General features: G+C 39.0%; 1 protein-coding gene across 9 annotated transcripts; it reads right to left on the bottom strand.

Moving 5' to 3' along the window:
- Positions 1-27,854: 27,854 nt before the first annotated feature.
- On the bottom strand, positions 27,855-113,356 carry EPM2A (EPM2A glucan phosphatase, laforin). 9 transcript variants are annotated; one of them, XM_070256208.1, is made up of 4 exons: positions 113,292-113,356; positions 76,564-76,738; positions 37,326-37,567; positions 27,855-30,068 (listed from the first exon to the last, which is right to left on the bottom strand). In XM_070256208.1, the coding sequence occupies exons 2-4, from the start codon at positions 76,623-76,625 to the stop codon at positions 29,791-29,793; spliced, it is 582 nt and encodes a 193-aa protein (XP_070112309.1). In that variant the 5' UTR covers positions 76,626-76,738; positions 113,292-113,356; the 3' UTR covers positions 27,855-29,790. The 9 variants fall into 9 exon arrangements, with proteins under 9 accessions (XP_070112309.1, XP_023488892.2, XP_023488891.2 ...); XM_023633124.2 differs by lacking the exon at positions 113,292-113,356 and adding an exon at positions 113,169-113,289; XM_023633123.2 differs by lacking the exon at positions 113,292-113,356 and adding an exon at positions 112,494-112,957.
- Positions 113,357-144,179: the final 30,823 nt, after the last annotated feature.

The raw sequence follows: 144,179 nt of genomic DNA, 5'->3' as shown, positions 1-144,179 counted from the left end.
TTCTAAGCATCCTCTCCAACTTTAACCCAATCTCCAAACAGGAAACTTGGAAACTAAAATAGTAGGAATAGTTTCAGATATGTCCCTACCTCAAAGAAACCCATACTGCTTATTCTATCTAAAACAAAACTCCAAATGGACTGATGGTCTTCACTGCCAATCTTCCTGAGTGAGTCATCAATAATCAATGCTTATCCCTTGTAGCATGACTCCAAACATGACTGCAACATTGCCAAAAACCTGCTAATTGCCAAATCCAATGACTGTTGCTGGTTTGAGATTTTTTTTCATTTCCTTTTATATATGAATTATTTCAAGTATTTGAAACCCTTGAAAACTTATCTTCTTGAAATGCTCTCATTCCAATCACTTCTCTGGTTTACTTTCATGATGTCTCACCTAGACTACTGCAATAGCCACGTAATTACGGAAGGCATGCAGTAATTGGTAACAACATAATATAACAGCGTGTGGAACAGCCAAGGCAAGGATACCCCATTCGAAAGAAACATCCCCATCTTAATATGTTGTTTTTATGATTAATGAGAAAAGTAAACCCAATCCATGTTTCTATTTTGTACTCATCTTATTTAATAAAGAACTATATTGCACACGGCTCAGAATAGATGAATCACTAACATGCCTGGAAGTGTTATTCCTCATGCAGGGAGTGGAAGAGTGATGGCCTGATGTTTACTGCCACATACACACTTTATAATCCATACAGAGGACAAAATATTGAGAAACAAGTTGCACAAGAGTGAAAATACCCTCTGCCCAGACTGCCGTGTTTGTTCTGCTGTGATCCATTAGTAAACAGCTGTTTCTTGACTTCTGTAGATAAGAATTCTCTCAGTACAGCAAGTTGGGGAGGAAAGGGACTCAATTTCTTTCCAAACAGGTGAAGCTAGGGCCAGAATATGATTTTCAATTCCTCGCAACATATCATGCAAATTGAATTCCCAAATATCCTAATTGTCATTACTGAACATAATTTTCACTTAATCCAACTCTTCTATCATTCTCAAGGGGAGAAAAAACCCAAGAATTTGAGTTAAAGGAACTTTTAATGAGGTATAAAACATAACAAAATATCTAAAACCTTGAAGGGTATACTAATCTTCTTAAATCCATCCTGTTCTTTATAATTCAATTTATCAAGAGATTTGGAAATGAAAATTTAATGTTGATGGAATCTCATAAATAAAACATCGGAATTAAATATAAGTTATACATGCACAAATCAGATAGTAGTCTGTTTGGAAAACCACTTACAGATTTAGCTGTCATTCACTCTGTTGCAAATGTATTAAGGGCACGCTTACCAATTGCTGACAATAAAAACCAAAAACCTCAGGATAAGTTTCTCTGATGAACCATAATGAATCACACAGATGACTGGAATGCCTTAATAATGTGTCTTTGTTGCCAAACACAGGATTTTGTAGACTTCATTGAGTATATTATTGACATGTTTATCTTCTGGGAAAAAAATATAATCTCACAGTTTAATGTCCTTTAATATTGGAAAGAACCTAATAAAAACCATGAGCGCTGTTGGGAAATAAATTAGTTTTGTTTTAGAGGTCTAATTATTCTTCATTTAACAAGAATGGTCGAATCACAAATTCATGAATTAATTCCTTAGAGAACAGAATTAAAATTCCTCATGTGGAACACGCTTAACTTGGAGAATTGAGTTATTTTTTAGAAATGTCCTTTAGGAAACTTTATTCTAGTTTTCATTACTAATCCCAAAGTTAATTCAAAAGTGATTCAAATCTGGGAAACATGTTAAGGAAAACTTAAAAGTATGAGAGTTTAGGAAAAAGTCATGTTAATTGGCACTCATGTTTCTAACTTGTTTTTCTTCTTGCATCATAAATGTATATAAACATTCCCACTGTTAAAAAAATGATCACCATTCATTCATCAAATTATTTTTGATCACTGATGGCATTCTAGGAATAGTGCAAGATGTTAAAGATGAAAAAATGACTAAAATATGGTCTATGACATGTTTTATAGTCTATAAACTTAAACTTTTAGTATCACAGGTAAACAGACAGGTAGAGATTCAGGAGCAATGTACTGGACGAATGGATCAGGTCTATCCAGAAACAGAAACCACACAGTTACGTGAATGGGGAAACTGTGCTATAAGGAATTCGTCATTAGAAGGCAATTAACTACCAAAAGAGATGAAGGAGAAGTCTAAGGAGTCCAGAGGTAGCAGACGTAAAAGCTACTGCCTCCCAGGCTAAGGATGATTGGCAAATAAGGGAACTAATGACCAGGAGAGGACCTTGCCCCCAGTCAAAGCCAAATCTAGACCTCTTCAAAAAGGGTATGTCGGTGACAGGAACACAAAATCTGTTGGTGGCAAAGAAATTTGCCAGAAGGAAAGACATAGTGCTGTTCTGTAGAAACAGTCTGAGTTTCCGGAGTGTGTGGACAGTCTGGAGCTGGTTTACAGAAGCAGCCCACCATTGTGAGAATGTGGATGAACCAGACCTACTTAAAAGTGGCTGTTGGTGAGGAAAATACGGTCAGGGGTGCAACTGGACAGAGCATTTTATTATTTCACTTCTCATTTACAAATGTGCTTACCTCCATAAAATAATAGATACTTTATTTATAGAATGCACCTTTTATTGGAGAAATGGGAGCTGAGAATCATTGCAGGGAGGGTACGCAGGGTGTCCAGCAGATGGTGAAGCAGAATATCTGAAGTAGCAAGAGGACAGAGGGACTTTGTAAAAAATGTGTTTAATGAGTTTTTGTCTAGGAGCATCATGCGCACTGTGACTGTCATCCTTTACAGTGCCTCTCTAAATCTTACAGAGAGACTACAAAAATAAGAAAGAGAATGATGATGAACGATAAGTTCAGTTGGATTTTATGTGAAAACTAGTGAAGGGTCTGAGTTTCATGTACTGATTGATGTTTGGCCAAAAGAGGATCACCTTGAATGGATGAGAAGATAAATAATATCTGGGCTATTCGACCAATGCATGGTCAATGAACAATTCAAATTTTAAAAAGAAAGAAAGAAACATGACAAAAGCAATAGCACTTTAAAAAAGCAATCCCGAGGCCGACGGTGGTGCAGCAGTTAAGTGTCCACGTTCTGCTTTGGCGGCCTGGGGTTCGCTGGTTCCAATCCCGGGTGCGGACATGGCACCACTTGGCACGCCATGCTGTGGTAGGCATCCCATGTATAAAGTAGAGGAAGATGGGCACGGATGTTAGCTCAGGGCCAGTCTTCCTCAGCCAAAAGAGGAGGATTGGCAGTAGTTAGCTCAGCACTGATCTTCCTCAAAAAAAAAAAAAAAAAAAAAAGCAATCCCATTTTCCAGTTTCAGTTCTGACATGTAAAAAGCTTGAAAATTGTCATTTCTTAAAGTAAGGGGAAAAAAAGTGTAACAAACTAAAAAATCGATGATCTCTATTGGAGAATTGTGTTCATAGGACAAACTGCCACTCTGAAATCTGAAAGGCAGGAGAATACTGAACACCCACAGCCAAGATGTGTTTACTTGGAGCAGAAGTTGCTGGAGCCATACACTGTAGGAACACGGAAACAGTAATTTTGACAAACTGCCGAAGGCTGAGTGTGGACTAGAACGAGAATGAGAAATTCTTGGGAGCCACGGTCTTAGGGAAGCCCTCATACGTTTGTGGTTTTTACCTCCAGGAATCTCACAAGGCTCTCATGGTGAAGAATCAAGAAATCTCTTCATGGGTCTGGTGAGGGAATGGAGAGTAATCATACTGAAATATGCCCAGAGAGTTCTCCATAACAAAGTAAAAAGACTTTACCAGAGCCTTATACACCCAGAGGAAGGGCACTTACCTTACTCTGGCCCCCTCTAGCCCTCCTGTCTCACCTAACTAGAGGAAAACGCTAAGAAACACTTGTGAAGTTCACACGTAGCCCAAGAACACAAGCCCACTAGAAGACTGTGATTTAACCATAAAATCACATAACTCTTTCCCTCACCCATACCTAAACACCACGTCCACAGGCTCCAATATAAGAATAGTAGATTGCAGCCTCAAGAGCAGATTAGACTCCGTTTAAGGAGGCGTTCATAAGGAATCCTGAAGCCAAGAGAGGAGACCAGAACAAGGACGTTAGAGGAATTTGAAGTCACTGGCACCTACTATAAACACTAACCACATCCCAAGTCCTAGCCAGATTAACATAGAACCTCACATTAATGGTCCATTTACCAGTTCTTATTATCCAACACATCATGTCTAGCTTAAAAAAAAAAAAATGAGGCAGAGTAAAAGGCAAGAAAGAAAACACAGTCTGAAGAGTCGAACCAGGTATCCAAACTAGACTTGGATGTGACACAGATTTTGGAATATCAGAGAGAGACTTTAAAATAACTGTGATTAACATGTTAAGGAATCTAATGGAAAATACAGACAACATGCAAGAACACGTGGGTAAGGTAGCAGAGAGAAGGAAACTCTAAGAAAGAATCAAAAAGAAATGGTGGAAATCAAAAATATTGTAACAGAAATGAAGAATGCCTGTGATGGGTTCATTAGTAGACAGGATACAGCTGAGAAATGAATCAGTGAGCTTGAAGTTATGTCAATCAAAACTTTCAAACTAAAATGCAAAGAAGAAAATAATGGGAAAAAAAGAGTAGGATATTCAAGAACTACAGTAAACTTCAAAAAGGGTCATATACATGTATTTGGAATACAAGAAGAAGAAAGACAGAATGCAAATATTCTGGAAGAAATACTGGAAGTAATAATGTCCGAGAACTTTCCAAAATTAAGAACAGACGCCAAATCACAGATTCAGGAAGGTCAGAGACACCAATAGGATAAATGCCAAAATACTACACGTAAGCGTACCCTTTTCAAACTGCAGAAAATCAAAGACAAACTGCCAAAGGAAGCTGGGGGTGGAGGAGGAGCCTTATGCGGAGAAGAACAAGAATAAGAATTACAGAAGACTCCATCACAAACCACGCAAGCAAAAAATGAATGGAAGAAAAATGCACCATTCTGAACTCTGTGTGCAGCAAAATCATCCTTAAAAAAGTGAAAAATAAACAGTCTCAAACAAAAACTGAGAAAATTCATCAACAGCAGACCTGCTCTGTAAGAAATATTAAGAGAAGTTCTTCAGGAGGGAGGAAAATTATATAGATCAGAAATTCAGATCTATATAAAAAAAAAGAAAAAGAAGGTAAAATAAAATCTTTTTATTATTTTTACTTTTAATTTAAAAGATAACCTTTCATTTAAAGTAATAACAAAGTAACATAGTATCAGGTGATTACAGCATGTGGAAAATTGAAACAAATGTAAGAGATTGGAGGGAAGAATTAGGAATACTGTTAAAAGGTACCTGCACTACACCTGAACTGGTATAGTGTTATTTGAAGGTGTGTTTAGATTAGGTAAAAATGCATATTTCAAACCCTAGGGCAACCATGAAAAGCTTTTTCAAAGAATCATAAATAATATGCTAAGAGAGGAGATAAAATGGAATCATAAAAATGGCTCAATTAAAGCAGAGAAAGCATAAAAAGAAAATGAAAGAAGAGAACAAGTACAACAAATAGAAAATAGCAACTAACATGGTAGATATTAATCCAACCATATCAATAATCACTTTAAATGTGAATGGTCTAAATATACCGATTAAATGAAAAAGATTGTTGAAGTGGATAAAAACAAGACCCAACTAGATATCATCTACCAGGAATTCACTTTAAATATAAAACTCAGATAGGTTAAAATTAGGAGATGGAAAAAGATGTACTATGACAATAATAATCTAAGTGGCTATAATACTTTCAGAAAAGTGGACTTCAGAACAAAGAAAATTATCAGGAATAAAGAGGGACACTACACAATGATAACAGGAGCTATTCTTCAAAAAGACATAGCAATCCTTAATTTGTATGTGCCTAACAACAAAGCATCAAAATATGTGAGGCTAAAACTGATAGAACTGCAAGGAGAAATAGACAAATCTACTTCAACACACTTTTTTCAGTGTTTTATAAATCAAGCAGGCAGAAAATCAATAAGGATTTTGTTGGTCTATATGGCACTGTCAATCAACTTGTTCTAGTTGATATTTATATAATTCTCCATCCAATAATAGCAGAGTACACATTCTTCTCAAGGTGATGTGGAACAGTCACAAAGACAGACCACATTCTAGGCCATTAAACACATTAAAAAAAATTTTTTTAAAGAAATTACATACTCCTCATAGCAACAATGACATGATAGATTGTCCCCATTTTGTAGATGAGGAAATTGAAGTTGGGGCTGAGGGCACAGTAAGGTAACATGGCTAGTAACCAGAGTTTGCATTTAAACCAAGGTCTGTAACTTCAAAAGCAACACTTCAAAATCAGTACAGCAATTTATGCTAACTTTATAAACAGCTTTTCATCTTACCCTCAGTTCTGGAACATATTATATAAAAACAAGAATTACCTGTTCTTTGAAAAATCACAAAAATCTCACCAGGAAAAACCATTGGTTATAAAAATGCAATATTTAAACTGGAAAAAATAAAGAGAACATAGCTTGTTGATGGAATAAACATCTCATTTCTGTCAAAAAAAATAGAAATTATAAAACATATGTTCTCAGACGACAATGAAATTAGAAACAATGGAATTAAATTAGAAATTCATAACAGAAAGAGAGCTGGAAATCCACAAACATTTGTAGATTAAACAACTCACTTCCAAATAACACATGGATCAAAGAGATAGTCTCAAGAGAAATTAAAAATTATTTTACTCTAAAACATCAACATTTTTGGAAGCAGCAAAAGCAGTGCTTAGAGGGAAATTTGTAGTATCATTAATGCATATGTTAGAAGGGAAGAATGTTTAAAATAAATAATCGAAACTTCCTTCCTAGGAAAGTAGAGAAAGAAGAATTTAAGCCTAAAGCAATCAGAAGAAAAGAAATACGATGAAAGTTAAAGCAGAAATCAAAGAAATTGAAAACAGAAAAACAGTAGAGAAAATCAATAAAACCACAGCTGGTTCTTTGAAAAGATCAATAAAATGATAAGAGAGGGAGAGATAGAAGTAAGGAGAGAGAGAAGGAAGAGGAGAGAGAGGAAGAGAGAGGACACAAATTACTGTACGAGAAATGAAAGATGGGCTATTATTACCAATCCTATGGATATGAAAAGGATAAGAAAGGGATCCTAAGAAGCCAACTCTATGCCCACAAATTTGATAATTTAGATGAAACGAATCAATTCCTTAAAAGATATAAGCCACCAAAACTCAAAGATAAATATATATTCTGAATATAATTATTAATATGTAGCCATTAATATATCTATTGAAGGCATTGCATCACTAGTTAACAACCTTCAAAAAGGAAAGCTCCAGGCCCAGATAGTCTCACTGGTGAATTTTATCAAATAATTTAAGTAAGAAATGATACCAATTCTCCACAATTTCTTCCAGAAAATAGAAGCAGAAGAAACACTTGCTAACTCATTCTATGATGGCTGCATTACCTGAATATCAAAAACAGATAGATATTACAAGAAAGGAAAACTACAGGCCAACGTTGCTCATGAACACACATGAAAAAATTTTAACAAAATACTAGCAAATTCAATCCAAAAATATATAAACAGAATTATACACCTTGACCAAGCTGGATCAACATCTTTATACATACATTTTTGTGTCCTTAATTATTTCCTTAGGATAAATTCCTAGAAATATAATTGCTAGATTAGAGGGTTTGTACATCCTAAAGAAATTTAATGAATATTGTTCAAATTACCTATCAGAAAGCTGATCTAATTGTTATTTATACTATAAGAATCTCAGACGGTTATTTGAGCCATTTAGATATCCTCTGTGGTGATTTTGCAGCTTCCGTTAGATTTTTTTTCCCCCATTTTTTTTTCATAATGCTTTATATTAAGGATTTATAAGAATTTTTCATATTTTGTAACTGACTTTTCCTGCTTTGTCATTTACCTTTTAGCTCTATTTTTGGTGTTTTTTGCCACTGGAAGATTTTTTTTTTAACATGTATGTAATTAAAGATCTTAAAATTTAATTCATAGTATGTTCTGGAATAATAATCCATCTGTTTCCCCCACTGATTTAGTTTCTAAATTTGTTGTTTTACTCAATTATAAATTTTGGGGTCTACTTTGTATTTTCTATTTCATTCTTTTAATATGCCTATCTTTTGTGACACCGAGCCATCTTTCTTTAGTTATGGAAACTATGCCTTACTTTTTAACTTTTCTTTAATTTTTATAGCTACTCAGATTTCTTTACTCTTTTAGAGTAAATGTAAAATCATGTAATAAATTCTTAGGAAAAAAGGTTTAGATTGATTTCTTTTAAATTGGATAACAATGTGGAGAGAATCAACAGCTTTAAATATACTCTCCACAGTTTATGTTTTTTTCTTTGTTCAAAGATACAAAAATGTAACATGTGCATCCTAGGTTTACTTTTTATCTCACATTTTTCTTGTTCTTTTAAACAACAGACATATTTAAATTTTGTTTTCTAGCCACTTATTATTTTAGGTAGAGAGCAAGGCTATTGTTTATTGCATATTGATTTTGTAACCCATCGCATTTCAGCTCATTGATTTCCAGAGAATTTATTTTGAAGCAGAGACAGTTATATTACTGCAAATAACAATGATTTTTGTCTTCCTTTATAGCAGTTTTTATACCTTTTTTTCTTGTTTTCTTATCTTTAGCACCTTGGGTAGCATTTCCAGAACAATGTGCAATAATGGCAATGCTCATCTGGCTGCATCTCTACCTGCATCTTGGTTTTAATGGGAAAGCCCACTGATGATTAATGATGCTGGCTGTTGAGATCTGGCCTCTCAGATCACAGTGCCATAAAACAGAGCATTAATCAAAATATGTTAATCCAAAATAATCACAGCATTAGAAACTTCAAAGTCCTAAACAACTGATAATATCTTTAAAAGTCAAGGAAGCATCTTTCTATTCTTAGTGTTCTAAGACACATGTCAGTAATGTATGCTGTGATTCATCAAATATATTTATTAGTGTTTATTGAGATGACAGATAATTTTCATTCTTTGACAAAATAGATTAATAGATTTCCTGATGAAGCTGTCTTGTGCAGTTGGTCATTATGCAATTTACAAACTATTGGGGCTTTATATATTGGTGAAGAAAATGTGCTAATATTTTATTTAGAATTTGAATCTATATTCACAACCAAAATAAAATTGGTCCTCAGGATTTTCATACGTGTGTGTCCATTTTAGTATTATTATTATATGGAAAACTTTCCAATTCCTTTTATAAAATATTTCCAATGATGTAGAAATATCTATTACAGACAAATTATACAGGCTTATATTACTCAGGAGCAGAGATAAAACATTGGGGAGGAAATTATCAAAGACATAGTAAAAGAAAATTATCCCAACTGAGAGACATAAATTTTCAGATTGAAAAAGTCTGCTGAATATTCAGCACAAGAAATTAGAAGAGCCACATCAAGACTTTTCTAAAACTCCTGTGTAATATAAGCCTGGACTGTGTTTTTTTTTTAAGATTTTTATTTTATTTTTTTCCTTTTTTGCCCCAAAGTCCCCTGGTACATAGTTGTATATTTTTAGTTGTGGGTCCTTCTAGTTGTGGCATGTGGGACACCACCTCAGCCTGGCCCAACGAGTGATGCCAGGTCCACACCCAGGATCAGAACCAGCGAAACCCTGGGCCGCCGAAGTGGAGTGCACAAACCTAACTACTTGGCCACGGGGCCAGCCCAGATAATCTGTTATTTCTAAATTTAAAAAAATTCTTTTAAACTTGGCTATTAAAGTCAGTGAGGCTGACCCTGTGACATGTTGGTTGCCCAGTGACTGATGAGAGAGAAGCCTTTGCCGAACCCTGAGTCAGGTTCTTTTGTTATGTGCCTCCTAGGACTGGAGTCAAAGCACCCACTTTAGTTTTCATTACACACTTTTTCTGTGATTAATTCATTGATATTTGTCCCCCAAAAGACTAAGAATCTTGAGATCAGGGACAATGTCTATTTTCATTCGCCAGAACTTATCACCCAGCATTAAGTATGTGCCCAATAAATGTTAGTTGATGAAAACTAAAAGCATTTATCAAATGAATCAATTCTTCCTCATTTGTATTTTTATCCTGTGCTTGCCTTTATTGCCATATTTAACACATTCCATTGATACTGTCTTTTTACATGTCTGCACACCCTATTGGATTATAAGCTTCTAGAAGGTCAATGCTATTTCTCAGTTATTTAAAAATCCCTAGTAAGTAGTCAATAAATGTTTGTTGAACTGATCTGTGCTTGAACTCAGAATTAGCATTTCTGCCATGTGTCTCAGATGGCTTATGTAACTTCTTTGAGATTCAATTTCTTTCATCTATAGAGTGAAGAAGTTATTCTAGAAAAGGTCTCTTAGGATGTCTTCTAGTTTAAAAAGCTAAAAGGTATGTGATTCTAAATATAAAATACACTCTTATATCTCAAACCACTAACAATACCTTAAGCAATTTAAATGAAAAAAAAAAAAAAACGGCCTTCAGGGTAAATTTGAAGATGTGGGGAGAAATTTCATTAAAATACATAGGATGGAAATTTGTCAATCGTTTGATTTTTACCCAACAGAATTATAAACAATAAAATGTTTATTCACAGAAGACAAATTGGATAACCATAAAGAGTTTATGCTCTTTTGGGACCATGCAGAAAAATCCCTAAAATGTGTGTGCATTTTTTTAACTTACCATTTGAGGAAATAAAGTAGTTTGTACTTCTTGGGAATTTGAAAAATGTTATGCCTGTGGGATAACATTACTGCATACAAAGATTTGAAAGTTTTCTTTATGAATTTACTACCATACTCAAGAAAAATATATTAGACATTTGAGCCCATTGGACCATTTAGGATAACTCTCTTCTAACAAATTTCGTTTCTGGTAAAGAATAAAACATATGTATATTTGAATGATTCAGTTTTAGCTTTCATCCTGCTCTTACAAATGTAAATTTTATGTTGAATCTACAAAATGCTTCTATTGGAAAATCTAACTCAGACACAGAAGACTATCTTGAAATATTCTATTCAACATGAAAAATATTTTCTCTAGAGAAAAATTTTCCCCACTTAGTTTTATTACAATCTTCAAAATATGTAACTAACGAACGTTAATTTACTAAAAAATGTACAGCATTTAGTATCATTTGCTCCAGAGCCTGAGAATAATTTTCATAAATCAAATAGTTTATCAAGAGGTTTCAAAGAAACAGAAGAGAGAAAAAAAGGCAATCTGAGAAACGTGGGTAAATGAGAATAGCTGGTGTATTTCGTGTATCCTCACGCAAAATAAGTCCCTTAGTCAACAATATTACTTCCTTTTGGAAAAATAGAATAAAGTATATTACCTCCAACTCCTTCCAACCTCTCCTTTCAAATGATCATGAAAGCCTTAAACGTAAGTATGCAGATGGTTTGCTAAAAGATCTAAGCTTGAAAAACGCTAACGAGGACCACCGGCCGCTAAAGATCACCTAGACTGCCATAGTATCAGACATTTCACTACTTGGGATTCATTCTCTGGGGATTTTTGCAGTGTGTAAGCGGGTCTCTTTCTGGGGAGCACTAAATATACCAAACTTTTATTATTTAGTTATGTTGCATCTAGAACTTAGGATACAGTCATTGCCTGACCATGGAAGTAAAAGTCACAAGCAGGAAGGAAATCAGATAGATTGGGGAGACAAAGAGGGATGCCCCATAACTGAGTAGGGCAGGCCTGGGCAACCAGGGTGAGGCACCCTCAGTGTTCATATTGTGGTTTAGCATCATCACTGTGGAGTGGGGAGAGGGAAGGAAGGAATGGAGAAGAGTAATTGATGCTTCAAGGAACAGCAAGAGGATGGTAAAAATTAAATTCACAGCTTTGCCAGGGACAGATTACACATTTTTTGGCTTACTTATTACATAAAAGTTGCTCCTGAAAGTCAGAAAGTAGCTTTAACTGCCAACCTTTATTTTCCTTTGAGAGACTGCTCAGAATTTCCAACAACCACAATTATTCTACAATTACAATGACAACAACATGCCATGCTTGGTAAGTAAAATACCCTTTGGTTTAGCATGTTCTCATTTGAGTACTTAAAGGATTTTTTCTGTTCCTTATCATTTATAGAAACATAAAAAATACTCTGAACAGTCAGGACACTGCCCTAACTTTTGACATTACTAACCCTGGTACCCAGGCCTGCACCATGATGTCTGTACATCATAAGCTCAGGCTGTCCCATTACCCACTCTCTTCTCTGAAACAGGGGTGGGATACGGGAATTCTTCATTCTGAAGTTCAACCGCAGAGAAAAGCAGGAATATGATTATGCTGACTGTAAATATCAAAATGGAATATATATAGCTCAGAGGTAGACCAACATCACTATAATTCAGGAAAAGTGACACTCAAAAGAGAACGTTCTCAGGCAGGGAAAGACACATTGCACATAATGCAGCTTTCCAGATACAAAAAGGGACTGATTTTCCCTGGCATCACGTTTTTATATCATCTTTTAACATTTAAGTCAGTTAAAATTAAAAAGATTAAAAATTAAGATGAAAACTCCACAGTCAAGAAGAAACAAAAAAATCTGCTTTCAGACTCGGAAGAAATAACTCAAAAAGTAATACAAATGCCAAACAATGGCATTTAACATGGTTTGAAAAAAAAAAGAAAAACTACAGGAAACTTTCGTCACACCTTGGATTCATTGATGAAGAAGCCACAGATAATCCTACTTATTCATCTCCCAGCTTTTCATCCTATGGGATGCTTCTCAAACCAGGTGACCAGCTACGAAAATTTACTCCTGCCAGTCGATAATTCCTTAACCAACAGTCTAAATTCTTACTCAATTTCACATCCACCAAAGAGGAAAAGAAGAAAACGAAAACCAAATCCAGAAAAATCTGACTCCATGTGCAAAGAAAGCAATTGTTTACAGTTCTGCTATTTCAGTGCCCTGCGTGAGCTTCTCCAGGTGGCACACAAGCATAATTTAATCTGGCATTGCTTAACTGGGCAATTTATTTTATTTCTTTGGATATCGTCATTCTTTTTCCCCACTTTTTCTTACACATAGGGAAAGTAATATTCGATACTTTAATATAAATAAAAAATTTGTGCTTTTTAAAGCATGTATTTACATTTTATATTAATTTTTCATATTTAAATATTTATATATTGTATTAAACTTTTATGTAGAACACTTCTAACTTGCTAACCGGAATCCATTTGAGCTATGCTAAGACATAAATATTTATTCTGAAGTTTTTTATGAAATATTTTAAATGTTATTTTTCTCTTTAAAAAACCATGAATATAGTTTGGATTGTCTTCAATATGGATTTAAAAAATAAACCAGCTATAATGGCAACACGGTATAGTGGTTAAGAGTGGGGTTTATGGTATCAGACAGCCTGATTTTAATTCTGTCTCTAATGCTTACAAGCTGTGTGACCTTACAAAAGGTATTAACCTCTCTGTACCTTAGTTTTCTCATCAGCAAATGAGAACAATCATAGCACCTCCTTCAAATAATTGTTATGGAACCTAAGTCATTGTAAACTATTACTGTTACTATTGTATCTAGTGCCAGCCAAGGTGATATCTTGGTATCGTTTTCATCACCATCCCAAAGAATTTTGTACTGATAGACACATGATGCTTTGTTAGGCAATATGTACATGACGGCATTGATTGAGCCTCTCGAAATCTGCAAAATCACATGCGCATATACACACATCCTGCAACAGAGCGGCCTAAATGGAACTCTGTGACATCCAGTTAAGAACATCGTCTATGGAAATGCTGTGCTGACATCAGAAACAGGTCAAAGGTAAACACAAGGTAATTGCTGAGATATCCATGGAAGTCACAGGCAATCCCGTATTCCAAGTCCCTCTGGTTAATCCACAAAGGCTTCGTGGAAGAGCAGCGACACTGACAGTTTAATGACAGGAGACACACAGTCGCGTGGATCTGAAAGAAGAACCTGATCCAGGCTTATGGGGCTGTTTTCTCAAAAGCTTGGCATTTGGACTGGAATGACTGCATCATGGGAGTTTGGCACAGGTTGTCTGACATGATCAAAGACCCATGAACCAAAGAACAGAAACTAAAGAAGTAAAGTTCAAGGCTGGGCCCTGGCAGGCTCTGATGTACAGTATGCGGATCAGGGTTCTGGGGAACATAATTAGTGACAAGAGACTACAAGGCTTTGAGGGGAGATAGGAAAGAACATTTTAGGAAGAACTTTAAGGGGCTAAGATGAAAACAATGCTGCCTACGAGGATGACAACGCTAAGTGCAGAACAGATGTAGGCAGGGAGTCCAGAAGGAGCCTGAAATGGATCAAAATACAAAATTAAAAGCTCCTGGGACAGGTAATAGCCACCAGGAGTGAAAAAAGTTGGACAGATATGAGGGGAAAGCATGAAACAAAATGAGGTTTAGTTTAGAAAGAAAGTGCGTGAACAGAACGAAGAACGCAGAGGACGTGAAAATGACACTAGCCTGTGGCTCGAAGTGGGAGTGAGATGACGCACAGCTGCTCTGATTGACAGTGGGGTGGAATGGAGGATATACAGGGAGACATATCACTGTTCTCGCATCTTCAGCTGACATGGGATCGCCATCCCAACTTGTCCTACATTCAGGGTGATATAAACCAAGAAGGCGAGCAGGTAAAAGGAAAATTACAGTTGTATTTCAAAGCTCGTGCTATCATGTGAGGTCAACACTTCCTCCCATGACCCTTTGCTGCTCCTCTCCTCTCTTTAACCCTCAGTCACTGCCAGCTGCCCAGTGGTTGGGCACTTGGCCTGTTGTTTCTGACTGGAGGGGAGGCCAGTCCATAGGACTCAAAAAGAGTTTTATGTACACACATAGCGAAGCACGCGGGCACACACATACACCTTCCAAAGCTGGAAAATGCTATCAGAATTAAACTTAAGAAGCTATTTCATTCATGTCCTTTTCTGTTATTTTCTTTGTCAAATGACTTTTGCTTTCTGCACTTACTCATATGAAGAACCTCTTTGTTACCCCTTACATTAGTTTCACAGGTATCACCTCATAAATATTTCAAGATCTTGGTAAATGAGAGGCAATGTTCATATTACCTCTTCAGCTGGTCATCTTTCTTCTCTGGTGGTACTAAAGAAAACAGCATAATCAACACATTTTTAAACAGACAGTGCAAAAAGAAGTGCTGCTTTGAGGGCCCATTTAAGGTTGATGTATTTTCAGAGTGCCGTAAACAGCACTGAAGAAATAGATACAAGTGGGCCATGGAGAAAAGAATGAAACGAAAAGAGTTACTCTCAGAATGAGCATCTAAGAGCCAGCTCCCATCACCAGCTAAGAATCTCCACTTCAGGATAGACAACAAATATCTAATTAACACAAATATCTAATTGCTTTAACTGAACGGGCAGCAGTTATGTCAAAGGGAAGAAATTAAACAGCAGGGAAAATAGGTGAAAACTACTCAGGGGAATATTTATTTGAGAAATGTGGTCATATTCATAAGACTCCTTTTCTTTAATGTACTGGGCTGAGACATCATCTCAGCAAATAGCCCTTGTCCTGTGAGACAGTAAAAGGAATCAAGTTCTCCCAATGGGAGGGAGGGGATGGAAGTTAGCCAGAAGACCAGGGAATTAGAAAAATCCTGGCACGTCTAATACACTTGCCTTGAGCAGGGCTCTGAGTCAATTAATTTGATCTGACTCTATGCTTGGCTCAAATTTAAAATAATAAATGAATAGGCGAGCAGGATTTGACCAGTCAATGTACCTAAGCTAACACAGCCCATAGAATTGTCAGCCAATAAAGTAGAAATGGGGCCAGCAATGATCGAATTTTAAATTTGTTTTCCTGACACCGGTTTGGATTTTTGTCAAAGATGTTTTCAAGTGAAATCTTCATGAAGAATTCTGAATAAAAATCTTACGTGGAAAGTACACAGAGAATACAATGATCTACACCCAATCAAGACAGTTCCATGAACTCTGAATGATTTCAGGGGTGATTCCTGTGGCAATGAAGGCCTCTTCTCTCCTGCAGGCTATGGCCCTCTTTCTCCTTTAAAGTTCCTCTCGTCGGAGAAGCTATCCACAGCTCATTCCATTTGGCCCCAGATAAGTTATTCCAGTATTCCCTACACACATAACGTGAAGCCCCTGCATAGCCAGAGAAGGTTTACACTTATTAGTTTTAGGCTGTACATTATTTTACTCTATCTTTTCCAACATCACTAGGAAGTGACAAAAGTCAATTGAGCACCCAGTTTTCTCTTTGTGCATTGTAGGACTTTTGTACTTTTCCCCCATGTCCTTCGGTTGCCTTGGTAAATGCTAATTTGTAGCTTTTAATGTTCAAAAGAGGAAATTGAGGAAGAGGAAAAGAAGAAATTGAAAGTTGTCATAAATCAATAATTAGAAGCATAGATTGTTAACTTTGAAAGGGACCTCAGAAGTCATAAGACCAAATCTTCCATCTAGAAATCAACCCTCTTTAAAACATTTTTGGAGGGGAGTTTCTTAACTTCTGGTTTAAAACAATCTAGTGGCAGGAAGCTCATTATCTGAAAAAGCAATCTGCTTAACTATTTTCCAACTCTATTTAGAAAGTTCTTTCTTAAAGGAATCTGAAAGATACCGCCCTCTAACTCCTAACCATGAATCTTACTTCTGCCCTCTGCAGCAGCAAGTGCAAGATAATTGCCTTATTTATATAACAATCCTTCAGCTACTTAAAGAACATTCTTTCTATAGTCTTCTTTTCTTCAAGCTAATCTTCCTAAACTCCTTTCTATATATTTAGGTACTTACATCCACTTAACAAGCCCTTATAAGTACTAAGTGAGTGAAAGTCCCATCCAATACTTGGAAGATAGTGATATTTGCACAATTATTCAAAAGATGAAATTACTAGTACAGAAAGGTCTCTGGGTCTTGTTTTCTTCATCTGTACTTTGAAGAACTCAGAAATAATTTTTGGAACACTGTCTAATCTGTAAATGTCAATAATATTCCACATCAAGCTTGTTGAGCAGAACTGAATGTAATCCTTCAATTGACTAGTGGACAAAGCAAATTTTTGCACCAAGCTTTTTGTGGTTAGGACCTGAGCATTCCTTGTTTGTTGTATATTTTTGTATATAATAAATAAGCCCATCATTTTGTTAGCCTTTTTAGCAACAACAGCAAATGGCTGGCTCATTGAAATACCCTAGATTGTTTGCACTTGAACTATTACTAAACTAGGTTTCTCCCTTTTTTTATTTTTGCAAAATATCTTCTTTGATAACATTTCTATCGTGAGTTGTGGGAAGATTGGATCCTGACTAAAATATAGATTTAGTTTATGTATCCTCTATTTCTGTCATTAAAAATAACAATCTAAAATTATATGATAGGTCAAAAAGTTCTTCTCTTTGATCTGAAAGAAAATAGACCACAAAGAGATAAAATCTATTCTGTACTAACAACAAATATTTTTGTGAAAGTAATTCCTGGAGAAAGAATATTGGCAAATGTTTCAAATTAACCTAGGATATTTGCTTATAGACCCTTTAAAATCACATTGCAAAAGAGACTTGTTTTATATCAGCTGTTATTCCTCATGCATATCTAGAACTATTTAAATATCTAAACAATAAAACAAATTTTCTTTACACAACTCCAGTTGCTGCTTGCCAGTGATTTCACACAATGCTCCTTTATCTGATCGGTTTTCATATGTAATAATTCCATGTCGTCTAAGAAGTGTCACCTTCATTTTCTAATCATCAGCTAAATATATGAAAAATACTCGAAAAAAATTTTATGTACAGAAATATGAATCTTTTAAAGTAATGCATTAAAAATTTTTGATTAACCTTGGAGAAAATAACATACTATAAATAGGAAAAAAATTAAAATGGTGTTAATTTCAAAAGGTAATGTTGCCAACATGATAACAATACTGATTATCAACTCTGCAGTTTTCTCTGGAAGATAGAATTCCACTATTCAGACATCTGAAATGTAACAGGTCACTAGCTTTGCCTAATCTTTTACTTCTGAGTTTTATTTATGATTTTCTGAGGCCTGCAGCTGTTTATATGCTCAACAGAATATATGGAGGAAGAACAGGTGGTCACATCTGATTATTTACTCCAATGATTTTAAGAGAAGTTATGGAGACGGTCAAGTTATTGGATTAGTCAGAAGAAGAAAAGAAAAACATATTCTCCCATCTGAAAAGTCTTAGATGCACAGAAAACTTATGATGATGACCTGAATTCTACTTCATTATTGCTTAATCATGAGAATGCAATTATCAGTCCATAGGTGTAGAGACATTCTGCAGGTTTGAGACAATCCTCTGACATCCGTGTCCGTGAGGTGAAGGATAAAAGACAATACCATTTTGAGAGGTAAATCTTTTGGAAATCTTTATTTCCAAAAGATAGAATTTTACTCTGAAACAGATATGACATTTCATGATATTTCACCCCTTTTTGGTATTTATACCCATAGGATTCATGTCAGCCTCTATATTGTGCAAGTGCTCCACATGGCAACTAATTTATTTGTGTGTTTTTTTACACTTCTCTTTATTTCAAAAGGAATTAAATATGAAATTTTATAATGGATCAAAACAATATGGCAACGTGAAAATAAAATGTAAAATAAGAAAGATGAACAATGGGTAAAATAGGTAGAATTAAAAGGCAGACCAAGGAGCAAAGTTAGTTCAAGAAACTGGTACTACAGAATTCCAGTTGTTACTGAGAAGATAATTATTTGTAAGCTTCACAGTTGCATAAAGTATTTTTTTTATTGCTCAGGAAAATAACAACTGTGCTTAATTTCTTGGCCAGAAGGAAATTTCTTCCATGAGATCACTCACTGGGGGAAAACTCTGCAGTGTAATAGAATCAGCAATATTCTTAGGACACATAGCAATGTATTTCACAAGGCTGTTCTTTTTTCAAGGCCATCAATATTAGCCTATGATGGCAAACCAAAGGAAGATTGAATAAATTCCATTTTCAGCATGAGATTGGGTTGAAAATGCAACACAGCATTTTATAGGATCATGGCTTTCTGATGTTGATCTATGATACTTGTTATGATGTAGTAACATTAAATACTAGTAGTATATATAGAAATCATTATTAAAATGCTTAAAACAAAAAAACAGAACAAAAGGAAGCCTTCGATACTACTTTCATTAAATAAATTACCTCATTAACTTACATGAAAAAAAGTTCTCATGAAATGTTTCCTTCACATTTCTCTTAGACTAAAACATACATTAGATCTGTGCACAGCATCCAAAGAACTATTTGCCTTAAATAATATCCGAGAATGTGCAAAAGCCTATGTTGCTAAGCACTACTTACAGTGCCTCCCTAATGAGGTTAAATGCTGCCAGAGCAGCAGATGTGGAGGCCTATGAAGACTCCTGGGAGGAGCACATTGTGGACTCACGAAGATACCTCAGAGAGGGTGTCCTTCGCGACCCAAAGGACGAACTGATGCTGGTCAGACATAGATGGGAGGAGAGAGGACTCCAGGCAAAGGAAAGAGTATGCATAAATACCAGAGGGTAAGAAAGATCACTGAACATTTAAGTAATTCATTGAGACCTGAATGTACTCTTGTGGGATGATTATACGGATGACAAGAGAGACTGGAAAGAAAGGCACAGTCTAGATCATAAAGGGCCTCAGATGTCAAGATAATGATTTTTTAATTTTTTCCTGAGAACAATGAGGAGCCACTGAGTAGTGTTAAGCAAGGAGGAGATGGTATCATATTTGAATTTTAGAAAGGTTTCTTTGGCGGCAATATAAAGAATGGTCTCAAAAGGGGTAAGAATAGCAATTGGAAGAGAAGTCAGGATGCTTTAATTATCTAGGTCAGAGCTGATAGATGGGAGAGGACATATTTAAGAGATATTCAGGAAGTATAGTCGGAAGAACTTGTTGAGTGATTAGGGAGGTGGTAAATGGGAAAGCGATGGGAAAAATGACACTTGGGTTTCTGACATGAGCAACAGGGGGCCAGGTGTTGCCATTGTCTGCCCAACACAGAAAATATGGGAGATTAAGCAAAAGAAAGAAAACTTCAATTTGTGGCATATTGAGTTTGGGAGACATCCAAATAAAACTGTTCAGGAAAAAAAAATTGATATATATGCTAGCAGTCAGGAAAGAGCTTAGAATCGAGATTGAGATTTGGGTGTCATTGGTATAGATGATGACTGAGAAAATTTTGATTTAAAATGGCAAATACAGGGGCCGGCCCGGTGGCGCAGCGGTTAAGTTCGCACTTTCCGCTTCTCAGCAGCCCGGGGTTCGCTGGTTCAGATCCCGGGTGTGGACATGGCACTGCTTGGCAGCCATGCTGTGGTAGGCGTCCCACGTATAAACTAGAGGAAGATGGGCACGGATGTTAGCTCAGGGCCAGGCTTCCTCAGCAAAAAGAGGAGGACTGGCAGTAGTTAGCTGAGGGCTAATCTTCCTCAAAAAAATAAATAAATAAATAAATAAAAATAAAATGGCAAATACACTATTCCTCTGGCTGGACTGGAAATTACCATATAAAATTTGAAGAAAGAAATCCACCTGCAACAATGAAGAGAAGGGTAAGAAGGATTACCAGCAGATATTTCAGCATGAAAGAATGCTTTTGGAAGAGTGTTGATGGATGAACAGAAGGACAGAAAGCTGTGGCTTAGGACACTTAATGAAGAGATTCAGTGCTGCAGGGGAGGTGGACAATAATATATTGTAGGGGAGGAAGACAAATCTGGCTCCTTCTGGCTGGGTTACAAATTAAATGAGACAGAATAACAGGAGAAAATCAAACAAAGCTTTGTAATGTGTACACATGGGAGACACTCAGGAAAACTGAGCAACTCAACAAAATGGCCGAGCTGCCAGCTTAAATATCGTCTTCAGCTAAAGACAAAGAAGAGTGTTGGGGGTAGGGGTTTGGGACTTCAAAGGGGACGAAGGCATTTCACATGGAATAGAAAAGCAAATGTTTGGTAGACAGAACTTTGATAAGAATGGGTTTAGCGAGGACCCTCATAGTCTACCGATACCCAGTTATCTCTGGTGATGACCCAGTTATCCCTGGTGACAGGCCTTTTATCTTAAATTCTTTTAGGCATTTAGGAGGAAGGTCAAAGTTTCTTTCAGAGTCCTTTGTTTTTAAAAATAATCAAGTCAAAGAGACACATTTTCAGGTGGCCAATTTTGATGCCCTATGATATCCATCGGAAATTTGAGAGTCACTGGGCTTAAAGTTCTCAAATATAATGGAAGTTGGGAGACATAAGAAAGCAAATGGGATGAGGTGGTAATTGTAAGTCTGGCAACGAAGAGTAGGTCCTCACCAACATTTTCTTTGCCCTGTCTAACAACTTAAAAAGAAAGGAACACAAGAAGGAAAACACAACATATATCTACAACAACTCATAATTATGATTGTAATAATGTGCACGGGAAGGAAAGATAAAGACCAGTGGACTTCAGGTTATGAGTCTGCTGCTCTACCAACTATGCCACTGTTTTTATCAATGAGAATCTGCTCTTGCTGATTGCTGCATTATTTTTTAAAAGCAAATTTTTGCCAATTATAACCATAAAAAATGACAAATAAAAAATTTAAACCAATAATGTGGCGTAGTATTCAATTTAATATGTTAATAAAATTATTTTTACCATGATTTCATGTGATAAAATTGTCAAAATAAGAAGGTCTGAATTGTGAAAAAAGAATAATACGTGTCTGTGTGCTTGTTTCTTATCCATTTTTTTGGCTTATAAGATTTTGATCAAATGACTAAATCATTTTGTTACTAAAAATTAAACATAGTGTTTAAAATCTTTCAACCTTCAATTCATAATTTTGTATGAGAAAGTTCATACTGGGTTAGACACCAGTCTGACACCCTATGAAAGGAGCATGAAGGAATTTTTGGAGAAACGCATCACACTTCAAAGTTAGCCAAAGGATAGACCACAAATGTCCCTTACTTTCTTTAATGATTAATTGATTATGGTATTATTCATATAATAAATATGGTTTGAATTTAAAAGAAAGACTGGTGGATATAAGTCAATGTTAAAGTTCTGCCATTGTAAGGGGAAAGAAATAAAGTCAAAAACAAAAGCAAGAAAGGAGAAAATAAAACATGGAAGCAGAAAAATGTTGAAATAAAAATGAAACAAATAGAAGTCAGTCCAGATATATCAGTAAGCACAATAAACAGAAACGGCTCAAGCCCCAGAAACACATGAGGTGCTGGACAGGCATATGCTTGTTTGAATGCCATCCTATAAGAAGGGGGATGCTTGCCTTGTTAGTCCACAGTGGGTACAAAATCTTCACTGAAATTGTCTGGACCATAAATCCATCTTTGGATTTGTCATTTAACTTTAAGAAGGCAGCAATAAGAATCACTATTAAATGAAAAATATATTCCATTTTCTTAAACAACCATATGCAGCAAACTAAATCATATTCAGTGAGTTCTGAGTTTTCGCTCACTAGAAATTAGCGAAAGCCTTGATAGGTGTGGCGATGACAATTACCTGTTCTGCCCTGTTCTAGGTTCATCTGCCTATTCTTTCACTGTCCAGTTTCTCCTGAATTTTTCCTCTGTAACCCATACCTTTCTCATGCTATTCTACAACATTTAATACTAATTGTTTATACTTAGCTATCACAAGACAGCAATCTTATTCACCAAATGCTAAGCATTATTTCCTTTAGTAATATCGGTATAAAGCCTGATACAGCTACAGAACCAGAATTCATCCTGTCTTTTATTTGAATGGCCCCACGTTTTCTGTCTGTTTCCCACTACTCTTTCTGCTATCTGGACTTTGCTCTTAGGTTTCCATCCTTTGGGCCAAATGATAACTTCCAGAATGTATTTAAGCTTTTCCCCCACTGAACAGATTCTTGGATCTTCTCTCATATCCTCTAGCTACAGGAGCCCAGAGCTTTGTGTACCATATGGTTACCATAACGTATACTAACCACATATTTTACGTTGACACTAAATTAATGCTAAGGCATCAAAGATGAACAAACAAGGGCCGGCCCGGTGGCGCAGTGGTTAAGTGCACACGTTTCACTTCAGCGGCCTGGGGTTCACGGGTTGGGATCCCAGGTGCAGACAGGGCACCGCTTGACAAGCCATGCTGTGGTAGGCATCCCACACATAAAGCGGAGGAAGATGGGCATGGATGTTCGCTCAGGGCCAGTCTTCCTCAGCAAAAGGAGGAGGATTGACAGCAGATGTTAGCTCACGGCTAATCTTCCTCAAAAAAAAGAAAAAGATGAACAAACAAAAAAGATTAAAGGGACATCTTTAGAAGATGATAAAAGAGCTCCTCAGTGGAAGACTAATGATATGAAACATACAAATACATTTTTACCAAACTCTGAAGGATCTTACATGAGAAAAAATATTCAACCAAAGAACGCTTTGAATGTGTTAGAGCTTTGAATATAAGTTTTATTGGATTAAAAACTTGTTCCAAGTTTATAATGTAAGTATACAGCTGGAAACACTGAACATTGTCACATGAATGATCTTTTAAAGTTCTCTCATTTAAATTTCTACTTGAGAATTCTACTTTTAAAATGTGAAAACCCAAATCATATGTTCGGGGGCTAATGATGCCATTTGTGAAAAGTCCATTATTTTTACTGCTTCTTCTTCTGCATGCTACTTTTTAATTCTATTTCTTTCCTTCTTTTTCTTAAAAAACATTTTATACTCAGTATAATTTCTGTCTGGAAGTAGAGGAAAGAAGTCACAAACATCAAGCCAGCCGGTGCATTTAATTTTTCACTAGGTACTTTGCTAGATATTAAGATTATCTGGCTCATATACGGCATGGAGATTAACTGAAGCTGTAATTCTGTTGAGCATATTTGTTTACTGTCAAGAAAAATGGAAAGTTTTCAATATTTTCCATTTTGGGTTGGCTTTCCATTAGCTAGGTAAGAACAAATGCTCAAAGGACAATAATTAGAAATCCCAAATATACAAACGTTCTGCAGCCTAACAGATCCACTACAGACTACTTTCCTCTGTCAAAAAATGTCAATTTTCAGATCATCATTCAACAGCTTTTATCTTCCTTTTAAGAACTATCCTCTGAAATCGGTGGTAGAAAAACCACTATTGGGGTCTGTCCCAATAGAAGCAAAATGTAAAACATAAACTGTTCAAGTGATATCAGAAATCAGCATGTATTTTAATGCCACAAGTCATGACAACAAAGTACTATTTTTAATACTAGAACTTATTTGTTGGTATTTATGGGTATTGTATTAATTACAATGCCTTCAACTGTAAGCAATAGAAAACCCAATTCTACTTGACTTAAACACAAAGAAATATGTCATCATACACAACTGGAAATCAAAAAGTCGGGCAGACTTCAGGGTTAACTTATCTAGCACCTTCAGCTTCACTAGTCCTCTTTTCTCTTTCTTCTTTAGCCTTTATTCTCAGGCTGGTAGGAAAATGGAGCACATGTCTGGAGCACATGCCCACCACAACCACCACCAAAGGAAGAAAGAGCATATATTCCTGTAGCTCTCTTTTAAGAGTGAGAGAACTTTACCCAATAGCCCCCAGAAATTCTTTCTGCATCTCAGGGGCCCATGGTAAGTCACATGTTTATTCCTGAACTAGTCTCTATCACCAGGGAAATGCTTAATTTTGCCTAACTCTGGCTTCCTGAACCAGGCACTGGAAAAGAAGGATGACGGCATTTTCTGTCAGGGTTTTAGCTGTCTCAGCAACACTGTGACTGTGGGCTGACAGCAGGCTGAACCTGTAGAAATGGGAAATTCAGCCCACTGTGGTCCCTTCTTCCAAACCTCTACTCTCCTCTGACCTGCCTGTTTTGTTCACTCTCCACAGCCTTCAGCTAACAGTTCTCTGCAGTGTTATCGTTTGAATTGTGTCTCCCCCAAATTCATACATTGAAGTCCTAACCTCCAGCACCTCAGAATGTGACCTTATTTGGAAATAAGGTCTTTGCAGATGTAATTAGTTAAGATGAGGTCATACTGGAGTAGGGTGGGCCACTAATTCAATGCAATTGGTGTCCTTACAAAAGGGGGAAATTTGGACACACACACACAGGGAGAATAACAGGAAAAGATGACGGCAGAGGTCAGGGTGCTGTTCCCCCAAGCCAAGGAATGCCAAAGATTGTCAGCAAACCACCAGAAACCAGGTGGAGGCCTGGTACAGATTCCCCCTCAGAGGGACACAACCCTGCCGATACCTTGATCTCGGGCTTCCAGCATCCGGAACTTTTTGCTGTTTAAGCCACCCAGTCCATGGTACTTTTTTATGGCTGCCCCAGCAAACTAATGTCATGTACCTGGAGTTTATGCAGGATGCTTCATTAAGAGCTTACTCCACTAACCCAGGAGCGAAACTGTCATTCTAGCCTTAGAATAAGTTCACGTTTTCTCTATGCCTCTATTTTTCATATCTGTAAAATAGAGATAAGAATACTATCTACCTCATAGCACTGTTGGGAAGATTAAACAAGCTGATACACATAAAGTACTCAGAGAACAGTACATGGAACATGGAAGCTCTCAATAGCTATTGGCTATTCCCACCCTTCATGTATTGAACTACATGCCAGGCTCTGTTATGCACACTGTAGGTCCATCGCCAAACAAAACAGATATACATTTTTGCCCTTATGAAGTTTACATTATAGTGACAGGATGCAGACAATAAAACAAATAAGAAAATTATGTAATATATTGGCCACTAACAAGTTCCATGAGAGAAATGAAGCCGAGAGTGAGGATAGGGAGGGCTGGGGTTGGGTATGGCAATTTGCAATAGGGTGGTCCAGAAAGGCATCATTGCAGGAGGTGTGGGACTGAGCCACGTGTTTCCCTGGGAAAGGAGCACTCCAGACAGAGGGAACAGAAGGGTAAGTGGCCTGGAGGAGGGGCCAGTCTGGAAGGCTCAAAGAGCAGGAAGGCCAGTGTGGCTGGAGCAGAGTGAGGCGGGAGGCAGCAGGAGATGAGGTCAGACACTTAACAGGCCCTTGAAGGGCTGCGGCTTTTGCCCTGAGTGACGTGGCAAATTGCTGGAGGCGCTGAGCACAGGAGTGACATGATCTGACACACGGTTTTGTAGGATCCCCTGGCCTGTGTGAGAGGAGATTTAACAGTGGTAGGGGCTGCGGGGAGAGACAGGGAGAGAAACGGGGGGACCAAGTAGGAAGCTGTTTCTGAAATCCAGTCCAGAGATCACATTGGCTCTGACCAGGGTTGTTCAGTGCGGGAGGTAAAACCTAGTTGGTCTATAGGTATTTTCGGGAGAGGTGACTCTATCACAGGCGAGTGACAGATTTCCTGAGGGACTGAATGTGATGTCGGGAGTAGCGGTTTAGGGAAGGAAAGAATGAAGTCGTTGTTCCTCCTCCCTTTACTATTATTGTTCTAACGAGAGGTAGCTTCATCAATCCTCTCCTCTTCATTCTTAGTCCCATCTTCTATGAGATTTTCTTCTTTTCCCAGCAGATAATAAGCCACTGCACATCCCACCCCGTTATTTGGTCAGCATGTTATGTCTCTGGTTTTCTTTCCTACTGAAGTCTAGTCCCAAGGAGAAGTAAGGGAATACTTAGCATGACCGTCTCTCCTGGGAACGTAACCTTGACTCTACCCTCTGTTTCTATCATCATGTCTTCCTTCTCAGGCCCCGCAACAGCATCTTTATAAAAGGAAACACCTGCTTTCTCTTCTTTTTTGAAAATTCGCTATTGTTTGCATTTTCTCATTGTAGCTATTTTTCTTCCACTTACTCCAATTTCCATTAATCCTCCCATCAATTCTTCCCACTATTAATGCTGTCTGTTCTCATTCCCATGGATTCTGCTACAACTCCTCAACAACGTAATAAATCTCCTATCTTCCTAGCTTATCCCTTTCCTCTGGTCCTCAGTTAAAACTCTCTGTCACAGGAAGAGTCATTTGATGTCTCTGGGTCTTGGTTTGCTCCTCTGTAGAATAAAGGAATTAAACTAGATGATCACTAAAGATATTTTCAGTTTTAACTTTTCATCAAACTGACTCTCTGTTTAGTTACTCAGCGTTCTTTCACGTGTGGCGAGTTCTCATTTCGTATCTAACTCATCTTCCAATCTTCCCTTTCATTTCTTCCTTACAGTTTCCAAAATCCTAACCACATTTTTTCACCATGATTTCTTAGGTCAAGCCAAGCAGTTTTCACCCACACCTTAACGTTCGTCAAAAGAGCGTGTGTGTTGTTGGGTTTTTTGTTTGTTTGTTTAACAATGGCACACAAAATAACTGAGGGACAATGTTTCAAGTCTAAAAGAAAGCAACCTTATTTGGATATTTCTTTACCATTACTGTGATCTTATGATATTATTTGAGAAATACATGACTGGAAAGTTTTGTTAATGCTGGTGACAAGCTAGTGACACAGTATCTGCTTTGATTTTTTCTGACATACTTCTGAGGTTTTTCATCTTCACTTCTTTGTGGTGCCCTCATTTTCATACTGTAACTGCCAATTCTGGTCAGCTAATGAGAAAGAGTGACAAGAAAAAAGAACTTAGCTTAGCTGACTGCCTCTCTTACAAATAAAGAAACTCAGTTTGTTCTTCTGGATTTAAGATGAAATTAATAACGTTTTAAAAAACTGCACACAGAGGTCATTTTTAAAGCTTTTATTTAGCAAAAGTTCCAGGTGATTTTGAAATACACTGGACATGCCATTCATTGAGGATGAGAGAGGTTATTCCAGAACATTCTTTAATAGCCCAAAACTGATTTTATCTATCAGAGCAAAAAGGGAAAAATCCACCCAAAAAGGTCTTTCCACAGTGGAAATTACATAGCTGGACTTCTTAGGCATTAAGGAAATTCACACACTCACAAATGGATATAATTAGTTAGAAATATTCTGTTTTTAAAATTAAATTTTACCCAACACATTATGACTATGGATGGGTTACTTTAATATAATAGCTATTTTTAGCAAAGGAGTTGGACTTCACATTATTCAATCCTGGCTTATAAATTTAACTTTGTAAAACTGCAGAAGAAACATGTCCTGTCCAGCCATCTCGGCCCAAATCCATGCCATCTACCCCGAGGCCCAGGTATAAGGCATCTCTCCCTCCTCTGAGCTCCACTGGAACTTATCCCGTGTCCAACCTCTCTGAGCCTGAGCTTCTTCATCTATACATGGAGATAATGAAACCTCCCCCAGAGGGTGCTGTGAAGATTAAATCGGATCAGAATGTGAAGTACCTAGCACATAGAGGCACAAGATAAAAGTCACGTCTCCTCCTATCCTAGTATCATTTGCGGTTCAAGCCTGCTTTATAGTTCACTGAACCCAGGGCTGTCTCTAGGCTCTCAGCTTTTGGAAGGCACAGGCTCGTTCATCTTGATGCTTCCTGTAGAACCCAGGGTAGGGAATTGCATATTCTGGAGGTGCAGTGACTGTGTATTGTATTCAGTCCTGGGCTGAGCCAGGATGGCTCATAAGCCGCGGAACAATGACCTATGGCTCTGGGCTCTTTGGGCTGTTGTGTTAATACAGCTCCTCCCATGAGCTATGGCTCAGGCCACTTTGGCCTCGATACAGCCCACCGTGTTTTAAATTAGGTTGTACAAAATATAATTACTTTCCTAAATTCTTTGGCAACTGATCAGAACAGTGTTCCATTTCTCACTGTAGAAACTGCTGCAGAAATATCGACTTGACTCTGAGAGAGGGAACGGAATCCACTACAATACGCTGGAAAAACAACAAGTTGTGTTGGAAAAGTACTGAGTCAAATAAACATGGATTATAAACTCCAGCTCGTCCTTCCAGACCTTGGGCAAGCTCTCTATGCTTACTGAGCATCAATTAAAACAAATAGATAATAACTCTACTTTGGGTGTCACACAGGGTCATTGGGTAGATCAGGAAGGTGACGCCTTGGGACAGATTTTAACTGTGGAGCAGGTTGCAAAAACAAAGTCCAGAAAGCCACTGCTTTTCGGTCGTGTTAAGCTCTTACTTTGTCATAATCCAGACTCCCCTTCTTATTCCATTCTTTGGCAACTGACTGAGAGTTGAATGGCAACTCTCATTTTATAGTTTCATTTCAGTTCAGCAGAAAAGCCGTGCATGTGTGTGTTTGCACAGGCACACCCACAAGTGATGAAGTCTACATAACTCCCCATCTTTTCTTCTACAAGCCACGTTACAATGCAACAAGAAAGTGCAGTTGTGAATTCACAGCACCACAAACGCAGTGCCTGTAAAGCAGAGTGCTGGTCTGCCTGTGGGCAGCAGGAACCGCACGAATCACCTTTCTGTCTGACGCTAGAACAACACTGCACGGCCCAGCCGCTTGTGGCCTTTTCTCATGTGTCAGTCACAGCTTCCTTTGTAAGAGAGTTCAAAGAAGATACAGCCCAACCAAAGCGTAACAGAAAGTCAGCCCCAGACGAAAGGTGGCAGGTTGGGGGAGATGTCGGCAGCCAATCTTTTCAGTTCAGGGAGAATCTTTGTTTCTAGGTCACTTTACTAACATCACCCTAGGCTTACTAAGCAAGGAAACTGGGAGGGAAGGGGGGCCGATGGGCCACCTACACGCTACATAGGGAAGAACGAACCTTCCCAAATTTCTGAAAAAAATCTTCTTCTGCCCGGGCCAAGGCGTCTTCATCAATGTACACTACGGGCCTTTTGGCCATGAGGAAGTACTGCACCTTCCGCAGGTTCCAGCCCATCACGTACTGGAGCCAGCCGCAGACGGCCGCCGTGGACCGGCCCACCCCGGCGTTGCAGTGCACGTACACGGTGTGTCCGTTCTCGAGCAGCGCGTGCAGGAGGCACACCGCCTGGGGCAGCATCTGTACTCGGCCTGCGATGGAGAAAGCACAGCACACACAAGTGAATGATGAAACCCCAACATCGCCGCTCACAATGACTCCTCCGGCGCCCCGTGAAACCACAGTGCCACCCTGGGAGAGGCAGGGACATCAGAGCTTGCTTTGTGTCTTTGTTTTGAAGGAAAAGGTGAGACAGTATCAAAACCTGCTAATAATAAAGTGGAAAGTGCACTCCAGAGGCAGTGGGTCAGCTCGGAACTTTTCAGTTGACTTTCCTGCTCCTTTGAGTGGCATCTGCATCAGTGCAAATCTCCCTTCAAAGAAAAACTGACTATCGCCGGTCATCAGAAGAACGGATTTTTACATCTATCAAAATGGTTTGTACAGACTGCACAGAGGGTTAGAGGATTTCAAAGAGAACATGACAGGTCCTGTCACCTGAATTTCCTTTAATCCAAAAAAATCTTCCAGGTAAATGTAAAAATACAGAATTCGTTCATATTGGTTAAAGGAGTCAATCTTATTCACCCAGCAAATGCTTGCTGTCATTTGTCCAGTGGAAAGGCTAACCTATTAAATGATACATGTGCAATAACTGACTACTCATTTATTCCCTCATGATCTGGTGAGTATGAAAACGGATTCAGTTTCTCCTTTCCTGGGCAATTATGATTACTGTCACCACTGCCTCGTGACCACTACTTCGACTGTTGGATGATTCGAATGTCTTCTCCTCCCACTGAGAGGGCAGGCAGTGCTCTGTTGAGACCTGTTGCACTCGGCCCCTCTCTCCCATCTTATGGGGCAGAGACCCCCTAAAGTCATCAAACTCTGGGATGCCTGGAGTCTCCTCTGCCCGCAGATTCTCAGAGCAAAGATATTTAGTGGATGTTTTCAGGGGTGGAGGATGGTCAGTGTAAATTACTTTAAAAGGGGATGCAGGACAGAAAGTGTCAGAGCCCTGCATTAAAACTACGTGCGCATGACTTGAGCTTCTCAGCTACTCTGCGTCCTCAACCACGTAGGGACACAATGGCCCTGGAAGGACCCTGTCCAGCCTTCCCACTGCCATCCCATGGGAAGACTGGAGAGGCAGCCAAAGAGGGCAGTCCGAACTTACCCGAGTGGCTCTCAGGGAGAATTCTAGGAAGCAGGATAACATTCTAATTTTGCGGCTGGTGCTCTGTTAATCTGTCTGACTAAGGATCGGAAGCCACAGGCCCTGCGCAGCAGTAGAGACATTTGAACCGGCATGCCTTCGGGCAGGGCACACCTTGCTGTTCCTCCGGCTCCATCTCTCCCTCGTGCCTGTTGCCATACATTCGTGTCCTGGCCCGATCTCTGAGGGCATTTGAACTGGAGACGCACGCACCAGCTCCTAGGTGTCGCTTGATTTCTCTTGAGTCCAAACTGAGCCACAGAAGTTTAACTGATTTATATCTGCACGCTTGGTTTCAGGGACTCCGAGGCTGGAGCTAGGTGGGCCGGCCATAGAGTCAGTTGCCCAAGGCAGCCTCCTAGAGGCAGGAAAACATCACTAGAAATGCAACAAGGTGTAGAACGTCGTGTGTACCAGAGGGACACCTTACAGTTGGTCCACCATTTGAACTGGAGATCAGAGGAGGCCAAACCTCCAATGTTTGAGGGACCCTGCTGGTCAGGCCAAAGCCTGTTGAGCACAGAGCAGTGTGGGCTTCTGTTCCACCAAGGGTGTCAGAGGTTTGCTCTGAGTAACAGCAGCTGGGAAGGGAACTCTCAGCGATGGATCCTGGAAGCTTGGGTTCGTCCTGCTCCTGCCACAGCTGGCAGCACTTGACAGGTTCCTGTTACAGCTGCCTCCCCAGCTACCATGTAAATTGCCAGGAAATAAACAGAAATATTTTTAATGTGGGTTTTCATCAAATGCCCAATATAAGACTAGCCATGGTGGCCACACGCAAGAGGACCTGCTGGGGTCAGAGTCCCAGCCCCGGCTGCTCAGCTTTTGCAGCATCAGTGCAGCTGGCCTGCCTGAGCCAGGGCTTCCATGGACCCGGCAGGATCCCTTCCTCCCACCTGTTCTCTGGCCAGGGGTTCCCCAAGAGGGGTCTGCCTCAGATAGCCCAAATGATGCAATGTCCCCCACTTTCCTCTTGATCTGTAAAAGATTCTTCAAGAGGCACGCACACAATTCAGAAGCTGAAAAGGGACAAGTGTTAGTTTGAGGTTCTATGATCTCAGACACTTCATCCTGGAAGGTGAATGTCAGCTCCCCCGGGACGTTCCGGAAAGCTCCCAGCTTAAACACAGGGTCACCCACCGGTGGTCTTCTCCTGGAATCACTCAGCCACCCCTCTTAAGAACTGTCACAGAAATACTGAAATAAGCTAACGGAGAAATAAATAATAAAAAGGGGCACCAGAGATGCCCACCCATCTCAGCCTGGCCTCAGCCGGAGCCCCATTCATTTTGACCTCCAGGGACTGCAAATCACACTGCCCTGATGCCGGCGAACATGTACCTGTTCTGAACACTGACCATGCAACGGCTCGTTTACAAGCCCCTCCGATCAACTACGAGGTTGGACTACTACCATCCTCAGTTTACATCTGAGGGAGCTGAGGCACAGAGATTGGGCCAAGGTTATTCCTCAATGGCCACTCAAACCCAGCCAGCTGGACTGCAACGCCTCTGACGTTAACACTGTACTACCGTTCTTCCCTGACCGGCCAGGTCAGGGGGCGTTGCTGCCCCAATGCTCTCAATCTGAACTCTCGGTCAGTCTCTGCACCCCACTCACCTGTCATGTTGTGGCTCTCAACACTGCATGAGAGTAACACACCCCGGGGGCTTACACCTCTGCCCCTACCACAGAGTGGTTCTCTGCCCAACAGGCCCATGTTCCTCTGCCTGAAACCCACTCCAGGGAAGCTGAACTAATACATAACCCACCACGGAACAAAAAGAGGGTCCTTAGCATCTGGGCTTACGTAACAGCCAGTGTCAGCCAGAGCCCCTAAGTTTTATGTTTCACATTTTAGGCTCCACATAGAATTTAATTTGATAAAAAAGTTTCCATTCTTAAAAATGACACCTCAAGGCAAGACAGAAATCCAGGATTTTTATGTAAAACATTCCAAATTTAAATTTGGCAACAAAGTTGAAAATGTTAAACCCTGTGCAGGGCCAACAAAACATTCCTCCATCTGTGCTGCTTCCTTTGGAGTTTAAAACAGGCCTCGGCTCTCAGTGGATGGTCAATAAACATTCGTTAAGTGCATGAATAAAAACAAAATAAAACAAAACCAGATAATATTGATTTGATCTGAGACACTACTAGACCCCTCTAATCCAATATCTGGTCCACCCTCCTCCAGGCTAACCCAACTCTGGAACGATTAAAAGCTTCCTGAAAGCAGGCACTGAGCAAGCACAGGCGGCGAGAAGAAGGAGGAAAGTCTGGGGGGCAGCTGGAGACACGAGGGCCTGAAATAAGGAGGAAGAGGAGAAAAGGCCCTGAAGACACACTTTACCTAAGGCTGATCCTGGAAGACATCATTCCTGGTACAACTTTCAGCCTTTCACACACACACACCCCTTTCCTTTCTCACTCCAAAGGCAGATTTATGGCTGAATAGATCATTATTTTATTCAAGCATATGTTCTTTTCCACCTTTGCAACATAACGTAGATTAGGTCCATGTTACCTGTAATATCCTTTGGTAGAAATGTAAGGACTCGAGACTAATAATATAGTCCCAACTTTGTGAATTTCAAAGCACTTTTGTATCAATCATCTTATTCTATTGTTATAATCCTGTACGGTAGAAATTATTTTCCCAGTTTTCCAAATGCAGGAACCAGCCTGCCGCACATCACACAGCTACATGGGGTGACGAGGCTCAAACCAAGATGCTGTGGCTCCAAGGTCAGTGTCGCTGCGTCACAGCAGAGCTGAATTGAGTCAGAGAAGGGAACTTGGACCGTGACAATGAAGGGGTAGCTGAGGACTCGGGCAGCACACTGACTCATTTGACGCAAGGGCAGACCATTTGTTATCGACCGCACTGCACTGACGAGGTCAAAACACAATCTGAGTCCTTTCTATGGGAAGGAAAACTGAATTTTAATGAATAGAGTTGTTTTTTCCAGATGAGTGCCAGATTTGGGTGCTTTTCATTTCTCAAGTGAAAGGTACAAACAAAATTTTTTTAAAAAAAGAAAGAAAGAAACCTAAACAACCCCTCTGCATGTGACAAAATGTACAAGACTAAGCACAATTGCTAGCACAATCGATTGTAACAGGTCCGTGACAACCTGTGGTGACAGTCAGGCCTAACAAACTGTCTTCTTCCTCAGACTTTATCTGACAGCATTATGCTGCAGCTCAAAACACTTCCAGATGGATTTTTCTTTAGAGCTCCAAAAACATTCAGCTGAATTAATCTATATGTTCATTGTGCTAATACTGTGAGCCACATACATTGATCTCTTGGTCAGAAGTTCCCCTGTGACCAGGAACGGTGGTTAACCCGTTGATTGCTCCCTCAGGCAATGCTGCGCCATGGAACCCCTTTATTCAGCCTTAGGGTCTGGCCTTTTCCAAGTGGGAGCCATTTGTTTTGCTGAACTGCCTCCATGTGGAAGATGCTTCACGGTTATGACTGGGACCTGGTGACTCTTTGACCCCAAAGGAGGTTTTAACACAACGACAGCAGGTCTCTGGGGACAGAATTTTCCCTCAGGCTTCTGCATACCCCCAAAATCATCAAGCAAATTACCTATTAGTCAGCAGGGCATTGGGGTAATCAGTGCATGGGCTGGAATGGGACGTGGGCCACAGTTAGTTCAACTTCTCTGAGCCTTGTCTCCTGAAATACTCTGGTGGGATAACAGTGCTATAAAACCAGAATCCAAGAAGCGAAAACCAAAATGTTCTCTGGAAGCTACAGGCACACTGTCCTCACAACCTGCTCTGTTTTGAAACCAGAGAAACAAGCTGGATGGGGCAAATAGGACCTAGATTCCACCAGTTCTCTTCTGTGCAAATAAAGGGTTTTTTCTGCCTTCCTTGAAAAAAGACAGAGCTCTTCTAGCGAAATCAAGCTTATTCGGGTCAATGTTACCAAAAGGAGTACCCAAACCATCCCTGCCTACGGGAACAAAAATTATACCTCCTCCCCAGGGATAGCTCAGCTCAGACACAGACCCACAAAGGGGTCCAGCCTGGCCAGGAGGACCGCCTGAGATTCACAAAGAGCCAAGGTGGCCGAGGGAGGCCAGGCTCCCTGTGATCCTCCAGGTCTTCTGTCCCCACCACATCTTGGACTATTGACCCCGGGAGACAAGCTGCCTCCCCGGCAAGTCGTGACTGTGGGTGACTGCAGCGCTCAGGAATACGAGGGGCTGAAAGCGCGGCGGCCTGTGGATCGGGCACGAAGCGCCCGCGGGAGCGTGCCGAGCTCCGGATCGTGCTGTCCGGGGCCACGCTGTGAGTCGGAATGCCTATGCTGAAATCCAGGCAGCCTCCCTATCGCGTGACCTCGGCCAGGCTACTTAACTTTGTACCTCAGCCTCTTCCTCTGCAAAATGGCCATAACTACAACATCTGCCCGAGACTTGTCGCGAGAGTTAAAGGAGTTAATGCAGGAAACTCCTTGGAAGAGTGTCTGATACCTACTGCTCTTTTGGGGAAAGAGGGCTGCTGCTAGCAACCACCCCTCTCTAGGGACCACTGCCCTGCTTTCCCCCAGAACAGTTCACCAAATTCCCTCAGCCTGGGCCGTTTCCATAGCTCTCTGCTGCCCCCTGCTGCCTCTGGTTGATACTACCGGTGTAGTTGTGTTTTCTTGGCTTCAGATACCTCCCTTTTTCTACAAGAACCTTATTCTAGAACCAGGCTGAAGCACAGATCGTTCCTCTAAAATCTCATGCCCTGGTGCCTTGGCCCATGCTGCTTCTTCGACCTGGCACGGCCTCCCTCCCTCCACCTCGACCGTCCTGCCCCCTCACATGCCCTGGCACCCCTGCAGCCTCCGTTTCCCCCGCCACAGAGAGCTCCCCAGCACATAACCCTCCTGGAGCACGACTCTTTCCTCTCGCACATTCTCTGGACTGTTACTAGTTTTCAACCTGTCCTACTGCGTCTTACCATTAGATCAAAAATGTGCCATATTTGTCTCTGTTTCCCCGCAGCACCCATGTCACCCCGCCATTCCCTTCTCAAAGACATGCTCAGCCGGTCCTTCCGGCGATAAATGAAGCCTTGTTCTGGCCTGCCGCCCCAGGCTGCATTCTCTCTCTCACCATCTCATTTATCTATTGCGGGAACCTCCTAACTGGGTCCCCAGATCCACTCTGGGTCCACCTCCAATCCAGTCTCTACACTGCAGTCAAAGTGCCCTTTCAGAGAGAAAAAATGGTGATCTTGGCATCCCCCAGCCTCCCGCCCTTCCCACTGCTTCTCACCGCTCTGGGATAGAGTCTCAAGTCCTTATTGCGGCCCAAATCCCTCAGGACCTCTTCCCTCATTCTCTGACCTGCAGCCACACTGCCTTCTCTCTGTTCCCACAACACCGAGCTCTCCTGCAGCGGGGATGTTTCTCAAGCTGCTCCCTCTGCCACTGGAGCCTCTTTCCCACCTCCCCCCGCCCCCCCCTCCCCCCCCACCTCCCCCCCTCCCCCCCCACCTCCCCCCCTCCCCCCCCACCTCCCCCCCTCCCCCCCACCTCCCCCGCCCCCCACCTCCCCTCTTCAGATTTCAGCTTAAACATCACTTCCCAAAAAACACTTTCCTGACTCCCCTGTGAGGTCCAATTTGTCTGTGCGTGCTCTCAGAGCCATCTCTATGTATCTTTCTAACAAAAAAACTCATCACAGTTTTAAATTTCCATTTGTAGTCATTTGATTAATGCTTGTCTTCCCCATGGGACCATAAGCTTCACGAGGACAGGAGTTGTACCTGCATTTCTTCACTGTCATGTTCCCAGCCACCAGCCTAATGCCACACACATGGTAGATGCACAGTAAATGTTCAATGAATAAACAAATCAAAGGACCCATGCTAAACAGACTCTTAGCCGAGGTGTCAAAAGATATATACTAAGTATGTTAAACCTAAAACCTTGTATTTATTCCATTTTTATCATCCATATGTAGGTCATTCAATATAGATAGAAAGGTAGGTAGGTAAGTAGGCAGATAGATACATAGACACATAGATAGATAGATAGACAGGCAGGCAGGCAGACAGCAAGGGCTCCTCTGAAACGCATTCAACAAGGAGCCAGAAAGATCCTTGTGACACTTACCTTCAGTGCTCATATCTGGGGTCGGCATCCAGATGTAGGCCAAGCCTTCTTCCTTATATAACTTAATCATCGTGTCTGGGGTCATGGGTTCTGGGTAGCGGTTACAGCCTGAGGAATTCTGCACAATATCCCATTCCGTCTGGAAGTTCATCACAGCTGTAATCCCCAATTCATGCTTCAGTTTGATGGTTACGTGCTCCACTTGGCGAGGGCAGCTACCCAGCCAGATATTTGGTAGAATCCTAAGGAGAACATATGGAGTCAACTATTACTATTGTTAGGATTTGAGGTCTAAGGACCTGCAGAAAAGATGTGGTATTAAAATGCAATTAACCTTTAAATCTGGCAGGAAAAAGCTGTATTGAAATATGAGAATCAATATTATTATTGAAAGAAAAAATACGGGTTTTGTTTTTGGGGAAACAAATAATCCACTTAACTAGAATACTAGGAAATAGGCATTAGCAAACCAAATCTAGCAAGACAGTAAAATAAGTCCACCAAGTTAGACTTATTCCATGAATGTATACATGGTGCAACATTAGGAAACCCATCAATATATTTCAAATACTAACAAATCAAAGGTGAAATTCCTATGATTAGAGCAATAAATTCCGGAAAACATTTGCTAAAATAAAATGGCCATTCCTGTTTAAAAATCTAGGTAAAAATTTCAAATAGTATGAGACCTTTAAACATGCTGAATACCAGAAGCTAACAGACCACAATCTTTTAAATAAAATCAAAGATTATTCCATTAGCACCCAACATTGTTCTGTATGTCTCCCTAACACTGTAAGATAAAAAGAAGACATATGGCTATCTGTAAACAAGAGTAAACCAGATCACTATTTTGTCAAGTATGACAATATTTACGCATGCGAAGGCTGGGTCCACCCTCAATACCCATGCTGCCAGTTCAGGGGCCAAGTCCTGAGAACCACTTCCCTATGGGATTCAACTACCAATGCTATGCAGAGGATTAAAAGCATTAGGATATCTGGATGAGGGAAAACATACAAAAATCAAACAGCTTTTCTCTCTACCACAAATAGCCAGGTAGAAATGGAGGAGGAAGAGGAAATCTCATTCAAAAGGAGTAACAAAATAATAAAACATCTCGAAATACATTTAACCAGAAAGAACTATGAAATTTTATTATGAAATTTTATTAGAGGGTGTTAAGAAAAAACAACAAATAGAGAGACATACCACATTATTTAATTGGAAGACTTAAAATCATAAAGTGTAAATATCGTAAAAATATAAATATTTTCCAAATTAATATATAAATTTAATGCAAATTATTATAATCTATTATATGTGGTATTTACGGTCCTGTTCTAATAATTTCACATGTGTACATCCTTTCCAGAATTAATGGGTAGATATTTTATTTCAAACTTCACTTGAATTCTGTCACCTAGCACTTTTCTAGGTTCCTTATGGCGCATCCAGACAACAGCGAGCAGAAGAGGATGGCAGGCATCGCTGATGCCCACCAGGACTCCCAGGTAGCCCCTTGCAAGCAGGGAGGACTAAACTTTCTCTCCACCTCAAAGTTAGCCATGGCCATATGACTTGCGTTTGTCAATAAAATGGGAGCTGAAGTGCCATGTGTCACTTCCAGAGGGACAAATTTAACACCCACTGCATGGTCCCCACGCTCGCTCTCTCCCTGCTGCAGTGATCAGGAAAGCAGGTGTGAACGCTGAGCTGCTGGAAGATGAGGTAACCCGGAATGTGTGGCTACCTCAGCGAGGACAGCTGCCCTGGAGAGCTACGGGCCTGTGTGTTAAGGCAATTTTGGCATTATTTGTTAGCATAGCATATCCTGGCTTGTTCTGACCGATACAATGGCTAAATAATTAACTGCTTAAAGTCTCTAATGTGCAGGAAAGAAATTGAGCAGAGGGTCCACACCTTTAGTCCATCATCTCATTCAGCCTGGTCTTCAAATGTATTTAAACTAACTGGAGCTTCAGGAAACTCAAAACAAGGCAAAGAAAAACAAGTCCACAGTCGGCACCTGCACATATCTATATCCCACCTAGTTGGGGTTTTTTTTGGTGAGGAAAATTCACCCTGAGCTAACATCCATCGCCAATCTTCCTCTTTTTCTTGCTTGAGGAAGATCAGGCCTGAGCTACCATCGGTGCCAGTCTTCCTCTATTTTGTATGTGGGATGCCACCACAGCATGGCTGATGAGGGGAGTAGGTCCACAGCTGGGGTCCAAACCCGCAGACCCAAGGCTAAGCCAAAGGCAGAACATGCGGGACTTTAACCACTCGGCCATGGGGGCTGGCCCCCTAACCAAGTTTCTAATGAGAACAAGCCCTTGAAATACATACCCACGCATCCTCACACACATAAAAACAGTTTCTGAATCAGATATTTCCAACTTTTTGATAACATACTGAATTCTTCCTCTAGAAATGCTAGAAGTTAGAGTCCATATTTAAGAATTTCTTAAGCAAGATGTTCTGAACCTAGGAGACAGACAACTAAAGACAAATTCTGAAAACAAGCACTGTATTGAGGGATAGAGAATTCAAGATATAAACTAAATTGTACTGAACCATTATATGGGGTGTGGAGACAAACACTGAGCCTGTTGGAAACACACAAATCAATGGATTCTGCTTAATCAGACAGTTAAAGTGCCCCTTATATGCATCTTATTTCAGTTTGTTTTCTCTAAAAGTAGGCAATATATTTCTAGTTCCAGGATACACTGAAAGTAACAAGATGTATCATCTACTTTGTAAACGGCAATTAAACTTTTACTTATCCATCCAAAAAAAATGATTGGACACCATTAAAAATCAATTTTTACTCAGCTCATCTTAGTTTTAATCTTCTTTTGGTGTCAATGATACGTTAATTGCAAAAATCAGGATTTTTTTTTAAGGTAATAAAGAAGCTTGTTGAAATATGGGATTTCGGAAATGAAAAATCTTCTGTAAAGGTAGGTTTAATGCAAGATATACCAAACTTCAAAGATATAACAATGAAATAAAAAATATAGCTCACAACATATTGTAAATTACATTGTAAAACTTCCAGAGAGAACAGCTCACTATCGATCATGAGTTATATCAGATTTCTGGCAGCTCCATTAAAGAATATTTGAAAAGTCAAAGAGAAACCTTGTACCAAGTGGGTATTGACCCTCAGTCAACCCAGAACAGAAGTTCCCAAACCTGCCTTTGCACTAAAGTCACATGAGATGCTTTTATAAAAATTTCTATTACCAGGATCTATTCCAGAGATATTCATAAAGTGGCTCTGGAGTGAAAGCTATGATTCTGTGGATTGTTTTTGTCTTTAGAAATTAACAAGATTATATACATATATATTACATATGCAGCCAGATCCCACAACCACTAGCCTGGAAGATTCCAATAAACATATAGGAGAAGCTTAGTATATAGATCTCAATACCTTTTAACAGCATTAAAAAATATGGAGATGAGAAGACGTGGACTTGCTCAACTCTAGACAGGTACACATAAAGTTAAGTCCTTACTTTTCTCCAAAAATAGTTTCAAGACTGCAAATGATTCCTAGACAGAGAGTGAGGAATGGAAACTATCTATTATGAGAATGTGTGTCCATGCATTTAATGCGTAGCATCTTCTAAAAAGTCAAAACTCAATCTACTTCTGACTCATGACAAATATTTAATATAGTCATATCCATTAAAGTGTGCTTTTGTAGACAATGATTTTATTAACTCTAGCTTTGACTATGATTCAACCAGATTGGATTTCAATAAAATTCATCCTAGTAATATTACAAGTTAGCTAAAGACCAGGGGAAAGAAATGGATGGCTGACATTCTGGAACCTTACTTTCTTGGACTGCAAGTCAAAATCAATCTCATTCATCTGAGTGAGTCTGGATTTGTGGTTCCAGGTAATCACATCACAACACTACACCGTTTGCTCTACCTGTCAGGCTGGGGCCTGTGGTACAATAGCTACTGAAGCGTACAAATCAGAGCCTGCCTGCTCCATCTCGGATGTCAGTCAAAGAAGCCTCACTGGCAATAATGAGTACATCAGACAGAAAGAGCATCCAAGCCCTTTGCAAAAAACACTACAGGGTATTGACAGGAGGGGGAGGTGTGGAAAAGACAAGAGACATCAGCAAACAAGACAGTTTTATAGACTCCACGTAAGTTCCATCACTAATGGCCATGAGAAATGGCAGAATAACCTTTTCCTGAAGGTGAAAATTAGCATTATGTTTTATTCCTAGAACAAAAAAATGTTAGGAAAACCACAGGAATGATGAGATCGATGTACGAACCAGGCTTTTGTTTATTTCTTATCACACCAAAAGACCGCAACTATTAAATTGCAGTGCCCTCTCCTAGCCATACAAACACAGCACCGTTTCAAAGACAGAGAAAGTGGATTTCGCTGAGAGTCTTTACAAAAGGCAGCTAAGAATTTAGGAACAAAAAAAGATTAGCACATTTCCTAAGTTGTATAATTGTGCTGCATTTACCTTATTTAATATTTTATGGGCAATTCGATGTGAAATTAAAATGTGATCTGGCTTTTAAATAATGAGTAAAGGAAAACAAAGTCTCTCAGTCCTGTAATTTATATCTCATTAGTGGGAAAGCATGAGAAACATTAAAATCAACCTCCAGCAACTCCAAGCTTCATCAGCACATATAGCTCCTTCTGCTGAAAATTTGTCCTTTAGCATCAAGCGTTAAGTTATTAACGCCAACTTCTGCCCCAAAAGGGTGCTTGTGACAGACTCCAGTTAAGGCTGAATAACTGCTTAAAGACAAATTCCAGTTTAGAGAGTGATATTAATTAACTTCATTAAAAAATAGTTTTATTATAGTTTGCTTGTGGGTCAAAGACCATAGTGTATATAGAGTACATGTTAATTTCTATAAGTGCAGTTAGCTTCTTACATCTTTTTGGATGTGTTTTGTAGTTTAGAGCCACATGAAGAAATATTCTTCTCATATATTCTTTTATTTTCTATATTATAAAGTACCATACAATGAATTATGGAGGTCTGTTATAGGTTGAATTGTGTTTGCCCAAAATTCCCGTATTGAAGTCTTAACCCCTGGCCCCTCAGAATGTGACCTTATTCAAGGATAGGGTGTCTACAGAGGTAATCAAGTTAAAATGAAGCCATTAGGGTAGGGTCTAATCCAATATGACTGATGTCCTTATAAGAAGCGGAAATTTGGACATAAACACATAGAGAGAGAAGACAACGTGAAGATAAAGAAGATGGCCATCCGAAGGCAAGGAAGGAGGCCCTGGCACAGACCCTTCCCTCACGGCCCGGAGTGAATCAACTCTGCAGACACGTGGAGCTCAGACTTTTTGCCTCCAGAACCGTGAGACAATAAATTTCTATTGTTTAAACAACCCAGTTTGTGGTGTGTTGTTAGGGCAGTCCCAGGAAATGAACAGAAGGTCTAAACATTCAGAGGTAAACTATATACATTCAATCATCCAGACTCTTTAAATACGCATACATCAAGTGCACTTAAAGCGTTTTAATATTTTTCACCCTTCATCCTGATGTTGGAATTACACAAATATGACTTGACTTTGATTTTGGTACCCAAATTGTTCACTTATCCACAATACTACCCACCTCCTTCCTTCACCCATGTCCTTCCTCACCTGAGCACCTCCCACATGGCAGAAGAAACCATCAGGCCCCTGGCTGGACTACGGCTTCTTTCTTTCTAAAGTTCTGACGTGTCTCGTTTTGATAAATAAGGTAGAGTCTTGGGCCCATTTGCCTAGCTCTCAGAGAATGGACCTCAACGGAGAATCACCTGAAATGTACAAAGGCACAATCTCTCAGACACATACCTTCTGAAGACTCTTAGTCCCAGAGGGTTTAGCCTTCTTCTTTTTACAAATTTCTTGCCCTGAAATTTGGTTTCTACGCCATATTGATAGATTATAGTGGTAAATAAGGCAACTGGCACACTTCACTTTCTTAAAGTCAATCAGAAGGTAAACACAAAGATTGAGACAAACAGCCAGGCTAGCAGCCTCAACCAGCTACCTCAATACAAATTGCAACAAAATGTTCCATTAAAATATCCTCTTGGCAATGCTACTTTTGTTTTCAATGCTGAACACTCCTTGAAAGAGTGAAATGTCATGTTTAATATTTTTTCACATAATGAACTTGAAAGGATTTGTTTAAAATTAATCACTTGCATAATGAATTAGGAACCACAGAAGATCAAGGAAGTAATAAAAAATTAAACATGTGAAATTTTTTTCTATTTGTTTTAAAGTCATTCTGTCTATTCAACAAATATGTAATGATGCCGGCTTTTTGTCAGGCACTCAACAGTCAACAGTGAGCCAGACAGTTAATGTATGCCCTCATTTGAGCCTATCTTTTTTGAGGAAAGTAGGCAATAAGCAAATAAATATATAAAATGTGTAAAATTTTAAAAATTAATTTGTAATATGCTAATGAGGACACAAACAAGGAGTTAAAAAAGAGAACCACAGGGGAGCTAGAATTCAGATAAGACAATCAGGAAGGTCTTCTCTGAAAAAGTGACATTAAAACTGAGACCTCACATCTATTGGAGAGCTAATATTTGACGAAGGAGCCAAGAACATACAATGGAGAAAGGAAAGCCTCTTTAATAAATGGTGCTGGGAAAACTGGACAGCCACGTGCAAAAGAATGAAAGTAGACCATTGTCTTTCCCCACGCACAAAAATAGATTCAAAATGGACCAAAGACTTGAAGGTAAGACCTGAAACCATAAAACTTCTGGAAGAGAATATAGGCAGTACACTCTTTGACATCAGACTTAAAAGGATCTTTTGGAATACCATGTCTACTCAGACAAGGGAAACAAAAGAAAAAAATAAACAAGTAGGACTTCACCAGACTAAAGAGCTTCTGGAAGGCAAAGGAAACCAAGATCAAGATGAAAAAGTCCACCACTGGGAGAAAATATTTGCAAATCATATATCCAATAAGGGGTTAATCTCCGTAATATATAAAGAGCTCACACAAATGAATGACAAAAAAAAAAAACAATTCAATCAAAAAGTGGACAGAAGATACAAACAGACATTTTTCCAAAGAAGACATACAGATGGCCAATAGACACATGAAAAGATGCTCAACATCACTAATCATCAGGGAAATGCAAATCAAAACTATACTTAGAAATCATCTTACACCCATTAGAATGGCTATAATCACCAAGACAAAAAACAACAAATGTTGGAGAGGTTGTGGAGAAAAGGGAACCCTCATCCACTGCTGTTGGGAATGCAAACTGGTGCAGCCACTGTGGAAAACAGTATGGAGAGTTCTCAAAAAATTAAAAATAGAACTACCATATGATCCAGTTATCTCACTACTGGGTATTTAACCAAAGAACTGGAAATCAACAATTCAAAGAGACTTATGCACCCCTATGTTCATCACAGCATTATTCACAATAGCCAAGACATGGAAGCAACTCGAGTGCCCATCAACAGATGATTGGATAAAGAAGATGTGGTATATTTATACAATGGAATACTACTGAGCCGTAAAAAAAAGACAAAATCATCCCATTTGCAACCACGTGGATGAACCTTGAGGGCATCATGTCAAGCGAAATAAGCCAGACAGAGACAGACAACCACCATATGATTTCACTTTATGTGGAATATAAACAAACTTATGGACAAAGAGATAAATTAGTGATTACTGGGGGAAGGGAGCTGGAGGGTGGGCACGAGGGGTGAAGGGGCATACTTATATGGTGTATGAAAAACAATAATGTACAACTGAAATCTCACTATTTTATAAGCTATTATGACCACAATAAAAAAAATAAAAAATAAAAAGCATGTCATCTTAATATACGGAGTCAATGACAGTAACTAGTTTATATATATATTGTCAAAGAGCATAAACCTGTTGTTAAGGATGTCAAAAAAAAAAAAACCTGAGAGCTGATGTAGAAAAAGGAGGGAGACATCCAATGTTCTTATGGTGAGACAGAGTGAGGTAGACAGACTCTAGTAACTTAGAGAAACCTAGAGAGATGGAGTGAGGTGGACAGGGAAGGAGGGGTGCATGAGATAGATTGAGAAGGCCACGCTGGGTCTTACCCATGTGCTGGGAATTTATGCAATAATATGAAAGCAATGAAAAACAATGAAGGATTTTTAAGTAGAGGAGTGATATAGACTTATTTTAGAGTTTTTAAAAGGTGACTCTGTCTGTCATGAGGAAGACGGAAGACCTTTCAGAGAGTGAGAGTTGGGGATACAGTTAGTGGTGCAGAGAGAGAGAAGTGGATTAACTCAAGAGGTACTTGGATGAGTGGAACCAACAGAACTTGCACATTAACTGGATGAAAGGGTTGAGGGCAGGGGAAGATTCGAAATGACTCCAAGTTTACCACTGTGATATTATAATCTACAATCTCTTAACCAGGTCTGCCCTCAATGAAGCCTATCCCTCTAAGTTTCTTTACTATATATTTTCACAAGTTTCAGATTAACCAACATTTTATTTACTAGGCATCATGCTAATGGCAGCCATATGCCTAAAGTCTTGATGATATCAAACTCTTCAAACTTCCTTTCAGTTTTCCACTCAAATCTTTATTTCTATTATGGAAATGCTAATAATGTAGGCTGTTTGTGATGTGAGAACTTTGTACATAAGATATATTGCTCATCAATTAGGTTTAATTTATATCAAGGATATCCATTGTGGACAAAGTGGTACACAATGGAACTGATCTATTTATTTAACCAATTCACTAAAGAGATATTTTAAAATTTTATTCTTTGCACTTGAGACTTTTTATTTCAGCTCTAGAACACACATAAATTTAGAAAATAAGACAGTTGGAAAATGAAAAAAATCATGTTTTTTCTTCTTTTTTTATGTGAATTATTCACCGTTGCCAATTAGTCATTTGAGTCATTGAAATACAAGGAATTCCTGGTATGAAAAGAGATTCTATTGAGTACCTTGGGCCACAACAGGTGTTTTCATTATAATTTTCTTGACAAAAACCAATCATCTGGGATAGTCATCTGGTTATTACTCATCTAGACCAGAGCTTCTCAAATATTAACCTGCAGACAAATTGTCTAGGGATGGCATTAGGATGCAGATAGTGATTCAGTAAATCCTGATTAGAGGCTGAGATTCTGCATCTTCATGAGCTCCCCTGTAAGGCCAGTGCTGCTGGCCCTTGGAACACACTTTGAGTAGCAAGGAGTACTCTAATAATAATATTTAATCGAAATGCTATTGTTATAGTATTATACATCACAGTAGTTTAATACCATTCCTAATGCTCAGGTGGACTGAGACGTGACATAAGATCCTCTGCCAGGGTGGACAAAAAAGGACAAACGTTACTCTACTGTTGAGGCTGATATCAGAGGCCTAATGTTAACCTCGCAGAGAGGCTCACTACTTTTAAAGTGTACTAATGAGAGAGAATTTCAAAATCTCTTTAGCCCTCTTTCTTGATTTCCCAGTGAAGAATCTGCAGGAAGCCAAATGGCTGTGTTTACATAATGACCCTCCTTGGTTCTAAAACATTCCTCTTTCTCCTTATTTCCAGTGCTCATTGGCCTCTTGATAGGAATCTACAATTCCCTTTGGTGTCATATTAAAAAAAATACAGTTTGAGATTTTTTACATGTGGATGCTGAAAACTGGGGAAAATACACAATAGACTTGAAATTTACAGGACACCAAGGAATTTAAATGGTTGAGAACTCTGATGCAATTAGCAGTGTTGCAGTCAGGGGTGTCAGAAATTAGATAAGGTTCCAGAAAGACAAACAATAAACACCCCTTCTCCCTAGGAGATGTGAGCAGTTAGGAAGGAGGGACAAAAGAGACACGCATAACTAAAAATACTGGAATATTGGGACCGACAAAATCCCTAGGAAGTTTTCAGCCTGGAGTCAGGACACGGAACGTCCTTCGCAATGTCCAGAGAGAAGTCAGGATGGTCAATAGGCCTTCCTAAGGATGTGCAAATCCAAAAGGCCTCTGTTTTCTTAAGTTACTCACACATCCTGAGGATCTACAGACATGGGGAAAAAGCCCAGATATCAGTGATACTTAATCTACTTATGTTATTCCTAATTAGGAAAGATCTTAAATAAAGTCAGATGTGTATTCCAGTACAACTCACAAGAAGAATTAAGTCCCACTCACACGCAAACTAAAGCTGTCATATTTAAATTGGTAAACCTCAAATAACCCTAATCATCATGACAGTGCATTCAGTTTTACGGTGCTCTTATGGGCAGTTCATTCATTCTGGCAGGACCTTCACAAGGCAGTTTTATTTAAGGTCATCCATTCCACTGAGCACACTTAGCTTCTACTCACTGAAGTGCTTAATTGGTAAAAATTGGTCTTAAATTTCTTAAGCTAAAATTTCCTCTTCCACGTTTCATAGCTCAGGACGTTGTCCTTTCCACCTTGTGCCGCGCGAGTGCTTAGATATTTTCGAGATTTTTCCGGAAACATTCTGTATTCACAACTGGGCTTAAGTGTGTGGAAAAATGTTTGGATTTCAAACTTTTGAAACATATCTGATATCTAACTCATCTGTCTCTTTAATATAAACCATCCAGTGCCTCCGATTAAGAGAATTCAGTCCAGCAGCCAGAGACCCAACGCCTATCATCTGGCACAAGTGATATTTCACAGGGACAGTTCAATGTACACCTTCCATCTCTGTCCCAAATCCCATCCCTGCGTGCTCGCATGTATCCTATCTATCACTTGCATTACCGCACATTCTCCCAGTTTATTCTTACTATGCTTCTGTCTCCTCCATATGCTCTGTGTCCTCTACAGACCTTTTAAGTGTGAGTGTTTCTGAGTGGTCCAAAGTCTGTTCTTTCTTCAATTTATATACTCCAAGCTATCTCCCTAATACACATTGCCATCTATAACTGCCATCTACATGCTGGTAAATTCCAAACCTACTGCCTCCAGCTCAGGTTCCCATGCTCTACTGGAATTCTCCACTCACTGTCCTATAAGTGTCAACTGAACTCACTTTCATCATCTTCCACTCTTTACTCCCTACCCACAAACCTAACTCTCCTTTATTGTTCTCAGTCTCCATTAATTGTGCCACAAGCTGCCCAGTCACCTGCACCAAGAAACTCTACTTAGTTCTTCCCGCTTCCCTTCCCTAGATTCATTAACCCAGTCATAAAAACATCCTAAATAGCTGTAGAATCTGTCCCTTGTTCTCCATTGCCACTGCTTTCCTTCCTCAACACTTCAGTGAATTCCTCCAATAGCCTCGTTAAGTGACCTCCCAGCCTGTCTCCCTTCCACACTGAAGCTAGGGTGACCTTTCTAAAACACAGATATGATCTTGAGACTCCCCTGTCTAAAGTACTTGACCACACATCACTTTCATATGATGTCTGTAAGTCTTTGGCTTGACCCTTTGAAATCTGATCCCTACGTAAGTCTCTAATCCCACATCCCCATACGCACCCCACCCTCCAGCTTCCGGAGCTATTTGTAATTCTGGAGCTCCACACACTCTCCCTTCCTGGCCGCTTGTCCTGCTCTTCTTCCTCTTGGGATGCATTTTCACTGCTCATCTGATTAAGCCTATTCGGTCTTCCTTGATCCCCCCAATCTCACTTAGCTCCTCCTTCTTTGTGTCTCTGAAGTATACAAACGATCACACACTGTACTTCAGGCTTTGGCCTCTCTCACTCTGAAATGTTGGTTTTCCTGAGCATTTCTCCTCTGTACTGCGAGCTCCCTGAGGACAAGAATGATTATCTTATTGATAACCCTATTCCCAGAACTAAGCATCGTATCCAGCATATCATTATCACTTAAAAGCAAATGGGTGATTAAAGGAGTAAATGAATGAGTGAATGAACAACCATAGAAATGCCTTTACTTACTCAGGATATTTGGTTCATTCAACTCTAGGATGGTTCATTCAGCTATCATCCGTTGAACAGCATTTCTATGACTTCTGCAAAACTGGTGAAGATATTTTCAACTGTCTTATCCCAAGGATATATGTGTTAAATTACTGGTTGAAATTAGTTCAAAAATAACAATTTTCTCTGCAGACAAATGTGACAGCTGTTTTTAGCCAGAATATAAAACTATGTAAATCAACATGTTTCATTTTTCGCCTAAACTGCCAGAAAACTTAAAGACAAATTTAGTGTTCAATAGTAGTAATTAGACCATCTCGAGTCCCTGGTAATTTCTATCCCATTTTATCTCATAGATGGTTTATTTCTATCCTAAATTCTTCTACTACACATGATTTCTTTTCTAAAGGCTTCTATTATCAATGGTTGGAATATTCGCAAGTAGATGAAGGACGATGGCAAAACCTAATCCTCCAAAATATTTATTTTTTCCACCTTGAGTCCCAGGTATTAAACAGCCACATAAAGGGTAGAGACCAGTCTCTATCTGAGCCATACAGACTTGTAGCAACCCATCCATTACTGAGGCTTTCTCTCAGTCTGGTTCTGCATCTATGCATGTCAAACCAAAGGTCCCACTCACATAAAACTGATTGAATATTATAGCCGCTGGTACAATTTATCTTCAGTAATAAAGTTCCACTCATGCTTGGAATGTGGTCATGTTTCTATTAATTATAACCCATGGTCTGCAGCCATAAGTTTCGTTTCATGCCATGTAGTATTTTAAATGTTAGCTCTTAAAGCAGGTGGACAAATTTAGCAGACAATAACAAGTGGAATACTAGAGCAGAGATTCGCAATCCTGGCTACATCCTAGAATCTCTTGGAGGTATCTTTAGAAAGACTTACTCCACATCCTCAAATAAAGCAGAATTTCTGAGGCAGTGGGTGGGGCCCAGCATCAATTTTCCCCAGCATCCCCAGTGATTCTAATGCACAGTGGGGCTTGGGAATCGCTGATTTAGAGCCTGAGAGAGAGGTCAGAGCAGGAGACAAATACTTATCATCTTTCCCTTGATAGGGGATTGTCTATCAGATTTTTACAAGTGAAAATAATTCTACCTTTCAAAAATTAAACTATATATTTATCCCATTGAAATAAAACTGGTTACAGAGATCTGAAGTAAAAGGGGGAAATTAAAGATAATTACTCATTTCTCAAAGGATTTTCTGTCTCTATAAAGGATTAATTGGAGCATTTCTTCAAGTACCAGGTAGTGATTTAATTAATTTGTAGACTTATCGCAGTTATTAATTATGCTTTTGATCTTCGCAAAGTCACCGGGATCTCCCCAGACCTCACTTTTCTATTGCGTAAACTGAGAGAACCGGATTCAAGAAGCACTTTCTCAGCTCACACTATTTCACAGAGGCGTCCGGATGTTACTCAGAGGTGGAAGGGTGGCTGAGGGCACAGACCTCGGAGCCAGGCTGCCTAAATTTGAATCCCAGCTCTCCTAATTACGTTACCTTGGGCAGATTAATTAACCTTCCAGTGCCTCAGTGTCAACAACGATAAAACGGCATTAACAATAGTACTATACGTCAGAGAGTTGTGAGATTAAATGAAATAACACACATAAAAGCATTTAAAACAGTTCCAGGAACATAGTAAGCACTATTAAAGCATTAGTTATCATTCCTAATATTACACCCTCGAAAAAGGTCAGGGCCTTGGGTGGGCTAATGTGTTAGTGAGCCTCCAAGAAGGGGACACGTGATATAGCATTTCAAAACATATTTGACCAGGAACCTTTGGTTGCAGGGGGAGAGCTCTCTATGGAGCCCACTTTGAAGAAAGCTGGATTACATGATTGCCCTGTCCCTTTAAACTCTAGTCTGGCGTGATTCATGTATATGTCTTAGAGACCCAGAAAACTATGGCCATGCACCAAATGCATTTTTGTGGAACACAGCCATGCTCATTTGTTTATGTATTGTCTATGTCTACTTTCACATACAACAAAAGAATCTATTAGCTGCAACAGAAACCATATATCCCACAATGCCTAAAATATGTCCTGTCTGACCCTTTACAGAAAGTGTGCCAATCCCTGCCTTAGAGGTGTAATATACCAGGAAGGCCACAGTTCTTTCCAAGAGTAACTTAATCATCAAGACCAATTTTATGAATGGGCATTTCTATTCTATCAACCCAGTTGGCTGGAAAGAGAAAGGAAGCAGTCATCGACGTGGGATGCAAAGAGAGAGTGGCTATGGGGGTGGGAGGTTCTCGATGACATGGGTGAGAAAGGACAAACAGTGAGGATCACAGAGGAAGACCTGCTGATGGGGAGAAAGCAGAAAGCACACGGGAAAACAAGGTGACTGGAAGGCCTTGACCCTGGTTAAAGGTGCTGATGTAGGATGGGCACTTTCTCCCATCACCTCCCCAAAAGCCTACACACCCTCCCCCAAATCTTAAATTTTCTTTATAATGACTACTATTAATCAAGAACAACTGTAGAAAAATTGTTTTGTTAGGTGACTTGATTCTTCGGGAAGAGGTATTATCATTCTAATTTTATAGACGAATAAAGCAAGGCATGCAAAGTCTGAACAAGTTCCCCATACCTAATCAATGGTTGAGCTTGTAGTCAAACCGAGTTTTATTGGTCTCAGATTTTCCATTGTGCCTCAATTGAAGATTGTCAGTTCTAGGACCTCTCTTAAGTGCAGAAATGCTATGTAAAATTCTGATGACCAGGAATTCGTATGCACTGTGCTAGATAATAGTTCACCACTGGGCAAAGGTCTACCATTTCCACACATACTAATCATCTATTGCTCTCCACAAGCTGAGCTCTTGCGGGGCGGGGGGGATGGACAGGCAAGGTGATGTAAGGATCTGCCTGCATCCCGCACAGATAGCAACCCTGAGGAAATTTATCTTACTGCAAAAGATAAAGAAGGGGATTCATTCAATATGAATAGAAACACAGGAAGCTATTGAAAAATAGACAAAAATGCACTGTTTGAAATGGCAGCTGCAAACCTTATCTCATATATTCCATGGCTACAAAGACTAGTCAGCTTTTCTTAGTCAAATGTGAATTAGAAGAAATACAATTTAGTGTTTAGAAAATATGCCTAATTTACCACCAAAGCTATACAATTTGTCTTGAAGTAAGGAATTCTACATCAGCTTTTTAAAATGATGGTGATTAAGTAGACTACAATATACTTCCAGTGTTCTTTTCTTTTCATTATTTGTGGCACCCTGATGAAAAGTAATTATGCTTTGGTGAATTTTCCTCTTAGATGCAATTTGGACCACTTATCTGAGATTCTCAGAAGGGAGCTGACTTGACATCTAAAAGAGAACACCTGTGTCTATCGTTGTAAAAGCAGCCTTCCTGAGAGCCTCTTCTCTGCTTAGCAATGCATAGCATTCCTGCAACCAGAAATAACGAGCAATGTATTAATGAATTGCCTTCTCTATCCAGCAAACAGAGTCAGGAATTACATGGTGCATTTTTTTAATATTTACATATGGAAAGAAAACAATGGTCATGAATGTAAAATAACCAAAGAGCAGTGGGAGTGTGGCAGTGATCGAAAGCACTGAGCTATACCGATGTCCACCCTAGTGAACAACACACCTGCAATAAGGGTGTCCCTCAGCTACTCAGGTGCTTTTTTTAAAAAATCTCATAATTGGGGATTTTGTTATTTTATTAAATAGGTCTAAGGGGATATGCATAAAAGATCGGTGTGTGTTTTCTCATTTCCAACACACAAGCGCATGTGAAAATTCTATCCATCCTTTTCTCATTGATATTACAAGTAGGTGGCAAGGGGGCCAGCCCCGCTGCCTAGTGGTTAAGTTTGGCATGCTCTGCTTTGGCAGCCTGTGTTTGGTGGTTCAGATCCCAGGCACGGACCTACACCACTTGTCAGCCGTGCTGTGGCAGCGACCCACATATAAAATAGAGGAAGATTGGTACAGATGTTAGCTCACAGCTAATCTTCCTCAAGCAAAAAAAAGAGGAAGATTGGCACAGGGCTAATCTTCCTCAGCAAAAAAAAAAAAAATAGGTGCTGGCATGATGCTTATGGTTCATAAATGAGGATGGTCCCACTGCTTTATTGAAACAATAAATAATTCCATTTTTTTACTAGGACCTGTGAAGCTTCAAAGATACTTTTAAGAGGCTTTATTTGTTCCTTTTATGATCTATAAAAAAGGTTACACTGCTATTATTTTGCCTTTTCCTTCTTTTTTTTTTTTGAGGAAGATTAGCCCTGAGCTAACTACTGCCAATCCTCCTCTTTTTGCTGAGGAAGACTGGCCCTGAGCTAACATCCATGCCCATCTTCCTCTACTTTTTATACGGGGGACACCTACCACAGCATCTCTTTTTGCCAAGCAGTGCTATGTCCACACCTAGGATCCAATGGAACCCCAGGTCGCCGAGAAGCAGACCGTGCGAACTTAACCGCTGCACCACTGGGCCAGCCCCTCCTTCATGTTTTAACAAACATCAAAAAGCACTTTCACAAACACAACCATTTGGTCTCATTGCATTCTTGAAATCAACACCAACAACTAAAGTAAGTATAGTACCAAAGATCTAAAATACAACTTTAGGTGGATCTCCTGAAAATCAGTTAATGGACTTTAAAGAAATTGGTCTTTCTTTGCCTACACTTTACCATCTCTTTGTATTTGCTGTTAATGGGAATCTAATTTTCTGATGGAAACTACTGAAGGGAAAGGCTGCTACAAGTGATTTTGGTGGGTTATCTTTGTAACACATTAGGATTTTTGAACCCTAATTCTTCAAAAGTATTTGCAAGAGTGAGTACATGAACTTTTAAAAACTTTCTATTGAAACACAATACACATTAAAAATGCACATAAGTGTACTGCTCAATAAACTTTTTTATAAACAGAATGTATCCATATAGCCAGAAACAGAGCTTCTACCAGGCCCCAGAAGACTCTCCTTCTACTCCTATCTAGTCATGACAAGGATGACACAGAACACATGGATTAGTTTTGCCTGTTTTGGTGAGTTCGTGAACTTCTGTTATCTCCCTTAATCTACAAGCAGAAATAGAGGCCTGGAGACACGGGGCAATCTGTATAATGCCATGCAACTCTTGAAAAGCAAAGTCGAGACTTTTCATCTAACATGCTTTCCACAGCGCACCTGTTGTCTCTAAAACCCTTCCTAATTACCAGTGGAGAGAGAAATCCAGATGAGAAGCCTACCACTTTCGCACATTAATTTCTGACAGCTTTAAATGTAAGAATTAAAGGATACTTCACTTCAAAGTCTTTATCCAAACTAGACCTTTGATATTGTTCCCACTGATCTCTAGGAACTCATCATCTGGGAAGGAAGATGAAATACAAGAAAAGGAATTAAGCCAAGAGATAGATGACAATTTCAGCTGATTGTTTTCCATTCAAGTCAAAGCACTCAACTGCCATTGGTGTCATATGAATCAGCATTCTCCAGAGAAACAGAACTTATAGCACGTGTATATAGAGAGAAACAGATTCATTTGAAGGAGTTGGCTCCTGCAGTTACACAGGCTGGCAAGTCCAAAATCTGCAGGGTAGACCAGCAGGCTGGAGACCCAGGCAAGAGCCAACATTGCAGTTCAAGTCCAAAGGCCGTCTGCAGGCAGAATTCCCATCTCTTCCGGGGAGGTCAGTCTTTTTCTACTAAGGCCTACAACTGATTGGATGAGGCCCACCCACGTTATGGAGGGTAATCTGCTTTACTCAAAGTCTACTGATTTAAATATTAATCATCTTAAAAATGCCTTCATGGGAACATCTAGAATAAAGTTTGACCAAATATCTGGGTACTGTGACATAGATTAACAATCTATGTATCACATGCTGCCTCAAGAGGCACTTGTACTCATCTTAACTAGTTTAATTTATAAACAGTTATGTGTTGCATAACAACGTTTGGGTCACTGATGGACCACATATACGACGGGTGCCCCATAAGATCAGTACCATCCAGCCGAGGTGTGTAGTAGGCTGTACCATCTAGGTTGTGTAAGTGTACTCTATGATAGTCACATGACAATTAAATCACCTAATACTGCATTTCTCAGAACGTATCCCCGTTGTTAAGAAACACATGACCGTATTGCTACTAAAATGTTCAGGTGTTGATGCCTTATCATTGCAAATGGACAGTAAGCTCCAGGAGCTCAAGGAGCTTTTCCTGAACTTCTTTGGTCCTCCACTGTCCTGATCTCAAAACTCACTGTATATTTGTTGACTGAGTAATCTATTTTTTAAGGTGTCGATTTTACCATCTGCATAGGCGATGCAAGTCTAACACTGCATAGAAGCACAGACAAGCAGAAAATTATTTCAGGATCAGTAAGAGAAACCAAGAAGGAATAACGTAACTTTCTATGTTATCGAAAGTTTTCTTGGTTGTAGGAAACACAGAACTGGTTTTGATCTGTCATACTCAGAGTCCAGCAGAAATTCCAGTTGCCTTTGGAGCTTTACAAAGTCTGTCAAGTCTATCACCACCCAGCCAACATGCTAACTCACTTCTTTATTTCCCCAGCAACGGAAAGTGCAAGTAATCTGTTCACTGAGATCACTTCCTGGTTATTTTATCTCACTTCCGTTGCGTAAAGTTTAAGAATAAAGTAAAGCAGAGGATTTGGTTTCTAGTTTGATAACTGGCTACTGAGTTGCTAATATTAAAACCAATTTCTGCTTAGTTTGAGTCCCATATGTCAGCACAATTGTTTTTTAAGGTTCCTGAAGTTTTGGGGCAATTTTCCTGTTTCTACTTTATTTGTATAATGTTGGACTTTTAACACCAATGATCGTATCTGTTAAAAGTCTACTTCCTGCTCGTGACTGTCAGCTCCTTGTGGGTGACATTCTTACTCACCTTTGTGAGTCGCTTTGTCACTGCCCAAGGTTGTACAGATTGTTTGGTTTATTTGGTTTGGTTGTGTGTGTCTGTGTGTATGTATGTTTGTGTGAATGTGCCTACTATGTTGACACTGGAGCAAATTTGGATTTTCGGAAGCTCCAGGAACCTGGTATTCCAAACAGCAATATTTTACTGTGAAATGAAAGCAGAACTGGCCTTCCTAGTGGTTATTACCATTTTATTCTATTAGATGATATGTACTTAAGTGCCGACACATCTATCACTGTACATCTTAGAAACTGTCCAAAGTAGCTAGAGAAGTGTAAAATTAAGGATGCAAAGTTACTTATGTATAGTTTCTATGATCAAATTTAAAAACAATGTATGGAACCGTTTAGTAATTTTGGAGTATGTACTCAGCAACCAGGCATTGAAATAGGTCGCAAGGATACAAAGGTGAATAAGATGTCAAAAACTCACAAACCAGTGACACCAGTTCTCTAAAACAATACTTAAGAGGTAAAAGTCATAATTTATTTGCAAATCTACGAAACAAAATGACTTAGAAATAATAACAATTTAAGATTTAAAGGACTTAAATTTGCAAGAAACAGGATACGTGAGGAGGATGTTGCTTGTTAGGTTTTAGATCTCCCTAAGCTTTAAAAGAGAATTTCTTTGGGGACTGGCCTAGGTAAAAATCTTTTGGTTGGTATTTCTATGGAAATAGCTCTGTGAAACCAAAAAGAACTATTAAAAAAAGAAAAGGAAAAATGTGTTGGCATCCACTAATTCAAAAATTGTTTTTTAAGTTGTTACAAATACATAAATGGATGACATTAAAATTAACTATATCATAAAGCAGGAAACAAGCTTAATCCTTAATGTTGGGAAGGTGTTTAAGATTTGCTATTACTGGATACTTTTAGGATTTTGGTCCAAAAATGCAGTCTGAGGGCTCAGCTAAGACCTATTTTTCCGGCAATATTTGAAAAGGAAATGTTCAGAGCGAATCTAGAAATCTACTAACATGCAAAAGGGTAAGGAAGTTATCAGTTAAAACATTAGATTTCAAAAGTCTATAATGATGATAAAAATGAAGCCACAGAAAACAATAAATTCTGCTACAGAAATCTCAGAAAGTATGACTAATTTGGCCATGTTGATGTGGTCAAATACAATTTCATAAAGTATATGTAGTAACTATAGGAGTCTTCTCCCCACCCCCTCATTGTCATTTCTGATAATTAGTGTTTACTTTCATTATGTATAATGAGACAGTATAATGCTTGGACAAGAGTCTTTAGAATCAAATAGTCCTGCGTTTGAATCCCAGTTCTGCAACTTACTGGCTACATGAGTGTGGTTAATGGATTTAACTTCTCTGTGGTTGAGTTTCCTCATCATTAAAATGGAGATGTTTGGGCCAGCCCTGTGGCTTAGTGGTTAAGTTCTGTGAGCTCTGCCTCAGCAGCCCGGGTTCGGTTCCTGGGCAGGGACCTATGTCACTTGTTGGTGGCCATGCTGTAGTGGCTATCCACATACAAAATAGAGGAAGATTGGCACAGATGTTGGCTCAGGGTGAATCCTTCTCAAGCTAAAAGGGGAAGACTGGCAATAGATGTTAGCTCAGGGCAAATCTTCCTCAACAACAAAAAAAACGAAAAGGAGATATTAACATCTGTATTTGTAGAGCATTGGAAGAATAAAATGAATTAGTGCAAGTAGTTACCTAACAAAGTACCCAGTAGCTAGGAGATGCTCAAAAAAATCTTATTTACTTTCTTACTCAAATGTTGGTGTTTTCTACTGTTTTCAAGCATTTTTCTGCTACTCATGAACCAAGGAAAATACACAAGTAATAGAAGACTGATTAAATATCAGCATCTTATAGTTCCATTTATGGTAACAATTTTGAACATCTAAAACTAAATTCATTTCCAGGAAAAATGGCAGCATAGACACAGGCTTTCAAAACCTGCCTCCCAAAACCAAACAAATAACACAAAGTCAAAACAGTGAAGACGACGTCACCAGGTCTGCAACTAACCGGAGAACCCAACCTTCTACTACAAATCTCAAGAAGAGGCCAAAAGGTAAAACCACTTGAACGAAATCAAAAGAATCAGCACATTACTTTATCTCCGTTAATGCTAGCAACAGCTCACCAAGGTAAATTTTATTATTATCATTCTCTTATAGAAGATGCACAGCAGTTAACAACGTACCCAAAGTCCTACTGCTAGGAAGGAGTAAAGCTCGAACTCAACCCTCAGCAGCCCAACTCAGAGCACGTGCATTTGATGACTACATTATGCAAGCAGAAATTAGTTAGAAAATATAGTGAAATAAAACCCCATTCACACAGAATAGGCACACACGTACCTGTGGATTCACACCAGGCTGACTAGATACTGGTCTAAGGCAAAAAGGCTAGCTGCACCCCTACTCATTGGTGGTGATGCGTCTTCTGATAGACTGTAGTCCTGGCCAGGATCAGCTCACGACACTGCCTGGACTGGGTGCTATAAAGTGGATGTGTGAAGGTTCCTCAAGACCGCCCCAGGTTTGCTGATTTGCTAGAAGACCTCATAGGACTCAGCGTATAGCTGTACTCACAGCTGAGATTTATTACAACGAAAGGATCCAAAGCAAAATCAGCAAAGGGAAAAGGTGCGTGGGAGAAGTTCAGGTAAAACCAGGTGCAAGATTCCAAGGGACCCCCCTCCTAGTGAAATCGCACAGGCCATGCTTAATCCTCCAGCAGCAAGTTGTGACAATAAATGGGAAGCGTTATCTACCAGAGTAGCTCATTAGAGACCCTGTCAACAGGTTTTATTGGGGTCCGGTGTATGGGCATCCTCTGACTAGCATGATCCAAAATTCTAGCCTCCCAGAAGGCAGGCAGGCATTAAGCACAAACACAGTCTTTGCATATTTGAGGCACAGCGAGCCACCATTATTACTTAGGGAAAGTTTTATATCAGTACAGGGGACTATTTACTACCCAAATTCCCAGAGAACAGCAAAAGGGTCAAGCTTGCAAGCAGGTTCTTCTAAGCTTGGCAATCTCCAGCCTGCTCTACTTTTTTGTAGCACCGTGAACATGAAGCATTCAGCTGCCTTGAGTTTCCCTCTATGATTTGAGATCAATTAACCATATAACAGTCTACAATTCTACAGTTATAATTTTCTTATAGTTTGGATTTCTTTACCTTTCTCTACTCCCACCTGCCCACTCACTCTACCCACTGAAATTTGTACTCATCAGAATTAGTTACTTCTGAAAAATGTCCCCTCTGAGTTGCCAACAACACATGGTCATAGTCTCTGGCACCCTAGAGAATCAAAGAGGGGAGAAGGCATCGTGCCCAATGGTGGCCAAGCTATGACTTCGTAGTCATTCAGTTGTCCTCTCCTCCACCCCATCCTGTGGCACCACACAAGACCGACCTATGAGTTCCAAATGTTTTGGATAAGTTCCTAGATGGCAAATAATAATGATCCACTAAAGTTCATGAAGTTCATCATTCAATCTATATGTATAACCATCAGTGATGTGCAAGGCATTGTATTAAAAGCAGTGAATGGATATGAAGCTGAATTCAGACGTACATCCTGCTCTGAAGAAGTATACAGTCTTCTTGTTAAGATACATCATCAAATAACTTCCATGTAAAATAGGAAAGTCAAGATGCGTCATTAAATAACTTTCACATAAAATAAGAAGTGATCAATTACATAAGCAAAGTTAGACACCGAGGCTGGGAATACAACAGTGAATGAAACAGACAAGGTCTCTACCCTCATTACCAGAGAAGGATCCATGAGAGGGGGCATCAGAGAAGGGACCTGGTCAATATCAGGATATGTCAACATGATGACACGATGTCAACATCATGGAAACAGGAGACACTGTTACAGTGCTATCGCCAAAGGAGCCTCATAAAGCTGGATGGGACAATTCCTGGTCCAGTGTGACATTTACGTTCTTAGTCACAGAATGCCACGCATAGTATTTGAAGTCTCAAAAAAAAAAATCCTTGTTCTACAAGGCTCTTTAACATTCCTTTGACAGCCTGGCAGCATGAAATTTGCCCAATCTTGTAGAGAAAAATGGACACAATTCAATATTGTAATGCTAAGGGTAAAATAGTCTCTTGTGTTTTATGTTTATTAGCTTACATTTTAGAAAATGCTAGAAATCTTTTCAGCATCCACTAATAAAATAAAGCAAGATTCATTTTAGAGAATGTTCATAATGGGTTTAGGATCAACAATAAAATTTGAAGAGTGATAAATTACAATAAACAAAAGAACGTGCTCCATCATTTTCTTTTAATTTGAGAAATTTAATCCTTCTGATTCTTTTTCTCCAGGCACGTGTTGTAAATCTTTTGATGGAAGCTATGCTTCCTATCTGACAGGACTTATTCTCATCATTAAGATGTATTTAGTTTTTCCTTCTGACCTTTGCTTTTTCACTTTAAATTCTTCTCTATTCCCTTTCTTCTTTTGCTCCTTCTCCCTCTATGCTAGCTTCTCTTAACCACTTGATCCATAATCAGGGCTCTGGCTTTTAAGATAAGGGGCATTTTTGTAACAAATTGTTTGGTCAGTTGGGGTCTGAGGCTGCTACAAGGCAGGTTTTTATTAGAAGTTTAAGAACACGGAGCAGCCTTTTGTTAGGATTTTTAAGAGCCAGCCCCAATGGCCTACCAGTTAAAGTTCAGCGTGCTCCACTTTGGCAGCCCAGTTCAGTTCCCAGGCACGGAACCACACCACTCATCTGTCAGTAGCCATGCTGTGGCAGCAGCTCATATAGAAGAATTTACAACTATACAAAACTATGTACTGGGACTTTGGGGGTCAGAGGGAGAAGAAAAAAAGGAGGAAGATTAGCAACAATCTTATTATTAGCTAACAATGTTAGCTTAGGATGAATCTTCCCCTGCCCAAAATAAAAATTAAGACTTTCAAGATCATTTTAAGGACCAATTTCATGCTGTAATCAAAAGACTGTCATTTCACTCTTAGAACAGCAGATGATTTACAATCTCTGTCCCCAGAGTCTGCTGAACTCAGATATGCGGCACTCAGGTGATGTTCCTCATTGCCCTTCAACTCTGTCCTAAACTGATAATACCAAATGCCCATCAGCTCAGCGTATCATAAGACTGCGTTTCTCTCCTCAACAGTCTGGAATAAAACTTCATTTCCGTAATTTTTCTCAGTATACTAGCTACCTTTTTGTGCATTCTATTTTTACTATTTCAATGTTTCTGAAAAAGCTATTTGCATCAGCAAGGAAGCAGCCCAAGACAAACATCTTTAAATAAGTTGAAGAAATTAGTCAAGTCAACTGAACACAGTGCTTTAAGCCAAAGTTGGATAGTAAATACCGTCTGCGTCTGTCCATGCATGCAGTCATACTTCACTCTCTATTTGGCGCTTTATTTATACATATGTTCCACTAACTGACTGACCTGTTCTGCACTCTATAGCATTTTTAAAATTTACAGCCTTCTTATTTTTCATGAAGATCTACAGTTTGGAGTCACCATTTACAACACAATAGATGACTTTTGCTCCTAAACTCATTATTTCTCTTGATAACAATTACTAGAACTCTGAGATAGTTTCAGGAGAGAGTTGCTTCTTGCTTTTATTTCTAAAAGCAGAAATCCTAGCAGATGCCTTTCCTATTCTTTTCATTCAAAATACAACCAAAAAGTCTTTTTTTCAGTTTTATTCTGTAATGGTATAGTTCACTGAATTCCAGATGAATGTTGTATTGTTTTCATTAAAACTCAATTCAGTTAAGCAGTGAAAAACCTACTCTGAGATGACACATGCCTTATAAAGCTATTTCAAAAACCGAAATAGGTACAAATTCTATTTTTCCTTTTATAAGTTAAAGTAGTGAGAAGCCATAACAGTTTTCTAAATTCAAAATCCAAAAGTGGTTTTGGTTTTTAACGAAATTAATGTCAACTGTTAATCTTGCCAATGCATTAGAGACCTTCATATAATTTTTTTAATCTCCATTTTCCTAATGTGTTTAGAAATATCTGCTTGTAGGTTTAGACACTTTGCCCTATGCAAATTCTAGAAAGATTTTCAGACAGTTGTGGAGGAGGAAGAAATTCTTTTTCCTACTACCCCGTAGGTTCTCCAGCTGTGGCCTGGTAAGTTAGACTGACAAAAGACAGACTAACAAGAGAAAAGCTTACAAACTTATTTATATTAATATGTGTTTATTTAATATAAGTGTTACTTGGCATAGGAACCTTCATAAGGAAATGAGGACCTGAAGAAGCAGTTAAACCTGAGTGTTTTCATACCAGGTTTGATGTAGAGTGGAAAGCCGTGGGAAAGTGTGATAGGACAAAAGGACATGAGCTCAGGATAGTAAACTGGGAGGAACTCAGCAGGCCTGAGCATTTGGATTCCTCTCAGTCTTCAAAGATAAAGATGCTCCTGTCCTCTGGGTGTAGGGAAGGTACATGAGGGTCTTATGACTTGCTTTAGGGGAAAGTCAGAAAATCCAGAAGTCAGCTTAATATTCTCAATACGTCAAGGTGCCATATTTTGGGGTGGCATGTTCTAATCCCCATCACTGTGAAGCTGGATATGCTTAAAGATTAAACAGCATGAGAGGCCTTAACTCGTTCAGAGTCCCAAAGAAGATGTGATGGCACATCAGTCCCTTGACTTATAAACTAAAAAAGATTAATACAGGTAATTTCTTAGAGGTTATTTCATCTTGGGTCAGAAATCTACTATAAAATTTTTAAGTATACATCAATATAAAAGATTGTAATGCCCACCAACTAGATTTCTGTATGGTGTCTATAACTGTTACCCAGTCAGGCCCACCACATAGAGCAAAGCAGGCTTTGCACCAGGCAGAGCAGGTGGATGGGGCCGGGGGGGGTCACGCTAACCATTCCATGAATCATATGCTCTGGAGTTGTGCAAGGCAATGAAGGGTCCTGTACCCAGCCCTCTATGAGATTTTATTTTTAATAGTGATAAAAATCTAAAGCACAATTTTAAGACAGTGTTGTCCTTTACCCAGAAGGCTTTTTCTGTGCTCCAACAGCACAATTATTGAAAAGATTTTATTAGGATGAGAAAATAAGAATGTGAGGCAAATAAAACTTTTATTAATTTCCTTACTTTATAAAATTTCAAGTACCACAGTCTCTCCCTTTATTAAGACAAAATTTGTTCCTGAAAATTAAATATTAACTAAATTTTGGTAAGCAAAGTCACATCTTAAATGTAGAGAGATTTCAACAAGAATTCAAGACCTTAATTCACTGAAGTCCATGTAAAGAAAATAAGTTTAAAAACCACGGAGAAGTAAAAAGTAACTTAATTGAGATTTTCATAGTAATACATGTTTTATTTGTCTCTGCCATGGGACTGTTAGCTTCTAATGGAGAAGTCATGTTTAACTTCGTACCCCTAACATCTAGCTTCTGGCAAAAAGCAGGTGCTCGAAAAAAAGCTGAATGAAAGAATGAATGGAATGAAAACAGATCAGTCACCTGCTTCCAGATTAAGGACAGAAAGTATAAAATCTTTTAAATATGTGTTTAGATATGGACGTCAATCTCATATTGTGGTCAGTTAATAAAGTACCAAGAAAAAGAATGAAGAAAAGGGGGAAAGACATCAAGACAGGAAAAAAGGGACAAGAAAAGCCAGAGGGAGCTAAGAGACAGACAGGGAAACAGGTGCGGCAGAAGACACAGTGAAAACAAATGGAGTGGGGTGGAGGCAAGAAATAGGCTGAAAATACAGAACACGGTAGAGTAATACAAAAAGTGGCAAAGAATAAGGGCAAAACCTGATAGATACAGGCGCATTTGTAGGTAAAGCTTTATAAATGCTATTCTGCAAGCTTCAGTTCAACACAGCCATGAATTTCACTGTTTAAACTTCTCTTTAGTCATCTTTGAAATGTGAATTAGCTGGTTACTTACTGTTCACAGTTTTGGGGGTTTTTTTCCTATTCTAAATTTTTCCGTAGTCAGAGCGGCAGTGGCTAGGACAAAAATATTCCACAGGTATTATTAATTCAGGCCAGACAGAGATCCCGTTCCTCAGCTCTATTCTGAGAATGTCTACCCATCTAAACACAAGGGAGTCCTTTCACAAAGTGAAGAACCCTTTTGTGATGTAAATAAATAACATATAATTTTATTATTACTTAAGTTGAAAAATTTTAATAGTATCTACCATAGTCCTGGGCAGATGGTATATAATCAAAATGATCCTTCTAAATTCAGCTTTTTAGGTCTGTTTTTTTTAAGTAAGGAATAACATTAATCTCATGAGAAGGGTATTTCGAAAGCTGGCGTTCTGATGTTCAAATCTATTTCTATAATCAATTAACTACACATATTTCCAACTTGTGTGATACCATTTTTATTGTCCTTTTTGCTCTGCCTTGACTTAATTGACAATATCTTATTTGAATATCCTGAGTTAAAGGACAGCTCTGGAAACCCCACCAACCATAAACAGCTATTAATCCAGCTGAGGGCCATCCATCAGGGCATTGCCAATCTCTCTCAGAATGGCGCTGTCACTTTCACGGCATGCCTGGGCTTTGTTTTCTTTGAAAAGATTTGAAATAATAAAAACTCATGGTCATGGCTATAAGCAATGAGACACACAAGAGGCCCTGTTTCCAAACCTCTGGTAACGTCAGAAATAACAGATTATCCAGGGTGAACTTCCAAGGGGCAGAGCAACTTCCGAAGGCAACAGCGTTAAAAAAAATATCCTGTGTTACCACCTGCCGTCATACAATAGCTGAAGACAAGAGGCTCAGTCCAGAAAAGGAATCTATGTCCCTTCTTCCCACCTTCTTCTCTGTCCTTCCTCCTTTTGTCTTCCTTTCTAATTTTTCTAGGATATAACGAAGAACCAACCGTAAACATACAAGTAGCTTTATAGAAGAGATATACTTCACTTTCCACAAGAAAACGCTTCCTCATAATTTGCATGAACCTATTAGTTTTGTAACAAATGGTCATCCTTCTCATCAATTTATCATTTTTGAGATGCTTAATCTTCATTTCTGATTGGTTATTAATTTCAGCTTTTGGTTTCTCTTCCCTCCTAAAACCAGACCAAAAAAGAAATTCTGGAAATAAACTTTTAAATCCTTGGGGAGGTCACCATTTAAATAACTTCTCTGGTCACTTCCTATTTAATGCAAATATGTCTCTGGAGCTTTGGGACTTTATATATTAAGTTTCCTCCATGTGAAGAGTCACACCTAGTGTAATTAAGCTGGAGTAGCATTAGAAAAGCAATGTGACATAGTTTATACTGGAAGATCCTCGCATAAAACACCACCCTCTAACATCAATACACCTATTCATAACGGGCAGTGCAATAAGTATGTCTGAGGAGAGGGCGTAGCAATGGAAATGCCAGTGACTAAATTAAGAAGATTAATACTAATTGTCTCTGAAAAACCACACAGGACAAACAAAGGAGTCTTAGGAAGAAAGGTGTTGGGACAGAATCTGCAATCTAGGAAAACGGGAAATGAGACAAGCGATTAATGCAATAGTTCAAGAGTACAAGGTGGGGAATGATAATGAGGCGAGTTAAACTGCAAGGCAAATGCCTGAAAAAATAGCACTTTTCAAAAAAATGGCATGAAAGTGCTGGGAGAGAGAAAACGATTTCAGGTCCTTCTTACAATCAACTCAACATAACTAGGCTTACATGGATTATATAAACTTTAAGCTTTGATTAGTGAAAATAAGCAGGATTTTCTTGCCATTGTTTGCGTCCAGATGTGTTTTGATCAGTTGATGGGAGAAAGCTCTGGGACGAGAAAATGGTGGCCTGTTTTACAAGGAGTGAACCAGGCATGGGGTGAAGAGTCGGAAATGGAGGCTTTGCTGCTTATGGGCCGTTACGACCTGAGAGCAGTACCTCAGTAGCTCTGGTTCCCATTTGCTCCTCTCTAACATGAGGGGATGCTGTGTAAGATTCCTTTTCTCTCATAGTCAGAAGTAGCTGAGGGTTACAAGGCACTATTACGGTTTTACTCGTTCGATATAATCCTTGTACCACTTCTATAATCTACTCCCTGCTTTCATTAGCCCAGATCCTAGAGTCCTGCCTCAGACTCTGTCAAACACGTGTGGCCTGTGTGTAGCAAACAATCCTTCCATTATAAGAGGGAGAGTCTGTACAACTAAATGTTATCAGTGTGTGTACACTGTAGTTTTTCAGAAAAATGTTTCACACTAATCAATTAATATTTTCATCACTATTGATTCATTTTTCAGGAACAAGAAGTCTACATGACACTCAAAAAGAAAAATTAAAAGGGCTTAGGAAAAGAAGGATGGAAAAGGCATTTTACAACTTATCGAAGTGGGAAATAAAGATCTCAGTTTTCAAAAACAAGTCTGTGAACAAAAAAGTTATAAGAGGGCTTTTATGAAAAAGAAATAGCCAACAGCAAAATCGATCCTCATGTACAGTAAGAAACATGTATTTTGACTACCATTTCTTAATCGATCCCTACTCCATCCGTGTGATAATCCTTCCATTCTGTTCAGCCAAAGATGAGACTGTGCTCTAAGAAACCAGTCGTTTTAAGCTAGTTTAAATAGTCATAATCAGTGATTGGCAAAGCGATCTAAATATACTGACCCTCTGAAAACAAGACAGAAATACTCCCCAGTGTGCTCACTGACTCTAATATAAATACATCCACTGGTCTCCCTGAAGTGGGCCTTTCATAGTGCCTAGCATAATAAATTTAATTCTAGCTCTAAAAAACATGGTATATAATTCCCAACCTGCGAAGACCCCATTTTAGCATGCTACTGAGACTTCTTTCTGATCTGGCTAGACTCACACAGAAAACTGTAGAAAATGACTATCTCAGCTTGTCAAAAATATTCTGTCTTCTGTATCCATCTAATATGATAGAATAATTCTTCTTTGGTTGTCATGGCCACTGTAATATCGGAATTGGGAGAGTCTTGTAAAAATTAAAATTCATGAGTCAGTACATTTACATTCCATTAGTTACCCAGTCTATATATCTCATTCAAACCTAAAACTCCTCTCTCTTCTCACTCTCATCTGATGACCTTGCTTACTGTTTCACTGAGAAAGAGAAGCAGTAAAACCTTGAACTTCCACACGCTCTCACTACTACGCTGGCCTACCTGCATCCACGCCCCGAGTACTCTGCTGTTGTCCCACAACCACGGATTAACTGTTTGTTCTGGAGTCACACTCGCTTACAAAAAGATTCTGCTCCTGCAACTCTCCCCTTTCTCCTCTTAATCGTTAATTTTCTCAACTCTACAGGATCATTTTCATTAACATCAAAACATTCTATAATAGCAGCCATCTTATAAATTACCTTCCCTTATCTTCTATTTCCTCATTTCTCTGCTCTATTTTACAGTAAAAATCCATATTTTTAGCAAAATTGCCGTATTTTACCCACATAATGACTTAGGAATTCAATTTGCTTAATTTATATGATAGAATTTTCCCCTTTTCTTACTAGCATTCCTATAGACACAACCTGAGATCTGACAATCAAGCTCTCTCCTTCAATCAAGATTCTCTCTCGTTCACCAGTGACCAAGGCATTTCAATCACAATTTAAATAACAATGCTGTTGATATATACAAGGCAGCACAAAATCCAGCTGCATCCTTGAGAATTGTACTGATTCCACAGCAGCACTATCAGCAAAAACTGATTTCTGCACGAACTTGAGCAGATATGTTTTAAATGACTCCTAAGAAATAAGAATTAAAGGGTATGTTTGCATTAGCCCTGATTACCATTAGGATGCTAATATCTATTACTAATATTTCTTGATATGATGTTGAAAATAAACCATCCCAATATAATCATATATATTACATAAATATATAATCATTTTATGTAATATATTTAAATATTTCATATAAAAATATGTATTTTGGGGCCAGCCCTGTGGCCAAGTGGTTAAGTTCACGCACTCCAGGCGAACCAGGGTTTCGGCGGCCCAGGGTTTCGCCAGTTTGGATCCTGGGCACAGACATGGCACCTCTCATCAAGCCAAGCCATGCTGATGTGGCATCCCACATGCCACAACTAGAAGGACCCACAACTAAAATACACAACTATATACTGGGGTGATTTGAGGAGAGAAAGCAAAAAGAGAAAAAGAAGATTGGCAACAGTTATTAGCTCAGGTGCCCATCTTTAAAAAAAATATGTCTTTTAATCATAAGATAAAAGACAACCATTAATTAATTTGACCTTATAAAATATGAACAGCATTAATTATACAGGGAAAAGGAACCGTTCAAGAATCTCACACTCAGTTAATACTCAGTAAAAATCACTGTCTAATCAGAAGAACAAGAAGGAGGATTGTGCAGTTTCTTTTCCTACACAAGTATAATGAACAATTATAATCTTGGTTTAGAAAAATCACAAATCATTCAGTCAGATGTAAGTACTAACTGAAATTATATTCTTCCTTTGGCCAATAATGTCTTCATTGTGAACTACAGAGGTAGGACAATATGATTGTCCTGTTGCACACAGAATTTTATGGCTATTCTCTAATCTAAAAGAGATTTCTTGTTAAAATTTGATTATAAACATAAACAAGGTAAAAATATCATTATATAAGAAGCATATACATACTCATTAAAGATTATGTGTATACTGGCTATAAAATAACTGTATTTCCTAAATCAGAGACAGACAAATATCATATGATTTCACTTATATGTGGAAGATAAACACGTGGATATGGAGAACAGACTGGTGGTTACTAGAGTGGAGGATGGGGGGAGGGGGAAGGGGGCACAGGCGCACACATGTATGGTGATAGATGAATACTAGACTATTGGTGGTGAACATGATGCAGTCTACTCAGAAACTGAAATATAATAATGCACACCTGAAATTTACACAGTTATAAGCCAATATGACCACAATAAAATAATTTTTTTAATGCTTAACCTAAACCTTTGCATCTAATTTCCAGTTTATAGGAAATATAAGAATTAGAGGAACAAGTTAAATGAACCACTTGGAAGCTAATAGACAAATCCCAAAGGTAGGACATTCTCTCACATGAGTGGCCCGATCTCTTCAATAAGTCAATGTCACAGAAGACTCCTAAAAGACACAAAAACCAAATGCACAGTGTGGACTTTGACTGGATCCTGATGAGCAAACTAGCAGCAAAAGACATTGGGTGAAGGGGTAATTGGAGAAACATGAATATGAACTGGGTATTGGACGTTATACGGAATTGTTAATGTTATTATGATAATACACTTAGGAAAAATATCCTTAATTTAAAATATATGTGTGTATGTCCAAACATAGTTTCTGTAGAGTTGGACTGAATCTATGTCCTGAGCTACAAAAATGAGGGGAAGTACCAACTAGAGGCAGCACTGGGCTGTAGGCATTCGGTCCCTGGATCTGAACCCAGAGAAGCTGATACCGAGCAGTCACTGTTAGGACAATATAACATATTGGCAAATGTTGCATAAGCCTTAGTTTTTTAAATTAACTTTAACCCTTGATTATTTCCAGAACTGCATTTAGTAGTCACCTAGTTCAACCAGATCACTTTGCAAATCAGCAAACTGAAATCCAGAACTGTTACAGGATTGTCCCAAGGTTACCCAGCAGTAATGAGAGAGCTGGGCTGGCACCCAAGTTCCTCACTCTGTCTCCGAAGTCATTAATTTCACTCACTTTAGAGAAACGTGCTAGATATAATGGTATTTTTAAATGTGCAAAATTATTGTTCTAAGTGTTTAAAATAATTTTGAGTTCTGAAAATTATGATACATCTTTTCTTTATAAGCCAAAAGTGCTACAAAATATAAGCATGCTTTTACAATACATTTCCTAAACTGTAACATTTTCAAAAGAGTATAAAGTGTGATGTTCATAAAGTCTAATTTATGTCTCTTGAAATGTGTTTAATTGGCAATAAGCCTTTTCAAGACAGAGAAATTACAGTCCCTTTCCACTAAAGCCTCATTAAATTACTTATCTGTGTCTTTAATGCAAACATTCATTTTTTTGCATAAAAAATAATCTATTGAAGAGGGACATATTTTTTTTTACCAAGTACAGTTTGAATATGGTTGATTTTTAAAATCTTATTCTAGCATGGTAGAATCTTAGCTGAATCAGAGGAACAGAATGCAAGCTAAATGTGAGAAATAAAGAACGGACTTGATATTTATTGAGTGACTATTTACCAAGTTTTATGTTAGATACTTCGAATACTTTAATTCACTTTCACTGTATTGCAGATAAATTGATTCCACACATCTAGTTTGACTCTTCCACTAAATCCCTTTAAAACAATAAAGAGATTTTGTGAAAAATTAAACACAAAAAACCACAAGAAAGAATAGGAAGAAAGACGACAACAAGGAAATTGTGGAAGATGAAAAGCAATTGATTAATTATTAAATAATTTAGCAGACCTGAAAAAAACTAAGTCCAAAGGCCAGCAGTGGAGAAAACTGAGAACAGACAGGAATTACAATACGGGATCCCCAACAGGCTCAGAAACTGGTATCGCTAGGTACATCTGGATGCGGCTAAAAGGAGTAAGGAGAACCGGTTGCAAGTGTGTTTAAGAAGCAGCCAGATGCTCAGCTTTATTCCCACTCTCCTCAGCTGGGAAACCTCCCCTCCCCAGTCCTGACAAAGATTGGAGGTTTATCCTCTGGGGAAGCTTAACAAGTCTCTGGACTGAGAGACACTCAGAGAATTAAATAGATCTCTTAGAAAATAAAGAATGACAGGAGAAATAAAAATCTAAATAGCAGTGACGCGTGATAAAGGAAGTTGAGAAATCTGTTAGAAAGGAGAGCAAAAAAAGGAAAACAACAGACAAAGATATGCAAAATATGAAAGACTCAGCCCAGGGTTCCAATTTCTGAATAATAGGAGTTCCAGAAAGAAAGGGAAGAAATCATCAAAGGAGTAATTCAAGAAATTTACTTTCAAAGAAGCACCTGAGCTTGTAGAATTAAAAAGTCTGCTCACTGAGAGTTTAGCAAAACGGATAAAAATAGACCCACATCAAGACATACCATTATGAAACTTCCTAATATTGGAATAAAAAGACTCTACAGGCTTCTCCAGAGGGGGGAAGAAAATCATTCAGACAAAAGATCAGGGGCCATGACGGCTTCGGCTTCTCAATAGCAACCCCGAAAGCTACACATTCTGCAAAGGAGATGTGGACATTTGTGAACAGGTAGCGTGTGAAATAGCATTTACATAGGCATACGAAGAAACATGTGGAATACTGATCTTATCAAAATTATGTATAACTATATTGGGTGGATTGAACAATAGAAGGGATGTCACTGAGGTTTGTGAGGGGAGGGGATAAAAAAGCTATCTTCATAATTCATGGTATAAAATCAATAGATAATACTTAAAACTAAAACCAAGAAGTAGCAATATAATTATATTATTTATCATTTACCTGAAGGTAATTAGCAAATAATCAGCTTAAAGATGTGAAAGTGGGGGGCCGGCCCCAGGGCCGAGTGGTTAAGTTTGTGCACTGGGCTTCAGCGGCCCAGGGTCTCGCCGGTTTGGATCCTGGGCGCGGACATGGCACCGCTCATCAGGCCACGCTGAGGCGGCGTCCCACATGCCACAACTAGAAGGACCCACAACTAGAATACACAACTATGTACTGGGGGAGTTTTGTGGAGAAGAAGAAGAAAAAAAAAGATTGGCAACAGACGTTAGTTGAGGGCGAATCTTTAGGGTAAAAAAGAGGTGAAAGTGGTTGCCTGTGGAAAGACCAAATTAGGGGAGGTGTGGGAGTAGAGGAGACAGGCAGACTTCTTTTCATAATAAAACTTGTAAGTCTACTAGATTTGTTAAACATGTGTATGTATACCCTGGCTAAAATTTAAAACTTAAATGTACCACATAAACCCCCTAAACACGGTCACACCACATAACAGGTGTGAATTTCTATAAAAGGGGATCCCCAGCCCCTCTATGGAGGCAGAGTGTTTATCAGCTTGTTTCTCTGGATCTGAATATTGACAGGCACCAGATCGTTCTCTTCTACATGATATGTTCTCTGCGTTGCCCTATATTCTAGTGTGCCCAGGAGAGTCCTATTTTACACCTGTTGTGCAGGCTAATTATTAAAAGTACTTCTTTTTACTTTCAAAATTGTCCTGATTAGACTAAATTATTTGGTCAGCTTAATAACACTCTCACACCTCCATACATTTGTACTTGTATCCTCCACACCTTGACTTCCCTCTCCCAAATGTCTTCCTGGGGAAAAAAAATTCCTTCACATTTCTGTTCAAGTTCTCCTCGTAAAGATTTCCTTGAACTAAAGATGTCTCCTCGCACCCCTTGTTACACTGCATGTACAACTTCATTATAGCAATTATCTCATTATATCGCAGCTGTTTACGTGCTCATCTTCGACAAGAACATGAGTTCCTGCGGGATCGCTCTCTCTCCATCTTTAATTGTCCAGCACTGAACACAGGGGCTACGCAGAGTAATCCACCCAATTCTTACTGAATCAATGAACTTGACACATTACATAAAATTCAATTGTGAGATATTTGTATTCTTGCAAGTCTTATCATTATAAAGGATACTGACAACTCAATTGTGATAAGATTTATCCCAACCATAAAAAAAATCCAGGCATAATTCCATTCCCATATTCAAGCTAAAGGATGATAGTTTGTGATTACAAATTATTAGGTGAGTTTGAACAACTCTATCATTACATATGCTTAAACATGTAACCTATCACATGTGTGTCTATTTCAGCAACTAAGATAAATTCATAATGTAATTTAGCGCTATACATAGATGAATATAGCAAGCAGAGAGCAATTAGATGTTTTCAATTTAATAATGAAATATATGAATATCTTTTCAACTCTTTTCTTACAAACTGAATTCACATTTTTATCTTGTCTGATTTCAAGTGAGGGTGAATTGTGGTTGGAATTTTTAAGGGGAGTTAGACTGACAGGATTGAAGGCACACGAAAATCTTCCTTTTTTAAAATTCTAAATGACTGTCTTTATTGGACTAATCACAGTTCTTAAACTTTTATGCCCATGAGAATCATATGAAGAGGTTGGGGGGAAAAAAAGATTCCCAGGGCTTGATCAGGCCCATGAATCTGTATTTTAAAAGATTCATAACTCCTAATTGATTTTTATTTTTCAAATCATACCACCCAATGGATTTTCAAGTAGATGACTGTGAGATTGAACTGAGAGAAACACTGGAGGCTGAGGGGACCCCTTAAAAGCAAAGACATGGCATCAGGTCTACTATAATCAATTGTTATTTATTACCAAGTTCCCGGTTATCTCTGTTATAGAGATAAATAAATAGAGGAACAACGAACACTATTGTTAAGTCCAAAACTGGGATGAGTCTGAGATTTTGTCTCATTTATGTATGTATATAGGTATGTGTGTCTGTGTGTCTTATATATTATACCTCACAGGTAAATATATATTTATTATATAGTACATATTACTTATATATTCTGTATTTTATGTTATATACATACATATTTTTACATCTGGGGAGGATAAAAGCAGGTTGAATTATCTGGGAATTCAGTAGGACAGATACTTAGACGTGAAACTAAGTTGCCTAAGGAAATTTAAAATTGTAAGCTTTCTTGCAAGAACTGTAAGTGAACTAAGAGTACACATGAACTGGGAATACATGAACCATGATTCATACCTCACATACAGCTATGACACTAAAAGTGCAGCTAAAGAAATACCTCCTTTAAAAATTAAAACATCTACTTGGGGAAGAAAGGCTCTTGGAATGAGAGGCGCACCCACACAGGTCCTTCTTGTCTTTTCATTTGAGGCCAGGTGGCAGGAGCACCCAGGCCGAGTGTCTGCCTCTGTTCTCAGAGAGACATGATCTGCCCACAGATACACAGCCTGTGCCAACCCTCTCTAAGGCATAAAAGCTGGGAATGGCAGAGAAAACTCAAGCCCACCAAAGTGAATAATCAATCTACTCTTTCAAATAATAAATATGAATAAGAATTATCAGTTATTTTTAAAACTATCAACACAAAAGAGAAACATCAAAATGAACAGAGAACACCTGATTCAGGAGGAAACCAGATAGCTCCTGTAAGAAAAGAAAAGAGAACTTTAAAATAATTTTCCATAATGTTCTAAGAAAGATTCAAGAATATGTCCATTTATAAACTAGAACAAACTAAGATGCAAAAAGGGAATAACAGAATAAGTAAGAGCTCATGAAAATTAAGAATATAATTACCAAAATTAAGGAAAACAATTAGTTGAGATGGAAAAAAGAAGGAAGTCTCCCAAAATGTAAAGCAATAAAACCAGGAGGTGAAAAATATTTTTAAAAAGTCAAGAATGAGGTATAAATCCAAGAGGTCCAACATCCATCTAAGGAGTGTCCTTAATGACAGAACAAAGACAATGAGGAGAGAAACAATCAAACAGAGGAAAATCCCGGGAGTCTAAGACATGACTCGTCAGATAAGGGGTTCAGCAAAAATGAAAACTGACCCATGAACACACCCTCATGAAACGTCAGAACATCTCAATGGGCGCTCCTTCCCATTCTTCCCTGGATTCTCTTCTCCTTGATCTCTAAATTGTGTGGACTCAAGGGCTCATTATTCTCACGCTCTCTGTCTCTTCTATATTTCACTCATTTGCTAAATGATCTCATCTAGACTCATCACTTTGAACGTCATCTATATACTGATAACCCCAATTTTATCTCTCCATCTCCAACTTCTCCTTGAAACTCCACATAGAAAATTGATTTCCTTTTTGCAATCTAACATACGTTTCAAATGTAATATGTCTAAAATAGAATTTTTATCTCAGTCCCAACTCCAAATCGTTCATCTCCTAATCTTCCCCATCTCAGTAAATAGCCACACCATTAATCCAGTTGCTCGGCCCATAAAATCATGAGTCATGCTTATCTCCTCTCTTCCTCGTGCCTTGCATCCAAGCCACCTGCAAGGCCAACACCAAGCAGGGATTTATAAGAAAGGTGTGTCCAAGAAGAATATTAATTCCCTAAGACTATGATGAGGTCACATTCTCTCCCACTCCTCACAACCCTGTTTGTATTAATTATATCTCCTAGTCAAAGCAACACAATTTTTAAGAACATGAGAATGCATCCCTTACTGTGGTACAAACGCTGCATGGTCTACAATAAATAATATTTACATAATATTTTAAAAGTTGGATATTGGCTTTAAACTTTAAATCATCAAAGTATGAAAGACATTTATATTTGCCAAATTAAATGTAAGTTCTATAAACCCTGAAAATGTAAAAGTAATGAAAAACAGGAGTTAGTAGGCGGAAGTAGATGTTGAGGAAAGTATAGGGGCAAGAAATCTCTGATCTTACACAGTAGGAAATCAAGAGACACTGTCAAAAATTTAGGAGTCAAGAAATAGAATTTTTATGAAGTTAAATAACAAAATATTTTCTTAAAATGAGCCTGGTAGGGACTGGGTGGGGAGAGAAGACAAGCACAAGTGAGCTAAATTTCTCTAATGTCATAGAGGAGAATCAATAGCTATTTTTAAATTGAAACATTAACAAATAAAGTATATGCAGATTATTTAAGACCTAGATTTAACCTCCAGAAAAACTAACCATAAAACGGTTGTAAACAATTACTTCTCATGAGCAGGAATGAAGAAAAGTGTATTGAACCTTACTTTTCATTTAGCATCCCCTTCAGTGTTTGAATTTTTATTATAGCATATATGCTGGCATAATAATTAAATGAACAAATAAAAATAAATATATTAAGAAGAGAGCAAGTAATCAATCCAATCTAGTTTTATATCTAGATTTTCACATATGTTTACTTGAATATGATTTTATAAAGAGACATCAATTTTTGTTTCATTGTTGGTCAGTAGCATAAAAGATAGAAATGCTGAGCTAAGATATTTTAGTCCAATCTTTATTTTTAATCCACTATGTAAGCACACAGATTGGTAAACTACTGTCGGGTCAAAATATGTTGATGCTAGAGTATGTATTTAATAAAAGAATTCTATAAAAAGGATCCTTCACATCGAGAACCAGAAAGACTCACGCAGTGATGCACCATAATTTATCTCCTCAAAGAACTGCAGGCCTCTGTCCCGACCAAAGGGAGACACTGGCGTTCTGAGCACAGTAAATACTTCCATTGTCCTAACACTACCTCTCGTCCTACTTCCAGGCTTATAAACATGGCACTATTTTTACCTTGAATAATGCATGGCTTGGTGGCCTGCAATATTAAAATAGAAGTCTGTCGTGTGCTTCATCTCATTGGTGTGCCCGGTGGCCTCGATCCAGTGTCCTATTGGGAGACAATAAACGCCATCCACCAAGTTGTTTTCATTATAAGTGCAGCAACGGTCGTGGTGAGGCCCATTGCCTAAGAACCAGAAGAAATGACAAACAGAGCAATTAAATCAATGCTTTGCTTAACAGCCACAAAGTAGCTGATGCAAAATTAATAGTAAGATGAAAGTAAATACAAAGTTGCTTAATCTCCACATTTCAGTATAAACAAAAATAGACTAGAGGGAGAGGGAAAACAGTCGAAATTTCTAAAGAGTTACTTATGAATTTCAGAGTTCTGTGCTCCCTTTGCATACATGGGTATTTCCAAAAGTGTATTAGCTTTCAGAATTTCAGGGTACTTCCCTGTCCAAAGATCCCATTGTGAGTCATTTCACAGCCTGATTAGCTGCTGAAAAGGATTTTTAAAGCCATAATGTCCCTGTATTACAGTTTTATCTCTCTGGTATGCAAATTCATGATTAAAATCAGTAACAAAGTGTATTAATATCAGCTCAAACAATAAATAAATTTAAAAGATTAAATACATTAATAATTAAACAAATGATCACATCCAATCTAGCATATAAATCAGTGGTTAGTATTATCTTCAGATGGGGAAACTAAGCATCACAGAGATGAACTAGCTTGCCTAAGGTCATGGAACTAGCAGGCGCAGAGCTGGCAGTAATCTGATGCACCTAGTTCCCACCTTTCAGGCACCTGAGACTTCCTGCTGTTTTCTGCCCACTTCACAAGCAGCAGAACACACCATCCTCCTTCCAGAGAGAGGAGCAAAGAGGCAGAGACGGAAGATCATGTCTCTGAAAATAATATTTGCCTACGTCACAAGTCTGCCCAGTATCAACTACACTAGGAAACAGATCCTTTATTTCCATGAAAATGGTAATTCACACATTATTTTCATTAGCCCTTCTTATGTGACCACGCCATTCTAAATCATTCCTTTAACTACCTAATTTCCATTTAATGGTCATTAATAAGAAGAACATATAAGCAAAATAAAAATAAGAATAAGTCAGATTTGCTATGAATATGAAATTTGGACTCATTTGTCCCTTGCTCTGTCTTACAAAATATTTTACGTAAAGTTATTTGGCATAAAATCTCAAAAAAAATCCTTGAGTCATTGGGCGATTCTTTAGGATAGAACTCCCTGCCCTCAGATAGAACGTACAGGTTGGCTCCCTTAATAAAACATCACTGATCTTCCTAGTTCAGACTCCTCTTTTCTCTTGACGCTACAAGGCACTGCACCAACTGCTCTATTAACATCGATATTTAATAGATGAAACTATACTAGCAATCTCACTTCTAGAAACATATCCAAAAGAAATATAAGAACAGTAAAGATACATAGAGATACACGTGTGTAGCAATACTATTTTAAAAGCAAATACTATAAACTATAAAAATTTATCTATTCATTCTTCCACGAATATTTATTGAATGCCAACTAGACGACAGGCTCTGTGTTAAGTATATTAGGGATTTAGGTATCTACCATAAGAGCAACAAAAAAAATTGAAACATTTTAAGCAGGCAGGTGACATGACCAAATTTTTATGTTGAAAATATCTCTCTGGCTGCAGAGGAAAAAGTTAATTCAAGCACAATGAGATTAGAAGGAGAAAGTCCATTTAGGAAACTACTGCATTAGCCCAAGTAGAAGATAATGAAAACCTGGAAGCAGAAATGGAAAGGAGCGGTCAGATTCAGGAGGGGAAAGCCACGCGACTTGGTGATTAACTGGATACGGGAGGTGAAAGAGAAAGGAAATCAATAGTGACTCCTAGGCTTCTGGTAAATATAACTCAATATATAGCGGTACCATTCACTGAGATGTGAACTCTGGAAGAGGTTAGAAGAGAAGATCATCAGTGTGGTTTTGGTATGTTGGGTGTGGAGCGCTGTTTAGATACAGAAGGAGAAATCTAGTAGAGAGTTGGAGTTATTGGTTTGACACTCAGACCAGAAATATGAACTAGAAAAATAAATTATGAGTCATCCAAGAGTAAATGGTAATTGAGACAAGGATATAGATGAGTCACAAAGAAAAACAATATTGATTGAGAGGAAAAAGTTTCTAGAACCAAGTCTAAAGGTCTCCCAACATTTAACAGCTGCATAGAGAAGGATGAGCTTACAAAGGCTGCATAGAAAAGGAGGGGCTGGAGAGGAAAACTAGGAGTGAGAAACTGAGGCGGGGAAGATGAGCGAAAGTGTAAACAGAGGCTAAAACCCTGATGTATGCAGCTCTGACTGCTGACAGTATTCCACCAGGAGAATGGATTTGGGAGGGGAACTATTTTACTCTAAACTTCTGAAGTCATAGAATTTGTTCCAAAGAGAAGGTATTACCTTTTAGTTTAATAAAAGAATAATATCTATGGCTCCCACAGTTCAATACAATGGACTTACAACAATTCAAATGTTATAACTTAATCGAATATAATTACTGAGGAGCTCAAATATACATAAATTACAATGTGCAAGAAAAATTATGTATAGAACATCAATTTCCTAAGAATCCTTCATTACTAGAATTGGTTTTTTTGAATTATTCATTTTTAAACATACAGGTCCTAGGAGAAGTAACAAAACACAATTCTCTCTCTCCTGGAGGTGTCAGTAGAGGCATAGTGGAGAGCTGGAACTCTCACCCACTCAGTACTAAGAAGGAGTCCAGTCCCTTCAGCTGTCAATGGAGACTGAGTGAGAAACCTGGATAAGGAGGTGTCATCCCCATCTTTTGCTGGAACAGTGTCAGGGCAACCCAGTTAAACCAGAAGGTTTGAATAAGATCCAGAGTCTCATTATACAATATTCAAAATGTCCACCTTTCAATGGAAATTCACTCATTATACCAAGAATCACAAAGATCTCAAAATGAATGAAAAAAGAATGCTTGAAAGATATCAACATCAACATGACAGACTTTAGAACTATGTGACAAAGATTTTAAGCTTCAACAGCCCATTAGAATACATTTGAAACCAAAGAACCGTCAGAAAGCCTCAGCAAAGAAATAGAAGCTGTAAAGAAGAATCAAATGGAAATTTCAGAACTGAAAAATATAACAATTGAAACAATAAGCTCACTCGATAGGCTCAAGAGCAGAAGGGAGGGGACAGAGGAAAGAATCAGCAAGACACAGATGGAACAGTAGAAATGACCCGACTCAGCAACAGAGAAAACATAGACTGAAAAAAGAACAGAGCCTTAGGGACCCGTGGGACTATGGCAAAAAATCTAACATTCATGTAATTGGAGTCCTGGAAGGAGAGGAGAAAGAAAGTGTTGCTGAAAAATATTTGAGGAAATAATGCCTAAAAACTTTCCAAATTTGCCAATAAGCCTAAACCTACAAGTGCAAGAAGCAACACAAGATAAACACAAAGAAATCCACACCACAACCATCATAATTAAATTTCTGAAAACTAAAGACAAAAAAATAGCCAGAGAAAAATATTTAGGAGAAACAGCAATTCTAATGTCCGTAGCTTTCTCGAAAGAATGGCTAACAGAAGACACCTAAACAGAAAGAAAATCCTTGAACATCGGGTGGAGAAACTGGATCACTCCTACACTGCTGATGGCAATGAGAAATGGTACAATCATTCTGGGAAAAAGTTTGGCAGTTTCTTTAAAAAACTTAATCTTGTGGGTACCATACAACTCAACTATACTCCTGGCATTTATCACAGAGAAACTAAACTTCTATTCACACAAAAACCTGTAGAAGAATTGTTACAGCAGCTTTATTCGTTATAGTCCAAACCTAGAAACAACCCAGATGTCCTCAGTGGGTGAACGGTTTAACAAACTGTGGTACAGCCATACCAGGATTTAGCCATAAAAAGAAATGACTTATGGATACAGGCAACAACCTAGGTGAATCTCCATAGAATTATGTTAAGCGAAAAGCCGCCAATCCCCCAAAAAAATTCTTGAAGTGAAAAAATTTACACAGCTAGAGAAGAGGTCAGTGGTTGTAGAGGTTAGGGGGCTGGGGGAAGAGGAAAGTGGGTGTGATTCTAAAAAAACAACATGGGAGATCCTTGTGGTGACGAAACGTTACCAGTGAGGGAAATCATGATAGTTACAAAGAATCTTTCCATATTATTTCTTACAACTGAATGTGACTGTACAATTACCTCAAAATAAAAAGTTTAATTAAAAAATAAATCTTGGTTTGTTTTCTTTTGTCCAAATAGACTGGAAAAGTTTTAGGTTTCCAATTCACTTAGGACTGGCCTAAGAGTACAGTATATAACATGTTGTTTACTAGCATAATGAGTATTTATGCCTAGAAGTTTAGTCAACTTTTCCAGGTTTCATCTATTTTATAAAAGAGTCAGTTGGACACGTTGTATTGAGGCTAAAGGGGTAAGTTTGTGGTGGAGGAGGGAGGGGGAGGCAAGTAGGAGTGAATTATCTGTCCAGATTGGAGCTGGCCATTGCCAGTTATTCGCTGGCATTAATTTAAAAGAAATAAATATACAAACAGCTCACTAAGGTGAAATAAACTAATTTGGACTATTGGCAGAAAAGTGGGAAATGATTGGTTTAATTAACAATAAACACCTATTTAGAGCAGATTTGGCCATCAGGGTATTTGCTCATCAAGGCAAGTGAAGCAAGTTAAAATAAAGCGAATAAATGTGAAGGAGTAAGAGGCCTACTTTATGGCGCTCCGATTAAAGCCACAGAAGTAAGAAACCTCAGAATTGAAAAACTCAGAACTAATGCATCATTTTAAATAGTTCTATAAATTTGAAAGTTCAGGTTAAAATGAATTTTTTAAATAAATTTAAAAGCTTTGAAATTATACCAGACAAGCAAAATCTATTGGATAGCATAGTTTACTTAAAATTAAAGTTCTAATTATTATTTATATGTTATTTTATTTGAATCTACTCTCTTTGGAGTTTAATTACTTTGCAGTTTTTATTTCTAGCACATGAACATAAATTCTGAACCTAACACATTAATTTTTAATTTCAGCTAGTAATTCGCTCAAATCGGATGTCTCTCATGCCCATGTGTTACTACCTCAGAAGCTATCAGTGCACAAAGTTGTACAGACATGATGTAATCATTACCAAGTCTTTGGCATTTTGATATTCTGTTCTAAAGGCAAAAGCAAAACAAAATAAAACACAAAAAATCTTTATGTTCAACCAACCGCCTCTTTGAGCGGATCCTATTTCGGTTGAGCACGTCGATAAATTGCAATATGCAGTGGTAGAAAATAGTTGAGTTTGGGTGTAGCGATGGGAGATGAAATGCATCATGGACTAGAGGACTCAGGTGCCATCGAGGAAGGAGAGGACGGGGGGGAAAGAATGTGAACATTGAGGAGGAAAAGGAAAGGTGAGATGGAGAAAAAGAAGAGAGAAGACAAGATCCAGCTGGCAAACTACAGAAGGTGAAGTGGATAATCAAAACATGCTGGTCATGAGACCACCACAGAGCAAGTCAAGGCAAGCATTTTAATACTTAATTTGAAGTTATTTGCCCTTCTGTAATATTCCTCTTTTCTCCCCCTCCCCTACCTTCAGTATAACCTACTTCACTCACACACACGTTTCTAGTGTGCAGAGAGAGAAGATAGTCCACTAATGAAAACTTATTTAAAAACTGAATTCCTTGCCTATGTTGTCTTGATGTAGAACAGGGCAACATAAACAGGGCCACAAGAAACTGCATCTGCTCAGCAGAGCAGAAGCAGGGCAGCAAAGTCAATGATGACCATGAGGATACAAACCTTCCCTGCTACACAGGCAGCTTAGAGAGGGCTCTGTCCTCTCCACTCTACAGGAACAGTGACTGATTCCATCTCTGTCGATATGTACATCATAAGGAGGAAGACCACAGATAAAATCTAACTCATGCAATTATAGAGTCTTTACAAGCTTTCAGGATCTGCACACACACAACAGAATAAAGTGCTAAGAAGTAAACCGAGATCTAATAAGAAAATAATAAATAATACAAGACTTACAGGATTTTATTTACAAGATTTTTATCTCATTTATTAAAGGAATGCACAAATCTTAAATACAAAATGTTAAGTAGACAACATTTCTTGTGAATGGCAAAAATAATGAAATTTGGCTAATGAAAATTAGGAAATCAATGATTACGTAGGGGTATGAAGAAAGTTCTACACTAACTCAGGCAGGTAGGTAGACAAAAGCCCAGTCCTTGTATAACAAGACTGCATTAAAATAATAGGAGTTTTATATATGTTAAGAGTATATGCCTAGAGTTAAAGCTGAAGTAACTCCCAGGAAAAATCCAACATGAAACAACCCAACAAATTCAGGAAAGAGCTCCGAGGGTTTTGATTAAAAATAACAATAATGACTACAAAGACAAATCAGTTGCCCACTTAGCAATGATGTAAACAGGAATTAGATTTAGAGATGATAAGATTTTTCTATAATAGATATGAAAATATTACTTGTTAAGGAGGCTAGAGTTTGGAGAACCAGAAAATATCAAATGTGACAGGGTGATTATGGTAATAAACCAAACATCCAACTCATGGGTGCGTGTATGTGTGTGTGTGTGAGCATGCATGTGAGTGAATGCATGGATATGTGTATGTGTGTGTGATTGTCTCTCAAGATAGAAAACTGATTATTATTGGTGATTAATATTTTTATGGCAAATGGTAGGTTGAATCGTGAGATACATAAGCATCACCCCTTCGGTACATCTGTACGCATAACCTTGTTTAACCCTTTAGTTAAAAATGAGCCACGCAGCCTAAGAGAATTACTTGATAGAACTACAAGTCATCAGGCTCATAACTTCATACATAATAGGTCTGGCCTCACTGGCTCTCATTAACAGTCAGACTTAAGACCACTCGCTCCAAATCCTGTAAGACAATCAACAGCAGTCCTTGAGGCGGTGGTTGAGCAGGCAGGTGCCATGTGCTGGTCTCTCAGAGGTGACCTTGAGGTGCAGATGAGGGGAAAGAAGGAGAGATTAAGCTTAGCCTTGGATTCACTCTCCTCCAAGCCTCTCGAGGGATCTTTTAGGTAAAATTCCCAGAAAAGCCTTGATCAGTTCCAGCTAAGAATTTTAAGGAAAAACTTAACAGCTGCCAAACCATACAGAGCAGAAAATATCAGAAGGGAAAGCTTCTGGGATTAGAAAAAGACGTGGGTGAAATGGAGGCTTAGATCAAGATAGGTTGAAGAAATATAATAGAAAAAAAACTTAAGGGAAAAGCAAAATTCAGTAGTTCTTTTCTTAAAAGATTTACTAATAACTTAATATGTCATTATTATGTACCAAATTATGTTCCCCGCAAATTTATACGCTGAAGTTCTAACTCCTAACGTGACTGCATCTGAAGATAGGGCCTTTAGAGAGGTAATTAAGGTTAAAATGAGATCGTAAGGGTGGAGCCCTAATCCCATTGACTGGTGTCCTTATAAGGAGGGGAAGAGACCCAGAGACTGCTCTCTCCAAGCAGGCAGAGAGGAAAGGGCGTGTGAGCACCCAGCAAGAAGGCAGCCACCAGCAAGCCAGCAGAGCCCTCACCAGAAACCAAATCAGTTGGCGCCTGATCTGGGACATCTGGCTTCCAGCAACGTGAGAAAACCAATTTTTCTCTTAAGCCACCCAGTCTATGGTATTTTCTTATAGCAGCCTGAGCAGACTAACGCACTCATGTATTCAAAATAGTCTAGAGTTTAATCCAATTAATATCCAAGTGTTACTGAGAGCTTGTTAGGTGTCCAGTGCTGTGGTAAACTGAGGTAAACAAATGGAAATTAAAACGCGATTCCCACGACGAATGGACCATTGTGGGTTAGACAAAGGTTACACAAAGCAGTTAGTGAATGACGCAACACTAAACTAAATGATGAAAATAATTCTAAAACTATATGATAAGATATTGATACACAAACAGAATATTCAAGGATTGCAAATAGGCTTCATCTCCAATGCCATCTTCAATGTAAGATGACTGGAATGCTAGGTTGAAATGTATTTTAAGGAGCAGTTAGCTCACTAGGAAAGAAAACTAATAGATTTGTGGTGTGTACATGGATGTAGAAGCCTGAAAAATGGAGACAGTTGCGTAATTGCGAGCTAGAATTACTGAGGAAGGGTTTTCGAGAGAGGGGATGGGTCTCAAACTGTGATTGACAACAAGGTATATTTTAGATACATAACAAAGTGCACAAGAATATACAAATGAGTATGATTCAAAGCAGGAAACAAATATTAAGAACAAATCTGTAAATTTCAGTGGGTAGAGTGAGATCATAATATGGACTCGTGGAGGTCCATATTACTTACCAAATTCTAAATCAAGCACTGTGAAACAACTGGATTTCATGACTTGAAAAAGCAGAGAACAGAATTACCACTTTTCTAGCCATTATTTAAGAAGTCAGATTTTCTTTTAATGAAGAAGATTTACATTAATTAGTGATTCATGATAATACACACATCTCAAAATGAGAAGCATCTCAGAGATTGAAGATTCCTTTGAAAAACATCCCAAACAATGGCATTACCAGACAATTATGCTTCCAATTAAAATTAAATACAATAACAGAGCCCTCCTTTTACATGATTTTTAGAGAAAATCCAAAACTTAGATTGTTCTTAATAGGCTTGACTCAAAGCACCAAGACTGAGTTATTAATAATTCATTCAACCTGATGATCATCTAGAGGGAAGCCAAAAGATTTGACCACCTGATTTGAGGTGATCAAATCTGATGGTAGCTAATTATGCCATGACTCAAGGGATTACATAAGAAGACGAGCATATTAAAATGCTCCATCTCTGCATAATTGGATACATTTGCCGGATACTGCATTTACTTTCTATGTCACACGCAGAGATGTTTATTCATGTGTTTAATAAATTTTTATTTAATTGCTCTAATAATTTTTAATGTTGATTTTTCTGACTGTCATTAAACAATTTTTATAGTAGTGTCTAGACTTGTTGTTAAATTGTCAGGTCAATTTTTCTCTCCATAGCACTCCCAGAATTGACTAAAAATTTCATTGTGTCTCATTGTCTGAAAACAAATCCAAGTCACACTATAAAAATAGATACAGCATCTCTATTAGTGTTAGACTCACTGTATAAAGCAAAAGCTTCTCACCAGATTTCACTGCTTCATTGGTCATACCTTGAAGCCCACTAGAGTAGCTCCCATGTCGCCTGTCTTTGCAAACTTGAAGTCAAATAATGCTGAGGCAGAAGGCGACACCTTCCCTAGTAGCCATTTCTCAAGAGTGTCCAACATTTAGATGCAAAGAACACAGGAGAAGCATATTCATCCCAGGGACTCCGAAGAACACTGAGGTGCAGTTAACCCCATCCAGCCCAAGTAGCCCAGCAGAAACTGCATTTTAGCAGTTTCATGATAAGTAAATGTTTGGGCATGAAATCTCTCTTCAATTAAGATTCCCTAGAATGTGGGCTAAGTGGTTTAATGACACATTCCCTTGAGCTGATCTTGTTCTGATGTGAAAATCATCTCTGATGGCTTCATGCTTTGGTTTCTTCCGTGGCAAAAATATTTTTTGATATTGTAGAGATACAGCTGATGTGAACGTCATATACGCACCGCCCTAGTTACCGAGAAGAATCTAGAAACGCACAGCTAAATGAGAGAGGACAGAGGGGTCAAATACAATTTTTAAAGACAAAATCCTTTGAAATTGATAGGCCAGACTGTTTTAAACTCTTTTAATGAGACATTATAGGCTGTAAAAATAAAAGAGGGTCAATTAGGGAGATTATCTTAAAATTTACCACAGCTATAAACTACACATGGATAAGAAACAGCTGAAGAAGGATTTTGCCTCTCTTAGGACTATGTCTGATTGCAAGCAACAGAAAATCGGAAGCAACAGTGACTTCAAGAAATTCAAGTCTATTTCTCACACAACAAGAGATGAAAACCAGGCAGGCCAGAACTGCTACAATATCAAATGTTTTCTAAATGTCTGCTTTGCCATCCTTCACACACTAAACTTTGTTGTCATATTTGCCACCTCATGTTCAAAGGGTGACCTCTGGGCATCAGGTCTGGACACTCCACTTCCTAGCCATGATGAAGAGCTTCTGTTCCTTTTCATGAGAAAAGTGAAAACCTTCCTGGGAGCCTCACCCAAGACTTCTGACATCTCATTAGCCAGAACTAGGTGACAGGGACATCCTTAGACCAAGTGCTAGCCAAAGAGAGGAAGGGCACTTCCTCTGGACACCTGACCAGAGTAATAATGATTCATCCCACTGCTGCTTAAACAAGTCAGGATCGGGTAGCCATGGAGCAGAGAGAAAAACCCATGCCGATGAGCACACTGATGGTGCCTGTGATGGGTTTGAACACACCATCTTTCTCCAGCAAATCATTTTGGAAGATAAACTATCTTTCTTTAGGTATCACACACCTCAACCTGAATTAATTCAAAAGTACCCAATGCATCAAATTTTTAATTACAAATTATTTTTAAATAAATCAACCGCAAAACGAAAAGCATTTTAATGTACTTTAAAAACTTGAAAATTGGGCCAGCCCCATGGCCTAGTGGTTGGGTTCGGCTCACTCCACTTTGGCGGCCCGGGTTTGCAAGTTCAGATCCTGGGCCTGGACCTACACCACTCATCAGCCAAGTTGTAGTGGCGACCCACATGCAAAATAGAGGAAGACTGGCACAGATGTTAGCTCAGGGTGAATCTTCTTCAGAAAAAAAAAAAGAAAAAACTTGAAAATTGCCACACACAAAAAAAAGAGAAAGTGAGTACAGGTTATTTGTCTGGTTCTTGATTGCGTTTGGCTTGTACAACCCCTTTGCTCTAACACAGAATCTCCTCCGATTCCTAGCCTTAAACCTCCCCAAAGCGCTCCTCTTCCAGTTCTCCTATAGTTGCTGCCCCACCACCACCTCTGATAACCTTCTCTCTCCTCTAACTAGCCCCGTCTTCACCAAACTTCCCTTTTCATTCTTCAGGGCACTACAGTTTGGCATCTCCTCTCAATACCCCACGGAAAAAACTTTAAACAAAGTCATCTCCTGTCAGAGCATTTTTCATCTTTCTTTCCCTGCCTGCAGCATTTAATGATAGCGACCACTCTGTCAAAACTCTCCTCTGCTGGCTCCATATTACTCCTCTCCTGGAAGGCAGTATATTATAGCACGTCAGTGCATGGGATCAAGATCCAGACTCGGACTCCACTCCAAGCTACACTATTTACTGTTTGTAAACAGTAATGAGACAGTCATTTAAGCAATCTGTGCCTCCGTTTTCTCACTTGTGGAAAAGGGATCACAGAACTATCTGCCTCATGGGTTGTTGTGAGGGAATTCAATTAGACAATCCATTTAAAGGATTTAACACGGATCTACCACAATGGGTGTTCAATAACAACTCAGTAACAATTCTCAACTACGGTTCTCTTATATCTCTCCCAGTCCTTCTAGTCTGTTTGCAAAACTGTATACTGCCTCGCCAGACAGGAATACCCCTAAAATGAGCTCAAACTGTTTGAACAGCATATACGTTTCAAGACAAGACCACAATAACTAACTCCACATGGGCTCATGTGTTCCAAAGATAAGACCACTGATTTTTCCAGCAATTCACCTACTTTACAAATTCTGACCAATCTCTGCCCAAACCATGCTAACATCTCCCTAAAACGAAAACTAATTGAAATGCCCAAATCTTTTCACTTTGAATTTTTCTTCAGGCAAATTCTCTAGTTCTCTATTTTTATAAAATAACTTATTAACGCAAATACCAGTTGACTTTTATTAACTTCTTCTTGTTGGTTTATCACTATCTTTGGGACCCAATATTTTGAGAACTGCTTCTCTCAAACAGAAAACTCTCTCTCTCAGTTTTCTCTTATCAGCAAATTTGATGAGCATGCTTCCTAAATTACTGATAAAAAGATTTAGCAGGAAAGAACCTAGAATAAATTGACTTGTAAAATGCCACCTGCATTCACCCTCATGTTCTTACTGGTTTATTAATCAGAGCACTTTGGGTTTGTTTAACTTGCAATGAATCCACCTAATCAGCCAGACGATTGCTTTAAATTTGTGAACAAAGAAATTGTTAGATTTCTCGAAAATCCTTTACTGAAACTAAAGATATGCAATTCCTCTATTTTTGCCCCTGATTTTTTTTTTCTTTTTTCTGAGGAAGATTCACCTGAGCTAATATCTGTTGTTGATCTTCCTCTTTTTGTATGTAAGCTGCTGCCACAGCATGGCCCCTGAAAGACAAGTGGTGTAGGTCTGTGCCTGGGAACTGAATCCGGGCTGCTGAAGTGGGGTGCACCGAACTTAACCACTAGGCCACCAGGGCTGGCCCAGGATTGATATTTGATGAGCTAAAACTTCTAAAGTAATGTTTAAACCTACTTCAAAAATACTTGCAAGGATGATGAAATATCAGGGATTTTTTTACTTTCTGTGAGTCATAAGTCTCTTTGAGAATCAGTGAAGAGCTATGGATCATCTTCATCAAAAAACTTTTTTTCAACACTTGTGCACACAGTACATAAGCTTACCATTATTCTGTACATTAGAAGAGAGGAAACGTGGTTCATGATTATGACCATAAGACAAAAAGATGACATTGTCATTAACATATCAATTCAAGTTTAGATATTCATCTTTCTTTTTTAACTTATTCTTTTTTTCCTCCCTGAAAACAGCAAAGAATTATTTGGCACAAAACAGCTAAAATTTTCAGTCAAATGCCAGCCATTTAAATATAAAGATTTCTCTATCTACATCAAGTTTCATAAGCAACTTTTCAAAAGCCTAACTTTTCAAAGCAGCTCCTTTCTCTTGTACAGAATGCAGTATTGATGGCAGTTGAAAAAGTGCATTGATGCTCTCCTTCCAAGTGAAAATTAGCGATCCGGTGTGTTGCTGCAGCATTTTGATTTTTTCCATGCTACAGGACAAGACTGCTCTAACAGAGCCAGGTCTTCACTCACATTGAACACTTAATTTCAACAGAAGTTGATCAAACTTTACAAATACTTTTGTTATTTCACTCATCCTGTGGAATTAATGCTCCAGGAAATTCTGACACACAGTGAACTGATATGGAGCCATGATAAAATGTTTCCCAAACACGTCACAGACATCAAAGGATCCACATAGCAACCTCATGATCTTAGGATTCACAGGATTAAACAAGCGTCAGTGGTGTTATCAGTCAAAAATGTCTACATGAGTTTATCGAAAAAAACAATTGTTAAAGCATTCACAAAAAAGCCCATGGCAAGATTTTTGCAGGTGATTTTGAACTGATTTTAATTACCTACCTCAAAGTAATGTGCTCACATCTGAGCAAAACTAAGCTATCTAACACTTCTTTCCAAACGAGGCAGAAGTTCTGGATAAACTGCCAAGTCTTAGGGAGACTGTCCTCACAGTGATGTCATTAAATATGTCAAGTGAATAGTGACAGTTTCTCAGAACTGTTTTGGGAGACAGGGAGTACACGGGTTAAGAAAGGGGAAAAATAAGAATGAGACGGTGATTAAATTCCTTTCCATGAGATTATATACAAACTATAAAATTACAGTTGAGTACAAGTGAAATACTGCCACCCAGTGGAATTATAATAGAAATAAAAATCTTAGAAAAGATCACAAGAATTTCACACCACTTTTCAACTGGAATAACAGAGCTTAATAATTTTCAAAGTGCTTTCAAATATATTATTCCGTTTTAAAAATCCAGTGGGACAGATAGCAGAAGTGAGAGTACATCTTTTCCTGAATCTGAGGTTCTAGTAGATTAAATGACTTAACAGAATCCTATGCTTATTTGGTAGCAAAGCAAGCACCAAAGCCAAGGCTGCTGGCTCCCAGGCCATGCTGCTCACATTACGTAGCCCTCCTAAGGAGACTTTGACATCTCTACTCTTGTCCAAACGTACTTCATAGACGAGAAAACTGAGACCCCGAGATTCTCAAGGCTTCTCAAACATTTCCACGGGACCTCAGGGGCACAGCTGGAAGCATTACCCTACTGTTAGGAAAATTCTTGGAAGACTTGTATTTTTCCATTAAAAATGCCTGTAAGATTTGTGTTCTATTCCATATAATATACATGTCTATTTTAATTATAAAATTATGTGGGTTTTGCTTCAAATGACTTTTAAAAAATCATTGCTTTAAGACAATGGTGCATCTCTGTCCTGTGCTACAAATTCACTAGCCCTGGACCACACTGAAGATGGGAAGATGGGAAGATGGAGAGTATGAATATTCCAGTCTGAGAGACCTAGAAAGTGCCTTGCTCAAGTTCATTCAATCATCAAGTATTTAACGAACACCTGCCAAATGCCAGGCACTATTTTAGATCCTAGGACATGCTGTGATAACAAGCAGCCCCAAGGTATCCATAGCATAGAAGAGCAAAGGTTGACTTCTCTCCCATGCTAGAGTTCACTGTAGACCGGCTAAGTAAAGGTTCTTCACACTATCATCACCTTCAAGCTGGAACCATCAGATGGAGCACGCACTATTTGGAACATCAATAGTAATCTCTTGGCAGAGAGAAGAATGAGGCCAAGCGAGAGGAAGTGACGCACATTATCTCCTCTTACATTTTATTGACCAAAGCAAGCCAAAGGACAAAGTTATACTTCTTCAACAGGGCAACGAAGAACACTCCTCCCATGGGAAGGGGATGTGGATATCGATAAACAGCAATAGTCTGCCACACCCCAACTCTTCCAAATATGCTGAGGAAAGGCGGTTCTGGGAAACACAGAGGAAAGAGGTCAGATCCCTCAGTATGCGGGGTGGGAATTCAAGCAATTTGGCTTAAAGATTAAAAGAAAGGATTATCATAGAAGGCTAGAGGATTTGAATAGTTAGGTTTCAGATACATGAGACACAAATGAGCAGGTATTAAACAAGTAGACAGAGAAAAGGTATTTAGAATGTCTGTAAGTACTAATTACGACTTTAAGCCCCAGTTCTAGACACAGCACTTTATCAGTTCAAACTCACGGAAGTTGCCTGTGTCCAGTGAAGGATGATGCCACATCTTCTCAGAAACAACATGGCAGGGCTGCTTAACATACACAAACACCAAGCTATAGCCAGGTGAGTGGGGGTGTCAGAGCCAGATATTCACCAATTATGTCTAAGATCAACACATTAGGGTTGCCTAACTTACATATACGTAAAACCCACAACCAGTTCAGTGGCGGTAACAGAGCCAGCACGTGCACTCATCATATATATGACCAAAACGTGATCTTACTAAACTGCGAACCATTTTCATAGCTCAGTAACACCTGCTCCAGCTGGAGGGGTGCATATTGTTCCTTCCTTCTGCTGCTGCTGGAAGGTTGTCTCTAACCAGAAGCTCTAATAAAAGCCTTCATACGGAATCCAATCAACACTGATGGCCTAGGCAGCCATCAAAGAAAAAGAAACCAACCTTGGGTCTACAACGCCACTAACAGACATGGCAGACACCCCACAGAGGTCAGATGCTAATTCCTATATCCCTGATCCAAAGGAGTGTGTATACGCATGTGTGAGGGTTGCACATTAATCAGAAGGTTTAGATAGCTTCAATAATTTTATATTATATAATCATTCACTGTATGTAAGAATTTTATAATAAATCTAAATTATTTGAAGAGTCTAACTCTGATGGGTTTCCGTATTATTCCACTAAAGCCAGTGGAACAATGCAGCATGATTCATTGCAGACCTAAGACTGCCATAGTCCTGGAAATCCAAGAAAAGAGTCCAGCACTAACAAAGAGGTGCATGAAATGTTGGAGGAATACAAGAGTGTAAGTGGCTGAAACTTAGATTGCTTTTAGGAACCGGCAGGTGAAAGTAAATAACTGTCAGATTGTGAGGAACCTGAAAGGTCATACTAAGAAGTTTAGACTTATTTCATAGGAAATAAGAAATCATCACAGAATTTTTAATCACACATGTGACATTATCTGATCTGTATTTTAGGAAGACGATCCTGGTAGCAGTGTGGGGGAAGAAGTGCACATAAAGGAGTTGGGTCACGGAGAAGGCCACTGAAATGCCAAGGAACAATAGCAGAGACAGTAGATGAAAATAAAAAGGGGGAAAAGAATTGAAATATTTCAACTGCAGAATCTCTTACGGTGGTCTCCCAAACCCTTCTTTGGATAACCCCAGTTGGTTATCAAACGTACCTCGTAAAATTATAAAATTCTTATTCCCTGACCAATCCCAAAACTATTAAATCAAAATCTTTAAGGACATGGCCTAGGAAATGCTTGTCATACCCCAGGGCTCATGACGCAGGCAGCCCAGCCTAAGAAGTTCTTATGTCTCTACATATTTGAGTAACTGAGCTACAGTGTCTTTAAATCAGGGGCACAGAAAAAAGCAGCTTTGCGAAGGTTGGTCATGAGCTGAAGTTTGGATTTATAGAGTTTAAAGTAGTTATGGGACATCCAGATGAAAAAGCCTTGTAGACAATAGAATTTATAAGTCTGGAGCCCAGAAGAGAGATTAGAGCTATATCATCACAGGATTGGAGGAGAACGTAGCTTAAGAGAAGAGGTGATTTGAGTAAAGAAGTTCAAAGCGCACTTACATTTAGTGGTGGTGCACAGAAAGATGGACCTGGTTATATTGGGGTTGCTCACGGAAGGGTAAATGTACCTAGCAGATGATTCCATTAAATCAGCATTAAACCACATTGCCTTACTTTTTACAACAGAGTGAAGTAACATACAAAATCAATTCATACATTTCAAAGTAAAAGCGTCAATGTTCAGACCAAGTGAGGTGTGTCAGCTGCCTACCCTATACTTCCTATTGCCCATGCAAGTATTGTCCGTATCAATGTCACCTGAGGTGGATTTAAAACAAACATGGACTCTTACAACTCAACAACTTAGAGGCAAATAATCCCATTAAAATTGGGCAAAAGATGTGAATAGACATTTCTCCAAGAAAATACACACACATATGTATCTTCTGATTGCCATATGGCCAATAAGCTCATGAAAAGATGCTCAACAGCATGCGTCACTAGGGAAACGCAATCAAAACCACAGTGAGATACTACTTCATGCCCCCTGGGATGGCTAAAATGCAAAATACAGATAATAGCAAGTGTCGTGGAGGATGTAAAGAAATTGAAACTCTCGTAGACTGTCGGTAGCAATGTAAAATGGCGCAGTCACTTTGGAAAACAGTTTGGCAGTTCCTGAAAAGGTAAACCATAGAGTTACATATTCCACTTCTGGATATACACCCAAAAGAAGTGAAAACATATGTGCACACAAAAACTCGTGCCCTAATGTTCACAGCAGCATTATTCAAAAAATCAAAACCCATCTGCCCATCAACTGATGAATGAATAAACAAAATGTGGTACATCCATACAATGAACTAGCACTCAGCAATAAAAGTGAATGAAGTCCTGAGACATGATACAACATATATCAGCCTTGAAAACATGACGCTGAGGTGAAACAAGTCAGTTACAAGAGCCACATATTGTATGGTTCCATTTATATGAAATATCCAGAAAAGGCAAATCTGTAGAGACAGAAAGTAAATTGGTGTTTGCCAGGGGGAGAAGGAGGGAGGAATGGGGATTGATTAGTAACAAGTACAGGGTTTCTTTTTGGAGTGGTGAAAATGTTGGAGAAGTGGTGTTGATGGTTACACAGCTTTGTAAATATACTAAAACCACGAATTGTATGCTTTAAAGGGGTGAATTTTATGATATGTGAATTATATCTCAATAAAACTGTTAAAAAAAACATGGATTTCCAGGCTCCATCCTTAGAGATTCTGTAAGCCTGTCACTGACCCAAGAATCTGTATGTTTGAAAAGCTCCCAGGCAATCCTAATGCTCGGTGAGGTTAGGGAGTCATTAGTGTACCTAGAAAATTCACTAGAGTTACATTTGAAAAAAAAGATGCCAATGGAGATGGCTCAAAATGAGCAATGTAGAAAGAGAGGCTGTCCCTGCCCAAGGCCTCCAGGCCTCAAGAAAGAAGGCCACCCACAGTGGACGCCCCCAGCCGCCTGCAGTGTCCATTCCCACCCTGCTCACCAGCAGCCCCTACTGGAATCTCCCTCAGGATTCCTTCTCTGCAACACTGACCTTCACACAGCTCGCCCCGCACATCACAGGACTCCCAGGGAGCCCCACCACAAATGGCTGAACCGCTTAAGTGCCTCCAACCCTCAGAATTTGGCTTTTTCCTTGTCACTTTAATAAAACCATGATTCTCACTCATGGGGAATAAAGTCAGAGCACCAATTCCTCTTGGATTCACATTGGACAGATTTTTTAAAAATAATTTTGTTGTTTTTATTTCCATAATCACAGAAAGAAAAGAAATGAGGGAAGATTCTATTCTGTAAATATTAAGTTCAAATGCTAACCCTTCTATAAAGACTTCCCAACCCCTCGCCCCTTCCTGCACGCCCACCAGGGTGAACTTCCCCCACTACACTGCATAAGACTTTCAGATCTCTCTTCGAGTCCTTACTTGATTATGTCTTGTTTTTTGTTTTGGTTTTGTTTTTTCTCAGCTAGAATATAAGTCTCTTAAACTCCAGGGCTGTGAATTTTCGTCTTCGTTTCCCAGCACCCACCACAATTCCAGGTGGATAACAGCCTCAGAATTGTGTCAGGTGTGAACACGACGCCGTCTATACAGAAGCTGAAATATAATGATGTATACCTGAAATTCACATAATATTATAAACCAATGTGACCTCAATAAAAAATAAACAAATCAACAGATAATTATTAAAAAAATATTTTAAGTGAGTTGAGTAAATGAATCAAATACCGATTCTGACTTAGGGTTTTTTTCCCTAATCAAGGGAGGAAAGTAACAGAGATCCTTTCTCAATGGCTAATACCAGATAAGGTTTTAAATCATACCAAATTTGAGGTTTAGTGAAATTAATACATTTTTATTTCATGGCATTTTTCCCCTCTGGAATAGCAGACTACCTAAAAGAGTTCCTTTTTTTAAGTTTAATTTGGATTATGTGTCTCTACATTTCTCACACCTAATTAGATTGATTCGCTAATGAATTCTAAGGACATCTCTCTGAGAAATAACAAAACCTCTTCAATTACAATCAAAAGACAACATTATCAAGTGAAAATTTCATATTCCAATTTCTAAATAGATTAAGTAAGTAAAGACTGCATTCTGTGCAAAAAAGTGTACACAGTTCATGGATAAAGTACTTTTTTAATAAATTTTTTATGGGATACTCCTTCATTGTCAATAAAATGTGAAATATCACTGAAAATAATAAACATAAATAAGTCAATGACAAAATACTGTCAATATTTTAAATACAAAATATTTATTACTTACATTTACAAAAAAATGTTCATATGTATTAACTCAGTTCTTCCTCATAATAATTCTGAACTAGGAAGCTTTAAAGCAACACTTTAAACCAATGTCTTTTTGCATAATTCAGAATTTGCATAACCTCAGAATTCAACACATGATATTTAGAGTAGTTCTGAATCTATACAGAAATAACAGTGTAACCCTCAAATACAGTTTTCCGTGTATGGGAGTCCAAATTACTCTAGTTCTGGAATTGTTCTGGATAATGATTGTCATTATTATTTGATTGTCATCAAATAGAGTGATTTTTAGTGATTTCAATGAAGAAGGAAACAAATTGGTAATTTATGGCAAAAGACATGAATGTAAATGTTATATTAACTTTTTCCAAAGGTACAAATAGTTCATAAAATCTCCAAATATAAGATCCAGAAATTTTGGCAATAACAGATCAAATGATGATAAAAATTCTCTTTGCTCATGGAAATAGTATAGAGCCCTGTACAATTAAACTGAAAGAGGAAATGATTCCATAGTCATCACTTCTCTGATTCTCTATGGTTTAATTAGCTAAAATTCAGGATAAAACTGTATGTTAATGTGACATTATGAGCTAACATTTAACAACAGCAAGGTCATAAAATTGAAAATGTTAAGCTTCTCACTCCAGTGTATACTGGTCGTACTAAAGACCTGAGCCAGCTGGACACAGCCCAGGATCCCACCAGCAGAGCAGAAAACTGAGAAAATTTTCCAGATAATGAAATTCAAATTGATGACAGTCTTGGAATACTAACACATTTTAATGAGCTTACTGGTACGGAATCATTGGCACCAAGCTGGTACCAAGACATAGAGCCATCTCTCACACTAGTGGAGGCCGCAGTCAGACCTGACCCGCCAGCTGAGCCAGTCTCCTCCACAGAGAGTTGGAGTCTTCTCAGACTTCTCTCATGGCATTAAGCTATCCATCCTCTGGCTTTCTACACATCCAATTTATAAATCTTTTGTTCATTCACTGTCATGAGCATTACCTTCACACAAAGAAACACATTTAACGAAGTATAAAGTCTCCACCATATGCATTTTATTTCCCTAAATTAAACACCATAAAATACCTTATACTGGTTTAAATAAACTAATGCTTTACACAGCTTATTATTTTGTCTCTACAGGAGCACCAAGGAACATTGTTAAGATTGTAGTTGCTCTACCACCTTTGGAAAAAAGCTCCATAACTTTTCTCCTTCTCCGCTGTGTGGGCATATTACAATATTTTCTTTAATCTTCCCTAAAATTAGAACCTCATTTTGCTTTTAGGGGACATGAACAAGTCATTTAAAAGCAGCGAGCATCTTCATTTCAGCTCCCACTAACTCTCTGGCAAATGATGGAGAGTGAGATACTGGGGATGGAATAAGAAACTGCAATAACATCTCCTCCTGGGCCATTGAAGTCAGGCACAACTTGTTTGGGATGTGGTAGGCCACGGTTTGATCCAAGAGTGGGAAAACAAATTCTTTTCTTTTTGATTTGAATATCCTTCTTGATGATGTTCTCAAAACTTTGGGTCGTTTTGGCTGAAGCAACACATTAAATGAATGCTGGGAAGAAAAATAAGAGGGGAGGAGGATTAAGAGAATGTCAAGAGACAGGACCATTTGGAATAAATAGTCTCAACTCACCTCTGCATTTTTTCTCACTTTCCCTATCTCACTGACAACACAGAGATATCCCAGATCTAACACAGACACATGAACTCCTTCTCATCTATGACGTCCCAGAGCTCAGAGTTTGTGTATGGGATATTAAAATCCACTCACCAAATTTCCAGCCCTGTCTGGTAGAGGTGATGTGGTATGGAAGGAAGAGTGCTAAATCATGGCACTTGCCCTCCGTCCCAGAGCTTCCCATGGGCTGGCAGTGTGTGAGCAGAGGTTATCCACTGACCTCTCTGGGCCCCACTTTCTCCAACATAAAATGAGAAGGGTTAATTTGATGGTATCATGGTTCATCATGGACACAGGTTTTCTAGGATGATTTCAGCAGATCAAGAAACAGTAAAATTTCATTTATCATAATTTTTAGTTAGTAGAATTTTTCACTCAACAGTACTAAACTATTGGCAAATGAACATTTCTTTCTTGACATGTCCTATATCACTCTTCAAAGTTGTCCTTATACTTGTCATTCATAACTATCTCATTTAAGCTATCCTCATGGAACTACCAGGTCCCTCTGTTTATATTCCTTTTTTTCTGAGGAAGATTAGCCCTGAGCTAATACTGCCAATCCTCCTCTTTTTGCTGAGAAAGACTGGCCCTGAGCTAACATCCATGCCCATCTTCCTCTACTTTATATGTGAGATGCTTACCACAGCATGGCTTTTTGCCAAGCCGTGCCATGTCCGCACCTGGGATCTGAACTGGGCGAACCCCAGGCCACCAACAAGTGGAACGTGTGAACTTAACCACTATGCCACCGGGCCGGCCCCTATATTCCATTTTTAATAACTCCTTTGATGTTCCTTTGAGTGTAGTAAGCATAGCTATGTTCTTGAAAGACTTCCACCTTATAATGGATGAAAGAAAGGACAAAGGTCATATTTAGGAGACCTTTCTTCTTCTCAAAGTTTATCCAATTAAAACTGAGTGCACTGCATTCACAAAACTTGGCTGGCATGTGGATGGTATCCCGTATGCAGTATGTGTCCATCTTTCCTCCACTCACACCCAGTCTTCACCAAGGCATAGCAGTGTCAGAGTAGAAGCACAGGTAGAAATAGGTAATGCAGGTAATTATTGGGAGGTTGTAGCATGGTCTAGAATATATTGGCAATATTGGTATAGTTTGGGGTTAGTGTATGGAGTAGTCCAATATTACACACAACTGTTGCCTCTATGAACACAAATTGTCTTTAAGATCAACAAATTTTATCTTAGTAAAAATGGAAAGGCAGGGGTAATTCAGCTGCCATAAACTGTGGGCTATCTTAAAGATATAGCTACTACTTTGTTCTGGATACTTTATAAACTAGTTCTCACAACAACTCTAGTGTAGTTGTTAATCATCCCTTTTAGAAAAGAAGAAAGAAAGTCACAGGGTTAATTAATTTATGTAAGGTTATATGACAAGCCTGTGGCAGAATCCGGAGTCTAATCTGGGTTTATCCTTTTCTAAACACTGTTTCTTTCCATTGTTCTATGGTGTTCCTTCATACTGCCTTCCAAATAGATGCATTTTACCTAGAATACAGAATAATGGTCAAGTAGCTAAAGGGCAAGTGTTTCTACCCAAAGACAACTGATAGCCTTCTTTAATAATTTAGGATGTTAAGAACAATTTGATCGATGAAATAAATATTTGGAAAAATTTACCATCTGTTATTGGTTGAACTGTGTCCCCAAAAATTCATATGTTGAAGTACCAATCCTAGTTCTTCAGAATGTGACCTTATTTGGAGAGAGTGTCTTTACAGTGGTAATCAAGTTAAAATGAGGTCATTGAGGTGGGTTCTACTCCAATATGACTGATGTTCTCATAAAAAGAGGAAATTTGGACAGAGAGACACATACAGAAAAGAGGATGTGAAGACACAGGGAGAAGACAGCCATCTACAGGCCAAGGAGAGAGGCTTAGAACACATCCTTCCCTCACAGCTCTCAGAAGCACCCAATCCTGCAGACATTCTGATTTTGGACTTCCAGCGTCCAGAACTGTGAGACAATAAATTTTTGTTGTTTAAGCCATCCAATCTACGGTACTTTGTTAAGGCAGCCCTAGCAAACTAATACATTATCTTAAAAACATAAAGTTGCCTGTTGATTTGTATACATATGTATGTCTATACATATGCACATATATACACATTTATATACATTTATACACTTACGCACAAAAATATTAGAAATCAGTTAAGCAAAATCAGGAATTATTGTTTTGCAAAATGTTTAAGAACATGCTGAAAAAGTATCTATCTGCAAACTTTTAAAAAATCAGTCAGAAACTTCTGCCTATAAAAGCAACATCTAGAAAAATGGTAAAATAAACGAAACAACTGCATTTAGATGTTGCACAAAAGGCAGCACAGGACTATAATCTCTGAGAGAAGGAAAACAAACAAGTTGGCAATATGAATGTCATGGATTTCTGCCTGCAGAGGGACTCTGAACCATGACACAGGGAGGGGATCCCAAACAGAACCCAGTGGTCTCACTGGTTGAGGAAACAGAAATCTAAATTTGGGGAGAACAAAGTGACTAGAATATGTAGGGCCAAATTCCAGAGATGAGAAAGCCATGCAGAGAAAGAGGCCCATAAATCTGCATAAAGGTCTTTCACATTCTTTGGCTTCACACCAATCTGTGGATGCATAGGGTGGAATTTGGTAGAGCCAAAAAAAAAAAAAAAAGCAAATGGCAAGAAAAGAAGAATTTCTGAAAATTGTAAGCCAAAGAATTGGCAGAGTTCACACAGAACTGGGAAACATTTGCGTTTCCACCAGACAGAGCGAGGACATCTTGTTTTAATGCATGGGGCCTCAGCAGAGAACCTAGAAGGGTCATAGCTTAGGACTGTGGCTAAACTAGCCCTATAGTAAAAGCTACTGTAGACGCGCCCTCATAAAGATAAACCTCCCAAAGAACAAGCTAATCCACAAATAACTTATCCACCAGAAAAAATTCCAAACTCTTTGAAACAATGTAAAACTACAATGTCCAGCAGCCAAATAAAAATCAATAGATGTAAAAGTAAATTTCTTTCCTATATACCAGCAATGAACAACTGAAATCCACAACTGAAAAGTTTTTAAATATACCATTTAAAATAGCATCCAAAAGAAACCCTCATGTATAAATCTAACAAAGCATAAACACGATCTGGATATTACAAAACACTAATGAATGAAATAATGAATTACAAAACACTAATGAAAGAAATAACAGAAGACAATTAAATGGAGATATATTCCATGTTCATAGAGTGACAGACCCAATATTGTTAAGATGTCAGTTCTTCTGAACTTGATCTATAGATTCAATGCAATCCCAATCAAAATCACAGAAAGCCATTTTGTAGATATCAATAAATTGATGCTAACATGTATATGAAAAGGCAAAAAACTAAGAAGAGCCAACACAATACTGAAGAAGAACGAAGCTGGAGGGCTCACACTACATCATGTCTAGATTAGCATAAAGCTGCAGTCATCTACACAGGGTGATATTGGTGAAAGAACAGACACATATAGAAGCAAAGAGAGCCCAGAAATAGACCCACACAATATAGTCAACTGAGTTTTGATAAAAGTGATTCTAAAAAGGATAGTATTTTCAAAAAATGGTACCCATAGGCAATTAGATGCCCATATGCAAAACAAAAAAAAAGAACCTAGACACAGATTTTATACCATACATAAAATTAACACAAAAATGGATTATATTGGGGTCAGCCCAGTGGCGCAGTGGTTAAGTTCACACGTTCCGCTTCAGCAGCCAGGGGTTCACCGGTTCGGATCCCACGTGCGGACAGGGCACCACTTGGCAAGCCATGCTGTGGTAGGCGTCCCACATATAAAGTGGAGGAAGATGAGCATGGATGTTAGCTCAGGGCCAGTCTTCCTCAGCAAAAAAGAGGATTGGCAGCAGATATTAGCTCAGGGCTAATCTTCCTCAAAAAAAAGAAATGGATTATAGACCTACATGTAAAATGCAAAACAATAAAACTTCTAGAAGATGACATAGGAGAAAAACTACATGACCTTGGATTTGGGGGTAAGTTTTTTTTATTCAAAACCAAAAACACAATCCATGAAAGAAAAAAATAAGTTGGATTGTATTAAAATTAAAAGTTTTACGTCATGAAAGACATTGTTAAGAGAATGAAAAGACAAGCCACAGACTGGGAGAAAATATTTGCAAATCATATCTCTCTTAAGAATTTGTATCCAAAATATACAAAGAACTCTTAAAAATCAGCAATAAGGAAACAAACGATGGGGTTCAGGGCAGGCCGCCCCAAGATGTGCCACTCTGGTATGTGGATTATTTCAAGCTGAAGACAACAAAGGCTCAAAAGACTCAGGAAGAGCATCTGACCTTCCCTCCCAAACTACCTAAAGGACTTTACCATGGAAGGCCTGTTTCCAGACAGAGCCCATACCATATGACAGCCATAGTATGATGTAAAATAGGTGTGATAAAAGTAAAAGGACAACAACAAACCCATTTTTTTGGCCCAGCAAAACCTGTTTAACAAACATTTGCATTCCATCTCTATGTAAATTGTCTTCCTCCCCTTTGAAGCCCCAAATCACTATCCCCAACGCCTTCCTTGTTTGTAGCTGACGATACGTAAACAGGCAGCCTCCGCCAGATGGCTGAGTTATTCCGTTTCTCCTGGGTTTCTCCCATGTATACACGCTATTAAACTTTGTTTGATTTTTCTCCTGCCAACCTGCCTCCTTGATTATTTGACCAGCCATAAGAACCTTACGGAAAAGCAGGGGGGAATTCTCCCACTTCCCCAACACAAACAACCCAACTAAAAAATGGAGAAAAGATCTGAGCAGGCACCCAATTAAAGAACACATACAGATGGCAAATAAGCATATGAAAAGATGCTCAACATCATTCATTACTAGGGAATTGCAAATTAAAACAATGAGATATCACCTCACATCTATTAGGATGGTTAAAATGCAAAAAAAAAAACAAAACCAATAGCTGATGAGAACGTGGAGCAACAGGGACTCTCGTTCATTGCTGGTGGGACTGAAAACTGCTATGGCCACTCTGGAAGATGGTTTGGCAGTTTCTTACAAAGCTAAACACAGCCCTAATCATATGACCCAGCAAACTCACTCCTAGGTATCTACCCAACTGATCTGAAAACTTCAGGTTTACATAAAATCTTGCACATCAATGTTTATAGCAGCTTTATTTGTAATCACCAAAAACTGGAAGCAACCAAAATGTCCTTCAATAGGAGAAGGGACAAACAAACTGTGGTGCGTCCATATAAAGGAATTTTATTCATCAATAAAAAGATATGATCTAACAAGCCCCAAAAAGACATGGGTAGATCTTAAATACATATTACTAAGTGAAAGAAGCCAGTCTGAAAAGGCTATATACACTGTATGATTCTAATTCTATGACATTCTGGAAAAAGCAAAACTACAGATAACGTAAACAGAACAGTGGCTACTAGAGGTATGAGGATGGGGGAAGGCTGAATAGACAAAAGACAAGAGAATTTTTAGGGAAGTGAAACTATACTATGTGATATTATAATGGTAGAATATTGAGACAGTGCATTTGTCAAAACCAACAGAACTTTATATTACAAAGAGTGTATCCATTCCCTGTGTATTGTGGGGGACTTAAATTGGCCACCCTAACATATGTCTCTTTGGCATGATGATTATTTGGGGCTGGTTACTTTGCAGACAGGAAAGCAACTGAAAAGTAGAATTTACTTACCCTTTGTAAGAGACATTCACATTGTAAAGGAAATCTCCATCTGTAAAGACGTCTCCCTCTCTGTACCAGGAAGAAGGAGGGATGACCTTATCTCTAGAAACTCTTAATCAATGGGGAAGGCAAGGACTTAAATCTGCATTTGTTTATTGTGCTTATCTGGTAACCTCCTGTAACTGACTCCCCCCTGCCCCAACATCCTCCTTTGTCTTTAGCTGGATATGATATTTAAGGTGGTGGTTTCAGCCATTTTGGTGAGTTGCTCAGCTTGCCTGAGCCTCTCCCATGTATACATGTTATAAAGCTTTGTGTAATTTTCTCCTGCTGTTCCATCTCATGTAAATTTAATTCATTCTCGGGCCAGACAAACCCAGAGAGGGTAGAGGAAATGTCTTCCTCCCCTACAGTATATACACAGGTTAATTAAAATACACACACATTTCTTTCTTCTGTCAGCTCAGAAGGCTTACAAGCAATAATATCTCAGAAGCAAGGAGCATACTCAGCGCCCAGATGTTGGTTTCTAATCATTCTACAATAAAACACACTGGAGCTCCTTGGAGAAATGGCTGATTTCAGTGTGTGGACAGGAAACACAAAAGATGAGCCTGGAGTACCTTGTAGTGCCAGAAACTAAGGAAGTGCTCGTAACAAACAAAGCACACACACAATAACGAGGGCATCTCAAAGAGACACTGGAGCCACAGAAAGAGCTCTCAATGGGCAAATCTGGATCAAATTGAGCAAGAAAATAAATAAAATGTCAGAGGTGGGGGTTGGGGTGGGCAAAATGGTTGACAGGGGTCAAAAGGTACAAAGTTCCAACTAAAAAATAAATAAGTCCTGGGGATGTAATGTATAGCATGGTGACTATAGTTAATAATACTGTATTGCACATTTGAAAGTTGCTAAGAGAAGAGATTTAAAAGTTCTCACCACAAGAAAAAAAATTGTAACTATATATGGTGATGGATGTTAACCAGACTTGTGGGGATCATTTTGCAATATACAAAAATACTGAATCATTATGTTGTACACCTGAAACTAATATAGTTATGTCAATTATACCTCAATAAAAAAATAATGCAAATTACTAAGAGATAACTCACAGTATAAAACAAATATCCATGAATCCATTAGTTGTTGTTAGTGCCATCCTGTTGATCCCAACTCCTAGCGACCCTGTGCACAGCAGAGTGGAACCCAGCCTGGTCTTTTTGCGCAACCCCCTCCCCTTCCAGCGCTGTACCACACAATGCTCCACTGCTATTTACAGGGTTTTCATGGCCAATTTTTCCAGAAGTGGGTGGCCAGGTCCTTCTTCCTAGTCTGTCTTAGTCTGGAAGCTCTGCTGAAACCTGTCAACCATGGGTGAGCCTGCTAATATCTGAAACACTCATGGCATAGCTTTCAGCATCAAAGCAACACACAGCCGCCACAGTATAACAACCAACGGACAGGTGGTGTGGTTCCCTGACCAGGAAAAGAACCTGAGAATCTTAACCACTAGACCACCAGGGCTGCCTCATGAATCCATACTCAAATTAAAAAGTGATCAAATAAATAAATAAGTGGAGAAAAGACAAATCCCCCACGCAGACAAATTCCAAATAATTTATGGAGACACCCCACCCTCAAGAAGGTGGAACTCCCCACTCCTAAAATGTGGGTTGTATATGACTTCTTTCCAAAGAATACAGTATTGTAGACAGTGATAACAAAATGGAGTAACGTATGTCAAGGCTTCTAAAATGGAGCTGGGAGGCCATTAAGGAAATGGGGCTTATGCACGCACACCACGTTTCTACCCAAATGGAATGTAACTTTGGAACTGCGCTTCACTGTTGGCTTGACCTTCTTTGAAGAAATACGCCCTACTCCCATAGATAAGAAGTTTTTGCCTTAGAGATGGCCTTGGCAACCAATCATGTACAGCCAAGAAGTAAAAGTTGTTGCCAGCGCCAATCACGAATTCTGCAAAACAACCTGTATAATTTATCTCTTCCTGTTTTCACAAACCCTTACCCCCTTTGTCTTCCTCGGAGCACATTTCTGGTTTCTGCCTGTTTCTGAGTCTCCCAAGTTGCAGTTATAATTGCCCAAATAAATATCTGCTGTTTAAATTGTAGTGACTTTTTTCTCGATTGACAGTACGGAAAGGGAGGGACAAAGAGTAACTTTACAGGGGAGAAAACTAATGAACACGACCTCAGCCAGGTGACCCAGGTCAATATTAACAGTGGTAAGTCATGTTGGTAACATGTACCCTTGATATGATGCGGTAAGAAAGGCACTTTATCTGCAAGGTCTTCTCCCAAAAGTCTAATCATGAGAAAAATGCCATAAAAATCCCAATTGAGGAAATTTCTACAAAATACTTAATGAGTATTCCTCAAAACTATCAAAGTCATCTCCGAAACAAGAAAGTCCAAGAAACCATTACAGCCCTGATGACCAAATGTAATTTGGTTTTGTGGATAGGATCCTGGAAGAGCAAAGGTATAGTAAGTAAAAAAAAAAAAAAAAAAAAAGGAAAGAAAAAGTGAAATCCAAATGAAGAATGGACCCTAGTTAATAATAATGTACCAACATTGGCTAATTAATTTTGACAAGCATACTATACTAATATGAAACATTAACAATAGAAGAAACTGGGTGTGGAGTATATGGGAATGTTCCATACTATCTTTGCGACTTTTCAGTACATCTAAAACTATTCCAAATACTTTATTTTTTAAATACATGCAATATGATCCAATATATGTAAAAATAAAATCCACAAACTCAGCTATGTTAGGAAAAAAAGCCAAGAAAGAAGCAGAGAAATATTATTCATAATCAACAGGAAAATTAGTCAATATAACAGAAGGGAACTAGAGACAAGGCCTCTTAACTATATGTTCAGTGTGGTCAAGATTAAAAAAAAATTAAACTAAATAATAACACAAGGAAAATATGCAAAAGAGCATTGAATAGAACTTCCAGAGAAGAAAAATATAGTATCTGAAAAGAACATTTCACTGGATGGGATTAATAGCAAATGAGACCCTCCAGAAAGCCTCAATCTCCTCATTTGTGTAACAGAAATGAATATCTTCCTCCTGACAGTGTTGTTGGTGAGGACAAAGGGAATTTAACCGAAAGCACCTAAGAAATAATTAGCACGTGATAAACACTTAAGAAAACTTTCACCTCTTTCTGTTCTGAGCTCCAGTCAGTCAACCAATGTTTATTGAGCAGGTACTATGTGCCAACTACAATTGCAGAACACAAAAGACTGAACAAAACAGACACAGTCCGTACCCTTACAGAGCCCCCAGTCTAGTGAGAAGGCAAACAGTAAACAAATAAATATTGTAGTTGATATCTTTTGTTTAAAATGTAGCAGACATTCTTAACTGCCTACCTATTCTTGGTAATCAGAGTCTTAATTTTCTCCAGGGCAGCAATGTTCTGGGCTAAAGAAAGTGCTTTCCAGTCCCTTCTGCAGTAGAGAGTCCAGCATGACAGTCCTGTCTGACTCTAAACATGAAAAGAAGAGTGTGTCCTGGGGGAGGGTGGGGCGGGGGCCAGGGCAGAGTATTCTAGTGAAGTTATGGCTTTCTAGACAAAAGGGGCTACTCACGGCTGACGCTTCCAACCTCCTCTCTCCTCCCTTATTCCTTTGAATGCAGATGTGACAACTAGAGCAACAGCTGTTGCTTTGAGGGAAAAGTCAAGGAAATGCAATGACCCCTCACCTGCCATCTGTGAGCTGTGGGCCATTACCACTACCGCCTACCTATGAATGAACTTTTTATAGCAGGAAACATTAACCCTTATTTGTTGAAGCAACTAATTACTGTGCTTTTTGTTAACTTGCAGCCCATTGAGCTCCAAACTGTGCCCAAAACAGGACACACTTTTGGGGGAAGTGCTGCTTCCCTACTCCAAGGAGTGTTTGCTGTTGGAAATGCTCCTCATTGTACTCCCACCTCCTTGGCAAGAGCGCCTGGTTCAAGCAAGGTGAATTCCAGTCCTTCCCTCAGATTTTTCTAACTAGAGCTGAGGGAAGAATTTTTTTCTTCTCTGGCTTTAAGTACGTAAGCCTGGAGCTCCCTGTAAGGAAATCTAACTTGGTAGTGTCAGTTGGCTTGAGAGAATGAAGCCAATACCTGAGTAATGCAAACGGGAGGGGAAGAGAGAGAGAGAGCTGGAGAGCGAGGGAGGAGAGAGGCTGGACCCCAGGCTTCTTTTAGTTTGGTTTCATGAGTTAATAACAGTTTCTTATTTTAGGCTGGTTCACACTCAGTTTCTATTACTTGCAACCAAGGAGTCCAAGACAATAATAGGACTAATGTGAGTTTAAATTGCAATGAGAGGTATGAAGAAAGGAACAGTTGCTATGAGAAAGAACAAGAAGTTACACAGTTAAGGGAAGACACCTAAAAAAGCAACATGGAAGAGGAGACCTCACATAAACAGACGCCACACACTGGACAAGAGCTGAAGAAAGGTTTCGCACCGCCGCCTCCCACCGCAGCGCCACCCAGGGTGAAGCACGTGGGCTCTGGACCTGGCAGGGAAACGGTTCCTGCAAAGGGCCCGAGTGTGGGTGCAGTGGCTAGAGGTCTAGGCGGAACAGATGGGGAGATGTCTACGACCCACTCAACAGACCTGAAGGCAAAAGGAAAGGGCAACTCCATTCAGGAGTAAAATATACTAAAATGTCTCTCCCCATAGTAACTTCTTTTTTTCTTACTTTGCTAATGAGAAGGACCTGCTGGCTCCCCAGCCACACCCTCTAAGGAGGGAAACTTTCCCTGCCACAAAATTTGCCCAATTACCCAGTATCATCCCATGAGCATCCACTCATTTAGAGGCGATTTTGAATAAACCCGAGCAACTTCAGCAGGAAACCAGCAGAGCGGCCTATACTTGTCAACATATCCTTTATTCATAAAAATGAATGGTCATCCAAGGATTACCAGATACTGGAGGAAAACCTATAGCATAAAAAAACAACTGACCACAGAGAAATAAAAGTTAATGCAAGACAAAAACAACCTTTAATCAATTCTACTTAATGGCCTCAGAAAGATTCAGGTATAAATTGTATCCATACAAGAAGGACAAGCAGCTCTGGAAAAAAAAAAGAAAACAAGATCAGAGAATAACAGAAAAATGTGGGAGATTAAAAATATGACTGCCAAAAATGAAAAATCCAGTCTGAGGACTACATGATGGAATGCTAGTAATAAAAACCAAATAGTGAGGGCAGGTCCCGTGGCACAGTAGTTAAGTTCAGCCCACTCCGCTTCCACAGCCTGGGTTCGCAGGTTCGGATCCCAGGCGTGGACCTACACTACCCATCAGCCATGCTGTGGCAGTGAGCCACATGTAAAGTGGAGGAAGACTGGCACAGATGTTAGGTCAGGGCTAATCTTCCTCAAGCAAAAAAAAGAGGAAGATTGGCAACAGATGCTAGCTCCGGGCTAATCTTCCTCAACAAAAACAAAAAACAAATAGTGATCTCGGAAACGGAGTCAGGGAAATCCATCCAAACACAAAAGATGGTAAATACCAGAGAAAAGTTAAGACATGCTCATATATAAGCAGAAGGTACAATATATGGCTAACAGACATTTCAGAGGAAAGTAAGAGAAAACAGAAAGGAGGAAAAAGGAAATAACTGAAAACTTCCTTGAGTTGAAAGAAAGAATTCCTGGAATTGAAAGAGCCAACCAGTTGTCAAGTGACACAAACAAGAAAGATTCAGATACGTCCTGGTAAAGTAACATAAAGGAAAGTTTAAAAGTTTCAAAAGAGAGAGGAAACAACCCAAAAAACAAACAGATTGCCTACAAAGCAAGGGGCTTAGTTTTACATCAGAATTATGAACTACAATGGGCGCCAGAAGGTACCACAGCAGAGCCTTCCAAGGGAAGATTATTTTTTTTTTTTTTAAAGATTGGCACCTGGGCTAACAACTGTTGCCAATCTTTTTTTTTTTTCTGCTTTATCTCCCCAACCCTCCCCCCCCCCCCCCCCCCGTACACAGTTGTATATCTTAGTTGCGTGTCCTTCTAGTTGTGGGATGTGGGACACCATCTCAACCTGGCCTGATGAGCGGCACCATGTCTGCGCCCAGGATCCGAACCCTGGGCCGCCGCAGCGGAGCGCGAGAAATTAACCACTCGGCCACGGTGCCGGCCCCAAGGGAAGATTATTTTGAGACTGGAATATTCTACCAAACAAGCAATCAAGTGTGAGGACAAAAAGACATTTTCAGGCATTTAAGAGCTCAGATATTTTATCTCCTATTTACTATTTCTTCAAAATTATTTGAGAATATAATCCAACAAAATGATTAAGATATTCAAGAGAGGGGAACACAGATTCCAAAACAATGCAACTAACACAGGAATTCAATTAAAAAAATAAGTCTCAATTCTTCAAGGAAAAAAGTGTTTCAAAAAGGGAGGAATTTGCATTCATCAACTAGTGCAACCAAGCCAGGAAATGCTGAGGCTCAGTGTGCTGCTTCTGTCCAAAAAAATTGACTAGAAATTTTCAAACAAGTTGTAGAAGAACATTACCACTCAAATATGAAGGACAACAAACTCCGGCATCATTTTAAGTAAAATCTGAACATGATTTATACTGTAAGAGAAGAGCGTCTTTCCTTCTGGTGGCACAAGTTCCATGTCACAGAATTATATTTCCTTCCTTATGAGTCTAGTCACATTACTTGGTTCCACAGTGAGTAACTATTTCCTAATCCTAATAGTAAAAACAACAATAACTAACACTTATTTAACACTTAATATACATCCTATTCTAAGTCCTTGAGACTTATTAGCCAGTTTAGTCCTCTCAACGACAGCACAGTAAGAAGGAACTTGCCCAAGGTCACACACTGGTTAGTGGAGCCAGGCATTCTGGATGCAGAATGCTTGCTCTTAAACACTGGCAATGACACTTCTCCTAATGCCCTTTGTGAACTTACAATTCTTAGAATCACCCTATCAATCTAAACAAGAAGGCACAGTAACAATTATAAAACAGAATATAAATCACATAAAACTTAAGGTAGAAATCATGATTAACCAAAGTAAGGGGTGGAAGAGGAGTGTGTAAGTGAGCTATGTTTCTTATCCTCGTATATAGCAGTAACTCTCTATACAATAGAATTATAATACAAACTTTCTACACAATAAAAGTCAACAATTACATATATATAACTTACATATGACAAAATAAGAATATAAAAAGCAGGGAGGAGGCGATAATGAACTTGAGCTAAATTCCTCACATTTCACAGTAAGTATGATGGTTAACTTTATGAGTAGACAGCAGCTGTTTAATTTCAATAAAAAATGCTATATATAATTTAAATGTTAACTCAAAAAGTCTGAAAACAGAAAAGGTAAAGTCGATACATTAAGAAATAGCAATATAAGCAAATTATTTCAGAACTTTCAGAAGAATATCAGAAAAGCTAAAAATGGTTAAAAGGACAGGGACTGGAGAAAGGGAAGACTTTGTTTTTAACCATTTTAATTATTGAGTAAAATTACCAGGTATTATTTTCTTATGAAAAATATTCTGTAATGCTATTAATATAGTGGTGCTCTGTAAAGAAGGGCATAAAGTGATGAAGGTGCCTCTCAGTCTGGCCTGGTAACACAGGAGGACAATAAACGCTGCCAGACCACGAAGCCCAGTGGGGTACAGAAAAGAGGAACAGGGATAATATATAAACATATTACAAAAGACCCGTGCTCTTTGCTGATTCTTTGTTTCCACATCATTATAGACTAAATGGCCCATTTTTGTCAAACTTCTAAAGAGACATTCATTTCACCAGCTTTAGACAACTCTTGAGTCGCACACACCCCATCCTCTACTTGACACATTTCATTAAAGAAAGGGCTGACGACGAAATTCACACACCGCGGGGAGGGGGCAGTCCACACTGGGATAACCTTTTCAGGGGATAATCTGGCAGTCCCGACGGAAATGTAAAATATGGCTACACTTCGGCCTAACAATTTCACTTCTCAGCATCCACCCTACAGCAACACTCCCAAATGCTCAAAGATAACTCTACACATGGACTTTCAGCTCTTAATGTTGATAACAGAGGAAAACGGAAAACAACCTAAATGCTCACTGGTAGATGCAGAATAGTTTGGTGCCATTTAAAAAACGAAATACATCCATATGGAGTGACACTAAAAGGTATCTGCAACATATTATTAAACAAGAAAAAGCAAGATACAGAAGAACATATACAATTTCTGTGTCTGATAGATAAATAGACAAATATACACACTCACATATATTGGGCCGTGGGCAGCAGGTTTAAAGCGTGTGGAGGAAACACGTTTTACCTCGTCCATTCATTTGATTTCTTTTTTTACAACCAGAATGTACTGTTTTTATACTTTAAGAAATCAGAGCATATCTCAATTGTCATATATCTGGGATTAAAAAAATTCCAAAAGGGAAACACTCAACGCCTTTCCATTAGTTCACTCTCGAATCTAAGAAGGAAACATACACACGCACACAGACACACACACACACACACACACACACGAAACCGCACGCTGCCGGCTAGGATTCGCGACAGGCTGCTTCGCGGCTGGGCCGCGTCCTGGGGAACAGGGACAGGAAAACCAGGGCACAGCGATTCGGGCCGCGCCGAGGCGCGCGCCCCGGGAGCGGGCGCAGGGGGACGAGGAGGGGGCGGGCGGGACAAGGGGACGGAGGAAAGCGGCCGCGACGCCTGCAGGGCAGGGAATTAGCCGGGTGCGGGCAAGTGGGCAAGCGGTGGGAGGCCAAAGGCCGCAGGGCCGGGAGCTCGGCAGGAAGCCGGGGGGCCGGCCGGAGGCTCAGCCCGGGCGCCCGGGGCTCTGCAGGGCCGGGGCCGGGGACCCGGGAGGGCGGGCGCGCAGGGCCCGGGCCGGGCGTACCTTCCCAGCAGAGCTCCCCGCCGGGCGCCCTCTTCAGGAACTTGTACCAGAACGTGTCCACGCGGCCCGGCTCCGCCCCGTCCCGCGCCGCCGCCTCGGCCGCCAGCTCCACCTCCGCCAGCCACAGGCCCGACTCGGGCAGCGCCCGCGCGCCCGCCGCCCCCGCCGCCCCCGCCGGCCGCAGGCGCACGGCCGCGCGCGGCTCCCAGCGCCCCAGCTCGGGCCGCGAGCCCACCAGCAGCAGCTCGGGCGCGGGCCCCGCCACGGCGGGCGGCACCACCACCCCGAAGCGGAAGCGCATGGCGGCGGCGGCGGCTCCCGAGCCCGTGTCCCCTGCGCCCCCGTGGCCCCGCGGCCGGAGCGCCAGGCGGCCGCGGCGATTGGGCGGCTGCGCGGAGCCCGGGCGCCGGCGGGCCACGTGCGGCGCGGCCCCTTCTCGGGCTGCATCACGCGGCCCGGAGCCAGCGCTCCTCGGAGCGGCCGGGGTCGAGGAGGGAGAGAAGACGGGTCGGGAAGGGGAGGACACTTCTCATGACGCCGCGATCTTCCCGTCGTCTTTCCAGAAGACCCGAGAAAGGCCAAGGGGACGCAGGGAGAAAGCAGCCCGCCCAAGGGTGAAGCTGGCAGTGCTGGCCCGGCCTCTGCAGGGTTCCGGACCCGACACGGGTCACTCACGCTCTCCGGGCCGCAGGGTCTTGGCTGTAAAAGGAGGGCAGAAACTAAGGATCCTGATGGCCCTGCCAGCTCTGATCTCTGAATGACGGGAGAAGCGCCGCTCAGCACCAGCACGCTTCATACCTTTCCCTTGCCTAGTCCGCTTCCATGCCTGGAACGAGACGTGATCGCTTTCTTTTTTCAAAAAAAAAAATTATACTTTTAGGATGTGTAAAACGGGTTTGGAGTAAATACTTTCAAGTCCTTCCCTAGCTGAAACAAAACAAAACAAAAACTAATTCTGTGATTATAAATGTATGACAGTTATAAGTCTTTAAATGGCATAAAATAAAACCTTTAGTTTAACATTTGCTTTCAGTAAAATCACGATTTTTGAACATAAAACATTTTTGTGTTAAGAAACACAGGTTGATAATTGTTCAAAAGAAAATTGTTTACACGGAAGGACTTTAAGTTTTGTCAAATGTCCTGTTTACATGTTTGTTACTTTTTGATTAATAAAACAGTCCTCGTGTTCTTACATTTGTATATTCACCAACACTTTACATAACAATCTCTTATGTGAGCTAAAACCAAAACAAAGATGTTTTTACCAGTATTGGAAAGCTTGTGAATAGTGGGGGGCGGGGGGGGGGGGGGGGAGCCAAACTTTTGTGCATTCAAATATCATGAACAAAACAGAAAGAAGTACAAAAATGTAAACCATACGAACTCAGTCTCTCTGTGGAACAATTAGTAAACTAATAATATGTTTTACTTTTAAATATCGATATTCCACTCCGTGTTTGGTTGGTTGCTAAGCTTACAGATAAACACAAAGAAAAATGTGAAGACAGCAAGGCTGGCCAAACAGGATGATTAGGTAGCTAAGCAGAGAGTAAATCACAGTGCCCTGTGAGTCGCTTTATTCAAATTGCTGTTACAAAATATCCTTAGATTAATTTTAGGAAATCAAGAGTCGTTTGGCGCTGTAAGGCCCCTGGAGCTGACAGTTCAGACCTTCCTTGTGTTCTGCCATGCTGCCTGGGCCATGTCCTTTCCAAATGGCATTATTCCCACCAGCTCTTCCACAGTGAGTACTGCCCATTCTGTAGATGAAACAATATCAAAAAAGAAAGAAGGATTATTTCCTTTCCTCCTCTCTCATCATAAAGAAGTTGAGTACTTTTAACAGTCGGAAATACTCCTTTGAGTCCCTGAACAGAATATGTAACAGTTTATTCTATGGCACTGATTTAAATGTAGTAGGAATGTGATGGCTACATTGTGCACCAAGTAAAATGCAACTGGAAAGAAGAGCAAGAACAAAATGTGGATTAAAGGACATATTTCAAAGCCTCAATCATACTTTGTCAATCATTTGAATTTATTAACTATGAAAATTATAGCAACCATTGAGCCCTTATGATGTGCCAAGCACATGGTTTTCACATTGATGTTATCACGTTTAATTCTCTCACCAATCATGTGAGATAACTGCTATTGTTATCCCCATTTTTGTAGTGAGGAAATAGGTCCAGAAAGGTCCAGTATATAATATATATAATACCTATATTATATATGTAACTTGATTTCTAAGGAAAATCATTTACAGAATGCATTTAAGTCCCAGCATATTTAAATGAGTTATTCTCCATTAGCTCTTTAAAAATTAGCTTCCTGTAATTATCCCCTGTAACTAACTTCATCCTTAGGAATGATGGAACAGATGAAGTGGTGGTCTCAACTGATCAATGAGTCTATGAAGACATGAATATCATGGTATTTAGAGTAGATTTGCCCTCAGGTCGTAGAATCTGGTCATTTTTATACTTTTGTCTGCCAATCTTGTTGGCAATGGAAACACAGACTTAAGAAGCCAAGGTGCAGAATTTTACCAGTTATTAAGCCGTGTTATTCCTGGCTTTTTTTCCTGGTTGAGTTCTCCATATGAGATTTCTTTTTACATTTCAAAGAATCATGGGATTTATTAAAAGAGATATTTATTTATTTTCTATTGCAGTAACATTGGATTATAACATTATATAACTTTCAGGTGTACATCATAATATATTTTGAATTCTGTGTAGCTTACATCATGTTCACCACCCAAAAAATAATTACAATGCATCAGCACACACCTGTGCCTAGTCACCCTAAAAGGGATATTTATGAAATCCATTTGAGGTCACATTCTTGATGATATGAGGACAAGCCGAATTTAGAGCAAGAATCAGCTCTGTCGAGTAAGATAATTCTGATAATTTTTAAAAGACCAAACCAATTTTTCGTCATTGAATTTCATTTCTATAACGCTATTTTATATATAACTATAATATTTCTGGAGGAATGGATGAGAAATTCCAATTTAGAGTTTCAGAACCCAATTCAAATGTAAATTCTTTCAAAGCCCCCTCAGGGAAAGCTATCACTTGGGTCCTTGTGATTTATGTTTTCTGAAGCAATCTTTCAGTAGTCAGTGAGTTACCATAAATCTTTCCTTATAGTATTGTGTATGTACACACACACTCACTGATGTAAACCATATTTCATCCAAATAGTTCCGGGCCCATCAGAAGTATTAATTTATTACTTGTCAGAATGTATCTAACAGTTAAATGTATCACATACACTATTTCCAATTTTGTAGCTTAAAAAACAAAATAAGAACGAAAGCAAACAAACAAAACCTTCCAGAGAGAATGTGAATACAACTTACAACTTTTGCATACTGCAGCTGACTATTTTCTGGGTTGGAAAATTGTGGGTTAGGCTATTTGAAATCCCTCTGAGGATCTGGAGCAATAGAACGATCTGAGTGAAATCAAGGCTTCGTCCAAAAATCCCACAACATTTCTCAACTATTTTAAAAATGCATGTCCCTTTTTGAGACATAAAAATCTCCTATCTCCAGGAGATTCCAGTAATTCCACTTCCCACCCCATCCTTTCATGGAGAAGTACTGCGTTTTCAGTGCATCATCAACAGCCAGTTTTGTCATGCTTCTTTCTCTGTAATTTATACCATTAAAATATTAATTTTAATATTTAATTTTAATTAATTTTAATATTTTAATATTAAGTATAAAATTACAATGAAGCAATGCCTTTTCAAAAGACACTGACTTGCCCTTCCCTTGCATATTCCGTCCCACTGTGAGCATTGTGAAACCCACACCTCCTCCCCTTACTTCTCAACTGAGACCCTCTACTCAGCAGGTCAGTCAAGCTGAGTCCTGTTAGACAATGACCTCAAATGAATTTTCCTCGGGAAGTTTAGGGCCAAGCCAGGTGGCTGGATCTTGAGGTTAGAGACACCAGTTTAGAGCTTCCTTTGGATGTAAAAAGATCTTCCTGGGTCTGGAGTAACTTGAATGGCAGGCTAGTTAACACCTTTCTCAAAGAGGGTAGAGGGCTCAATAACTCGACCCCTACAAATAAGAGTGGTGGCTGGAAGGGATGATTTGAAACTCCCAAGGGAGCTGTCAAAGAGCTTGAGAAAAAGAAAAGAGGTTAGTGGAAAGCAGAGCTGGCTTATTTACACCTAAATGGTGAATGCAGACTGAGGTGGGGATGGTGGGGAGGAGGTGGGAGAGGTGGGGGGGAGGGGGGAGGCAAACCTGACAAGTACTTTTTAAGAATGTAAACACTCGATAATTCACCCTTTGCTCATTTGTCCTAATCATTGTATGTGTTTACGTTAAGAGTAAAAGTATCTTAAACGTGAAACGGTTTAAGGTGCTTACTTCTGAGATGAGGAGCGGAGGGCAGGCAGAAGGTTGGTTTCGAAACATCCCTTTACTTCACCACCAGCTGAATGAAGAAGAGGACCCCAGAGAGGGAGGTAAGTGTTGGTGGTAACTGGAAAGAAGCCTGAGGTGAAACCCCACTGACCTTCAATAGGAAAGAAAGGGTAAAGCTGGAACTGAGTAAAGACTCTGGGCTTCCCCCAAATCCCTAATTGTTGCTAGGAACTCAGGTTCCCTGGAAATGCAGAAAAAGTTTAGGAGGAGGACATGTAGTCATTTTTTAATTAGTGGAACCAGCCACTTATTCAAAGATACGTACTTGTCAAGCATGCACTATGGACATTGTCAAGGTGTAATTTTCCAAAAGGACTCTCATGTAAATCAATTAATGAGGAAACCAGCAGGATGGTAAAGACGGTTCAAAAAGAATTCAAGGTACAATGTAGATAGATACTGAAAGACTGCTAGAAGGTACTAGGTTAGATACAAAATTGATTAATTTCCTACTGGGCAATAAAACCATAACCTTTGGGTTTATCCTTTCTACAGAAGTCACTTGCATCTTTAACAAATAAACATCTACAAGATTTAATATATAACTTTGGTGAAAGGGCCCTAGTCAATAGTAAATAGTAACATAAACCAAGACATGAATAACCTTGTAGAGAATGAAGTAATTCTCAAACGGATCTGGTGGGCACTGCTCCAGCATGCAGGACATAGAACCAACCTTGCACCTTAGTTCTACATTTTGGATACTTTTTCCTAACAATGTATAATAATAATAATAATAATAATAACTTCCCATTTATTGAGCTCCTATCTACCATGAGCTAGGCACAGTGTTGAGTGTCGAACACCCTTCATCTTATTTAATCCTCTCCACATTTCCATGACATAGTTATGATCTCCATTATACAGAAGACGGGTGCAAGTTTTTGAAACATTAACTGATTTGCCTTGGGCCATACAGCTAATAAATGATAGAGCCAGGAATTGCACCCAGGAATGTCTGACCCAATAGCGTCTCCATCCAGGGGCTCAGCATTTGGTCATACAACTTATGTACTGCACAGAAGCCCTGGGCTGAGGGCTGAAACAGCCCACGCTCTCCTTGCAAAGCCTTTTGCTCTGGGTGCCTCTTTCTTCCCATAAAATACCTGCTCCTTGGGAAGCCTAGTGCCATAGGGCAAATCTGTAAAAGGCCATGGGGGCTGTGAGCGCCCAGGGGTGACACATTTCACTACTTCCTTCTCCCAGATCCCCTCTGGGGATCTTTTTCCATTTCCAAAAAGGCATATATAAGGTAAAGCTTGGACTCAAACTTGTGTAAAAAAAAAATCAGTCACAACCGCTTAGCAGTTTGGCAAACTTCAATGTTTTTACTCATTGGGACAGATCCTTAGCAAAATTACAGCTGTAAGCAGATTATATATATCAACCTGGACAAATACAGATGTATCTAACTAGATTTTGAACGGCAGCCTAGACTTTATATGCATTTGCTGTGATAACACTGGCTGCCTCTGGGGTCTGCCATGGGGAGGACTCTGCACTCCCTGCTAAAACTTATTTCTGCAGGAACTTCACCAGAAATTCCCCAGCCCTCCTGTAGCCCAGCGAACTCTGAGATGAGCGAAACAGGAAACAGAAATTCTAATGCTTCCTTCCTTAAAAAGAAGCCAGAGAAGGCTACGATGAGGGGAATAGTGTTCTTAACCTGACTTAGCACATTTCACTTCAATTTCAGGTAGAAATGTGACCAAATGGAGTGAAGTGTCATTCTGTCTATGCCACTGCACAAAAAATGGCTTGCAGAATTTATAAAATCAGCCTGTGGGGAGAGAGGGATGGGGTGGGGGGAGGGTTCCGTTGGGTGGGAGCATTGTGACAAGAGAAACTGTTGTTCCGTCTGAGGAAGTGACACCAGTGGCTTGAATACCATTAGTCTGTGATCTTAGAAACCACTGATACTCTCTATAACCGAGGGAACAAAACAGCAGACCACACCTGACAGGTACACGTGAACTTTTATTTAATTAGTTGCCAAAATATAAAAATTGGAAAGTTTCACACAAATATCCAAATTTTTGCCTTCTGTTGAAAAACTGGAAGATTTGGCAAGAAGGGGCCACAACTGTCAAGGCACAATAGGCAGGAGCTGAGGAGAGGATGCCTCCCCCTTTGGATGGGCTTGAACGCCCGACAGTCCAGTGTCCACTATGCCCAAACTGTCTCCCTGAAATTGAGGCCAAGTTGCTGTGTACCCTCAACACTCCAAGAGTCTTTGTTTGTTTGTTAGTTAGTTTTCATAATAGCATGACCAAGAAAGTAGGAAAGATGTGGAGATACTGGAACCCTCATTTATTGCTGATGAAAATGTAAAATAGTGCAGCCACTTTGGAAAACAATTTAACAGTTCCTCAAAAGGGTAAACATGGAGTTACCGTATGACCCAGCAATTTCACTCCTCCACGAGGAATGAGAACACGTGTCCATATGGAACTTCTACATGAATGTTCATAGCAACATTCTTCATAATAGCCCCAATTGGAAACAACCCAAATGCCTGTCAACTGATGACTGGATCAACAAAATGTGGTATATCCATACAATGGAATATTATTTGGCCATAAAAAGGAATGAGGCACTGATATGTGCTATAACATGGCTGAACCTTGAAAACATTAAGCAATGTGAAGGAAGCCAGTCACAAAAGACCACTTATTGTATGATGCTGTGTATGTGAAATGTCCAGAATAGGCAAATCTACAGAAATAGAAAGGAGATTACCGGTCACCTCAGGTTGAAGGAGAGAAAGAGAATGTGGGAAATGGAGAGTGACTCGTAAAACCTATGGGTTTGGGGGAGGGAGTGTTAAAAATGTTCTAAAAGTGATTGTGCTGATGGTTCCACAAATCTCTGAATATACTAAACACCATTGAATTGTACGCTTTGAATGGATGATGTATGGTGTATGAATTCTATCTCAATAAGCTGTTACCAAAAAAAAAAAAAAAAAAAAGCAAATGAACTATTACACCATGTGTGGCCTTTTTAAGTCATCTGAGTTTTGAGCTGCTTTTCAAAGGAAAATGCACATAAAGCTGACTCCTAAGAATCCAGAAGAGGAGAATCTGCTCTCTTTAGCATACACTAAGGTACTGATTTGCACTTTGCAGTGGTGGATGGGAAGAATAATCTTTTCATTTTTCCAAATCCTTCAAAAAGAGACAACTCTTTTGCATCACACAATCAATATACAAATACTTTTGAAGTATCCAGCATTGAGTTAGGGGACTCAGAACCCACAAACGAATAGAAGATGTGATCCTCGCTCTCAGGGAGTTTATGGTGTAGCTGCTGGAGATAAATACACATGAGGAGTTGAATTACAGCACAAAGATTGATTTTTTTAACTTAGTGGTGCTAAATTACTCATCGCAGAGCAGTGACTGACAGCTAGAGACAGCCATCGTGAAGGTCAGAAGACGAGGGAAGCACCAAGAACTGGACTTGCTGGGTCTGATATCAGGTCACAAAGGACTTGCAACTCGGAAGAGACAGAAAAAGGAAAGAGATGGAGGTGAGGGGACACTGGATTCCAGGTCAGGGGACTGCATCCCCAGAAGCAGAGGCAGAAAAACTCAAAGCATGGATAAGTTAAAGTAACTGTAGAGTAACAAAGAATAGGGATCCCAGAAATTGTTTTCCTAAGACCATGATGTAACAAACACATATTTTGCTTTACTCAATTACATTTCAGACTAATTAGGCACTTTAGCTTGTATGTTTCACATATCACAATTTGCAATAAAAGTAGTAGAGAAAGAGACAAGCATGTTATGGTAGGTCTGTAGAGAAGAAATGAGAAATAAAAGAGAAAAGAAAATGTCTTGGGTGTTTAATGTTCAAAGACAGAATATCAAACATCAAAATCAAGACGCGAACCATTTTATACACCTTAGTTCAATACGAAGACATGAGTTCAATGATGCTATTTCATGACAGCAGAAGTTAGTACATTATAAATTGCTGTAATGTATTTGCTCATTTCCTTTAGCAGTGAGTATGTGAGTGCACCGCCCACAAGCTTACCAGGCAAACACTATTAATCATGGCATGGCTAATATACATTTAATAATCTCATTCAGTTATCAAACTTTTTGAAGGATTAGGTGAGGTACATGAGATTGCTTTTTTAAGTAAATATCTCTGGGACGCAGTAACGTTCTTTCTAGAGAGGGTGATTTATTATCACTTTGAGGAAAGGATTGATTTTCCAGAATGTATAATTTTCAATAAATGTCCAGCTCTGACATAGTCACTGCAAGGTCAGTAAATGCACCTGGAAAAAAATCTGTGGTTTAATTAAGTTTGTGTGTCCCAATGGAGTATCAATTGATTCTATAATTCAATTTAGAAATCCCTCCATAGAATAAACGAAAACATAATTTGTTTCACCAGATTAATGCCTTTAATATTCAGCAGTTTAATATAGTTAGTTTATCACATTGCCCCGAGTTAGAAAATTCAAAGAAAGAACTATTGTATTTGGACCTGCAGACTTTTTTTTTTTTTTTTTTTGTGGCTGAAGAAGGTTTTTTCCCTGAGCTAATATCTGTACCAATTTTCCTCTGTTTTTTACATGGGTTGCTGCCACAGCATGGCTGACGAGTGGTGTAGGTCTGTGCCCAGGATCCAAACCTATGAATGTCAGCCGCCAAAGTGGAGCATACCAAACTCAACCACTATCCCCCAGGGTGGCCCCCTAGACCTGCAGAATTATTATTATTATTATTATTATTATTGGTGAGGAAGATTGGCCCTGAGCTAACATCTGTTGCCAATCTTCCTCTTTTTTTTCTTTCTACCCAAAGCCCCAGCACATAGTTGTATATCCTAGTTGTAAGTCCTTCTAGTTCTTCTATGTGGGATGCTGCCACATCATGGCTTGATGAAGGGTGTGTGGGTCCGCATCCAGGATCCCAACCAGCAAACCCTGGGCCACCAAAGCAGAGCATGTGAACTCAACCACTATGGCACTAGGCCGGCCCCTGGACATGCAGATGCCTAAGAGCCAGAACGACCTCTATCTTCCAGCCTCTTTGTTTGCTATACAAGGAAACTAAGGCTTTCATAAAACCATGCTTTAAGTTTCTCATTTATTTGTTTTCATCTATAAATCTAGATTCCTAGAATATGATGGATCATCAGAGACACAGTTTTCCCTTTATTCCATGCTCTTCATCCTCATTGCTTTTCTTGAAGGACTGACTATGTGGGAACCTCAAGTTTTGATGACACATCCACCAGAACAAACACAATCCATGATTGAGGAAAGTGATTTGCTTCAAGAAAGTAAATGTCAGTGATATTGTGGTTTTATGAACAATATCATTATAGAGCTTTTTCAGAATATCTTCCTCTGCTCTTCTAAAGGTAATATTTCCATATATCATTAGCATTTTAAACCTCATTGTTCCCCTTGAGATATTCCAAAAAGTTGTATTGTCTTGGGATACATTCAAGAGCAATCTTAAAATTTTTTAGAGTAGAGGAATTTATTGCGCCACCTTCTTTCCAAGTTAATCCATCCAAAAGAGGCAGAGCATCCTTGGCACTTTTCAATAAACTACAAGTGACGTTCCATGTGCTCAGTAGTTGGAGGTGTATCATCCTCATTATATGTTACTTTACCTTCCAGGGGGACAGCCTCTCCCTCCCCCGCTAGGACCTAATAGTAAGTGGGGATTGATCTGGATGCTGTTCCTTACCTCTCTAGCCGGGGGACAGTTAGCACATATCCCTTGACTTGAGAGGAATCCCTGCTCCCAACTTCCAACCTGTAAAACGTTCGCCATCGTATTCTCTTTCTCTGCATTCCCTTCAAGTAGCCTTTTGGGAAAGCTGAAATACTAGGTTATCAGTCAGGCTTAGGTTTTGCTTTGCTAACATATGTCCCCAAAATATCCATGATTTATGCCCACCAGACTTAGTGTCCCGCTCACATCACATGTCCATCTTGGGTTGGCTGTATCTCTGCTCTACAGCATGCTCACCGCACAACCTAGATAAGTAGACGCCTCTGTCTGGAATTTTGTGGGAGAAAAGAGAAAAATGGCTCTTACAGATGTTGCTTTGAAGTGACACAAGGCAATTCAATTCATATTTCATTGGCCAAAGCAAGCCACATGGCCAAGACTGCCATTCAGTGATCCAGGAAAATGTCAAGTCTCTCAGAAAAGGGCAGCAAATATTTGTGAATGGTAATACAGTAATCCCCACCAGGGAAACAAAAACAGTAGGAGGCAGTTTCAGATTCGCTAAGAAGCATGATGAAAGGTATTTATCTTTCTCAAGGTGGGAGTGAGGAAAGGACCTGGACACATGTTTAAGTGACCAGAGGAAGGCCACCAGAGGGTGGCAAGATAAATCTTTCTTTTTTTAAGCATAAAATTTACTAAGCACCCTTAGACTTACTGTAGATAAATAGAAAGACAGATGGATAAATGGGTTAGTAGAAAACATAGCTAGATAGATAGACAGATGGAAGATAGATAGATAGATAGATAGGTATATAGATAAATGTAGAAATACATATTAATTTAAGGGTAAAGTATAAAACTCACTCTACATATTATGTTAGATTCAACTTTTTCATTTCATTTTTAACCAAAAATTCACAGACATTATGTTCTTAGGTTTGTATTTTAAAAAACAGAAGTTTTTATATAAAAGTTTTGTTTCCAGGGCCTGGCCTGGTGGCACAGCGGTTAAGTGTGCACGTTCCGCTTTGGTGGCTCGGGGTTCGCCAGTTCAGATCCCAGGTGTGGACATGGCCCCGCTTGGCACGCCATGCTGTGGTAGGCGTCCCACATATAAAGTAGAGGAAGATGGGCACGGATGTTAGCTCAGGGCCAGTCTTCCTCAGCAAAAAGAGAAGGATTGGCAGCAGTTAGCTCAGGGCTAATCTTCCTCAAAAAAATAATAATAATAACTTAAAAAAAATTTTGTTTCCATTATCCTCTTGAGTTGAACATATAAATGTAGACAATTTCCTATCCTTTTGGAACTGCTTTTTCCATTTCTCTAGAATCTACTTGGCTGCACATTCACAGTAAGATTTTTATAATGCTATTTCTTTTCCAGTGGTCATCTTTCCACTTTGGATCTATTTTTTTTCTTATATCCTGAGTGATTTCCTTTAGTTACTTGATTTGACATGGGTACAGACTGTAAATTTTCAGAAATATAAATTAATTTCTCTGAATCTTTTGCCCAATTTGATCCTTTTGAAACTCTGGCTGGTTTCACACCTTTGGGAGAACATAGAATTAGATATTTTTGTAAGTATGTTTGTGAAGTATGCACAAAAATAACGGTGGGAATCATAATAATTAAGTTTCCTTCAGTGTAGCTTCTGAAGGCCCTGCGGGTCACTCCAGAGATAGGAAGGTGAGGTGATAGGAAGTCATTTGGCTCTTGTCCAAAGATTGCAGGAAACAGGGAGGACTTCTATTCTTCCATTCCTTTGGAAAAAGCACAGAACTATTTCAATGTGTTTAACCATAATGAGGCACAAATGTGAAACAAGATAATCAGGAAACCAGTCCTAATTTTTCTTTAAAGTAATAAATCTTTCCAAACATGAAAAGGTTTAGGGCTAATAAGTGAATTCAGCAAATTTGCAGGATGTGAGATCAATATACAAAATCAATTGTGTTTCTATACAGTGAAAGTAAATTAACCAAGGAAGTGCAAGACTTGTACATTGAAAACTATAAAACAGTGTTGAAAGAAATGAAAGATTACATAAATGGAAAGACATCCAATGGTCAAGGATTGGAAGATTTACTCTTAAGATGTAATACTCCCCAAAGTGATTGACAGATTTAATGCAATCCCTATCAAGCCTTCAACTGCCTATTTTGCAGAAACGAGCAAGCTGATCCTAAAATTCATATGGAAATTCAAGGGGCCTAGGATAGCCAAAATAATCTTAAAAAAGAAGACTTCCCAATTTCAAAACTTAATAAAAAGCTACAATAATTAAGACAGGCATAAGGATAGATGTCTAGACCAATGGAACAGAATTGAAAGTCCAGAAATCAACCCATATATCTATGATCACTTGATTTTTGACAAGGGTGCCAGATCATTCACTGGAGAAATGGTGCTTCAAGCAGTGCACTCAACAAGTGGTACTGGAACAACTGGATATTCACATGTGAAAGAATGAAGTTGGACGCCTACCTCACACCGTATGCAAAAACTGACTCAAAACAGATCAGAGATCTAAATGTAAGAGCTAAAACTATAAAACTCTTAGAAGGAAAATAGCTATAAATCTGCATGATCTTGGATTAGGCAATAGTTTCTTAGATATGACACCAAAAGCACAAGGAACAAAATTAAAAACAGGTAAATTGGACTTCATCAAAATTAAAAAGGGCACCATCAAGAAAGTGGAAAGGCAACTCATAGAATGGGAGAAAATATTTGCCAGTCACATATCTGATAAAGATCTAGTATCCAGAATATATAAAGGACTCTTAAAACTCAACAATAAAAAGACAAATAACTAATTAAGATATGGGCAAATGATTTGAATAGACATTTTTCCAAAAAGATATACAAATGGCCAATTAGCACATGAAAAGGTGTTGATCATCATTAGTCATTAGAAATATGTATATCAAAACCACATTTAGATACCATTTCATAGTCTCTAGAATGACTGATTTTTTTTGCTTGGAAAGATTTGCCCTGAGCTAACATCGGTTGCCAATCTTCCTCTCTCTTTTTTTCCTCCCCTCCCCAAAGCCCCAGTACGTACTGGTATATTTTAGATTTAAGTCCCTCTAGTTCTTCTATGTGAGCCACTGTCATAGCATGGCTGCTGACAGGGAAGCGGTGTGGTTCTGTGCCCAGGAACCAAACCCGGGCCACTGAAGCAGAGAGTGCCAAACTTTAACCACTAGGCCATCAGGGCTGGCTCATAGAATGGCTATGATTTTTAAAAAATGGACAATAGCAAGTGTTGGTGAGGATGTAGATAAATTGCTGGTGGGAATATAAAATAATGCCGCTGCTGTGGAAAGAGTTTGGAAGTTTCTCAAAAAGTTAAACATAGAATTACCATATGATCCAGCAATTCCACTGCTGTGTATATACCAAAAGAATTGAAAACAAATATTCCCACCTAAATCTGTATGTAAATGTTTATCATAGCCCAAAATTGAAACAACCCAAATGTCTGTCAATAATAAACGGATAAATAAAACATGGTATATGCATTGCAATGCAATGAAATATTATTTAGTCATAAAAAGAAATAAAGTATGCTACATGCTAAAACATGGATGAACCTTGAAAACATCATGATAAGCAACAGAAACCAGACACAACAGCCACATACTGTACGATTCGATTTGCATGACATTTCCAGAATAGGCAAATCCATAGAGACAGGAAGGTGAATAGGAGTTGCCAGAAGACAGAGGAAGAAGGAAATTGAGACTGACCATGAATATGCATGGGATTTCTTATTGGAGTGATGGAAATATTCTCAAATTAGATTTTTGTGATGGTTGCACAACATAATGAATATATTAAAAACCACTGAATTGTACACTTTAAAATTATGAATTTTATGTTGTTAGTTATATCTCAATAAAAAATAAAATAGTACATCTTTGTATGTATTTTTGATTATTCCCATCTGTCATTGACATAGCTATTTTATATAAAAGTTTCTACAAGTCGAAGCCTGCATCTGTTTAACTCACCGATTCTCAGTGTAGAGGGAAGAGACACAATTAGGTTAACTCAGCTAATGAGAGCTCCGTGAGAAACAGAGACAGCTACAGAGCCAGGGCTCGTGAAGAACTAAAACACTGTTTAAAATGTAATAGTTGCTCTATTAGATCTGAAAGTGGTTCTGGTGTCTCAAAAACAACCCTAATGATTGTCCTCTGGGAAGCTGTCAACCTTCGATCTCCACTCTGGTGTTGTGACATTAGTGAAACACCTATTCTTTCTTTCTGCTTGTACTGTTCTTGCTATGCTTAACTTTTTCTGGAATGTCTCTAATTCAGATTCCTGCATAACAAGCCTGTGATTGGCTCAGCTGTCGGAATCCAGCGAAATTATGCTTGGTCAACAGAGCTCTCGTTCCACGCTTCCTTATACAACATTAGCTATTCCACAGATAACCATCTATGGCCTGGGCAGGGGTGCAGGGTCATGTGATATAAAGTAAGGAGAACTTTATACAGTGCTTCTCCCCAAAGTGCATGATCTGAAGTTTTTCATGAGGAAGTATCAGACAAACCTAAATTGAGAGACCTCCAATTAACTAACCTATGCTTTTCAAAAACGTCAATACCACGAGAGACAAAAAAAAGGCTGAGGAACTCTTTCAGCTTAACAGAGACACAAAAGAGATAGATCACTAAATGAAATTCATGATCCTAGATTGGACCCTGGACCTGGGGAAAAAAAACGCCATGCAGGACATTATTGGGACTACTGGCCAAAATGGAAGGGGACTGTAGATAGATAACAGTATTGTACCAATGTTAATTTTCCTAATTTTGATGATTGCACAATGGTCATGTAAGAGAATGCCCTTTTTCTTTTTAGGAAATGCTCACTGAGATATTTGGGGTGAGGTATGATGTCTGCACTTATTCCCAAGTAGTTTTTTCAAAGATAACAAAATATATGTGTACATTATATATGTCATATATAATATGTATTTGTGATACTAATATAACATGTAAATCATATTTATATGATTTATCTCATATTCATATAGAATATATGAATATATATGTATATATTAGACATACTATGTGCATGTGTATATATGTATTTAATATCAGAACTATATCTTTAATATATATACATGAAAGAAAAAGAAAGATATTAAGAGGAAGAAAAGAATTGTACAGCCAATGTGCAAAGTGTTGATGGCTACGGACCTAGGTAAAGGGTGTACATAAGTTCTTTAAGTGATTCTTGCAACTTCTCTCTAAGTTTAAAATTATTTCAAATTTTAAAAAAATAAGAAACTAAAAAATAACACATGATGAGTTAAGTATAAGGAAGCTCAAAAAAAGGGGAGCATGGATATGACTAAATTGTGGTCCAATCTGTGTGTAATTGGAGTCCCAAAGGGAGAAGAGAGAAAGAATGGAATAGAAATAGTACATAAACATGGTCAAAACTTTTCCAAATTTTATGAAAGACAGAGACATGAGGGGCTCAACCAACACCATGCAGCATAAACACAAAGAAGCCCATGCTGAGTTGTACAGAGCCTGAGATGGCCTATTCTAAATCTGGAGCGTCCAGCAGAATACCACAAGTAGACATGCTTTTGACAACATCAATTGTATTAGTTTCCTAGGGCTTCCGTAATAAGGTACCGCAAACTGCATGACTTAAAACAATGGAAATTTTTCCTCTCTCAGTTCTGGAGGCTGCAAGTCCAAGATCAATTTTCAGCAGGGCCATGCTCCCTCTGAAGGCCCTGGGGAAGAATGCTTTCTTGCCTCTTTCTGCTTCCGGTGGCTCCTGGCAATCTTTGGCGTTCCTTGGCCTGTAGCTACATCACTCGGATCTCTGCCTCCATCCCTGCACATGGCCTTCCTCTCTTTACGTGTCTCTGTGTCTCCTATCCTTTTCTTAAAAGGACAACAGTCTTCACCTTGGGAGCCCACCCTAGGCCTGTATGACCTTATTTTAACTTGACTAATTTCATCTCCAAAGATCTATTTCCAAATAACATCACATTCTGAAGTCCTGGGTAAACATGAATTTCAAGGGACACCATGCAACCACTACACTAATAAAAATGCCAAACACAATTAATATTCATATTTATGTAAATATTTTATAATCACATGGCCGCTACACCATAGTCACATATCATTAATCCTTCTTTTACTTCTCTTACTCATTGTTCTTGAAAATTAGCAACCCAAATCAAATAGCATGCGTCATCAAAAATTTAATTTGACATTACTTGTCTAATACTTATATAACTTTAGATCATAAAATAAATATTTCAATGTATACCAGATTGTTCTATACATAGGTGTTCTAAGATTTATGTCTTAATTCTCTTCTGTTACTTAAGTCCTCTTATAAACTGAAAATAAAACTTTTCCCTGCCAGATGTTTTCTCCATTTGATACATATCGATTTTAGTAAGTTGGAAAACTACTAAAATTAACACATTTCATGAAATCTAAGATGCTATTCGTCATAAAATGAGCCATTGTTTTGTGTACCACTAATAAAGAAAAACACTGCCAATTAAACTATGGCATGATGATTTCCTGTCACTTAGACTTACTTTATACTTTTTGAACCACTTCTTTTAGACTTATTTTAACTTTTTTTTGTTACTACATGTCATGTATCCTTGAAATAAAAAGGAAAAATATGAGAACGGAATTGGTAAAGGAATTCTTACAAGTTTACGTTCAGAATTTAACCTAACTGAATCAATTTTTGGATTGATTACTCACAGTCATCAAAACCCTGTTTCCACACAATGTCGTCCTCTGGGCTGCCAAGAGCGCGGGCAATGCAGCATTTCTTAAATGTTCACTGCTGTTTCTGAAATGTCTTCACAGGCCACTGACATCCAGGCTACAAGCTTTGATGCTGGTACTTTCCTTTTTGACTAAACTTACAGTTGCCTTGTTTTCTCTCAGTTGAATCACATGCCACTTCCTGTTTAAAAGCAGCAGACGGTTTCTGAAAATTTGAAGTTTGATACCTTAGTGAGTTGTTCACATCAGCCTGTCATTCTTTTGGATATTGTGTAATTATTCTAAGAGCTATTGCTTTTTCTCCTGCCTTTATTTGCCTCACTCGGCATGTGATAAACGAGCCTTTTCCCCATACCTTAGTAACAAAACAACTCTGCTTCGTCTACATGTGGCAGTCTTTCTCAGGTCCCACAAAGCTCTTGGATATTGCTTTGCAAGACAGTACAGAACTGTGGTCTTTTCACCAATAAATATTTGCTTCCATAGTATAAAGTTACACTTTGTCAGTTCCTTGCCTTTCTTGCACACAGGAAGTTATCAGATTCAAGACTGGATCACGCTGTAATCTTTTTGAAAATGTTTTGGAGGACAAACTTAACACGTGTAGTAACGACCAAGCACGCGATTCAAATGAAGTGGCAATAATTTGAAGAGCTATGTCAAGTCGTGAAGTGATGGATCGAAGGCAGGGTCAGCAAATGTTTTCTGTAAAGGGCCAGAGAGTAAATATTTTAGGCTTTGTGAGCTACATTGTTTCTGTCGCAGGAACTCAACTCAGCCTTTGTAGCACAAATGCAGCCATGGACAATATGCAAGAGAATGAGCATGGTTGTGCTCTGAGAACACTTTACTACAAAGATAGGTGCAGGTTGTAGTTGACTGACCCTTGATCAAAGGGATGGGCACATGACCTAAGTCGGTCCAATAAGATTTGTTCCCCAACTGAAGAAGGGAAGTTCTTTGAACATCAGACTCTACTGAGAGCTACCTGCAGCCAAGGTGCCTGCCTCATGGGGATAGTTGGACTGAAAGAACGGAGCTGACACACTAAGACAAGCAAAGACAAGAGACAGAATCACGTCAGTATTCAAAGCTGTGAATTTATTTTTTCTTGAGGTCAACACTTCCCCTGCCTTTCTGTGCTTTGGTCACATGTACCTACATAGTCCCTTTTGGGGCATAAGCGGATGCTACCTGTGTTTCTGTTGCTTATGACCCTTGGCTATGGAATCTTGTTCAAGTTACTGAAACTTTCCGTGTCTCACTTTCTTCACTTGTAAAATGGGAACCAAAATGAACCCACTTCACTGGGTTGATGTGGAGATTAAATGAGATACCATATGGGAAACTGCTTAGAACAGTGCCTGGCAGATAATAAACACTATGCAAATATTATCTTCTTCACTGTCATCATCACCATTGTTAAGAATTTGGCTGCTTTCAAAAATATAAGATATATCTAGAAAGTTACATTTTCATTAACAGAGAGAACAGTTGGTTCACACAGGCAAACCTTCCTGGCAAATAGAGCTCATTAATTTTTCCCTTCATTATGAGAGTTCTGACGGTAATAGAAGGAAAGACCTGTCAATAATATGGATTGTAAGATAGCTATTTTCAGAATTCAAGAACAAATGTGCTAAATTAGACAGAGGCATGGCCATCAGAAGAAGCAGAGAAGGCTGTTTACAACACGAGGGCTTAAAAGTCAGATTCCTTTATTTCTTAGCTGAGTTGCCTAGAGTGCCTAGCTGGCATATGTTCATCAGTAAATTGGATATTCAAGATACGTTCCGTTAATCTTTAAAATATAACCAATGCTTCAATAGTTTGAGATGACAAGGTAAAAACTACTTGTGCAAACCCAGACTATTATTAGAGCTGGTTAAATAGTTCATACTATCTATTAAAGAACATTGAAAACACTCATTTTGTGGTAATCATGTCCTTACTCCTCCTTATAGTTTTATGTCCTACATGTACATCCATAATTCAGGTGGCAGAGGTTACTGGTGCCCTACCCATATCACTTTGTCCTTCCCACTTTAGTGCACACAAGCCGTCAGTGGCTAACTTCTTTACCTGAGAGGTTTCACTTCCTGTCAGAGCCCACTTTGCCGCACACAGTAGGCCAGAAGTGCTGGGGAAAATACCCCAGGAGCATCCTCAAACAGTTGCTGATGAGAATTGGTATCAATACACTCTCGCTCCATCATCCCTCCAGTGGGACAGCTTTGGGGAGGTGTTTTACACCGGCCCCCTGAATGTGTCTAGCGGGATTAAGGTCTGGTTATCCGGAGTGATATCTTGCTTCTTTATCTTCCTTATTCCCCTACCAGTGACTTGCCTTCACCTCCTAAATAAACTACATGTACTCAAGTCCTTATTTCATAGCCATTTTCTGGGGGAACCCTAACTAAACTGATTGATATCATAAGTTGTTCTAGGAAGCTGATCTTTAGCTTGGGATTCTGAAATTGGACAGCTCCCTGGGCAAGAGGCAACAAGAACCCCACTGCTGGTGGTACAGCATCAAATTTACAGAGTCTCACCTGTGGCAGTTTGGGTTCCCACACCAATGTAATAGCTCTATCAGTTGAAAGATATAGGGATAATAGTAATTATAAAATTATAAAGATAGAGGTATATATTAGCTTCCTAAGGCTTCCATTTTAGTACCACAAATTGGGTGGCTTAAATCAAGAGAAATTTATTCTCTTATAGTTCTGGAAGCTAGAAGGCCAAAATCAAAGTGTCAGTAGGTCCTTGCTCTGTCTGAAGGTTCTAGGGGAGGATCCTTCCTTGCCTCTTCCTAGCTTCTAGTGGTTGCCAGAAATCCCTAACTTGCATCCTTGGTTTGCGTCACTCCAATCTCTGCCTCCATTGTCACATGGGCTTCTTCCACTTTTATCTATCTGTGTCTCTAAATCTCCCTCTCCTTTCTCTCATAAAGATACTAGTCATTGAATTTAGGGACCACCTTAATCCAGTGTGACCTCATCTTTACTTGATTACATCTGCAAAGACTCTAATTCCAAATAAGGTCACATTCACGGATACTAGGGGTCAGCACTTGAACATATCATTATAGGACACAATTCAACCCATTAAACACAATTCAACCCATTACAGAGTGTGAAAGTCAGAAGATTTCTATAACTTGAAACAGACCTTCATTGCCTACAGCCAGAAGACACACTCTGCTGAAAATCAGACACAAGGTCCAATTCTGAAAATACTTGAATTTTAAAGAATGCTGAATTCACAGCCCCAGCAATTATCCTCTGCTAAATATAGAGTCCTGAGAAAGAAGGAGTGGGACCTGGACACCTGGGATGTGAACATCTGGTTTTCTGTGCTTGAAAATCTAGAACCTCTAGATTACCCTGAATTCTCCAGGCTGCATAAATGGCCCACTCTCTCATGCTAGAGCACAGCAATCTCTCCTTGCTTGGAGGTCATGCTGAGACCTCATTTGAGGAAGATCAACATATGGATACCAAAGCCAGAATGGCACCTAAGAGCTCCATTCTCACAGGGAACTGTGGTGATGCCTAATTGGTCACAGTGTGAAAACAGATAAGACTGATAGGCATCCAATGAGGCTATTGTTTGACCTGTATCACTTACAAGATCAAGATCAGGTCAGCAGAAGACAGTCATCAATCACCACAACAGAAAATCATGATTCCTTACCCAATCCTTCCACCAAAGGGATATATAACTATTTACTAAAATAATACATGGGGGAAAGGAGCATATCCATATCTTCAAAATCTGTCCCCATGGCTTGTAGAGTGATTACTAGGGGTATGCCTCAACACAGTCTGATTGGAGATGAACTAGTCTTCTATGAGAGGAAAACTATTTACCAGATGTGCTGCAGGGCTGGCTAATATGTACAAGCAGGAACTGAGAGGATATGCCTGAAAATAGGGGGTGAATATAAGCTGGATAAGGTATTAGCTTATTAACATGAAGGCATTTTCCTGTGACTCAAGATGTAACATCTCAGCAAGGACTCCTGAAGTCAGTCCTAATACATTGTTAGAATGGCTCCTTCAAATTTGGGGAAAAAGATGGCCTACGGTGAATGATGTGAGATGTTGAAATTGGCTTGGCAGAGTATTGAGAAAGGGATAAAGACTTAATGGGGTGAGCATGCTAGAACGTATTTAGAATATATGGTCAAAGAAGCCACCAGCTGACCAGGGGATGCTCTTTTTACTAAAGCAATAAGGAATGCACCACTCAGAGAGGCACAAGCATTTTTGAGAATTTCTGTGGCTGCTCTTCTTTGACACTGTGATGGAACTGAACTTCCCATTGTCATGGGAAAAGGAAGATTCTGGAAGAGAAGATGCCAGGTGGCTGGTCATTGGCATCAGAAGGAAAATGGATATATAATCAATTGAAGAGAAGGTATGTTCCCTCAAGGAAGAACTTTTCAATGCCACAGCAAGTACTTACATAATGATTTCTAAATTCTTCCACCAAAAGGACATACATGAGTGATTTTCCACTGCAGAAAGGAGAATATCTCTATCTTTTAAGGACTCCTAGACACAGGATCTGACTTGAAACAATCAGGAACCCAAAATATCATGGACAGACCGTCAGAAGAGGGGCATTCAGAGGTCAGTTGACCATTAGAGTCCTGGTCCGTGTGCATTTCACAAGGGATCCAATGGGTCTATCAAATGATCATTTCCTTAGTCCTTGAGTATATGATCAGAATGGATGTGCTTAGCAGCTAGTAGAACTGGTAAAACTTAAATTGGCTCCTTGACTTGTAGAGTGTGATAGTTAATTTTATGTGTCAACTTGACTGAGTACATGGAGCCCAGATTAAACATTATTTCTGGGTGTGTCCGTGAGGGTGTTTCCAGAGGAGATTAGCCTTTGAATGAGTGGACTCAGTAAAGTAGATGGTCCTCCCCAGTGTGGATGGCGTCATCCAATCCGTTGAGGGCCTGAATAGAACAAAAGGTAGAGGGAGGAGGACTGCTCTCCTTCCTGCTGATTGTTTGAGCTGGGGCATCCTGCCCTCGGTGCTCCTGGGTCTCCAGCTTGCAGATGGTAGATTGTGGGACTTAACCTCCATAACTGTGTGAGCCAACTCCTTATAAAAAATCTCTTCCTCTCTCTCTATATATATCCTTTTGGTTCTGTTTCTCTGCAGAACCCTAACTAATACACAAAGCAAACTCATAATGGTACAAAAGTTGGATGTCCTTTAATGCCTTCACTTCAGGCAAGACAGACTCTTAACTTGGATGGAATGGCAGAGATTAGTGTCTCCCTCGAAAGTTTAAAGGATGTGAGGACACATCTCTATCTTATCTTCATCTAATTCACAAATCTAGCCTTTGTAAAAACCGTACGGATCATGATGGATGATGCAGGCTACATCACGGTCTTCCCAGGACGATGTTAAGTCTCCTGATCTTGAGCACAACATAGCTCAAGGGAACCTCAGTCATCCGGACATTTCTCAGAACATCACACCAAGCCACTATACTTGATGGCATAATAATTGAAACTGAGGATCCAGAAGTTGCAATACTCCAGCTGCCTTGGTAAGGCAAATGCACACAAGAGGGTTGGAAACAATCCCTTCAAAGATTCAGGGGCCAGGGCAGCCTGGTGACATAATAGCTGGGTTTGTGCACTCTGCTTCAGAGGCCCATGGTTCACAGGTTTGGATCCCAGGCACGGACGGAGCACTACTCCTCCAACCATGCTGTGGCAGCATCCCGTGTAAAATGGAGGAAGATCGGCACAGATGTTAGCTCAGCGACAATCTTCCTCAAGCGAAAAGAGGAAGATTGGCAGCAGGTGTTAACTCAGGGCCAATCATCCTCAAAAAAAAAAAAAAAAAGATTCAGGAGCCTGCAACACCAATAGAGAGTTTAAAGTTTCAGTGGTCTAGGGTATGCCAGCATATCCTCTTGAGTAAAGGATTGTACCTTGCAATTCCTATAAAGAAGAAAGAGGCACGGACATTAGTAAGCATCGTTGGAATTTGCAGAACATGTACCACACTTGGAAATATTGCCTCAACCCTTTCATTGGGTAACTTGGAAGCTTATCAGTTGCAGTTGAGCCCAGAACAAAAAAGGGCTCAGTAGCAGTTCCAATCCGTGGTACAAGTGACAATGTCTTTGGGAACATATGTCCCAGCTGATCCTATTAAGCTAGAGATATTCAAGGAGATAGCAGAGCTGGGTGAAGTCTCTGCAAACCCTGAAGCAGCTTTCCAAAAAAAATTAACAGGACATGGTGTATAATAAACATCTCAACTTCTTTGCCCTTAAATACATTAATTCTGGTGCATGTTTTCCACTGGCTTCCTTGAGTTTACCTAATGGAATTAAGCTCGTCATCCACGGTGGTAACTGGCTTGGAAATGCACACTATCTCGTCTGCTTCCACTCCTTGTCTATTTCCTCACTTCTACTGCTATTTTTCTTTCCTTCCCAAATAAACTATTTGATTGAACCATATTTGCCATTTTTGTAGGTCAGAAATGATTGAGTATCGGTAGTTTCATATGTTTCAACTTGAACTTGAATCCCTCCTTTAGGATCATCTTCTTCTAGGGCACTCATACTAAGCAATTGTTTCACCTATTTTTTGAATTTTGTATAAATGAAACCACACAGCATCTATTCTTTTGTAACAAGTCTTTTGCTCAACATTATGTTTTTAAAATACGTTCATATTGTGGCATGAAACTATAGTTTGATTATTTTTGTTTATGAACAACATGTTTCACTGTTTGAGTATCCCATACTTTATACATTTTACTGTTAATGGATAGATGAGTTATTTTCAGTATGGTCCTATTGCAAACAGTGAAGGTATTAACAGCCTAGTACGTACATCCTGATGTACACTTCCACAAGTTTCTCTAGGGTATACAACTAGAGGGAGAATTGCTAAACCATAGAGTATGTTCTTATTCTATTTGTTCTTTAAAGAATGTTCAAAATAGAAAACAATAATCTTTACTGGGGGTGAAATTCAGTATGTCCCACATCTTTCTAACCTCTACTTTCTACACAACATTTCTCTGATGTGAGAATTTTAATTCTATGCTCTCCTGGGTGGGAAAAAAGGCACAGGCTTTTGATTCCTCTTAGAGCAACTCCTATATTTTCTGCTTGAAGTGTAATCTTCTGATTTTTTCTCTTCTTCAATGAATAAATAAATCCAACTTAGTCATTTCTTCATAGAGGCTATTTTCCATGCCTCTAATTATTTCCATTACTCTTTTGTGGACTGCCTCCAAATTTTTCAAATCTAGGGTAACCACGTAATTTATTGTCCAAAGCAGGTCAATTCTGAGAATGAAAAGAGGTGTTAAAATAATTAACAGCGTTAATTGATTCACGACAGATGTAAACTAGACCCACCCCAGGCAAACCAAAATGTACCTCATATCACACTTTAGGTGTGTGTTCTCAAAGCAAATAAGGAACGCTTCTGGAGGACTGGCTCATATGAAGGATTAAAGAGGGCTAGTTGGCTACATGACACATTCCTATTTAAATCTGAGTCTCAGAGTCTTTATTATGAATTTATTACGCATAAGTAACAGCACATAACGATATTCCTAAACAGGAATGGCAAAACATTGGTCTCTTGGTGGCAATGAGGTAACGTTAGCTAGGTTTCAACTACATCCTTTAGGGAAATTGTGACTGCGCGTTTGATCTTGAAGTTAGCCATAGACACAAATCTCAGTGGTAATTTAGCATTCGAAGGAGGTTTTTCAAAAGTATTAGCTGGTCGCTAAGTAACGATGGGAAAGAAGTGAACTGGGGAAAATTTTACCCCTTCCCTGGTATTTACTGGCTTCAGAAAACAGTTCTCTTTTACATAAGACCTGTTTGACAATTACTACTTGGAAAATTGAAAGTGTGACATTTTTCTACAAGCAGAAATATGCAAAACAAACTATTTTAGGCACAAAGACATTTCACAGGGTTGGAACTTGTTTATATGGAACAGTCTATAATTCATCTCATTGTTTAGATAAGAGAAATATCTGAATAAAAAAGCAAAATGTTTGGGAGGAAGTCTAATTGCCTCAGAAATACTTGGATTTTCTCAGATAGTTTGGTAATAACAATGGAAGTGATCATGTAATGGGGGCTACCTTGGGGCAGTCACTGAGCTTCAAACTTCGGTGACATTGTCTAATAAAATCCTCTTCAGGATTTCCTTAACTAGAAATTCGGATCCCATTTTGCTGGTTAAGATACTGAAGTTCAAGTGGTAGTGCAAATTCTTCCTCTGTCACAAGTTAATAAGTGGCTGAGCCAATATTTGAACCCAAGGCTTTTGGACTCCAAAGGCCTTATGCTTTTTATAAAATATTCAGAGGGTTTGATTTTATTTGCTGCCTCCCGAAAGATGCTACCTCAGTTTTTTTAAAAAAGATGCTACAGTTCAAATGACATTAAACTAATCAAAACAGAGGCCGGCCCAGTGGCATAGCAGTTAAGTTCATGCGCTCTGCTTCTGTGTCCTGGGGTTCGCCAGTTTGGATCCCAGACATGGACTTACGCACTGCTCATCAAGCCATGCTGTGGTAGGCGTCCCACATAAAAAGTAGAGGAAGATGGTCACGGATGTTAGCTCAGGGCCAGTCTTCCTCAGCAAAAACAGGAGGATTGGCAGCAGATGTTAGCTCAGAGCTAATCTTCCTCAAAAAAACAAAAAAAACTCAAACCAAAACAAAACAAATAATTGAAACAGCAAATATAGAACTGAGACTTAAGGATATTAGGTTATCAAAACAATTCAAAATGATGTAAGTAGAGATTTCAAGGCCCACTTTAAAAAACAGAAGTTATGCCTTCCTCAAAAATATATTTCTAAACTAAAAAAATTTTGAATTATTAATATTTAAACACTAAAGAGATTGACTTAATCTAAGAAGTAGAAAAAATAAATAAATATTATTTTAAAATAAACATTGAGTTCCACATTCTTGGGAAGTCAACTTAAACAATGTCAATTTATGAGAACATATGTATTAATTAGTACAATAATAGATAATTGAGTAGGAGGAATTTAACCCCCAAATCCACAGAGGTCAGGCATTTTTTCTGGTTGCCTCTCAAGTCTGTCCAATTTTTGTTATGACAAAAGTTTACTTTGGTGGATACATTTTTAGCTCAGCTTGTATGAGTTTGATATTACTCTGAAGCAGAAAACTTGAAATCACTGGAATAATGCTCCTGTGTAACCTAACATTTTCAAGACGCATTGAAAATAGAAGTTTTAAAAATTATTCATTTCAATTGTTCTTCTTCTCCTTGCCCATCATGTACAGGCATTTTTTTCTCTTCCATTTTATCCTTTCCTTCTAATTTCCATAAGTTAATCATCAGTCTTCTCTAATCTTTTTACCCTCTGGCCTACCTTCTTTTATTTATGTTAGCTTTTAACTCCTAGCAAATTCTTTTGAAATGCCTGAACCACATTAGCTTTCTTCTTCCACACTAGATTAAAAGTGATCCTTTATTAGAAAAAAAGGTCATACTTTAAAGATCTATATTTGTTATGAGCTTTAGCCTTACTGAAAATAAACACAAAATTAATTATATGGTATAAGGAAAAAAGTTTTCAATAGTCAAATTACATATAAGTTCCCAAATGTAATACAAGACACATCTTCAGTGGAAAATATTAAAAACGACAAGATAATTTTCCAATTCATTGTCCAGATATGATTCTTTTATTGTTAGCTAAGCTAAAGATAACATACAAAAAAAACTCTGAACAATATTATTATCTTAGTGTCTCAAAATTAAGAATAACAGATTTCTGAGAAACTTCTATGATTTTAAAAAGAGGTAAGTAGTATTTTTCTTGATTTCCGAAAATTTTAAAGTAATAAAGTAAATTTAATTGCATAGTCCTGCAAAAGGAATATCATTTCAATCCCTGATCGGTGAAGATTTGATTGTGAATGACTTACAGATTCCGTTAAATTATAATATCGTTAAGGTTCGGGACTGACAACTCCTAAAGAGACTTAGTGAGTCTTTTTTAACAAAATGGCAAAAACTTGCTCTGTTTAGTATGTGTGTGTGCTGATTAATAATATTAGAAGAAAAATAAACTATTAGAAGAGTAATGAGGTAGATAATAATGATCTTCAACGTAGTGTGGCTCTGTGTGTGTGTGTGTGTGTGTGTGTATTTAAGAGCACTAATGAACCTGGGGATGGAGGAGAGAGATCACGCTAATTGTGGGAATGAGCAGAGGTGAGGATCCCCAAATCACAAGGATGTGAACAGTGGCTTCTAGGAGATCACCTCAGGGAAAAAAGTGACAGGAAGATATTTAACATTTGAAATAAAAAGATAGATGACGTACTGACTTACAATTATTTAAGTCTGGGTTAAAAGTATTCACCAAGCACCAAGTAGGTACACAGCCAACATATCAAAGCACCAATATTCATCAGGAATGCCGAGGATTTAATCATGGTTAACACCTATGATTAGTCCAAACTACTTCTATTTCTTGGGTATTTGCAGAAAAAGTTTAAAGGACTCCTCTAGATCAGGGGTCAGCAAATGGATCGATGGGCCACCCACCTGCTTTTGTCGATGGAGTTGATCTGAACACAGGCAGATCCACTTATTTGTGCATTGTCTCTGGCTGCTTTCACACTACACTGGTGGAGTTGAGCAGATGCAACAGAAATCAAACGGCCTCCAGGCCTAAAATGGTTACCACCTTACCCTTTCAGAAAAGCTTCGCTCACCACTGCTGTAGATCAGGATTTCTCAGCCTCAGCACTATTGACATTTTGGGCCACATAATTCTTTACTTTGTGGGGCTTTCCTGTGCATTGGAGGATGTTTAGCAGCACCTGTGGGCTCTACTCACTAGATGCCAGTAACACTTCTGCAGCTGTGCCAACCAAAATGTCTCCAGATGTCATCAAATGTCTCCTGGTGGATAATATCACCCCTGATTGAGAACCACTGCTCTAGACAAGTATCACTTTTCTAAACTCCCTACAAATTTCTGACACACATTGCTATTTCATATTGATCTACATAGCAACATAGGAAGAAGTCAACTTAAAGAAATTTTTATTGAAAATATAGAAATAATCCAAAAAGAACTTCTCCAAGCTCTCACCTCTACCTCTACCCAAGAAACACGCCTGGACTCACACGCTCTGCCTTCCCTCTCTCATAGTACGTCAGTCCTGTCTAAGGCTAACTCTCCTTTCTCTGCTTGATCTCACCCACTCTCGTCTACTCAAGCTTCATGGCAGCGATTGTCCCCTCTCCCCACTGTGTCACCAATTTTTCTTTCTTTTCTGGATCAGACACATTAGTAACATTTATGTTACTATTTCTCTCATCTTAAACTAACTAAACCTCTCTCTTATTTCTTTCTATTTACCCTTCACATTTCTTTGATATCACTTACAGCATATCTTCCTGAAAGAGATGAATCTTCAGATTCAACAATTATGATGAATCCCAAACAAGATGAATAAGAAATTCAGATTTAGCATAATGAAAACAAAGAGCACCAATGACGAAGAGTTTACCTTCAGAGCAGGCAGAGAGAATACGAAGGTAATTTGCAAAGGAAAGATAACTAGACTGACAGCTGATTTCTCATAGCAAAAATGGAAGCCAGAAGATGGTTGAATATCTTTGAAGTACTTTGGGGACTACTGCCTCCTCACGAGGCCTCCTACTGACGAATTCTCACCTTCTGTGCTGTGGACTCAGTTGCATCATCTTTAAAATGGCGACAATGACTGTAGCACAGTCCTTCCCTGCTTACCTTACAGCACAATGAATAGACATTAATTCTCAGCATTCAACATCATAAGGCTAATTTTGTTCCGGATTGATCTTGACTTCCTAACCACATAACCACTTTTTGCATTATTATAAATATATTTGACATCAAATAAATGTGGTCATGTTACCAATCTTTTAATCTTTAACACTTTGATAGTTTAGTATCAAAGCAAAAAGCCAGTGAATAAACAAAAATGTTGTAATTAGTAAAATATTGTCAGACCAATGATATATTTGAACTAGTCAACGTACAAACCTATAATTTGCAAACAAATTGATTTTTTACTTAAACATGTAAGTGTAAAAGCTTTGGAAATATTAGTATTAAACCAGTGGCTATTTATAATCAGTATCTGGGGCAATTCTAGATGAGCAGACAGGCCAATGACACTCAGCTGAATATGTTTTAGAAAATAAAATTATTTAGCAGCTGTCAGTTGTCAGGAGCTAGCAATGTGATTGTAACATAAACTTATTACATTTGTGCTAGATAAGTTTTAAAATATTTTGATGCTCAGTCTCTACTGGTATCTCTAGATAAATAGAAAGATATTTTTAAAGGTACTTATTTTTGTGTTACATTTGTGGCAAAATGGAATTTTTTCTCTCCTCACTTCTTAATTTTTTCACTTAATGGTGCTCACAAACACACGCATACACACACACACACACACACACACACACACACACACACTCCTTTCCTATTGATCCCTTCGGGCTCTGGTCCATCCCAAGCTAGAACAGTCAAAGAGGAGACCTTAGGCTTTGGCAGAGCAGAGAAAGTATTCAGAGACCCATCAAGCTTATGTTATAAAAAGAATCAGTCTATTAGAAAGAAAAAGGTTTGTCTGTCTCATAAATGTTTCTCTTTGAGAACTAAAGGAACCCAAGCACCCCCACCCGGGGAGCAGCTACATGGGAGCAGAGGCAGTCTGGCCTCAGCATCTATGCAGCTAACAAGTGATCAATACTCTTGTAGATATAAAAGAGTACTTTTGAAAGGAAAGATGAGGAAAGCTTTGTCCATGCTAAACTGTGGTACTTGCAGGCCATCCAGGACATGTTAACTGGAAGACAATTGGGTCAATCACTAGAGTTTAGAGGAGGTTTAGATTTGTAAGTCACCAAATCTGGTGTGTCTGAAGGAGAAAAGCAAACGTGAGTATCCAGTTAAATGGTCAGATTGACTGAAGAAGAGGGCCAAGGATGAAGCTCTGGTATGCCCGGATGCTAAAGAAGAGCCCTAAGACTGAGAAGGAGCATTTATTCATTCACTTGGCAAATATTTGTGTGTCTGCTCTATGTTATGCACTGAATTTGGTAATGGGAAGACAAATAAGATGTGGTCCATGCCCTTGAGAAGTTCAGTTAAGAGCAGCCAAAATAAATTAAAGGAAAAGCAGGAGGAATTAGTATAGGGAAGACACGGGAAGCAAGTATTTCAAGTGTCACAAAGATTTGAGTAAGAGAAGGACAAAAATGGTGTTAATGGAACTGGCAATTCCAAAGGTCTGCTAAGAATGCTTTCTTTGCCATTGTTGCAGGGGAAATCAAATTGCTCAAGGTGGCTGCTGAAGGAGACAGGAACTAATACAGATGAGAGTAAATTACTCTTTGAAGAGGCTGGACGTGAAGAGCCAAGGAATACGATGGGATGGAAGGAAGCGGGGAGAGCAGTGAAGCACATATGGAGGTTTTGGTTTATTTTAAGATGGAGAAGATAATCATATTTACATGCTGAGAGAAAGTTAGTATGGAAACAGAATTTGACTGTACTGAGCAATAAATGCTGATTGATGGAGGATATTTCCCTGAAGGGGTAGGAGAGAAAGATGGTATCCAGAGCTTGGTACAAGGGATTAATTTTGCAATCAAGTAGAAATAAGTATTTTAAGGAGAAAAAAGGAAGAGGACTAAAGATGAGTACACACGCAGAAAAAGTTGGAATAAATATGGGTTAGGAAAATGCTGGGTTGCCTTACTGAGTCTTCAGTTTTCTGTGATGTTAGAAGCGAGTTTCCCTGCTGAGAATAAAGGGATGAAGATGCTGTAGACACTTAGGGAACACAGAGGGGTGGAGTAACTCTCCATCCCATTTAATGTTTTGTCCAGAAAATATGTTTTTGGCATTCAATCTTATCAGTGCCCTGACAGCACTCAAGGAAAACATTGAGCTAAAGGTTGCTGCATGGCCTTTGACACCAGGAATCCCTGGGGCCCACAGTATACATCCTTAAGGTGGCACCCGCAACTCCCAGAACGCGTTGATTAAAGGTGAAGGCAGAGCTGAGTAACAGCTGCGAGTGGCAATTTGAATGCAATGCTACAATAAGAAGGTACAACTGTTAGGAAGTTATTTCAGGAGGTAAAAATTTCAGTAACCTAAGCTGCACTGTCCTTAAGTTCTCGGCTCTCTTGTCTCTTATAACTAATTTGCTATTAGTGCCAAAGATCCAAAGTTTAACAATAATGCCCTGTTCAAAGTTCATCCTATACAAACATCATTTCCGCTCACTGGCTTTCCAGAAATGTTTGGTTGAGTGGCAAAGAAGGAATGGTAAAGCCAACATGAAAGGGATGGTAAATGACCCCCGTCCATTTCCGTGCCACATTCGTTAGTGGGTGACTATCACTGTTGAACCATTTACCATTGCAGGTTTATGAATTATTGAAAGTGCTTATGAGCTGCAATGTTGTAATCAGTTTTATTTTATTTTTAATTTTACATATAGATAAATTTTTAATGCAGAAGAAAGCAAAGATAAATGAGGAAATTACGAGTGGTAGATCTACTCTGCAGCACGCAAATGAGATCAATGCTCTGAACTTTTCTGTTTGTACCAACACACAGTATTAATGA

The sequence above is a fragment of the Equus caballus genome, chromosome 31 (genome assembly GCF_041296265.1).
Source record: "Equus caballus isolate H_3958 breed thoroughbred chromosome 31, TB-T2T, whole genome shotgun sequence".
Lineage (NCBI taxonomy): Eukaryota > Metazoa > Chordata > Mammalia > Perissodactyla > Equidae > Equus > Equus caballus.
Note: the sequence above shows the minus strand (reverse complement) of the source record. Positions and strands in the feature narration are given on the sequence as shown.

Bases quoted from the DNA above. Each gene is read 5' to 3' on its own strand.
- EPM2A (XM_023633123.2), bottom strand. From the start codon at position 112,794: ATGCGCTTCCGCTTCGGGGTGGTGGTGCCGCCCGCCGTGGCGGGGCCC. The intron at 37,568-76,563 runs GTAAAAATAGTG...TGTTCTCCTTAG, and splicing joins CAAGCCATGCATTATTCAAG to GATTCTACCAAATATCTGGC. The intron at 30,069-37,325 runs GTAAGTGTCACA...TCTCCATCGCAG, and splicing joins CCCAGATATGAGCACTGAAG to GCCGAGTACAGATGCTGCCC.